At 43.3% G+C, this 144,179-nt stretch overlaps 1 long non-coding RNA gene across 1 annotated transcript; it reads left to right on the plus strand.

Annotated features, from left to right (window-relative positions):
• The first annotated feature begins 24,355 nt into the window (after positions 1-24,355).
• Positions 24,356-108,650, plus strand: LOC148056946 (uncharacterized). The gene is made up of 5 exons (XR_015702207.1): positions 24,356-24,466; positions 76,685-76,807; positions 82,787-82,984; positions 104,846-105,043; positions 107,345-108,650. It is a non-coding gene; the product is annotated as an uncharacterized LOC148056946 (long non-coding RNA).
• Positions 108,651-144,179: the final 35,529 nt, after the last annotated feature.

A 144,179-nucleotide genomic window follows, 5' to 3' on the forward strand; every position in this document is an offset into this window, starting at 1 on the left:
GGGAATTTTTGATCTCAGTTGTAAAGTTTGGAACAGAAACATCAAAGATAAAATGTGAATGATCTCACGTTGTATTTGTGTGCACAGCATTGTTTCTCCTTTTGAGAATGATGATGTTTCTGTTTGTGTTTTACGACAGTTTTTAGACACTTTTTTCTCTCTTTTGCTTACCCTGTGCTGGTTTTGGCATTAGAACAAAAGGAGGATATTAAAAATTACCGTTACCCCAGATGGAGAGAGAGCGGGGGAAATGGCAAAAGCCATGCCTCTGCTTTTCCTTCACATTTATGTTTTTTCCTTGCTTTCTTCACTGGAAAGATTAAAAGAAGAAATAAGGAGAACAGGCTCCTGCTTTGCTCCTTTTCTGTTGCTGATAGACTTTGCTGGAAATCTTGTATTCCCAGTTCATGGGAAATCTTAATTTGAAAAAAAACCAAACCAAAACAAAAAGAATGATTTGATAGTAATAACATGTTTCTGTGGAATGGAGGAGCCAGAATGTCTGGAAAGACAGAATGGTGTTTTCTTTTGAGCATTTTGGGACGCTCTGCACCTGCTGGGCGTGCTTCAGCCACCATGCAGGAGGGCAATGAAAGGTGCGGGGGCACCCCAAAACCATGAGGTTTGGTGCATCGCAGAGCAGGGCGTCCTTGCAAGCTGCTGGGGATGGATGTGAAGGGTGGGTAGAGGACGTCTGCAGCGGCTTGGAGGCACCGCTGTCCTCAGGGCTGCCCTCTGGCTGCACCAAGTGTCTCTTCCTAAATCAGTGCTCTGTGAGGAGCTTGTGAGGGAGCCGCTCTCTTATGGGGTGTCCTCGCAGTGACTTTAGATTGTAGTTTTTCACTGCAGCAGCTCGGTGGTAAGGACTGACGGGGTAGAAAAGGACAAAAGGTGTTCATTTCGCAATGGTATGTGGCTGAAATCACTCACAGGCTGAAAGCACAAGGCTCTGTAATGGGAAAATCTTCTGTGGTACAATCCAAAAATGGGAGCAGTGATGTGCGAGGCTTTGGGGTCTTACAGTGCTGTAGCCAGGTTCCTGCCAGAAGTCACTGTCCTTCCCCCCAACCTCTTTTCCTTATTTCACACCCCTGGAGGAAAAAATACCAAATGTAGATTTCATAGCTGTTTGGTGGGGATAAAAGCAGAAAAAGCAAAAATACCTTTCTCCCCTCTCCTCCGCATGTAGCGTGTCGTTGTGCCATGCTGAACGCAGGCAGCAGGTGCTATTCAGTCCATCCAGCTTCTGCTTTAATGAGCACGTACTTGAAAACTGAATTAACAGCTGATGAGATGGGATTTTGTTGCTTCAGTCCAAAGGTGATTAAACATTTACTGACATGTCTAAGCAAACACGGGATGAGGTGATGGGGTTTGAAGTGCTGCGACTACACTGCTTGTGGAGCAATGCCTTCTGCAGAGCAGGTGGGATAAGGATTAAATCAAACAGATGTATTTACGCACGTGTGGGTAGCAAACTTTTATGAGGTTATTTTACAGAATAGTAATTTTTTTAAAGGTAGGGCTGATCCCAGTTGTGACTTGCTACCTGGAAAGGATGCTCACACTGCTTTCACCTCTGCGTTCTAGTTACAGCTGCCCTGCTGTTGTGTTAGTGCTGTGTATTGAGGCTTGTGCATTGTGGAAAGTTTAGTAAAAGTATTTTCCTTGAAAGTTTCTGTCTTTTTGTCAAAAAGGCAGAATCCCTTTTTTTTTTTTTTTTAATGTCAGTGAAAACCTGGAAATCTTTGACCAGAATGAGAAAATAGTACTTCTTAATAATAATAGTAGTAATATTAATAATAATAATAATATTGGTAACCCATACAAATGGAAAAATGTCAATATACTGCAAAGGCTACATGAAGAGATTTCAGTTTACCAACCACAAGCTCCTGTGAAGTCTTTGGTTGGTATCAAGGCAAAGATTAACTTTAATAGGGATTTGAAAGAGCATAATGAACTGGAGGGAGGATAATGCATGGTGTCATCCAGAGACCTTACAGATCCCCCGAACACTTGCATCAGATTCCCTCAGAGCTATGTGGACTCTACGACAAAAACAAAGTTGCTTTTAAAAATTATTTGGGCTTCACCACCTGCAGGTCAACAGAATCGTGCCTTTGGTCTATACTGTGGCTGGTGTCAGTGGGGGTCTTTTCATTGATTTTTAAGTGGTTTGGGGGATTCTGTGTCCACAGCTGTGGAAATAACTCACTTTTCTGTTCCTTGGTTGGAACAGAATGGAATGTGCATTAAATGGAACATTTAATTTAGCTAAGACCAAGCAGTTTCCTTCTTATTTCTACTGTTTTTCTAAAGACCTAAACCAATAAACAACTGAGGGAAATTTGTTTAAAACAAATAAAAAACCCAAAGCTCAAAATTGTTTCAAAATATAAAAAAAGCAATGTTGTTTTGTTCAAGAAATGGGAAAATGAAACATTTTCACTTTCCTAGATTATTGTTGTTGTTTCTTCTGCCCTTTCTTCCCGTGCAGAAGTTTCAGAGAAGCCAATATGCATTTGCAAAACATTTTGATGTATCTGAACCTGCAGTTTTTAGTTGGAAAAAAGTGGTGAAAAAAAATTCTTTGGGTTTCCTATGGCTACAGAGGAAACTATCCTTGCACCAGCTAGATAGCTATATTCAGGGGCACCAACCGCATCCTTCTTTGCTGCAACCTTCCTATGTAGCCTTTCTTAAAAATGAATGACATCAGTAATAAACCCCAAACTAGGAGGTGTTTTCATTTGTGTGCTTTATGGAGCTCCTTGTCCTTGCTCCTTGTGGTGGTACATCCTCGAGGCTCTCTCCTCGGGGGCGAACCAGGGCAGGGGGACATCGCCCCTGCCTCCTCCCAGATCCCGTGTGGAATAGGTAATCCCTATTTCAGCTCTGTTTGCAAGAAGCAGTGCACCCACCCCCCAAAAAAACCCCCTAATTACAGGTTTGGACCATCCCCAGGGGAATATCTTAGGCTTGATTTCTTAGAATATCAAAACGTAGCAGCCCAAATCTGATTAAGCACAGGGTGCCTGATGAATATGCTATGTCTGCAGAAAAGGAAGACTCTGTCAGACGCCTCTCAGAGCAGCCACGAGGAGCCACCATTACAAAGTCTAAACCACTGTGCTTCATTTTTTTCCCCCATTTTCTCCATCAGATCTTATCAGAGAGAGAGCCCATGACTGCTGGGTATATTTTGAAGAAAGTGGCATCAGTTTCATCCCTGGTTAAGGGAGCACCAAGCTCGTGCTGCATGACCGTGCACTGGTTAACCAGCTAACCACAGCTAACCTCACGGTGATGGGGGACATCGGCACCCCAGGGGACAGCAGATCCTAGCTTAGTCATCCATCACAGGGTGGGGTGTCTCATCTGACCTCCTTTTTTCCTCTGTTTTCCTTGGAAAAAATACAGAATGAATGCCTATGTTGCTTTTTAGGGGCTGGTGCTGTACTTCTGTTGATAGAGACAAACAGCCCTTAGGTCTAGTTGTAACCCATGATTTTCCATACCAATGCCTTAATCAAACTAGTGACATATCGGTTTTATTTATGTACAAAAATCCTATGGATCCAGATATTTTACATTGTGGAACCTGACAGAAGGAAAACTTTGCACTGGGATGTGGGATGTTAGAAATGATCATGGCAATGAAAAAGGCTGGAAGAGACGTCAGGACGTCTAGCCTGGTCCCATATACCTAACATGCCTCCAGTGATGAATACTCCATAGCTTTTCTTGTCAAACTATTTTAGTGCTTTGTTATGATTACTGTTTAAAAGTATTTTTCCTAATGATAGTCTTATTTTCCCTTCTCGTACTTTATTTAAAGCCCATCCACTTCTTAACAAATCTCAGAGGAAATATATTTCACATAAAAAAAAAAAAAGTTTCGACATGAAGAATGTTTCCTTGGCTAATTTGCAATCTGAACTCTCTGATGAATTTCACCTCAGTTCAAGATAGCTTCAGTTTCACCAAAACTTGACTCCTTGGTAAATTTACTATTCACAAAAGAGAAACCCTAGATTTAAATTCATTGACTCACTTCAGTTGCAGGAATCTGCTGGCTTAAATTCTGAATAAATTCAGGAGGAGAAAATACCATCAATACTGCAGAGTCCAAAGTAAACACAGAAAGAAAATAAGGATTATCCTGCATTTATATAATATAATCAAGTTCAAATTTACCTAGGTGTAGACGAATATAATTGAGGATTTGGGTGAATTCTATAGCCAATGGCATCTTTTAGAGATAACGTCTTTTTAGAAATAAGATTAAGTGGGGAGAAACCTAGTTATGCTAATTAAAGCTAAAAAAAAAAAGACTAAGGAATAATTGAATTTAAAAAATAGCCCACTGCTTAAAGAACATGGACTTGAATAGCTCTAAAATATGTCTGATCCTTGTTCCCTGCTTGCAACTAATATCGTAGAGAGTGTGCGGCTGTGGCTTGGGTCACTGCTCCATGGCTGGGGCTGTGCTCGGGTTTGGGTCAGGACAAAATTCAAGGGACTGGGTGGGCAGACAAATGCAAAATGCTCTGCTTTCATTCACAGACAGGGATACTCATGTGTATTGCTAAGGTCTTCCTGGAAGCCCTTTGGAAAGCTTCTACTAATGCATAAGCTCAGGAAGAATCATGGTGGTAGGGGTGATGGTTTTACTGGCAGAGTCGTTTGCATCAAGTGGAATAAGTCTCTGCGCTGAGATGCTCTGTGTGGCGCCTGGCATGGGAACAAGCGGCACCAAAGCTGACCGGGGATGAGAGCTAGCATGAGAAACTTGTCCTTCTGTTGACCAGAGCATTTCCAGCAGGTTCCTGTTCAATATACTCTGAAATCAAAAGAAGGAAACTCTCCAGGAGCAGATGGCCCTGCAGGGCTCTATCCCCCACCTCTGTGCTAAGCACAAATTCTGCTCCTTGCAAAAGCTGTTCTTCAGTGCAGACCGGCTGTGCTGCAGGACAGTTTCAGTGCTATCTATTAAACCTAGGGAGGGTAGCAACAGCATTTTAAAAAAAAAAATTATTAACTTTTTAACTCATGACTTTGAAAAATTCTTTTCTTTTTTTTTTTTCTAGACTATTTCTGCTTGATGTGCTTGGTGGCCCAGTAGTTTCCTCCTGCCTCCTTGTTGGTTCCTCAGCTTTGGTGGCTCTGCTAAAGTTACTTTTGATTTTTCCACCTTTGCTTGGGCAGTGGACTTGGGCACCTTCTTGCCTTACTCGCTCCTTTGCTTAATGCCAAGTGCAGCTGCCAGGCCTGACATGGAGGAGCTGCCTGGGAGCGTTCCCAGAGAGCAGCTAAACAGGTACGTCATCTTTTCATCATCTTTTGTATCAGTGGTGGCCTTCCTTCTGCAGTTAGCATTTTCCACAGCCAAAATTTTAAGGGTGATCTGTGTTTTGCAAAGTCCTACATGGTCCTCATGTTTTGGAGAGGAGATTTTGGTCAGAGGATCGTTGCAGCTGAATACAGCATAGCTCTGGATGAGGAGCATCGTGGCTCAGGCCACATCTGTCCCCTTAGCCACAAGAAATAGGGACCTGAAAGAGAGATGGAGCAGCATAAAAGAGGCAACCTGCAGGGTTTGTTAATACTTTAAGTGAACTGCATGAGCAAAAGTGAAAATTTTTGCTCCTTTAAGATACCGTTTGACAGTTGACCAATTGCTAGCCACAATGCGATGCAGAGCACCACCCGACTTACCCTTTTTTAGGGATATCTGCCCCTCTCTGAAGGTCATCCTGGCCATGTTGCTTATCAGTTCTCGGCAGCAGCAAAGAGCCAGCGTGCTCTGAGCACCACCACCCATCCTGACTGATGCTGTATCATTGTTTTCTTGCATTTCCTCACCTTGCATTCATCTGTTGTTGCTTGGACTGTAGTACTTGCTGTATCCAAGTTGCTATACTTGGATAATAAAAAATGAGATTGATTAGGGCCCATCTGGTCATACAGCACTGAGCAAAAAGGATCCAGCACCCACAGACCGTTGCAATACAAATGAGATGTTTATAAATTTTTTGGGACTGGCAGAAGTTTGTTCATAAATGTGTATGCACACCCAGACTCACAGTCAGTTTAATTTAGTTGTTGGCTGAAGCAACTGTACCTCTTCTGCCAATGATTTTACAAGGATTAGGTGTAATATAAGAGCAGGACTTGGTTCTGTGCAAACAGCGCATGTATTACAATAGAGGCGTTTCTCTGTTTCTATGTTTGGGGTAATGCTTTTGAAACGCGTAGTGGTATGCTTACACCTGGTGCATTTATGAACTCTTGACTCTTTAAAGGAAGATAAAGGATCAATGGCTTTCCTAGTTTTAGAAACAGGGAATTCTTCCTCCAAGGGGAATCCCTCTGGATGAGCAAATCATTTTGCTTGTTTGAGCAGAAATATTTTTAAGTTGACTCCCAATGAAAATTTTTGCTCAGATGGTGTAATGTGGTGCTTCTCTCATTTGCACCCTCTCCAGCAAGAAGCATCCGCAGTCCCTCTGAATGCAGAACAGCCTCAGAAATAATGGCGAGGATGAAGGGCGTTCATTAGTGTTCTTATTTTGCTGCTTAAAATCGAAAGGCAAGCATTTGCTTGTGCATTTGTGCCGGGAATAACGTCACAGATAAAGCGGCTCCCTTTACTCCTGAGCAATCATGGCGTATGTTGTATGTTTAAGCACATTATTTCTTGGCTATTTGACAAAGATTCCCTGCTTAAAAGTTAGCTGGAAGGAACTGTTTGATTTGGAAGGGGCACGATTCAGTGCGGTGTAAACATTTGCCTGTGAAATTCCTTTCCACTGTTGCATTTTATTTCAGTGGAATTGGCAGGGGGAGTCGAAGTTGTTGTAATTCCATAGATTTTCTATTCAATAGATGCTGACCATAATTATGATTTATGAATTGGATTAACTCCCTCTTCTCTCTAAGCCACAGTGTGGTGTGATGAGGAAGAGCTAACTCCAACATGTCCTGTAACTCCTTCCTTACCTACGAAGTGCTGTGTGCATTGCTGGTGCTTGCAGTGGTGTGGACTTTGGTGTGAATATCCAGCGGATCTGGCAAAGTCTGGGGAAGATGGGGCCACGGGCAGGATTGCCCATGGGATGCACCCCCAGAGCCTGCCTGGGCAGGGCCATTGCTGCTGGGTGTAAATTAGTGAGTGCTGGGTAAGAGGGTGTGAAATACAGCTGTTAGGCTACCACGAACTGTATTTCTGCTCTGAAAAGCTCATTTATGAGCAAAGAGGAAGCACACATTACACACAAAGACCAGGATTTACTTTTAAGATTTACTGAAATCTTAACAGTCTAATCCAAGAATCATCATTATTAGCCCAGATGTATTTATTACGGAAAGAGAAAGAATACATCTATGCAGAAAACCTTTTAATAGTAATAATACTACTACTACGGTTAAAATTGTTACTCACATACTCTGTAGTTTCTACCCCTTTTCCTGGCATTATGTTCCCCTGCTTTTCTGGGTGCTACAGGGTCTCACCCTGGGGTGGCCCTGGGGGTGTCACGGCGAGTGTCAGCATCAGCGGTCCCTTGTTGGGATAGGCTGTCCATGGTGATGGCTTCTTCATCCTCACCATTTGGAGTAATTTTTATATGTTTACTAACACACTTTTGTACCTTTTCTTTTCTTCATTGGTCTGCAGCTCCATGTTGCATCCCAGTTTACTATGTTTGGTGCCCGTTATGCATGTTAGATAATATTTCAGGGTATCTGAAATGCCAAAAACAGATGTTGTTCTCTTGGTTACCCCAGAAACCAGTTTTGTCCAGCTCTAGCTCTGCATTTCTTTAACTGTCCGTGGGTGAGCTGTGTACAGGCGTGAGGTGTCCCATGCCAGCCTGTGCCCACCTCTTAACATCTGGTGTCTGTACCCCTCTATGCCACGTCCCGGGTCCCCACTTCTCAAAGCCTCTGCTATTGTAGCAGGTCTGGATTGCTCTACTCATTAGTGCATCAGTGATAAATATCTTGCTCTACCTAGAATAGCTGCTTGTTACTGCTATCTATTTAAAACTATGGTTGTACCATACAAAGATAAACAAAAGTAAAACAGATTAGCCACAGACAGCTGGTCAATTAGAAAAAACTGCTGTTACAGCTAAACCAAGTAAGAGAAAGCTGCAAGCAGGTCAGGAAAAGTTCAGGCAGAGCAGAGCTGAGGCCATGCAAACTTAGGGCCAAACGTATGGCCTGTAAGTAGTGATGGCAGTACCCTATTACAGGGCTACATGGCTGCACGATGACTGCTATTAATGATATGTAGCAATGGTGCAAACTTGCTGCCAATGGAGTCAATGCTTAGCCAAGTGGGCAACATAAGTGCATATGATAAAGAAAAAAGATATATGAAATAAGTGAACTGGTGGGATAAACCACCGCACTTAGGGGACAATGGGCTTTACCAGCATACTGTCTTTGGTGCTTGTTTTGTTAACACACAAACACGCAAGCAGCATGGCCAGCTAGGCAGTTTTCTTCTTGCCTTGTTGCATTGACTGCAGTAGAGACTTCATATCCATTTTCTTTGGCTTCCTCGAGACTAATGTGCAAACATCCCAGTAACAGGTTATATACACATTGCAAAAGGACAACCATGTAGAGGGATATATATGATTATATATATATGGTTGGACTTGACGATCTTAGAGGTCTTTTCCAACCTAAAAGATTCTATGATTCTATGATATGCCTCTACCTGCACCTGAAGGTTAATAATAAGTGACTATCCTGAGCTAGTAACATGCTGTGGATAAGAAAAGCAGGAGGTTCATGGATGCAATATTGTCCAAAAATTACAGATTGAAGACGTCTCCTCTCAAGACTCGCTTCTTAACCTCCACAATGGCCTCACTCCTAAGGCTATCATAGGATGCCAAAAAAACATGAAACACTTTTTTGCACTTTACTTATGCATAGGGTAAGATGTGAGAAAAGCTGCTGAAATACCCCAAAGCAAGTTTGTGCCAAGGAGCAGTGCCCTGGGGAAGCAACTGCTGAGTGATCCCTGAAGCAGCCATGCTGAATTTGTAGGGCTTATTGAGGATTTTGGAGCTGACCCTGGAACACAGAGCCAGTGACGTCCATGAGCCCTGCTCGTATGGCGTGGCCCCTCACTTCTCCCATTAGCTCGCTCAGTGTCTGGAGGGTGCTGCTGGGTGCAAGGCAGTCCGGTGTCGCTCAGGGGTCTACAATGAGATTTAAGTAAACACCGTGCTATGGAAGTTACCCTGATTTGTCACAGAATAATTTTCCCCAGGAATGACAGTACCTGCACTCATTTATCTTCTGAGCTTGGCCAGCCCCATTCCTGCGTCCACCAGCTCAAGACGGAGGAGCAACAAGCACAACATGGCTGAGCAAGGGTGGATGAAGCTGACCCTTTGGACCTTGTGTACTGAAGTGCTATTTAAAAAAAAAAAAATGGAAAAAAGTTCCTCTTAGTTCAGAACCATGTCTCTGGATGGAGTCACAGCTGGATTGGTTTTGTCCTCCTCAGCCGTTCCCTGCTGTACTCCTCCTTCATTTTCCCTTCTTGTTAAGACAGGAATAAGGAGCTATGGCACGTCATTTGACTTCTGTTGTCTGATCCGTGATACCGAATCAATGTGACAGAGCTCATGCAAACGGGGCAAGAAGGATGGAAGGATACTGTGGAAGAGAAATGTGATGGCAGAACCAGGCTGTTGCTTTTGGGGTGAGGCACTCTTTGGTAGGTAAAGGATGAGCAGACTCTTCAGAGCCCTGTTATATTGCCCTTTAAACACTGAGAAGGACACTTAAAACATCAGTAAATCCTGAAAAAGAATTTCTTGATATTTGTTCAATACACTTAACATTAAAAGAAACTGGCATGTCCCTGCTTTGCTTTGGAATTAAAAGATACATTTAAAAAATATTTTTCTGATGCTTTAAGAAGCAGCTTTCCCACCAGGCTTCGATTGTCCCTTCCAAGGTCTATTGTTTCTCTTGTCTAAAAAATGCAGCACCAGGTCCTTCTCCCTCCCGGGCAGGGGAGTGCAGAAGGGGAGGCTGAATTTCCATTTCTACTCTATACTGCACCGAGTGAAAAGGAGCCGAGCAGTGCATTTTTTCCTGAGCCCTCCCTGCTAACATGCTGAGATGTAAATAGAAGTTTGCAGGTCTGTTCTGAAGTGCTTTAATTTGCTGGTTAATACTTGGGAGCCCTGGATATTTGGAAGTGATGATCGTCATGCCGGACTGGTAGGTGATGGAATAAGTGGCTTCTGCAACACAGGACAGGAACCAGTCTGGGACCACACAAGTCTTGGCTCCTTTTATTCAATAAAATAAAGGAGAAACATCCAGAGCACAACATTTAATAGACAGAAGGAGGCGGTGGTACAGCCATACAATTGATTTTTCAGGCTCTCCGATGGGTGAGGACCCCATTTCTGCTCCCACAAGGGGCTGTGTTGGAGCAGAAACCTCAGTGCAGCACTCAGAGTTTAGGAAGCTACTTTTGAAAATTGGACATCTGGCATTGATGAGGCTGTTAGTGCTATTTGTGAGCTGAACACATTGCTTTTCCCAAGGGCAGTGATGCATTGTAATTCTTCGCTGTTCATTAAACAAAATATTTTCCCAGTTTAATATCATAATAGTCATAATTGTTCTGCTCATAAGGACCAAGGTTTACTAAATTCAAACGATGCAATGGATGCAAAACCCACATAAGAGTATTTTATCACTTCTGCTATAAAGACTTCCCTATAGCAAACATATTTTTATACTCTGCAAACAGCTTTAGAAGATTAACAGAAAACATCATAAAAATACTCCTTAAATTAAAGATTGCATTGACTTTAGTGGTTTACCCTTCCCTCATACTACCATTCCAGCAATAAAAACACGATGATGTTTACATGGTTTCCAAACCATAAAACACTCGTTTTTCATTATTTCTCCAATCTCATAATGTAGAGTTGTGTTTATCTATAACTCAATACATTTTAATAGAAGGCCTGACATTTAAGTGAATGCTGATAGGAAACAAGCACAGAAAATGGTTTATAAACAAATTAATGAGATTACTGTAAGAAAATTAATTGGAAATAAAAATAGGATCTATCAAAGAAACATGGAACAGGTAGTTTGTACCTGAGGTGCATTTTTCCATGAGTTCTTAAAAGCATTATCAGCATAGGGCTCCATCATTACTGAACACCAAAATTATACTGTATGTATACATGTATACATATGAATACCAATGTAACCACTAGCCTTACCTCCCTCTCCCTTTCCTCTGCCTGAATTATGCACCAGACAATTTTCCACCTACCTGGAGCTGCCACTGACTATACAAAAAGGCAGGAGGTCTGGAAAAGAAAGTTTATTGTTATGTTATTTTTCTGCTGTGGCAGCAAAGTGACCTGAAAGGGTTTAGACTATTCTGAATAGAGGTGGCCAGAAGCCACAGCAGCAAAATCAGTGCATTTTTCTAAGGTAATTTCTAAAATCCAATGCCTAGGGTGTGTGGCCACCTCCCCGCATCCCAGCCCCATCCCTTGAAGGCTGGCTGGTCTGTGGGGGCAAAGCCACCATGCTCATGTTTTGGCTTGACATCTTCTTGATGGACCTGTCCCACTGGTATAAGAAAAGTAGGAACAAATAATTACAGCAGAGAATAATTACAGCCATAGCACACTTGAATGAATCAGCGACTTCTCACATATTTCTCTTGGTGGTAGACAGGAACATGGTATAATGGATTACTTGTCACTGCTCTGGAATTTTAATATATGTATGGGAAATAGTTTGCAGGATGCTGTTCCCCATAGGAAGTGCCATATTGTTTCCAAGACACAACTTTATTCTGCTCTTCATTTGCTAGAATTAAAAATATTGATCTTCTTGGGAAGCACGAGCCCTCTAACAATGATTGCTGTCAAACACAGTGGCAATACTGGATCCATTAATATAATCGCATTATCGCAGGGGTGATATTGTATATTATTAGGCTGGAGGAGGGCAGGGAGTGGGATTAAACACATCATCCAATCAACCCTGAAGGTGTAATTCAATATAAATCATTTTTTAATCAACGGGAGGATGTGTTAAAGTCATTTGTTTGCAATGTCTGTTGGTATTGAGAAAATGCAGCCATATCAAAAAAGAGTTTATGTCTCTGGATGTATTTTTAAATTGGTTTTTTTTTTTTTTTTTTTTTATTGGCCCATAGTACTATAGGCAAATGAGATATTCTCAAATAAATATTTGTCATGTGAGACGGTTACATGTCTTTTGTAGGAGATATACCACCTCAGACGGTAGGTTGCAAATAATCCCTGGTCTCTATTCGTTATGTTTACATATCATCCCCATTTTGCCTTTATGTGATAATTCCCCCTGCAGTTAATAGCAGAATAGGCAGCTGTGCCACAGCCGTGGTCTGCTGCTGAGCACCCTGCCCCGAGCACTGCTGCTGGAGACACGCTCCAGCTTTATTTGCTGAATTTAAAGCCGTGCTCAGACCCCGTTACATTAACGGATGGCAAAGAAACTATTTCATTGTCTCCTGTGCTCTGAGGGATAGCGCCTTTAATTGCATTGCGGCAGTTTAATGCATTAAAAGTTATGATTTTAATGTAAAGGAAAGAACGGCATCTTTAGGAGGGAAGGGTGGTGTCCTTTTGTACCTGCCTTGAGTCGGCATGGGTACTGCAGAGGGAATAGCGTTGGAGAAGGAATGAGTGAATTTGTGCTATTCCTGCAGAACAAGTTTGGTTCAGTGTGGTAGCCCAGCAGCTGCTCTCTTCCCTGCCCAGTCGGCTGGTACATGGGATTGCTGCTAGCTTATAAATGTCAGAGATTTTCCCCCTTCCTGGTTAAAGCTGTGATGCCGGTGGGTTGCATGGGCAGCCTGACCTTTTCCGTGAAGGATGTGTTGATATCGGTAGGATTTCAGCAGTGCCCTGTTTAGGTATTGCTCATGGTCTGTGGTTTGTGGGAGACCCGTGAGATGTAAGAGGGACCCCAGGGGCAGGAGCTGAGACTTCCTAGCTCTGTTAAGTCTTTGTTTCCCCATCTCTTGGGGGAAAAAATTCCCCCCTGACTTCCACATCACTTGATCGAAACAATTTTTCACTTGCTCTGAGATTTCCCAGCAAGCCAGTTTGATTCAGGGAGGGTAGCTGGGTCTAGAGGGCAAAAATTGCCCTCTTCTTCTAATGTGTGGTGGGAAAACCCTGCCTAAGCACCAAAGCAGGCGGAGTGTGCAGAAATTGCACCATCTGTTAATTAGCCCTGAAAATCCTCTGGTCTTTCATGTCCTCTACGCTGCTGACTGTTGCTCGGGAGCTGGAGCAGGATCGAAGAACTGACCTCACTTCTTCTTTGCAGTTTTTGCACTCTCAAGTAATTTAAAGGGTAAAGAAAAGATCCCTTAGCTGTTACAGCTCTTAACAATTACTCATTGTATTAGCTGTACCTCCCCAAGACAGCTTGCCTAACAAATGAATCCGCTGCACTGATATTGGATTCTTTGGAAAATTACTAAAGATTTTCAATTATACATGCTTCTTTCCCTAAGTTTAAAATGATATGTGCATGCATTATAGACTTAAATTAATATTTGAGCTATTAATTGGAGATTGCACTTGGCAGCAAGTTATTTTTTGTGGTGCAATGCTCGTGTACCCAGAGATAATATGATGACTGCATTTTTAGCAGCTTATAAATAAATAAAAATAAATTAAATTCTTCAAGAACTACTCATATCAAGCTAACAAAATGAATCAGGTTGATTGAGGGACATTTGCTGTCTGACCTTGCCCTTTGCCTAGTGTCTCTCAGTGCCACCCCTCTGGACCTGGGAGGGATATCTTCCGTGCTTTCGAGGTGTCCGAGACACTAGCAGCAGTACAGCTTTTGAGTGTCCCATTGATTTTTGTGCTGTGAACAAAGGTTTGTGAACCATTCGGTGAACTTAATTCCTTTCTTGTGTTTGTGTGTTATCCAGGAGCGGCCTGCTATTTTTATGCTTTCACAAATACCTGCAAGGAGCAGTTCTGTGCCTGTATTGACTGAATAGCTGTTTTGCAAGAGGCTATTACGTGTATTTACTATTAATCAAGTGGAGACTCTACTAATTGGCAAAGCATCGTTTAAAGGTTTATCAGATAACCTGAGCTCTATAAGTGGGGAAAAAAAAATCTTTTTTCACTTGTGTATTATTTGTGGACATTTATAAGCATAGGGTAGGGTCATTGTGTGAACGGTGAATTCAGCCAGTGACCCACATAGTGTCTAAATTGTTTATTCGTAATATTGCGTGAATGATAATAAGTGCTTTAATGTGCACATTACTGTGTTTGGAAATGACCAAGAGAAGAAACAGGCTTAATTTGTCAAAACCTCATTAGTCTTTTTTTGGATCTTTGTCCATGCTGACCTCCTTGTGGTTAAGAGGTTTATTTCTACGAGCTCCTTCTGCGCAGTGGTCCAGCCCTTATCCTTTACACGTCTTGCCTGGCTGCGGAGCTGGTATTTGCTGTTTGAAGGGACCACGTTGGAAGCAGCCTGGCAAAGCTCTTCCCGTGCCTGCCTAAATTAGTTATCAGTTATGCAAGCAGGATATGTACATGAGAGGGGGAAAATATCAACTCACAGGAGTAATTTCATTAGCAAGTTAAATCATTCCCATGTGTCAGCTGTGTTTTAGGAAGACAAAAATTCTCACTAAACTGTTTTTTGTGGCTGATTGTGTCACTCATAAAGGCTGCTGAAATCAAAGGAGGCTATTTGAATCTTTCACACGGCTGCCTTTCTGTCCTGGTTCCCATGAAGCGCTCTCAAACTCATAGCATTTTTGATCCATCAGTCCTAGTAACTCTTGCAGTAGCTGATTTATAAGCTAACATAGATATCTCTGGGGCTGTCAGAAAAGCAAGTGGCTGCTTTTCCTTTTATTAATAAAATCTGTTAACGGCAGTTGTCTCCAACACCTCCACAAACAAAATCTGCTTCAGCCCCCTCGTCCACTCAGGGGAAACAGCTCATTTCTTAAATGGAAATGTGAGCAACTCTGTTTAAAGTAGTGCAGGTGGTGATACTATATGCTGCGTGCTAAACAGTTTCACTGTAGAGAAGTGTGCATATTTTGAACCTCTAAGTTTTCCCACTTTGCCTCATTTGTGGGCTAATTATTCAAGCCATTATGAAACAGGATATACCTGGAGAAATCAAAGCACCATTGCACAGAGCAAAATGAATCAAAGTTCATTTCAGAGCAGAAGTAAAACACAGGAAAACCTGCAGGCGAGACCTCTGGAAGAGCTGAGGCACGTCTACCAAACTCCTGCTCCTTCTCCCTGTTCATCTGGCCAGATGGACCTTGTGACTGTCTTGCTTAAGACAAGCAACAAGTGTTGGTTTGAATATTCCCATGTGCAATGTTCGTGTGCAGTCCTGGAGGAGGAATTGGAGATGGGCCTTTTATTGGCGGTGGAGACATAGCAGTGTCCCACAAGGGACACCGGTGCCCAATGGACGGGTAAATGTCCCTGTGTCTTAGTCCCTTCTCTGCAGAGGGGCAGCTTTTGCATGACCAAGACACTGGGCTATACACTGGGTTTGGAGAAGTCCTCATACACTGTGGTAGACTAATATCTCACTGCTACTTCTCTGTTCTCTCTCGTATTGAAAATCCTGGTTAAGCTATTGAGATGCAAAACAGTGGCAGGCAGTTGTTTTGAGGCCAACATCACTGGGCTGTCCTTGAATCCAGGTGTTTATCCACCCCATGGAGGAGCCATTAGCATCTTGTCTGTGAACCACCCTGCAAGTTCCCTTTCCCTCTCTTTTCTGCAGTTTGTATGTTTGAGGATCCTTGTGCATATGAAGATTTTAGTATAGGGGCTGCCAGGGCAGGATGGTTGGCTCTGCTAGGTCTAAACAAAAAGAACAGGTTATAAATTACTGTTTGCCATTTTTCACTTCGATCTCATATTGAAGTGGTTTGAGATTTAGAGTCCACTCAGTAGTTGAGATGTTGCCTAGTTACCATTTTTGATATCGCAGAGGAAGAATAAATAAAATGACATTTTAATATTAAATGCTGTGGATTGAGAATTGCAGATATGCTCCCTGTGTGTCAGACAGCCAAGTCAGAAATCCTCTTTTGAAAAGGCTCTGATTCTTCCTGGGAGACTTTGAAAACTGTCCTTTTGATTTTTTTTTCTTTTTTCTTTTTTTCTTTTTTACAACAGTCATTTTGTTGGCAGGGCCCATTAACCCCAAGCATGAATTCTTGTTACTGGGGCATGCTGTTATGGGCACAAAAAAGTCCAGCGCTGCAGTAGCCACCACCCCAGTTGTTGCTCACTGTTGTGGTGTCCTGGTCTGCAGTGCTAGATTTTGACCTGCCACATACTCATCATACTCATTGCAACACATTACAGAGTTCCCCACCAAGCTGCCTTAGGAGAGCAGACAGCTACTGCTGTTCAACGATGACAATTTATGGGCAATGCCTGCTTTTGAGGTGGCTCTTGGCTACTGACCCTATTTCATCCTCAGTGCCTTGCAACATAAGCATTAGGCATTCTTCTTGCTTCCTGAACCTTACGTTTGAGGAGAAGGGCACGCAGTGCTGAGAAATCTTTCATTCTGCAGCAGCTGTCTAATCAGCGAAAAGATGAACGTCTGTGTGGGCACATCGGAAATTTCTTGGGATACTGCCTGATTGTTGAAAATCTTCGTATCTTTAACAATGGGCATATTTAGTACTATCATCTGGCATGCAGGAGAGATCAGTCCCTCTCCCTCAATCAGCCCATTATGAACTCTCCTGAAAGTGCGGGAGAGGGCAGAACATGAGACATAACCGTCCTCCCTGCTACGTGTCGCGTGCCGCTTCATCTGCTAACCGTGATTTGATGGGATGGCCAAGACCTCCTCTCCACTTGTGGGTTTTGTCCTGACTTTCCTCTCTCATACCCTCCTCTATAAAGAACCCATCGATGCTGGGTTTTAACAACGTGCAAGTCATTAACAATGAACAGGAAGGGTCTGGAAATTTTTACTCTCAGAACTGTTTAGTCTTATAATTCCCATTTGGTTTTTGTCTCCTTCAGTAAAGATGTTTTTGGTGAGTTTGTTCTGGTAACGATGTGTATTCAGGCTTTCCTAGGTAAAGCCTGAAGTTTCCTTTCTTGTGTAAGAAAATGCAGCAAGAAACACAGAAAAAAGATAAAATTATGGAGTGCAGTAAGTACTTCATACCCAAGAATTATAAACTCAGGAAAGTTTCAGCTGGCATTTATATTTAAGAGAAATCTATGAAATGGTAAGAAACACATAGCTCAGGAATCTGAAGTGCCTTTCACATCATTAACATTTAGAGATACAGACACTGAAATACTTTAACTGTATGGCTGTTGCATACTGTCATCGCATCACTTAGTAACTGGCAGGAGTAAGCACTATATTAGGTGCTGAAGATAACACTAACTCATGTAAAGGCTTTCAATTGATTTTAATTCCTGCAGCAACATAAAGTGATGAGAAAGTTCCACTGCAGCCAGCAGATACCAGTGAATCTTTCCCTAAGCATTAACAGCACTATATAAATACATGTATGTACAGAGATAAATAGCTATAGACATAGATATTTTAAAAGCTTGCAGTGCATGTTTTCCAGTGACTAGAAATATCACCTAGAAGGATTTTTCTGGGTTTCTTGTTAATGAATCAGAATATTGATTGTTTTCTGGCAGAAGGAAATTTTCAGGCAGAAGTCTACATGGATCTGGAGTTGTGGCTGAAGACATGTATTCATAGTTTAAGATTAAAATTCTTCCCAGGAATGACACTGCAATAGCTTTCAAAGCAAGCAATGCACAGTATGAGTTACTCAGGTTACTAGTATTTGTTTAGAGTTAGGATGGACATTAAAACAAATGCTAATTTATCAAGCTAGAGGAAATCAGCAGTTAAGCTACGGCCAGAAACCTTTTTTCTGCCTCATGGGGGCACCATGGATCATTTCTAGTGCCTGGAAATGTCTCTTCCAACTTTGCCCATCAGCTGGTTGTCTACACCTGATTTTTTGGCAGTGGAGAGAGATGAGTGCCAATGGAGGGGAAAACCTCCCAACGGCTTTAGGAGGGAGGTGGGAGCCATACCGTGAGCTTGGCTTTTCACCAGCTGAAGTCACCCGTTGCGAAGCTCAGCCCGTCTCCCCCTGAGAAGATGTCTCCTGGCATTTCTCTTTGAGCACTCACTTTCTCTCCATTTCTAGTTCTTCCTAGTTCAGAGATAAACATTTTCTTTTGATACTCCTGAGCTGAAACCAGTAGGACAAATGTGTCCTTGTGAGGCAGGATTTCTAGCTAAATTGGCACCAGTAGCATGGGCAGAAGAACTCTGTATCTCTGCAGGAAAGTAGAGATCGACGTCCTCAGTTAGGAGCAGATAAATCAAAATAAAGTATGATTTTAAAATGGGAAAGATAATTTTGATTTAAGATGAAATGAAAATGTAAAATGATATTGCAAAGGGAAATTGATCAGTTCTTGAAATGTACGTATCTGGTAAATGTTTAAGCCAAAGGAGTTGAACAAGTTACCCAAAAAGCTATGAAGTGCAGATATATTCTGAAGCCATTTTTTACTTTGATTATTTTCTCTCTTTTTATGGAAGTACTACCTTCAAAATAGTTATATCTCATCAAGGGATGAAGATTTGCCATATTTCAATTTTAGAAACCAGACAGCATTTTTTGAGCTGTTCATTAGGGAATTTTATTTTCTTGATTTACTTTGTTGTTGCTCAAATTAACACGAGCAAACTCACCCTTCTCAGTTTTAAGCAACTAAACCCCGGTCATCTCTCTGAAGATGAGACCTTCACTCTGTAGTTGTCCCAAACATATTTTGCAATAGAATTATAAGCTACTAAAAAATAAGTTTTTACTCTAAACATTAAAAAAGATTCAGCTCAGGTGGCAAATGCTGTCTTTCCTACAATAAAAGCCTTTTTTGAAGATCTGGTTAATGGAAACCACATCATTCAAGCTTAGCTGGCTAACAATATCTGCCAGTTTATCCGGCAACTTGGGAAATTAATCCATGAAACTTAATTGGCTTTATCTATTTACATTCATAATATTCAAAGGGAAACTCCAGTTTATCTGACGGGTCACCCACGCTTCTCTTTGATGAGCCTCATCATGAATAAAAATGGCTTCAACTGAGTTTCGAAAAGAACATGTAATGCGTTGGGGATCTTGCAAGTCTCCAGGTAAGGCAACCTACATATCAAAGACTTATCTCCTAAGCTGGATTTTTCATAAATATTATGTGAAAAGAGTTGATAGTTGATTTCTTTTTCCTTCCTTCCCCCATCCTCCTTCCTCCATCCCTTGGCCATAAGAAAAAGCTATTCCCATTCTGCCTGTTCACACTTTGCCTCCAAAGCACACAGCCTGAGCTCAGAAAATCAACAAATAACCTGACTTGGTGATTCCTGTCCAAATGGCCATGCCGTCCAACTCTGAGAGTGATTATGTTTATCAGGCAAACTGTACCTGCTGTGACACCAGCCATTCACATCCTATAAGAAGATCCTCAGTGGTTTATAAGGAGAATTTAGTGCCTATTGCAAGCCAAGAAATCAATTTCCAAAGCCTCAGCAGATACCCAGGCCACGTGTCCTTCCTGGAACCTAACTCAGAATGAATTATTGCTTCAATTCCACCTGGCAAAGATGATGTTAATGCAGAAGATGAGTTAGGAGAAAATAAATAGTGACTGCAGTAAAAATGCATGTGGATGAAAGAGAATGCGCTTAAATGAAATAACGTCTTCTAGATAGCATCACATAAAATCAAGAGGCAGCTTTTAACTCAATAGGCAGGAAATTAGACATGTGATTTCCATATTATGAAGGGCAGATGCACACCTGATTCCCAGCAAGTTCTGATGAAAGTCGTCCCAAAGCCTCTTCTGGAACAGCAGTTTCTCTATCAGTTGTGCTTCATTTTGGTTACAAGGTTAAACAGCCCTCCACGCCTCTGCTAAATGAGTTTGCTTCCTCTGAAAACCACTCCCTCAGTCCCTTGATTTCTGGGGATATCCTAGCAACAGTTTTTGTGTGAGATTATATTTTCAGAGGCACCACATGCATTGCCTTGTGCCTCAAAATTAAGCTGCTGTGTGTAGTTTTGATTTAACAGCTGCAGAGGGTTTCCCAACATCTCTGATTGTGATGTATGAGGTGATGGTCCCCAATGTGCCACAGTCTCATGATGTTTTGGCAGTTCAAATGAGAAAGACATTTTTGGGTTTTATTTTGTTGCCTTTTTGTCTTTACGCCCTCCCCAGCCAAGGTAAGACGGTTCAGCTGAAGCAACATCAGCAGTGCCAGGAAGAGCTGATGGGCTGGTGGCCCCTCCGTGGTGGGCTGGCTGGTTAGCTGTGGAGGGCTGGTCCATGGTGAGCAATTCAGGGTTGTTTTTAATAGCGATGAGCACACTGAAGAATGACTGAGGAAAACAGCTGATGATCCACCATGAGCTTATGCAGGGAAAACTGGTATAACCTGATTTTATGCAATGATCAGCAACTAGTGACCATCAAACAAGTGATACCACTTGCCTGTGCCTTGCTAGAAGGAGAGAGAGGGTGAACATCACCCAACAACAGCAGTCCGTGCATGGCTGTTAGTGACTAGCCAGGTGTTTGCAGAGAGGAAGCTGGCAGATACCTTCACCAGCCACTGAAGCAATGACAAGTGGAGGCAATTTTTTTAGATTCCACTTTGGTTAAGGTAACATTGTAGAAGAGCTGATCAGAACAAATAACCTGGTGGATATGAACTGGTGAAATAAAGTAGGAGGAGAAGAAAATAGAGGTTTGTCTTTTCTTTTAAGGGCAAACTTTGAGAAATGAAGGGAAGCAGTGGAATCATCTGGAGGGAAGAGTGAAGTAGAGCTGAGGTGGGTTCAGTGTGGAGGAGACATGGAGCTTTGGAAGCCAAAGGTACAAAAACGACTTAACATTTCTGTCACAAGCAAAAGGTTTTTTTGCAGCGACTGAATAGCCGTCTTGGAAAGACTATTAGGAGTAAGTAAAGAGTTATATGGGCAGTAAAGGGAACTGATCAGCAATAAAAAACAGATATTGAGAGTCAGAACGAGACCATGACTTGAAAGGAGACCTTGCTCAACTCAGGCTCAATTAGACTTGAGAGAGAGAGAGAGACGGGATAGCCAAGTGAATCGCCAACTTTAAGTCTGGTACCAAGGACTTTCATGAATTTTCTCAAATCAGGGATGGTACAGTATAACTGGAGAATAGCCAATACAGTACTTGAGTCCTTTTATTTAGGAAAGGGAAAAAGTGATGTGGGTGGTTGTAGCCTACTTGGTCTGACCTTGGCACTCCACAAGATAGTGACATCAAGGGAAATAAAAACCAGGGTAAAACCCACTGTGATGGACGGCAAAAGGTAGATTGTGCTAGACTAACCTGTTGTCTTCCTGTAGGAAGACAACTGAAGTGATATCTCACTCGATGGGAAATGTGGGACAAATGACATTAGAGAGGAAAAGATATACTTAGAAGAGCCAGTATGGTGGTTGGTGGGGTGAAGTCACTCACTACAAATGAGAAGCAAAGAAAAGGACCGAAACAATGAACATTTTTTTATTGTATTCAAATCCTACTTTAGGCAGGATAATCCCATTCTTCCAAATATTTAAGTTTCCAAAAGGAAAAAAAAAGTTGAGCTTTGCTTTGTGTAGCCTCACATTTCCCCCACCAACTCCTTCCTACTCCTTCCATCAAATAGGCACTTGTGCTGCTCACAAATCTGTGGCCAGGAGCAGAGACTAGTGTTGGGAACCAGTGCCGTAGGTCAGGAGCAGTGTACAAACTGCAGACAAGGATGGCGCTTGTTTGGCACAGGAAGGTAGAGGTGGCATTAGGACCACACAGGCTAGCTTGGAGGAAAGCACAAGAAGCACAAAGTGGAGGACTGGAAAGTCAAGGAGACTGCAGGACCCCAAGTATCCCTGTCCCTTCACCTTTGGCTGTGAGCAGGATGGGGAACTGCAGCAAGGAGCTGGGCAAGGATTCCTGCAGCAAAGCATTGCATGAATTGACAAAACTGGGACTTTTGGCCATCTGGAGAACTTTAAAGATTGGACTCGCCTGCTTTCCCTTTGCTGCCGTGGTGCCAGTAATACTGCTCACCAGTTCTTCTCCTTGCCCTCTGTGTATCAGCCAGATGCTTATTTAGACGCTCATGTGCGCACTCTTGCTGGATCACTGCTGTAAAGAAATATGATTATTAGTAATAAGAAGGACAACCAGCTTACTGAGTTTAGAGTCAGAAACTAGGTTTTCAGCCAGGAGGATATGGGGAACAAGATCCATTAGTGTTACCCTGGTGAAACTGAGGTGACTCCAGACTGATCAGCATGTTTCCTACATGTAGAGTAACCCTATCCCAGGGCCCTGTCCCAAAAGCGCATTTGTTCCATCCTCAGCATATTTCAAACACATTGGGGACACAGTTGGTTTTGTCTAAATGACAATTCCTCTTGTTTTTTCCTAATGAAACTGGCAACGTGGCCAGTAAATCTTGACAGCACTGCTCTGTTTCACAACAGTCCCATCTCCTTGATATGATGCTGAAGTTTTATCCCTCCAATTAGCTGTACTTCATTCTGGGAGATGATTTCTAAAGGGAAACCCATCCTAATAACAGCTAAAACTTAGCCAGCTCCCCTATGCTAGGCAGAATTACCTCTCAACACACAGAGGGATAAATCAAACCCCAGATCAGAAAACTACTGAATTTCAGCATTCAAACCATTCCTAGGCAGCATTCCTCCTCCCTTTAGGGAACTGGAAAAATAGTACACCCCAGCATCCTTTTAGTACAGCTTCCCCAATGGTTATAGAATCACAGAATAATTTAAGTTGGAAAAGACGTTTAAGATCATCAAGTCCAACCATTAACCTAGCACTGCCAAGTCCACCACTAAACCATGTCCCTAAGCACCACATCTGCACATCTTTTAGATACCTCCAGGGATGGGGACTCAACCACTGCCCTGGGCAGCCTGTGCCAATGCTTGGCAACCCTTTTGGTGAAGACATTTTTCCTAATATCCAATCCAAACCTCTCCTGGTGCAGCTTGAGGCCATTTCTTCTTGTGCTATCACTTGTTACTTGGGAGAAGAGACTGACCCGCCCGGCTCCAGCCTCCTTTCAGGTAGTTGTAGAGAGCAATAAGGTCTCCCCTCAGCCTCCTCTTCTCCAGGCTGAACAACCCCAGCTCCCTCAGCAGCTCCTCACAAGGCTTGTGCTCTAGACCCTTCACCAGCTTTGTTGCCCTTCTTTGAATGTGCTCCAGCACCTCCATGTCCTTCTTGGAGTGAGGGGCCCAAAACTGAACACAGGATTCAAGGTGCGGCTTCACCAGTGCCCAGTACAGGGGCACCATCACCTCCCTGGTCCTGCTGGCCACGCTATTCCTGATATAAGCCAGGATGCCATTGGCCTTCTTGGCCACCTGGGCACACTGCTTATGTTTTAGACTAACCTCTTTTAGGGTTAATGAGGTAGTAAATTATGTGCTTTTATAGCATTGGCCCATGTCTTGGTAAGCGCTGGCCGGGTGCGTCACTGCTGGCATCCCTGGGTTGCCCTGTCAGTGCTGCGGCTGCCGGTGCTGCAGACTCTTCACAACAGGATGGCTGAGCTCTGCGGGAGTCCGATTCCTTATTCATCCCCTTCAGCCACTGCAACTGGGGGATTAGTAGCTATTTTAAGCCTAATAAGTTAAAAGGACTTGCACCAGATTTTGCAGTTACTGCTATCCCAGGGCTTGCTTGATCCCAACAAAAACAATTTCCAGTTCCCAGCAGGCTGCAGTGAGAGGAAAGGAAGGTATTGGCCCACGTGTACTGCAATAGTGAATGTTTACAGCAAGATTTGGTGCTATTGAAAAAGTCATCAGATTATTACCAAAACTTGCCACATTTTATTTCTCATCTTCCAGCAGTCTCCTTTAGGAAGTGGCATTGGTGGCACAGGCAGTGGAGAGCAAAGTCATAGTCAGGGTTCACAGGAGAGAGCTTGTGTTTGTTGCACTGTCCAACACTTTGGAGTGGTGGACGTGCCCTCACAGAAGTGCTCCCTGGGGGAACCTCTGCTCTTGCTGTCCCTCCCATAGGAATGACTTGTGTCAGCCCTCCTTAATTGCTTCAGGCAAAATCAATCAGGTTAACGAAGACCTGCTGCTTAAAGGCTGGCTGCTAGCCCAGCTTCATTTGGCTGAAGTGGGCTTGGAAGGGCTCAGGCAAGTAGCTTCTAGGGCAGCTCTGGCTGGACCATCACCTGCAGGCCAGGGATAGAGCTGCTTGCTGGCAGAGGAAGGCACGCGGTCTGGAGGAGGGTAAGCTCCCTGCGTTACGGATCAGATTTTTGGCTTGTTTGGCTGCTTTCTGTATGCTGGGGTCCTCTGTCCTCTGCTTGCTGGATGTTTTCTGCTGTGTTAAGGACTCCAGCGGGAAGCTGCAGAACAGTGTTTAATTCCTTTTCCAAAGGTGACTTGCACAAGTGCATTTTGAGGCAGAAGCACAGAGCCGGGTACAGGCAGCATCCCAAAAGAGGCAGTTGGCATCGTACTGAGACAGTTTTTGTGCTGAATCCACAAAGGACAAACAGACCAATCTACTTATGTTGTCACATTTCTGACTGAGCTGCTCTCTATTTTTGGCCTTGGTAGCCTATATAGATATGAATGTCCACCCTATTATTTTGCAAGCTCCTGTTTTTACCAGCCACCTGACCATTTACTCATTTAAATTCTAGATTGTAAAGATTATCTACAGAACAGAGATAATCACAGTGCATCTCATTTGTTGAACTCTGGCTCTAACAGTGCTGTGGTCCCTCATTAGAGTCTTTAAATGTGACTTCAGTTAAAAATTTGCAATAGTGGTTTGCCAAATTGTCTTTGCTTTCAGGCCTGCTGTGTTGTAGCTCTCTGAAATGACCTCTCCACCTGATTGTTCCTTTACCCAGGAAATCCCTTGGGAAGTAAGTAGCTTCAGGCAGTAGGTAGCAGAGGGAAATATAGCATCGCCAGGCTGGGTAAAAGATCCAGCAGGATAGGAGCATAATTTCCTAGGAGCAAGTTGAAAGCCAATCAAAGGAACTGTTTTTTCAATCAATGTGTAAAATCACTAGCCCCTGGGTATCCCAGTTAAAGGATCCTTAGATATGCCCTGTTTTCCTTTAAACCTCTAGTTCCTACCACCATGGGACAGGATTCACTGGGCTCTGGGGCAGCTATTTTTCTGAATTTGGTAGTTTATTTTATTCAGCTGTTGCTTTCTTGGAGCCCACCCAAATCTCACAAGCAGTGCAAACAGCTGCTGATGTGCAGTCAACACTGAGCATGCAGTGCTTCAAACCCTGCTTCGCTGCTGATCCCAGTTTCCCAGATTTGTCAAGCTGGTGCAATCAGTCTGAAGGATTTTAGCCCTGCAAATGCCAACAGTGATGGATGCTGGCCTCACTGACCTGCTCTCCTTAAAGACTTATCTGTGCAGCAGGTTGCTTGAGGCTGGGGATGATGTCTGAAGAGTTTCCTAAAGGAAACGGAATCTGCAAATCCTTTCCTTCCATGCCCTCTGTGCATGTGAAATGATAGATAAATGGCATACCTGAGTTTTTGCTTTAAACGTGTATAAGGAATGATGTAGCTTATGTGATTTATCTGGGTGGTGGGTTTTTTTTTTGGGGGCTAAGACAGTGACTTGTCTCAGAAACTTGGGCAATAAGCACCAGGAACCAAAGTCCTAACAAATTTTGAATTCTGTGTGCCATGAAATAAGTTAATATTTTGGCTAGGATGGGGAACTTTGGGCTGGAGTGCAGTGCTGTCTAATCAATGGTGAACTGGGTGTAGTAAGTAATGCTCAGGAGGGAAACTTTTTCTTAGTATTAGAGCTTCAAATAAATCTAGAAACAAGAGCTCTTCTCATATTTTCTCATTTTCTTTCCTAGAAATGCTTTCCCACTGAAATCTATACCCCTTAGATACAGATTTGATGAAAAAGTAATGAATGCATTTATGACTGTTCTTTCTTACCCCAAAGGAAAACAAAAAGAAAATACGATTAGAATTTCTGCCTCCTATTTTCTTGATAACATTTTTTTGTGTTTAAAGTGCTAAATGACTGGTATCACACTGAGGAAATTGATTTGTGTTTGTATTGGATTTTGATTCACTTGACTGAAAGAGTCAGTTTTAGTTAAAATGACTTTGCTAGCTGGCCACTGATCAGCTTACACCTGTGAAGGGAGAAACCTCCCACCAGGTAGCAGCGAAGCCTGTCTCTCCTCTTCCTCTGTTCTGGGTTAATACGCTTCAGGGATGATCAGAAATGGCAAATTCATAACTAGTAATTGTTTTTTCCTGAGGGCTGGAGACTGCAATGTTCAAGGGAGATAACATCAACTGGAGATGTAATGGGACTTGAATACCTAATTCCTCTGAAAAGTCCTTGCCTGTGCATGTAGGTCCAGAGTCAGTGGAAGGAGGATGATTGCTACAGGCTCTGTGCATAGTCCTTGGTGAGGAACCCATTAAAGTCCATGTGAAGATGGTGCCTGCCCCTTTAGCAGCCATTTGCCTTCACTGCTCCTCAGTTTTCCATGCTAATGTTCTCCTGACTCCGACGCTCTTCCACCTTCTGCTGTTCATGCTTCACTGCCCGCTTTGAACCTCTCCACTTGCTCACACCCACCTTCTTCTCATCCCCAGGCTTTTGCCCAAGCCCTGTTCTCTGGTCCTTTCCTCTCCCTGCTTCTTGGCCCTTTCCTTTCCTTGACTCCTCATGATCTGATACATCTCATATGAATAATTATTTCCCAGTCCCATCCATCACCATCTTTTCCCAGACACTTTCTGCAGACGGGGGAGGCAGTGATGGCGTAGCGCTCGTGATGGCGTAGCGCTCGTGATGGCGTAGCGCTCGTGATGGCGTAGCGCTCGTGATGGCGTAGCGCTCGTGATGGCGTAGCGCTCGTGATGGCGTAGCGCTCGTGATGGCGTAGCGCTCGTGATGGCGTAGCGCTCGTGATGGCGTAGCGCTCGTGATGGCGTAGCGCTCGTGATGGCGTAGCTTGTATATAACTAAAGCCATTGTTGACCTCTGCTGTGACTAGTTGGTTTGTGATGGTTCAGGTCACTTGGATGAAGAGGCATGCAAACAACTTTAGGGTTTCACTACTTGCACTGCATGCTGAATGTATAGCCAGAATGAATTGCCAACACACATTTCTGGGTGTCACTGTGTAGTATCTGCGCTCGTGGTCATTAAAACCCCGTTTGCAGCAAGAAGCTGTATGGAAAATGCTGCCTGTGCGGCCCATGTGGTCTTGAGGAGGAACTGAAAAAGTTCTCGCTTCCTTTGACTGTATTTTCTGCTGTCCCATCTCACAATACACCCAGAGGTGCATGAAAAAGATTAAAATTCTGATTACTCATATGAACAATGTGGAAAAGAACAGCTTTGGAATTAAAATTCAGAGAGAAATTGAATCCCATAACAGAGTCTGCATTTATATTCAAGATATGCTAATATGCTGTTCCATGAGGTCTTTGAATTCAATCAGGAAATCACCTAACAATAAAAGCTTAAAAATATATACAGAAGAGAAGACAAGTGAGAAAGCCAGTTGATGGCATTGATAAAGTCTCAGCACAAATCTAGACAAATGTGATTGATAGCTTATTTTTAAAAGATTTTTAGACATTAATCCAGTGCAAGCGTTTATGACTGGTTTCTTTTTGTTAGCTTTTGCTTGGTGTTGGCACAGTGAATGAACGCAGTCTCTCTCTGGTTTTTGTTTTGGTTTTCTGCCTTTTTTTTTTTTTTTTTTCTTTCCTGGTATGATCTTGAAGTTCTGAAGGAATGAGCTGGTCTAGACAAAGCAGTAGGTTTCTAATTTAGATTATTTATCGTGTAACTGAATGTAATTGCTAATAGAAAAACAAGTTGTTACTGGCTGACGTGCCTGGCTAACAAGAGCAAAGACCAATTCAAATACAACTCCAGTTCTCATGTTTAGTAACACCACTTGGCTTTTTGATAGGCATGACAGGAGCTTGTTAGTTATTTCTTACCGCAGAGCCATGCGGTATTTGGCGTGGTTACAGGAGAAAACGTTTGGAGCGCAATAGGCAGTGGCAGTGCCTGACTGCACAGAAGTCGCTGGGGCTTAGTGCCTCGTGCAACTGTCTGAGTCCAGATGTTCAAATATTTGTGGGCAATTAAGTCTGTTGATTATTGTGCATATTAAGAACTTGCGTGCATTTAAGTGTCAGGGCCTTTGTCATTAGAGAGGTCTCAATTGTTGAATGACAGCCTCTTGTATAATTTTACTGGCAGTCTTGCCTGAAGAAACTGAGTGTTAGCAGCAGAGAAAAGATGTGCATTGCAGGATACAAAGATTGCTAATTGGCTGGTCCTGTGGGAAATATCGAAGGGGTTTTTTTTTGTGGAGCTAAAGTATCTCCAGAAGATTTTTCTAAAGCAAAGAGTGTCAAGTAATTGCCTTATGCAATATGCAAAACACCTGATTGCAAACAGTTCAACCATTGTTCAGAGACCAGAGAGGTCTCGGGGTGCTGCATGCTGTCTGCAGGAAGAGGTGTGAGGGGAGGGACTGCTGGGTCACCATTAAACTGTCAGACCTTTAGCTATGGTCCGTCAGATTTAGGAGTTGTTCTTAATATGGGGGTTGAACAACTGAATTATTCAGAGGGGCTGCCCTCTGCTATAGTGTGGTGAGGGATTGCAGCTCACACTGCAGCGCTGCAGGTAGATGCAGTGAAAGTGCGTCATCTCCCAGTGTGTGACAGCGTGCCATGTTTTAGGTACCTGGAATTTTTGTAGGAAAATTGCTGTTTCCAATTCGGGAGCACAGGATCTTGTATGCTGAACTGGTGCTTTTGCGCTGCCCACAGGTACTCTGATCATGAAGCAAATGTCCCCGGGGTTTGAATGCTCCTGTGTTACACTGAGCAAAAGAAGTTTGCAGGCAGCACTTACAAAAATATAATTTCATCATATCTATTAATTCTCATACCTGCTCTTTAAACACTCTCATTTACCTTTGGCAGCTATATGACATGGCCTGGCTTTTTCTCAAGTTGCTTAGCTACTTTTCATGTGAAATCGTGGTTTGCATAAGAACTACCACACTTTTTGGCATGTTTTTCTGGCAAATCTGGAACTATGCATTCATCTTTCTGGCAGCCCAGGTAAGATAAGACTAATTTCCAACTCTCACTCATGATTAAAAATCATCCAAGTTCAATCTTCCTTAATGGCCATAATCCATTGCGCTGTGCCTTCACACTGATAAATGACTCAATAACAAGGTTTTGTGTTCATGGTCGCATTTGTGTTGCTTGTTTTTCCTGGTGCTTCCCAGTGAACCAGAAGTGTGAACACTGACAGAAAAAGCGAAAAGCTTCAGTTCTTTATTTATTACTTGCTCTAACACCTCAGAAGCATGGGAAACCTTATAATGAAAGTCTATTCCTCTGCGGTTTCTGTCCCGCTGGCTAGGCTCCTCTCCCACACATGAATGTCTCGGACTCCAGGAAGTTTTCTTGCCTCTAGAAATTTGCATGGCCCAATATTGGTTGGTTTATGTTGGCTGCCATGAAGATTAGGACAACCTGTACTGCCTAATAGAGAGGTCTGTAGTGGCAATTGGCAGTATCTAAATCCTGACAGGCCACTTATTTTTGATGACTGCTGTGTTTGTGTAAAAGGAAAAAAAGAAATTGAAGACATCCATCTGGATACTCTTAAATCCTACACTCTGTCCTATTTATAAAAGTCATTCTGAGTTTATATGGCACAGAAGGACAATAATATTTCAATATCCAAAAGTCAACCCTACCCTGACTAGTCTGCCAGTGACCCAGGGAGTTTTTGTCTGTCTAAAGTGTTTGCATTGTGGAGGAGTGCAAAGTGTGTGTGTGGTCAGCAGCCCTGGAGGCTGCTTTTGTGAATTACATTATGAGTAAAACAGCTTTAGTACTTCAGAGCTTAAAATATGTTGCTGCCAGTGCTTGCTTAGGGCATGGATGTGGAATATTGTGTGCTGCTGCAGGGGTGGGGGGAGAGAAAATAATTTATTTTCATACTTTCAGGTCAAGGAGAGACCTTGCTGCTGGTAGCATCTACCCAACTGTGAGAGTCTGCATTGTCCCCATACCCCAAAAACATGAGGTCTGGAAGTCTCTTATGTTTCATTTTGAAGTACTGATATCTCAAATTGCACGTTAATAACCCACACTGCAAATACTCATGGCTGACTTGTCAGTAGGATTATTTCATACTGTTAGACATGTTTCATTTGCCTTTTTTAAAAATTTTTGATACTTGGTTTCTGGGAAGGTATTAAAGAGCTTTTGGATCTTCTGTAATAAATAAATCCAGTCTGGCCCTCTTAATTCTTTGAATAATTGCAAAGAGATTTGAAATTCTTTATGGAATGATTGTTTCCCCAAGACTACATAGAAATTACCTAAATTTTAAGCCAATCTAATTTCTTTATCCAGGTTTAACAATTATCTTAATTCATGTACCAGACTGAGGTTTCTTCATAAAAATATGAAGTGAATTATGCATTTGAGAAACTATATGAAGTCTTGCATGTGAGTTTTGCTTTTTCCTCTCTTCCTAAGAAGACAAAGCTTGGGAAGTTTGGTAGCTTTCTTCTCCTTCCCCTACATGCAAAGCAGTATGTCATACCTGCACCCATTTCACTTAAACTGTAGGAAACGGGAAATTCTGCTGCTCGCAAAGCTACCTATTCTCGTTCTCTCTCCAGCTTGTGAAAGTGGGAGAATGATTGATGCTAGCATGACCTTAAACACAGGACTTGTAATGCTAGTACATGGAGGACTTGGATGCTAGTAACTGGAGGAGTGAGTGTGAAGAGTTGCTTTTGGCTGGTCCCAGTGTGACCATTCAGATCCAGATTTAACATGAGCCAACAGTGAGCCCTGGCAGGCAGGAGGGCCAACCGTGTCCTGGGGTGCATCAAGCACTGCATTGCCAGCCAGTTGAGGGGGGTGATTGTCCTGCTCTACTCCGCACTGGTGCGGCCTCATCTTGAGCACTGTGTGCAGTTTTGGGTGCCACAGTACAAAAAGGATATGAAGCTACTAGAGAGTGCCCAGAGGAGAGCCACAAAGATGGTGAAGGGTCTAGAGAGGAATCTATATGAGGAGCGGCTGAAGTCACTTGGTCTGTTCAGCCTGGAGAAGAGGAGACTGAGGGGAGACCTCATCATGGTCTGCAACTTCCTCACGAGGGAAGGAGAAGGGGCAGGTACTGATCTCTTCTCCCTGATGACCAATGATAGAACCCGAGGGAAGGGAAGGGAGATCTGCCAGGGGAGGTTTAGGTTGGACATTAGGAAAAGGTTCTTCACCCAGAGGGTGGTGGAGCATTGGAACAAGCTCCCCTGGGAGATAGTCATGGCACCAAACCTGACAATATTCAAGAAGCATTTGGACAACACCCTCAGATATATGGTGTGAATTTTAGGGTTGCCCTATGCAGGGACAAGAGCTGGACTCGAGGATCCTTGTGGATCCCTTCCAACTCAGGATATTCTATGATTCTATGATGTACTCATGTACATCTGAAGAAGTAAAGTATCTATTTTTTTCCTTCCATCATGACTTATATTCTATTATTCCTAAGCGTGGTTCTGCTGTGGTTAAAATCTTTGCTCAATGGTTGAGTAAAGAAAACGCTGGCACATCAAGTCTTGTCTTTAAATTTGGTGTGCTTCCTTCTGGCCCAAAGATGCTCAGAACTCCAAATTTAAGACACTTGAGAGCAAGGATGTTCTGATCTATGTGATGCTTCTTTCTATACCTCCTTCTACTTTTTCTTAAAGTCAGTGGAGTCTAGTTGTGTTTCCTCTGCACTGAACCAGGAATCTGACTCCAGGTCTCATCGTGCCTAGCTGTTTTTTGTTCCTCTATTTGTCCCAGGGCACCCACTTCTCCTATGGACATGTACTTGCTGGAACAGTGCCTGACATACACAGATTATTCTGGACATCCTCAGAGTTGCTAAATGTCATTCAAGCCTCATAGTTTGGCACGGGAGTTGGGAATTTTGATGGCCTCTGCCATAGGTGGACATGACTTTCATCTAATCATGCTGGGTGGGTATTCCTTGCTGTTGGAGATGCAGGCGAAGAGGAGGGAGAGCTATGTGTGGGTGGTGGTTTTTGGGATTCTCTGATACTTAAAACTTTTATGATTTAGGTTATTAACATAAAAAGGGCATGTGTGAAGGAGAGAGATGGGTCTCCTGTCTGTGGTATTAGAGAATGTGTCTGTGTTGGTGCATGAAGAGTGGCTCATCCTGCTGCCTCAAGGCTACAGCTCCCTGGATCAGCGGGGCCAGGAGTCTGGGAGCAGCTTTTGGATGCCTGGATCTCATCTAGATTCTAGGTTTAGTCGCCAAGGCTGTGTACATGAATAAACAAAATGGGGTCGGGGAACTTCTTTGGGCCCTGATGTGAGCAGCTGTGGTTAGAAAGGGAAAATTACTGAACAGGAGAAACTTTATCCTGAAAAATACTGGCAGAGAAATTGCCTGGGAGTCATAAGCCTGGAAACTAGGCCCTGGAACGGAAAGATCACCATCATTGGGTGTTACAGTGAAAAATAGAAACTAACAGCATCTATTCACTTCTTGAAGTGGTAGTGTCCTATGCAGTCTTATGTCTCTCTGATATAAAAAGGACTTATTTTTTTAATCTAAAATAGAGCCTTTCTGAGAACTTCCCATGCTGCATGTACTTTTTCTCTCCTAAAGAGGTTGAATTCTGCATGAACTATCTATGAGATCTTGGACCCTCACTGGGGATGTGGATCACCTTTGAACTGAGATTCTCTCTGTTATCTTGTTGATCCGCTTTTGGGATTGGTTAGGTTTGTCCTCCCACCTCTGGGATGGTTGGGTCTCCCTCTGGGATCAGTTTGTTTTCCCCTGGGGATGGTTTGGCTCCTTCTGAAATCTGATTGACTTGATACTGGTATTATCTATCTATATAAGTAATCCATCATAGGTATATATGCTATTATATTAAGTTTGCAGTAACCTGTAATAGTATATACCTACTTGTTGTTGCTTGTGATTGGTTGCTACTATTCTTAACTGCTGCCATAGTATTGATTGATACTATTATTGATTGCTGACAGTAATTTGTAATAGCTCGAGATATATGTTTGCTTTATTAATCATAGGTACACTTCCTAGTGGTGATTTTTGTGGTATTTCTTGTAGTCTGTAATAAAGTAGAGAAATTTAGATGATAGAATCATCTGTGTCCTTGTGTATTAAGGAATCCTATGAACCCACAGCTGACGATCTCTATACACCAGCAGACTGGGTAACCTTCTACATCATGGCAAGCCCTTCTCTGCAGTTGTGTATGTTGTGCTGATGCTGGTATGTCCCCTGCACAGCTTTGTGCCAGGCAGGCGGGGCTGGATGGCTCAGGGCAGTATGTGCAAGTTTTTGGGTTTTTTTTGAGATGAGAAAGTGTAAGTACATAGGCACGAGTTGTGCTTTCCCATGTAGCTGCAGGCCAGGGAGCAGCACTTAGCCAGCTTTATTTACTACTGCAGACATAGCTTGAAGCTTTAGCTGGAAAATCCTCCCACAAATGCTAGGCGAGATTCATGGGTAGATTTTATTCATGTTCAGCTGCTCTGTCGTAACTAAGTCTTTCTGTCAGTGTTTTCTGTCTACGTTAGCTAAAGCCAATGTGTTGAGCTGTACATATGGAGGCTTGCATGAAATGTAAGCACTGTGAATTGTGGTTGTCTCAACCAAATGAGTATGGCTTGTTTCCCTGCTATCTTCCCATGGTTTGTCTGTTCATCCAGGATGCACAAGATCCTGTTTCAGACCTGTATTTGAGGCAGGCTTCGAACCACAATATGCCCCTTTCCGTAGAACTAAACCCTATATGCTAGCTGTTGAAAGATGGTCTCTTTTGCTTAGTTATGTGAAGTAGAACAACTATTTACTGAGGCTGTGAAGGAGATGAGTAGTTTCTAAGCTGGGTAAAGGCAATCACCTGGGATAGGGTAATGCAGATCATGGCCCCAGACAGTGTTAAACAAAAGTCATCAGAAGAGGGATTAAGAAATAGTTGAGAAAGCTTTTACAGTTGCCTTTTGAGGACAATTTTAGAGGAAAGTGGGAAGACAGTTTGGCTCAAATGTCTTATGAACTGATCAAGTAGAAAAGGGTTTTGAACTGAGGTGGCACTATTAACTCAGGCAATTCCTCCAGCTGAATTTCTTCTGCTTTTATTGACTGTCAAAACAAAATGTTTTATTTAACCTGGAGTAAGTTGCTCTCTGCCCCTCAGTGAGTGTCATTGGTTTGACTAACAAACCAAAGAAATCAATTATTCTCGCAGCTCTGTGCAACATGCTTCACTCTCCTACCAAAATCACTTCAGAGTGTTTAAACTGTGGTGAAAATAGCATGAGGTTGTTTGCACTAAAATGTAACATATGGTAGACAAGTCAGATGAATATTGGGAAAAAGTATTATTGCTCATGTCTAACAGCTGGAGAATTGTATTATCATTATATGGTTCATTACTTCCTAAGGGATTCAAAAACTTCTCATGGCAGAGATGTCCAAAGCAAATGGCTGTCCCTTGACTGCCCAGGACCATGATGTTTAAAAGTCTAGGCAATACTAGCAGTCTTGGAGCAGATTGTGTCAATCGTTGTGTAGTCTTCTTGCATAAATTCAGCATCAGGATGGTTGTTTTGAGAGGTGTTCACATAATGAAGCATAGTGTTGGGAGAAGAGCTGATAAAGATGGAACCCTGGGTATAAGATAAGGGGGGAAAGAAAAACCAAAACACCCCCCCCCCCCATACTTTCAGGTAGAAGCCCAAAAGGAAGGTGAAGGCTTCTCCCACCCAGTGTGGCTTTGTGTATGCTTACCTGCCCTATAGGTGTGTCACATCCCACCTGGGGAGGAGCGGGGAGGAGTGACAAAGATTCGCAAATCCTCTCGGTGTGGATTAAGGTGGGCCAACACTCAAGGTCCGTACACAAACACCAGCTTTAATGGAAAGCTTCTATAGAGACAAATATTGAGTACAAATATTTGATATCCACCAACCCTCTCACAGTTATATTCACCCCAGCAATGTGGTTTTACAGAAAATCAAGGTAGGCTATGCAGTACTTGACTTCAATTTAACAAGTTTAACAACTGAATCACCTTAGGAAAAGTGAAACAAAAAAAGAGAGAGAAAATCACCAGTCCTGGATCCAGCGTTGGTCCTGCCAACAAGGGTATTCGGTGAGGGAAGAAGATTCTTAGAGATGTTAATTCTGCACAGGGTGCTCAGTGAGAATAATTCCACAAATCACGCACACACGAGCATGAGGACGAACATGAACACGAGTACCGGTACTCACACGAGCACACAACACACACAAACTACAGCACATTTATCAGGCTACATGATTAGCATAAACCCACCTAAATTTACACTTATTGGTTAGTGATTAACATTTCGTACACTACTGGTTTACTGTATTTAAATTAGTCTCGCTTGCTATGTAAATTAGCATGTATGCTCCTTTCAGGTGTGGGGGGGGGCAAGTCTTTTCGGTCCTGAATTGAGTCGGTGGTCGTGATCTCCTCTTGCCACATTTACCTTTCACCTACTTTCTGCAGTTTTATCTTCTCTGGCCACTGTCCGGTCTTTGGTGCCAAGATGTTCACTTTTGTTGGCTTGTTAGCTCTTCTTCAAGGTCAGAGCTGTTAGTTTTCCACAGTTTGTTATCTTTTAGCTCCCTCCCAAATTCCTTTCCCAAGGCACAAGTGGTTAGTAGTTTTGCTAATTGGAAAATTACATCAGTGACCAGTCAAAACCAAGAGGAGTGATACCAGGACTGTCTCCCAGGCAATAGGTGTGTGGGGGGAATAAGACGCTTCACAGACCACGGGGAATGGGGCCGAGGCAAGGCCGCCCTGTCTCCACAGGACTCCCTCCCTCACCCTCACTCCAGGGTACTGCCCAGTCCTGGGTCCTAGTGACTGTCGCTCTGCATTGTGGTTTTAGCACCAGGCTGTTTGAGACATCTTGTTTTACATTAGTGGTTCTCTACAAGGTGATGTATTTGTTTGCAGGGAGATGATGGCTTTCAGAGAATCCTGCCTCTTAGCCCCATGGTATTCAAGCTGCAGAAGCTCAAGTATGTTGATCTGTGGTGGAAAATGTTAGTTGAGCTCCATCTCCAGGTTAGCCACATCTTGCTGAAAAGGAGAAACATCTTGGGACAGAAAATAGATGATGGCTATGTAGCCCTTGGCATACAGGTTCCTGGTTTGGGGATCCCAAATTGATAACAGGCAGGAATGCAGTGCTAGGAGATCTTGTTATCAAGCGTTAGATAACTGGATTTATAAAAGCAGTGTTTTTTCAGCTTGGTGCAGACGACCTTTGGGGAGGGAAGGTAGTTCTTGTTCACAGGGATGAAAATTATAAATGCTTGTGGTGCAAGTGGATGCCAAAAATGCTAGGGGGACTGGAAACTAGCCTTGGAGGTGAAGTATAAACTGTCAAACTGGACTGTGGAGATCTGGATTGCAATATTACCATCTTTTGAAGTGTTCCCATTGTATCCAGGGTTGTGCATTGGATGTGGTTCAAGATATATCAAAGATACCCTTTGTCATAACGACCAGAATGCTTTCAAATTTGGTACCTTGTGGTTATTGCGTGTACAAAAAGGCCACTCTTTCAAAAAGAGAAGCAGCTAAAAGGGCAAAATGCTTGTGGGTGGAATGGATTTTTTTCAGAGATGCCATGGTAGAGATACACAGCAAATATATACCATGTACTGAAAAGGACTTTAGGAGTCTAGAAGTTTGCTTTCTAGGCTTCCTTTATAGTGAGTAGAAGGAGAGACACAAAAGGGAAAACTTGTCCAACTTCATAGAGAAAGAAATTGTCTTTAAGAAACACAAGTATCAACACTTCGCAAAAACCACAAAGCATTTTTGGAAATGGTAAACCTGCTTAAAGTTGAGCTAATGCTTATGATGTCAAATCAATTTGGGGGGATGGTGATGATGAGAGGGGGAGGGATAATGCTGTAATAGAAAATCCAGCGTAATTTTCTGTATCACTTTCACATGATGAAGCTTTGACAATTTCTTGTATTGGATCCTTTCTCTATGAAGGGAAAATGGTATTAAAATCTGATGTCAATAAAAATGTTTAGAGGGAAATGATAAAATGAATTGTCAGGCCCCGGTACCTACTGTCTACTCAAACCCCACAAAACCTTGAATATTAAATAAGCCAGTCATTACAGTAGTGGATAATTCTTCATTTTGATTAGTATCAGAGGAATTAATTTAAAGAGAGTTCAGGGAACTGAGACATTGCAGACCACTAAGTCTTGCTTCTAAGTCTAACCAGTTGCAAGTAAGACATTATTGATTGATAAATATGGTATGACAAAGAAGAAAGTAATACCTCCTGAGAGAAGTAAATAATAATCTTGTGTAAAGGCAATCCACTATCAGAAGGGAAGCAGGGTGACTAAACTGAGATCTTGAGTCCTCTCCCCAGTGACTCTACAAGGAGCCTTATGTTAGTGAACCATGTGTCTCTCCTGTTTGTTCTCCTCCATTCCTGTGTTGGTATCCAGAGAGAGGAAAGGGGCTGTTGATATCAGTCACCCATGCAATTGTATTTGCAGTGGTTGAATTTCAGGGCAGATCTGGTATCTTTGAAACTGTTCTACTAGAAGCATTCATCTTAGAAAACCGTTAGGTAATGCATTAGAAAACAATAAGGAGATCTGTATTGAAGTTGAGTATGTTGTTGGTCTGCAATTCTAATCAATTAGTCATTTTTGAATTTAATTTTGTTGTGGGAACTGAATTGTTCCCCAATCAACAGCATGGTGCTCCAGGATTATTTTAATGTGTTTTTCCCAGAATGAGGATGCACCAATAATTCATACTCTGCAGGTATGGCTGCAACACCTGATGAGGTGCTAACTGCAATCAGGTGAAAACACCAAGGATTAGATGCTTAACAAACTGCCTAATCAAAACCCCATTATACTCTCAGAATTAATGAGATACTGAGTGCTTCAATTAATACTGGGCATTTTGTAGAAAACTTATGTGTTTTATTAATTTAGTAACAATTCTTAGCAATGACTAGTGGTAGAAGTTGCAACGGAAGTGCTGGGGTGCTCAGAACTTGTTCAGAAGTGGATTTAGGCATAGCTAGAATCTGGATGTTTCACTAAACATCTATGATGCATTATTCCCCCACATCTACAATTAGTTATATTTTAAAAGATGAAAGCGTTGGTATTCGACTTGTAAGTTTGATCTTTCAAATGAATACTTCCATGCACACTGAGAATATATATTAATCTGAGCACTGAGTTTACTTAAGCAGAAAGTATTTATGTAAACACTTTTGTATGTTCAAGACACTCACACTCAAATACCTATTTGCATAGCTAAATGGAGGAGTTAGAGCTTAGAGATACTGCAAATGTTTTTGTATCTGCATTCAACAGATGAATTCTTTTCCATTTCTAAAAAAGAAATGGTCTATCTCAAGTAGTGTAAACAAATCTGCTGTATATTTTTCTTTTTACAGAAATAATCAAGACTTACTTTGGAAAACTCTTTATTACATTTGAGCCAGTACCCAAGCTGATATTCAAAGATATTTCCATTTCAAGTAGATATTTTTGGTTGCTAGTAGTTTTATGATCTTAACTTTCATGCTGCAATCTGGCATGTGTGGATATATGTATATTTATCTTGGTGCAGGAACATTTGCTTAGAATGCAGTTTGGCATTTTGGAGAACAAATCATGATACCTCACTCTGTATAGGGTGCCAGCATCAAGATTTGCACATTACCCAAAACCTAGCACCTGGGTTTTCAGAGGACTTCAGGTGCTTCTTGTGCACACTCAAACTTCCATTACAGAAATCAATTGCCAGTTGTCCAACTGCCTTTGTGGGTCCTCATCTGGCCTTCAAAGACAGCGATGCTTTGCTAGTTAAGGACAATTTGCAAATTCGGACTTCTCAGTAGGTAAAAAACAGTCCATTGACTCCAGCTCCATGTAATCTGAAGAAACACTGAATTTATGGAATCATAGAATAGTTGGGTTGGAAGGGACCTTTAAAAGCCATCTTGTTCAACCCCCTGCAATGGGCAGGGACATCTACAACTGGATCAGGTTGCTCAGAGCCCTGTCCAACCTGACCTTGAATGTTTCCAGGGATGGGGTACCTACCACATCTCCGGTCAACCTGCTCCAGTGTTTCACCACCCTCATTGTAAAAAATATCTTCCATATATCTAGCCTGAATCTGCTGTCTTTTAGTTTAAAACCATTACTGCTTGTCCTATTGCAACAGGCCCTGCTAATTTCTGAAGCCTTTGACAGATGTAGTCTGAGGCTTACCTACTGAAGCCAGAAAGCCCCTTTATTTGAAAAGAAACTTTCTTTTTCTCTTCCTCTAATCTGTGCTGGAAACAGCAGTTTACAGTGAAAGCAGAGCTGGAAAGAAAACTGAGCCATTTGTCTGCACCTAAATATGGTGGTTTAGAAGCCTAGGTGCAATGAACTTTTGTGCTGAATCTTTATTTGGAAGAGATGTCTAAATATAGTCCAGTGTGCTGGTTTTGGCTGGGATAGAGTTAATTTTCTTCATAGTAGCCAGTATGGGGCTATGTTTTGGATTTGTCCTGGAAACAGTGTTGATAACACAGGGATGGTTTAGTTGCTGCTGAGCAGCGCTTACACAGAGTCAAGGCCTTTTCTGCCTCTCACCCACCCCACCAGCAAGGAGGCTGGGGGTGCACAAAAGTTGGGACGTGACACAGCTGGGACAGCTGACCCCAACTGACCAAAGGGATATCCCAGACCATATGATGTCATGCTCAGCATATAAAGCTGGGGGAAGAAGGAGGAAGGGGGGGATGTTGGGAGTGACGGCGTTTGTCTTCCCGAGTAACCACTACACGTGATGGAGCCCTGCTTTCCTGGGGATGGATGAGCACCTGCCTGCTGATGGGAAGGAGTGAATGAATGCCTTGTTTTGCTCTGTTTGTATGCCTGGCTTTTGCTTTACCTATTAAACTGTCTTTATCTCAACCCATGAGTTTTCTCACTCTTACTCTTCTGATTCTCTCGCCCATCCCAGTAGGGAAAAGTAAGTGAGTGGCTGGGTGGTGCTTAGTTACTGGCTGGGATTAAACCATGACATACAGTATTAGCAATCTAAGACTGAGTGAAAGACAGTTTCTTCTAGGTTGTTTTTTAGTTTCTTGATCGACATAAGCCTCTTCCTACTGAAAATGCCCTCTCAGGTTTAGAGCTGTGCATCTGGTTTTTAAGCAGCCAGCCGTCTCCAGTTAGCAAGAAGGGAATTTGGGTATTTGGCCTGGTATCTGATTTCTGTACCAGGAACTACTTCCTTTTGATTAGATGCTACTTCAAGTAAAGTCAAAGTGCCACTATAGGCCTAATATTTCTTTCTGAAATTAATCTCTCCATCCAAAGAATAAACTGTACATTTGTTTGTTCTTTACCACTCTTTTAGAAAAATATATGTTGGGTGACAAATATGTGATTCCATATAGACATGACTGATGAACTGTTGAATGTATGCAGGTTTTTGGTTTATTTAAAAATGAAAATAGTCCTATCTTAAAGGTTGTCCAGGAAAGAGTAGGCCCAAAATGAAATCAGGTATAATCACTAGAATACTTCTGGGGCATGAACATAAAAGCCATCCCGACACTGGCAGTACCACTTGTGAAAATTATAAATCTAGTTTTAGATGTCAACTTTGAAAGCTATTTATTATTTTTTACAAAGTCATGATGTTGATTCATTCTTATAAAAGCTGCAATTTTAATAGCACTATTCAAAACTTTTGGTTTGTGGATGGCTTTTGCCATCTTTTGAGGAACAAGCGAATTCTGGTGTATTGCTGGGAGAACAATTGCCACTCTGGTATTTTTGTCAGTTTTGAAAATCAGAATTGTGTATTGGGCAATTCCTCATTGGGAAGATCAGACTGGATTTTTTTTTTTGTACCCTTTGGCTTGAGTTTAGGTGATTCTGTAGGAATTAAAGCTCACACAAGAACCATGCTGTAAAGTCAGGCTTGTCCTCCAGCCCGAGCAGTCCCCTCATATTGAAATTCATCCTTCAAAAGAGGCATTGGTTTGACTGATGTTATGCTTCAGTGCTTAGTTGCGATGACTCAATTTTTTTGAAAGGTCATTGAAAAATTGGCAGAAAAGGGTGAAAAGATCCACAGAATGGCCTTGGACCTGTGGAAAATGCATTATAGTAAGAGACCGCAGGAAGACAATCTGTGCAGTCCATCAAAAAAGGAGATTAAGGTGACTTGATCTAAGCAACTTCCTGGTGAGGATATATTGGCTCCTAAAGTTGTATTTAAGAAGGGAGAGAAAGAACCAATAGGTGGGAGCTGAAGCAATAAAAAATCAAACACTAATTAGGCCCAATTTTTTTATAGGCTAATGTGGTTAACTGCTAGATTAAGTGTTGGCTTCTACTGATATCTTCCTAGTGCTACTGAAAAATCTGTTTTTAAAGTATACTTTATCCAGAACATAATTATTCTTCAGTCATGTATAATCTGTTAGGCTCTATGTAACATCAGCTGGATAAAATACAATATACAGGATTTTGTTAGAGGACTTGGTGGTCATTTGTGCCAGTAGAAGTCTGCAATTTATTAAAGGAATTACACTTACGTTGGGTCAGACCTAAGATCTAAACCTCTCTCCCCCAGGCAAGCTGAGGGACACACGAAAGCCATTAGAAGTGGAGAAATAAAATAATTTTATATATTATGGTGTGTGTGGGTTATTTTCAACTGACCTGTTGGACCAGTACTGGGTGGCAAAGGTATGAAGTTTAGCTGTCATGTAATTTCTAGGCGAGTGAGACACTGGAAACATATTTGATCCATGAAATGCTGAAATACAAAACCTGACAAGTTCCCTCTCTGTGTTCTGGCCTTAGGAAATAGACTCACTTTGGAAGAGGGCTTTAAATTCTCTTGAACTGCTTTTAAGGAGACAGAGGCATAAAGCAAGTTAACATCTTTTGCTTTTACCAGTATGCTGCAGCTTTTGGAGTCTGTCCTATAGCCTCCAAGTCCTCGAAGCTGACGGACTGCCTTTGCACTTGTGTATTTCATTGAATATGCTCTTAGCACACAGCAAAAAACATGACAAGATGTTATTAAGAATCTGATGTGCTCTTTGTTGGAACTGTTTCTTGGAAAATATTGTTTCCTCAGATTCAAAGCTTTTAGAGAAACCTTCCAACTTCAATGAAATTTTACTACAACTGAAAAGAAAGAGGGGACTTTTGCTTCCTTACACTTGATATCAAGTTATATAAAACACCTTAGGAAAAATTAGTATGAGGGTGGTGTAGTTTAACACCAGCTGGTAACTAAGCACCACCCAGCTGCTCACTCACTTTCAGCTGGTGGGATGGGGGAGAGAATCAAGAGAGTAAGAGTGAGAAAACTCATGGGTTGAGATAGTTTAATAGGTAAAGCAAAAACCGTGTGCACAAGCAAAGCAAACCAAGGAATTCCCATTGGCAGGCAGGTGTTCAGCCATCTCCAGCAAAGCAGGGCTCCATCATGTGTAATGGTGACTTGGGAAGACAAATGTCATCACTCTGAATGTGTGTCCCCCCCCTTCCTTCTTCCCCCAGCTTTATATGCTGAGCATGACATCATATGGTATGGGATATCCTGTTCGTCAGCTGTCCTGGCTCTGTCCCCTCCCAGCTTCTTGTGCCCCCCAGCCTCCTCGCTGGTGGGGTGAGAAGCAGAAAAGGCCTTGCCTCTGTGCAAGCGCTGCTCAAAAGTAATGAAACCATCCCTGTGGTATGAACACTGTTTCTAGCACAAATCCAAACCATAGTCCCACACCAGCTAATATGAAGAAAATGAACCCTACCCCAGTCAAAACCAGCACAGAGGGGAAAAAGCTGAAGTTTTCTATGTCACATTACCCCACATTGTTCAACAAGCTTATTTTGTGGGAATGTTCAGCGTGATGTATACTCTTGCCTGTGATGGTGATCATAGAATTGTCAAGGTTGGAAAAGACCCTTAAGATCATTGAGTCCAACTGTCAACCTATCACTGCCAAGTCCATCTATACCATGTCCTTGAGCACCACATCTATCCATTCTTTAAATACCTCCAGGGATGGAGACTCAACCACTTCCCTGGGCAGCCTGTGCCAATGCTTGACCACCCTCTTGGTGAAGAAGTTTTTCCTAATATCCAACCTAAACCTGCCCTGGCACAGCTTGAGGCTGTTTCCTCTTGTTCTATCACTTGTTACTTGGGAGAAGAGGCCGGCCGACCCCCACCTTGCTACAACCTCCTTTCAGGTAGCTGTAGAGAGCAATAAGGTCTCCCCTCAGCCTCCTCTTCTCCAGGCTAAACAACCCCAGCTCCCTCAGCCGCTCCTCATAAGACTTGTGCTCTAGACCCTTCCCTAGCCTTCCTGCCCTTCTCTGGCCACGCTCCAGCACCTCCATGTCCTTCTTGGAGTGAGTGGCCCAAAACTGAACACAGTACTCGAGGTGCAGCCTCACCAGTGCCCAGTACAGGGGCACTATCACCTCCCTGGTCCTGCTGGCCATGCTATTCTTGAGACAGGCCAGGATGCCATTGGCCCTCTTGGCCACCTGGGCACACTGCTGGCTCATGTTCAGGTGGCTGTCAACCAATGCCCCCAGGTCCTTTTCCACCAGGCAGCTCTCCAGCCACTCCTTCCCCAGCCCGTAGCATTGCATGGGGTTGTTGTGACCCAAGTGCAGGACCTGGCACTGAGCCTTGTTGAATCTCATGCAGTTGGCCCCAGCCCATTGGTCCAGCCTGTCCAGGTTGCTCTGTAGGGCCTTCCTACCCTCCAGCAGATCAACACTCCCACCCACCTTGGTGTCATCTGCAAACTTACTGAGGGTGCCCTCGATCCCCTCATCCAGATCTTCAATGAAGATATTAAACAGGACTGGCCCCAGTACTGAGCCCTGGGGAGCACCACTCATGACCAGCCGCCAACTGGATTTGGCTCCATTCACCACCACTCTCTGGGCTCGGCCGTCCAGCCAGTTTTTTTACCCAGCATAGAGTGTACCCATCCAAGCCGTGAGCAGCCAGCTTCTCCAGGAGAATGCTGTGGGAGACTGTGTCAAAGGCCTTACTAAAGCCCAGGTAGACAACATCCACAGCCTTCCCCTCATCCACTAAGCAGGTCACCTTGTCACAGAAGGAGACCAGGTTAGTGAAACAGGATCTCCCTTTCATAAACCCATGCTGGCTGGGCCAGATCCCCTGGTTGTCCTGCACTTGCTGCATAATGGCACTCAAGATGACCTGCTCCATGATCTTCCCCGGCACCGAGGTCAGGCTGACAGGCCTGTAGTTCCCGGGATCCTCCTTCCGACCCTTCTTGTAGAGGGGCATCACGTTTGCTAGCTTCCAGTCATCTGGGACCTCCCCGGTTGACCAGGACTGCTGATAAATAATGGATAGTGGCTTGGCCAGCTCCTCTGTCAGCTCCCTCATTATCATCGGGTGGATCGCATCTGGGCCCATGGACTTGTGCGCATCCAGGTGGAGAAGCAGGTCAGTGACTGCCACCTCTTCGACAACTGGGACTTTACTGTGTCCTATCTCCATCTCCCAGCTCAGGGGCCTGAAAAACCTGAGGATGACTAGTTTGACTATTAAAGGCTGAGGCAAAGAAGGCATTAAGTACCTCTGCCTTCTCCTCATCCTTCGTGGCCAGGTTACCTTCTGCATCCAACAAAGGAGGGAGATTCTCCCTGGCCCCCCTTTTGTCACTAACATATTTATAAAAACTTTTTTTGTTGTCTTTAATGGTGGTGGCCAGTTTTAAGTTCCAGCTGCGCCTTCGCCTTTCTGATCTCCTCCCTGCATATCCTCACAACATCCTTGTAGTCCCCCTGAGTCGCCCGCCCCTTCTTCCAAAGGCAGTAGGCTTGCCTTTTTTTCCTGAGTTCCAGCCAAAGCTCTCCGTCCAGCCAGGCCAGTCTTCTCCCCCCGCCTGCTCACCTTGCCGCACATGGGGATGGCCTGCTCCTGCACCTTTAAGATTTCCTCTTTGAATAACATCCGGCCTTCCTGGACTCCTTTGCCCTTCAGGACTGCTTCCCAAGGGACTCTGTTAACCATGGAAACATGCTTGCTTTGCCTTAGGTAGGACCACAGGTCTACAGTGGAGTTTGGGAGATCTTTACTCTCACGTTAAGCCCATTGCCAATAACAAAGTATTTCACAGGTAGCAAGGAGTTTGGAGAAAGTGATTAATTTCCTATAATTCTGACAGAGGATCATCACTTTTGGATTCACAGAATATAGACCCAGATATCATCTAATCCGAACTCTGTAGATGACAGGTTTAAAGACCTTTCTCTGTATTAACTGCAATAAAATCAACTCTATCTTCATCGCACCTCATGTCCTCAATCTTCCCTTAGTTAATAGGCTTTTGGCTCCTGTCTCTAAAGCAAGTTTTCCTAATTTTCATAATCCTGTACTCATCCTTGTCACTCTCTTATCTCTTTGCTTTTTCAGTATCTTCCTGGTGTTTCAGCCCTAAGAGTTACAGCTGTGCCCGCTGCAGGGGGTAGCTGGTTTCTCTGTTCCTGCCCTCCATGTCTTTCACCAGCACTCTCCTCCTAGACCCTGTGTCATCCTAGGAGGTCATGACTAGTGGGCTGAGAGGACTTGAGTCTTCATGTGGATACAGGTTGTCTTTTTACAGTGTCATCCTGGCTCCTGACAGTAGGAGCCATGTTCCTTGTTCATTTTTACATGACTCTGTGAAGAGCTGTGATGTTACCTCCATCCCTTATTACCAGGCAAACCAGGCTGGCATGAAGCTGTACACCTGCCCAGCGAGGCAGAGATATGGGAAATGCCTAAGCTCTCCATGGAAGTCCTGTGACTGCTTCTGAGCATCAATGCGGCGGCAGCTTGCCTCTGGCCATCTCACACTTCTCATTCCTTTGGGACCTGCTGAGAACCAACATGAGCAGGTCCAGAGGGCTGCTGTGATAGCAAAGTACGTGCCCAACAAAAGAGCACTTAGTAGGGGACCTTTGTCTTCTTACTTTCTGTGTTTAGGTGCTTCAGGGGTGATACTACCACCTCGGGGTTACTCCTGCTCCCCACCACTGTTGCTAGAAGGACTTGGCAAAGGCTTGCTTGGTGCTCTCAGCCTGTGTTGGCAGAGGTTGTTGTCCACCTCCTGCAGCAAAGAAACCTGCAGAGCCGCACAAAACAATTGTGAATCAATATGACTTTAGGAATAATGTAATTGTAGGATTAGAGGTTAGAGCCTGCACTGCTGGGGAATAGGTAATATTTGAAGGCTCATTACCCTGCCATTTTAGAAAGGAAAGACTTCGATACAGTGAGGAAAGTTATTCCCAAACACCTCCTCTATTCCCTCTATTTCTGTTATTTTCTCTTCAGTCCTGGTGTGCTGTGTTTCAGTGTTGTTTGTTTTTTGGTAACTGAAATTTTGACACCAGCAATTTTATTTGTCTGTATCAAGCTACATTTTGCATTTGTGGAAAACACAGGGCAAATCTGTCTGTGTGTTTATCAGGTGCAACCAAACAGATTTTGTAAAGGATCTGGAACTTGTGTCCCGTGAGCTTCTTCATTAATCTGCTCACCAACAATAAACATCTCTGTGTCATGGAGCTGGTCAGGTGTAAACTAGTAGTAGAAATTCAAGTACCTTTGGCAGGGTAGCTCCACAGAGAGTCGTACAGTACAGCAGAAGGCATTAAAATGCTAGTTTATTCCAGATGAAGATATGTGCTGTTAGCTATGGCCTCTGCTTAACTGCAGGCATCATTACATGGTGTTCTTTGCATTTATTTCTGAGTGGGCCATATACTTTGCTTTTGGAGAATGAAAGCATGGAGTCAAAGATGTTAAAGCAGAGCATGAGAAGATATTGGAGAAGAAAAACTCTTGATAGATGGGGAAAAAATGACAACTGCAGATAAATCTTTCATTAAAATGAAACAATCTGTGCAACCCTTTTTTTTTTTTTTTTTTTGCTAGATCTTTTTCCAGCCTGGCTTAACTTGCAGTTCTCATAAAACTGGAGATGGGCAATTTGGTTTATTGGTGATTCAAATACTAGCAGAATAGGGCTGTGTTTGCCAGTCCACAAACTTCACAGACATCAGGCTGTTCCCAGCAATACCAGTCTGCTGTATTATTTCTGCTGGAGAGTCACTTTATGAAAAAGTAGCAGCTGCTCACTGAAAATAAATATCTTCTCTTGACACTGTAAGCAAAAAGCTGCCTTTTAATCATTAAACGCTTCATACTGTTAACAAAGTACTATGTCTTACTGACAGAAGTGTTATATTATCAGTCACTCTATTGCCTCCAGTGTTGAAGTCTTCTCCCTTGTACTTGTTTTCCATGCATGTGAGACCTTTGACTTCAATAATGATATCTTTTAAGCAATTAAAATAGAATTAGAGCCTACTAATACTATATCCTAATGCACTACAGCATCATTACCTCATTGTGGAGCATGCCCTCAATTCACTTTCCTATAAATCCTCTTGCTGGCAAAAAAATGTCTTTGCATTGAGACCCCTGAATGATTAATTCACTATCTAAGAAGGAATGTGCAAACTGTAGAGGTTCTACCTAGAGGAGTTTATTAATACAGGTAGCAAAAACTTCTTGGTGAAATCCATGGAGAATATACTGTATGGGTGGGTTTTTTTTAATTCACTGTTAGTACCCCGCCACGGCATCATGAGAACATATCTTGAGTTAAGGACCTTGCATGAAGCTAAGGTTCTCCTAAAATCATGTGAAAACCCAAGAGTATGCCTCACTTATATAAATGGTGGCACCTTGTGGGGCTGATGTTGGGGACTCTGTCTCTGCAGAGGGGTGAGGGTGGGGCACGAAACCAGGTTTGGTTGTGTCGGCTTCATCCACTGAAAAGCTTGTAGCTCTTCTCTGACACTGATGTTGCACATACCTTATCTCCCTAATTTGCTCTTGGAATCCCTATGCTTTGATCATCCTGTAGGCACGCATGCTGCTTTACTGTTGCGGCATTTTTTTGAGGTGTGATTCAATCCTGGGCACTAGGACCACCAAGACAACATGAGCACCAAGCTCCACCTTGTCCCCCCAGTCCCCTGACACTACCCCAGCACGTTTGGACTATTGCAGGGCTCCCCATGTTTGCATCTTGCAACTTTCTCTCATGCTCTTAAAACCCCATGGTGGTGGCCTGCAATACAGCCCTTTAACACTAGGCATTGCAATGAAATAATTGCACAAGTATTGTAACTCCGTTCACCGTGGGGGTGCTACATGGGATCCAGGTAAGAGCTGTGCATTGCTCCAGAGAGGGCCAGCTTTGAGCTGCGCTGATGTGAATCACTACAACATTTAGCGTGGCACCAGGGATTGCTTCCAAGGGCAGATGCCTTTAGCAATGTAGGCACAACCGTTGTTAGACTGCTCTGGATTATAAACCTTTATTTTTGCTATTGCAACTGGAAACTGTGTGATGCATCATGCTAGGTTATATCATCTTCTGCTCTGCAAAAGGCAATTATGGATACAGCCTCTTGTCCTTGCAGCTGAATAAGCTAGGTTTTCTAATAGTTCTAGGCAAATGAAAGAAACAGCTTTTTTAAATGGAAAATGTCTCAAGAAATATGTGCCCTGCATGTGCGCAGAGCTGCAGTAACGCACTTGTTAGCCTAAAGCTTTCTACAGGGATTTAGCAGATAGCAAACCATTCTCCGTTACAGCTGTGTCAAACTGTCAGAAAAAGCTGATTTGTTGAAACTGAAACTTCATGAAGAGATGCCCTTTTTTGGGGGGGGGGAAGAGGGGAGTTAGTGGGAAAAATTTCTTGGCTCAGAAGTGCAGTTTTTCAGCAGATTAATAGCTTTAATGAGGCAGTTCAGTAAAGTGAGATTCAAGTTTGGTACTGTTGGATACCACGGCCAGAACTTCATCTGCTCCCGTTGCACTGCCATGCAAGTCCTGCTACGCTTTCTCAGTGCATGCTGAATTATCTTCAGGTTATGATGTATTAATGGAAACCATTTTCTAGTTGTTTATTTGTTGGCTCTCATGACAACTTTTCCATTATTTTCCTTAGGGTTGGCAGAAGACATCTTAGCCTGCAGCATCTTAGACCTGTGCTTTCCACTGCTGTGTGTAGACACATGAGCACTATTCCAGTCCCTTGAACTGTGCTGATGTATTGAGACATGTTAAAAATGTACAGTAATGTCTTGTGAATGGTTTGTAATTCTGCTAAGTGACTGAAATATCAGGAAGGCTTCATCAGGAGCAAATATGGGTTGTTTATCCTGCATGGTATCAAGTAAAACATGGTGTTGGCAGCTTGATTTGCTACCTGTGGATCTCAGCTTGTCCCAAGCCCTCATACTTTGGCTGGGGTTTGCTGCTCAGAGAAGAACTTTCATGTGATGTTTCCTGGGGCAAGCTCCTTTGCTTTGTTGTCATCCCTCTGAGCTTTCCAAGCCCTTTTGATAACCACCTGTGATAGATGGTGCAACAAAAGAAGCCTTGTTAAATCCTTAAAAAAATTAATGTGTAAGCAGTTTTGCAGAGGAGGACAAAAAGAAAGGAAAGAAAGATATGATAGGCAAGACATTAAAACAAATGGCTAGCAATTACTGATTCACTTGTTATTCTCTGCAATCATGATTCCAGAGGGTACGAACATGCTTTTAAATGGAATATCTGGTCCAGGAAATCTCTTCCAAATCCCTTCTGATTACAAGTTGTGGCGGTAACTGATGATTCTGAATGGAAACGCCAATTTTTGCAAGTCTGTGACTGGTTGTTCAGGTTCCCTGCTATAACTAAAAGACGTGTGTGAGATTTACTGCTGCCTCTTTTTGTTTTGGTGGTATTTTTTTCTTGAAAATTTGATTATTGTAAAGTTACCAAGGGTTTCAGAGAGAAAATGTGAACTGTGGTTTCCAAAGTAAATACTGCCAGCCAGCCATGTGCATGCAGTGCATACTTACCTGCAAGTAGCTGTTTATTCAGTTCACATATTTGCTTATTTATTATTCTCACAAAACCTGAGGGGTTTTTGACCCAAGGTTAAAAACTTCCAATTTACCAGCATCTCAACAAGCGTTAAAATGCACAGGGAAAAAATGGAAAGAGCAGTTTTTTGGGGGGCTAATTAAGTGTGCCTTTCTCTTGTTGTTCTTGGTTATGGATTTGTATGTTGGCTGTGCCTTGAGCTCATAACTGATCTGTGTGTTGCCTTGGGCTGGGTGCGGAAAAAACAATTCCTATCCCAAACAGGAGTTCAGCACAGGAGTTAGCAAGGCTCATTGAAAGAGCTTTAAACTGGATTGGAAGGGGGAAAAGGGTAAAACCAGGCTTGCTAGAGATAAGCCTGGGGGCAGCACACCAATATTTGAGGGACAGTGTGCTAGTGAGGTCCTTTGGTCTGCCGTCTCAGTGGAGGTAGGGGATGGAGAGCCATGCAGCAGTAAAGATGCAAGGGCTATGGATGTGTTAGAAACCACAGAAGTGCCTGAGAATGTTCATGTAGGAACCAGGGCTTCTCCCCCAAAAAGGTGACAGGAGCAATAGCTCAACTGAAGTGCATCTACACCAATGCATGCAGTATGGGCAATGAACAGGAGGAGATGGAAGCTGTTGTGCAGCAGGAAAGCTATGATATAGTTGCCATCATGGAAACGTGGTGGGATGACTTGCACAACTGGAGTGCTGCAATGGACAGCTATAAGCTCTTCAGAAGGGATAGGCAGGGAAGGAGAGGCGGTGGGGCAGCCTTGTATGTTAGGGAATGTTTTGATTGTCTAGAACTTAATGATGGTGACAATAAGGTTGAGTGTTTATGGGTAAGAATTGGGGGAAGGCCAACAAGGCAGATACTGTGGTGAGATCTGTTATAGACCACCCAACCAGGGTGAAGAGACAGATGAAGTATTCTATGAGCAGCTGAGAGAAGTCTCACAATGCTACCCCTTGTTCTCATGGGGGACTTTGACTTACCAGATGCCTGCTGGAAATACAATAGAGCAGAGAGGAAACAGTCTCGGTGGTTCCTGGAGTGTGTGGAAGATAACTGCCTGACACAGCTGGTGAGGGAGCCAACTAGGGAAGGTGCCTGCTGGACCTCTTGTTTGCGAACAGAGAAGGTCTGGTGGGTGATGTGATGGTTGGAGGTCGTCTTGGTCACAGTGATCATGAAACAATAGAGTTTTTGATTCTTGGAGAAGTAAGGAGGAGGACCAGCAGAACTGCTACCTTGGACTTTCGGAGGGCAGACTTTGGCCTCTTCAGGAGCCTAGTTGACAGAGTCCCTTGGGAGGCAGTCCTGAAGGGCAAAGGAGTCCAGGAAGGCCAGATGCTCTTCAAGAAGGAAATCTTACAGGCACAGGAGCAGGCTGTCCCCATGTGCCAAAAGATGAGCCGGCGGGGGAGAAGGCTGGCCTGGCTGAATGGAGAGCTTTGGCTGGAACTCAGGAATAAAAAGAGAGTTTACGACCTTTGGAAGAAGGGGCAGGCAACTCAGGAGGACTACAAGGGTGTCGTGAGGTTATGCAGGGAGAGGATTAGAAGGGCCAAAACCCAGCTGGAACTTAAACTGGCTACTGCTGGAAAACAAACAAACAAACAAAACCAACAAAAAATGTTTCTACAAATACACTAGCAACAAAAGGAGAGCTAAGGATAACCTCCATCCTTTATTGGGTGTGGGGGAAACACAGTGACAGGACAAGGAAAACGCTGAGGTACTTAATGCCTTTGCCTTAGTCTTTAATAGTCAGACCTGTTGTTCTCGGGGTACCCAGCCCCCTGAGCTAGAAGACAGGGAGCAGAATGAAGCCCCCATAATCCATGGGGAAATGGTCAGCGACCTGCTACACCACTTAGACATGCACAAGTCTATGAGGCTGGATGGAATCCACCCAAGGGTACTGAGAGAGCTGGCAGAAGTGCTCACCAAGCCACTCTTCATCATCTATCAGCAGTCGTGACTAACCAGGGAGGTCCCAGTTGGCTGGAGGTTAGCAAATGTGACGCCCATCTGCAAGAAGGGTCAGAAGGAGGATCTGGGAAACTCCAGGCCTGTCAGTCTGACCTCTGTGCTGGGGAAGGTTATGGAGCAAATCATTCTGAGTGCCATCACGCAGCATGTACGGGACAACCAGGGGCTCAGGCCCAGTCAGCACGGGTTATGAAAAGCAGGTCCTGCTTGACTAACTTGGTCTCCTTCTGTGACAAGGTGACCTGCTTAGTGGATGAGGGGAAGGCTGTGGATGTTGTCTACCTGGGCTTTAGTAAGGCCTTTGACACTGTTTCCCACAGCATTCTCCTGGAGAAACTGGTTGCTCATGGCTTAGATGGGCATACTCTTTACTGGGTAAAAAAACTGGCTGGATGGCTGGGCCCAGAGTGGTGGTGAATGGAGTTAAATCCAGTTGGCGGCTGGTCACAAGTGGTGTTCCCCAGGGCTCAGTACTGGGGCCAGTCCTGTTTAATATCTTCATTGAAGATCTGGATGAGGGGATCGAGGGCACCCTCAGTAAGTTTGCAGATGACACCAAGGTGGGTGGGAGTGTTGATCTGCTGGAGGGTAGGAAGGCCCTACAGAGCAACCTGGACAGGCTGGACCAATGGGCTGAGGCCAACTGTATGAGGTCCAACAAGGCTCAGTGCCAGGTCCTGCACTTGGGTCACAACAACCCCATGCAACGCTGCAGGCTTGGGGAAAAGTGGCTGAGAGCTGCTTGGCCGAAAAGGACCTGGGGGTATTGGTCGACAGCTGGCTGAACAAGAGCTGGCAGTGTGCCCAGGTGGCCAAGAAGGCCAATATCGGGAATAGTGTGGCCAGCAGGACTAGGGAAGTGATCATCCCACTGTACTTGACGCTGGTGAGGCTGCACCTCGAGTACTGTGTTCAGTTTTGGGCCCCTCACTCCAAGAAGGACATGGAGGTGCTGGAGTGTGGCCAGAGAAGGGCAGCGAGGCTGGGGAAGGGTCTAGAGCACAAGTCTTATGAGGAGCGGCTGAGGGAGCTGGGGTTGTTTAACTTGGAGAAGAGGAGGCTGAGGGGAGACCTTATTGCTCTCTACAGCTACCTGAAAGGAGGCTGTAGCGAGGTGGGGTCGGTCTCTTCTCCCAAGTAACAAGTGATAGGACTAGAGGAAATGGCCTCAAGTTGTGCCAGGGCAGGTTTAGGTTGGATATTAGGAAAAATTTCTTCACTGAAAGGGTTGTCAGGCCCTGGCACAGGCTGCCCAGGGCAGTGGTTGAGTCCCCATCCCTGGAGGTATCTAAAAGATGTGCAGATGTGGTGCTTAGGGACATGGTTTAGTGGTAGACTTGGCAGTGTTAGGTTAACAGTTGGACTCGATGATCTTAAGGGTCTTTTCCAACCTAGACAATTCTATGATTCTAATCTACAGTAATCCAGGGGATGTGGCGTGCTGGGCAATGCTGTCTGTCCTAGAAGGATTTTGGTGGCTTGCTAGCATAATTGTACCTCCCCTCCACTCCTCTTTGCTTGTGGGATTTGTGAGAGCAGCTTGACTTGGTGTAGTGGGGATGGACAAGTCTTGAGCAGGCAACAAGGGCGAGAGGCAACGGAGATTGCTGAGAGGGGAAGGGACTTCAGCTTCCACAGTGCCTGATTAAGATCCCTCCCACACTATTAATTTACTGGGTGCCTTTTCTGGTCCTCTGTTTGTGGAGACATTTAAAGCTTCTTTAGCGTTCCGATGGCTATCTAGTTGCTAGGGATGTTTTGTTTTAATTTCAGCATGAGTTGTTTTTGTGAGTCAAAGCCAGTCCATTTCATCCTTCACGTCACAGAAGCTCTGGGGCAAAAACACTGACTTTGTCCCATGGTTTGTTGTGATACCCTTAAGCAAGTTCTTCCATGGATCAGTCTGGTTTCCTGCACTGATGGTGGTAAAAATCTTGGTGCTGCATCCATGCAGATAGGTAGGCGGCTAACTTCTGCTGATGCTGTTTGGGGGTTTGTCCGGATACTTTTGTAGAAGTAGGCCATAAAGCCTTACAGATCCCAAAAGTGGTCTTCAAAAGAGGCAGGAAAAGACTTTCTGAGACTTCAGGAGTGAAAGATTTTTGGGGAGCAAGTGCTGATAGTCACTGAGAATTAGAGAGAGAAGACCAAGAACAGTGCTCCAAGATAGCTTGGTGCTGTGTCAGCATCGCTTGGTCCATCATTGTTGTCAGAAGGTCTGTGACATGAGAGAAGAAAGTAGCATGGCTTCAAAAGTCCTCGTTGCTTAGTAATGCAATGCATATGGGCAGCATTTTGATGTGCTTTTGTGCCATGGTTATGATGCTTGTGGAAGTCGGCCATCTCACCGTCAAGGAGGAGCAAACAATTGGTGGGAATGTAGGTAGGGTCTGTACAAGCATTTGAATTTAAATAAACTCAATTGCAATTCTCTAAAGCAGTCTGAGCTCTTTATTTGCTCAGCTCTTGTCATCTGGCATTTAGCAATACTGCTAAAATGCAGTGCTGTAGGGCTGTGGTGCCCATGCTAGCACTTGGTGCAATATCAATCTAAGTGTGCCAAAATGACATGTCTTTATTTGAGGCTGGCTCTGCAGTCTCCCAATGAAGTAATCACAGCACTTCTAATATAGTCATTTGATGCTGTGATATCATTTCTACAAGTGCAGGAAGGCAATACTTCAAGAAAAAATAAAATGAGTGTGGTTCCCTCGTGTTCAGACTACATGAAGGTATATCTGCTATTTAATTTATTGAGTACTCAAGGGCACCTGGCAGGATAGATGTTCCAGTCCCAGCCCATCTGAAATAACAAGCTAGGAGAAGTCTCTGCTACTGATGTGAAGTGTCAGGAAAGAAGAAAAGCCTGCAGAAAAGAGAGTATTACTGAATTTAGGCAACATGCCAGAGTTTAACCCTACAGAGAGTCTTCATTTGATTTTTAATCAACCATTCTTGCAGCAAGTTAGGAAGGAGGATTTCAGAGGAGACTGAACACTGTTGCCTGCGCTGGACAGGAGGGCAGGGCGGCCATCAAACAATCTGTGCATACGCCTTGGGGGTGAAAGCAAAATATATGATCAGCACCTTCCTCTTTTAGCATGGAGAGGCCAAGAAATTAAAGCAGGAGGAGGATGTTTAGCACTGCTCTGGAGCTCCAAGCCCACTGTCTTGCGTGAATGCAAAAATAATCTGTACAAGAGAAGAATATGGGCTGACAGCTTATTCTTACTGGCAGAAAATCAGGCAGGTGTGATTTCTAAATCAGAGTGAGCTCCTTTAAGATGAGTTCCTCAGCAGAAGCAGTCTGGAAAGGAGTGTGAGGCAAAGAGAGAGGGATGGGGCCAACAGGCTGCAGCTCCAGCAAGAACACATCTCCTTCTGAAGGTGCCAAAATGCTGAGTTGCAGAGAAACCTTCAAGTGAAATTATGGCTTGCAGATAAGAAGGATGCACAATATCCAGAGTCTGATCTGGTTGCTACGCTGTAATGGCCAAAGGAGAAGATGAAAGCTTACAAGCAGTGCAATAAGAGGAGGATGTATAAGGAGACGGAGTGTTTTCAAACCACTGGCTACCCACAAACACTTTTGTCAGCTGAGCATTAAGGCTAACCATTAGTGGCAAATGGCAGCAAGCTGCTTGTTCAGGGATGGATCGTAGGTGCTGATGTAGAGGTGTTTTAGGTGGGAGAGCAGAGTTGTAACTGATGAGATGACAGCCCTGGGGTGCTCTTGCTTTGAGTGGTGAAAACCAGCTGAAACCAAAGCAACGAAGTATCTGGCTCCTTTATCTCCTGGAAGGTGATGGTGGGGTGGAGGCTTTGTACCACCCCATCATGTCAGAAACTAGGGCACCTTTTTTTTTCCTTTCCCCTCAAGGCTTTTGAAATATTTTTTGGTTTTATACCCAGCAATAATAGCAGCTGCTATTCATCTGAGCTACACTTGCAACATGATTTAAGGGAACCATCAGGAGGCTGTTTTGGGAGCGGGGGTAACTCAGGCTCAAGTGAGGTGTATGTCTACATTTGGCATCCTCAGGTGTTTTTAAACAGTGGTTTGTCAGCTCCAGCTCTTATCCTCTGGCCTCATTCCAGTAACATATGCTCCAAATGCTTCTGGACTCGTCTTTTGGTCTTCTACATCATTCCGCCCTGCATTGCTCCTTTCCTTTAGCCTCACCTTCAGGCCCCCAACTCTGTAATATTAAACACAAACTCCTTTTAGGAGTGTATCTCCTTTTCAGTATAAGTGCTTATCAACTCGAAGATGTGAACTTGAATGATGATGGATGTGATGGCTTGTAACATTTTCTTATTCTTTTTAATTTCTTCTCTTTTTTTACACCAGCAAGTTTTGCTTTCTCATGTTATCTTTCATGCTGATGGGGGTAAAAAAGGTGGCAAGTGATTTGGACCATGAATATGTCCAAGTATTATTGGTTGCTCCATGTTGAATTCTGAATTTAATGTGCAAACTTAGACTCTCCCTTGGCAAGCTGAAATCAGGCACTGAGGAGAAAGCCAAGGAATTTTAGTTTCTAAGTAAAATACAAACCCAAGTAAATGCCCAGTTATTTAAGGATATCATTAGGACTCAGCATCTGACCCATTTTTGTGACATTCAAGACGATGGCTGCCTGAACTTCAAGCTGAAAGGTTGAGAAGGAAACTTCATAAAACTGGTGGGTGACCATCCTCTTGTTTGCATGTTTCAGTTTGCTTCTGTGTCCAAAAGGCTGCTGTGTTCTTAGAAAAGACATTGATGAAGGTCCCTTGTTCTGCGATGAGTATGTGTGGAAGCGCACAGCGTGGGACAGATCTAGCTAAGTTCTCCGGGGGCTCATTTAGGATGTTTCAGGCAACTAAATTCACAGTCGGTGTTTGCATTGAGCAGGAAAGTCCCACGTTGACATAGAAATATTCTGTCCTGTTTTTCCCTCAAAGACAAGCACAAGTCAGATCCGTTGTGTTCTTCGCCCTTTATTCCTCCAGCCTTTCCCTCCCTGGTACTGCTGGTTTGAAATGAGTACTTTGATTTCCTTTTCATCCTTTCACTGCCTGTATCAGATGTTGCGTTTCCTTGGGTTGTCAGTGCTCTAAGAAATGACAATATTGGTGATGAGTGATTAACAGGAAATCAGAAAGTGATCTGATGTGCAAAGTACAATGGTAGAAGGATGTTTTTCTAAGTACCAGCAGGCAATCATTGGGGTAGGCAGTAAATATTTGGTGGTTCAACCTGATGGGTCAACTGGGGATGAAGCAGTTTGGCTTCCCAAGTGGGATTGCTAAGGGGTGCTGGCAGGAGGGCAGGAACAGGACCTGGCTTTGCTGCTGCTGCAAGGCAGAGCTACATGGGTCTTGCTGTGGGCACCCAAGGAGCCACTAATGGGCAACTGGCAGCATGGGAGCTTTCCTTTCTTTGCTGGAAAAGGGGAACAGGGAGACTGAAAATGGGAGGAAAAGTGAATCAATCTGACTGCAGCAGAGCTCTGGAATAATTAATGAATAATGTTCATTGACCTGGTTAGAGGGTTGTTTACTGCATGAATGCATGGATTTAACTTAATAGAGAGCTGTAGGGGAAAAACCCTGAGCAATCAGGAAGGGAAAATAATGACTGAGAAAATTCCTGTCTTCATTAAAACTTGAAGCTTGTTAAGAAACAATGTCAGGAAAAGAAAAATCGCAGGCACAGTTAATTTGACAAGAGAGGAGGATATTGCACAGAAGAGAGGGAGCAGTAAACTCTGGCATCCCTTTCTCTACCATGGGACCTCCTGATGGAGCCACTGGCGTGCACAACACCCTCTGCAAGCGGGGACTCAGACTGGGACCTTGCAGTGTGTTTGCAGGAGTCTTTTACATTCATCTGATCTACAAATAGCTGACAGATGTTTGGATGAGGTTTCCTCAGGAAACTGGCTGGGGCCACTCCTCTGGGATGGCTGGATTTGCAAAACTGACACGATTTGGGAAAATCTGGATGCATGAAAGACTTAAGAGAAATTTCAGCTCAGACTTGAGGCCTGCCACCTCCTGGGGGGTTCTTTAAAAAAGATGGGAGAGGGTCAGAAATGGAGCTGACTCTGGGAAGGAACTTTCTTTAACTCTTTCTCACTCGGAGGGGAAGGGTAAGAAAATTAGAGAATAAACAAGAGATTCAGACACAAAAATTCAGATACTGTTGGGAGCAGATTATGTGGGAGGAAACTATAGGGACATAATTATCTCAGATACCTAATTAATGAGATGGGAGGGTCTGCGCAGGCCTGCAGCTGCATTGGTAGAGGAAGGAAAGGCTTGGGTGAAGGGAAGGGGAAATGTTGCTCCTTGGAGGAAAGGGGGAATTTTTGTGCAGTCTTATTGCTTTGGTGTAGGTAGGGCCTGTGGATATTCTGAGTGGTGGACAGGAATTATTAGACCTGGGAATGATAAGTGGTTCGGGAAAGTTTTGTGGGTAACTCCCACATGTTAATATGAGAAGGGGTTGGTGGGCTTGAGGCAGGGCTCGTGGCTGGGTGTGCTGAGACAGCCATGGCGGGATGGGATGGCCCTGCCTGGAAGGTAGGTGTCAGTGGCCTAAGCATGGATGATTTCTGACTCTTTACTTGTGGGTCAGCTCAAACGTGTCCAGCCCATGACAGGTTGGAGTACTGCAATGACTTCTGCTCTCAAGAATCTACATGAGTTGTTTTTCTGTAGCTATACCTCCTGTTTCCATCATCTGACTCCAAGAAGTGCCTTTGTTTCTCTTCAGATCTGGCCTCCTCTTTTTTGGGGGGGCATTAGTAATTTGCTGTAACATGAAGAGATGTAGCTTGTGGAAGCAAGTGCATACTTTGCGGGTTTTTTTTTTGTGACTGTCTAACAGTGTGGTGCCTTTCAAAGCAAAGCTGGAGTCTTCATTTGTGTTAGATTAGTTGTGATGATTAAGGCTTTTTGCTTGGGTACCTTTCTGGTGAACCTTTGTGATTAAAGTGAAAATCATTAACTGGGGGTTTGCAAGGCTTTTCTAAGATTTCAGAAGCCCTGACCGTATTGGGGAGGGGGCAAAAAGAAAGAAAATGCTCTAGCTTGTCTTTCCCGCTGCACTAACAAGTGTCTACAAACAGGAATGTGTAAAACAGGCAGCACACAGCTATTGCAGCTTTAAGTAAGAGTAGGCAGGTGTGCAATTACATTAGAGTTTAACAAGTCATCGTATGTCACCAGAGCCTCAGTCGCTGCCTGTGTGTGAACGTTAAGCTCACAGCAGAGAGAAGCAATTTCTTGTGGCATAAGCTGCAATGGGCAAGAGTTCTGCTATGTGAAATCACCCCGCTTTCTCGTGATCTGAGGGGATGCACGCAGATGGCTTTAACGGCTCAGGTGCTGGGTGGCAGCTCGCTGAGCTGCAGCAATTTGACAGTGTTTCACCCCCCTGAAATAGGAGGAGCTTTGGAGTCCAGGGGGTTTCCAATGCATATGCAGGTCACCATGTGTAAAACCTCGTTTGGGCTTGCAGGGCTGTGAAGCAAAGCAACGTAGTTGAGTTTCCTGACTATAATGCAACTTCAGGGCCATGAGTGATTCTTCATGTACACCTGCTGGGTCTCATGGCTGCTGCCCCATGTTGTGATTTGCATGGGCACATGGGTTACAGGACACGGGCTCAGGTGGCAGAGCCAGCCATACACTGTGCTTGTGCATCTGTTAGTGGGGTCTGGGCCCTCGAATGGTTGGGGTGAATCCAGATCCCCCTGCACTGGGTTCTGCTGCTTGCACTGACATGTAGGTGTTTGGGAACGAGGTGCAAACCACTCTCCATCCCTCTGCAGAAGGAGGTGGCCTCTCTTCTGGGGTCCCCTCTGGGCCCCTTGCCCACGTGCTGACATCCTCAGCCTAGCTGGCCCCTCTTTGCCTTCTCCCTTGCAAGCAGTGAAATGGTATTTCATTCTTAAGGTCTTTTCCAACCTTAATGATTCTATGATTCTATGATATGTTAATTGTCCCTGTGTTTGAAAGGCTGAAGCACAGATGTTGTTGTTGCTATGAAATCAGTTTGTTGATGGAAAAAGGAGTGCGTGGCTGCATGTTGTGACTAGGGCTGGTAATAGTGTGTGATTATTTCTTGCAACATCAACAGAAGTGCTTAATGAAAGAGCCTGCAAAATGACTGCTAAAACGTTTGGTGCAAGAAGGCAGCAGCAGCTATGATATGTAGTAACTTTGAAAGGGAGGTTGAGGCAGATACAACATTGTGATGGAAAGAATTGCAATGGCAACATGGATGTTGCTGTCCTGGACATGAGGGAAAATCCATTTCTCTGAGGTTGTGTGAATGGAATGGTATTGCATTTCCATTTGCCTTACCGGCAGATTTCAGGGTTTGCTATGTTGCATAGCATGCATTTTGTCTGCTCCCTGTTCACACCTACCAGCCCATGAAAGGACTCCAGCCTCTGCCCAAGTGCTGGTTGGTGGGGCTCAGCGTGGCCATCACTGGGTCAGCAGCTCTGCATTGTGCTTAAAGTAGACCTTGCAGCCAGGCTGGCATGCTTGACCTTCGGCTGTGAAAATGCTCAGTTTGGGGCATTTTTGTATACCCAGCCATTTGGGACTTTGGGCATCCATCAACAGGCTGGAAAGGTGTAGAAAAGTGTGAGTCTAAACAGTACACAAATATTTAGCATGTGGTTGTAGTGGGTTGACCCTGGCTGGATGCCAGGTGCCCACCAAAGCTGCTCTATCACTCCCCTCCTCAGCTGGACAGGGGAGAGAAAATATAATGAAAGGCTCATGGGTTGAGATAAGGGCAGGGAGAGATCATTCACCAGTTACCATCACAGGCAAAACAGGCTTGACTTGGGGAAATTAGTTTAATTTATTACCAATCAAATCAGAGTAAGGCAATGAGGAATAAAACCAAATCTTAAAACACCTTCCCTCCACCCCTCCCTTCTTCCCAGGCTCAACTTCACTCCTGATTTCTTCACCTCCTCCCCTGAGCGGCGCAGGGGGACGGGGAATGGGGGTTGTGGTCAGTTCATCACACGTTGTCTCTGCTGCTCCTTCCTCCTCAGGGGGAGGACTTCTCACGCTCTTCCCAGGCAGTCCTCCGTGAACTTCTCCAACATGGGTCCTTCCCATGGGCTGCAGTTCTTCATGAACTGCTCCAGCGTGGGTCCCTTCCATGGGGTGTAGTCCTTCAGGAACAGACTGCTCCAGCGTGGGTCCCCCACGGGGTCACAACTCCTGCCAGCAAACCTGCTCCAGCCTGGGCTCCTCTCTCCACAGGGCCACAGGTCCTGCCAGGAGCCTGCTCCAGCGCAGGCTTCCCACGGGGTCACAGCCTCCTTTGGGCATCCCCCTGCTCCGGCGTGGGGTCCTCCATGGGCTGTAGGTGCGTATCTGCTCCACCATGGACTTCCATGGGCTGCAGGCGGACAGCCTGCCTCACCATGGTCTTCACCACAGGCTGCAGGGGACTCTCTGCTCTGGCACCTCCTCCCCTCCTTCTTCAGTGACCTGGGTGTCTGCAGAGTTGTTCCTCTCACATATTCTCACTCCTCTCTCCAGCTGCAATTGTGCAGGTTTTTTGTTTTTTTTCCCTTCTTAAATATGTTATTCCAGAGGCGCTACCACTGTTGCTAATGGATTTGGCCTTGGCCAGCGGCGGGTCTGTCTTGGAGCTGGCTGGCACTGGCTCTATCGGACATGGGGGAAGCTTCTAGCATCTTTCCACAGAAGCCACCCCTGTAGTCCCCCTGCTACCAAAACCTTGCCATGCAAACCCAATACAGTGGTATACAGGCTCCTGTCTGTTGTGCTGAAGGTGGGCTTAAAGCCAGCAGAGACCATGTTGTGAATTCTGTAACCATAAGTTTGGTTTCACTTTAAGTTTCTTGATACTGAGAACACGCTACTGCATCTGGGCTTCACTTCCCTGGACATGGGCTGGTGATTCTCCCTTGTGCCCAGGAGCACAAACTGCTCATTAATTAAAGACTAGGTCCATGGGTTTTTTCCTTCCTTTCTTTTTCTTTTCTTTCCTGCATGGTTTGTTTCTACAGTTTTAAAATGTGTTCACCAGTTAAACTTAACCACTGGTGAAACCTCCATTCAGATGAAAAAAGACTGCAAAGGTGTTTTTCTTATTTGTCTTGATGAGCTGGAGAAGAGGTGCACACTGGTTGCAGCAGAGGAAGATAATGAGGGGTGGGTAATTCCTTGATGCAGTTACGATTACTCAGATGCTCAGTTTAAACCAGCCCTCAGTCAGCCCTGTGCAGGAAGCTCCTTGGTGGCGGCTGGGGATGGAGATGTTGACAAGCGGCCTGTGGAAATGTCTCTCCTTGTCAAGTCTCCCTTCTCTTTTCACTGCCTGCTTTGATGGGAGCACCTTTAACGCTCTGCTGCTGGCCCTGCTCCGAGATGTACTGTTGATGATTTTGCCAGCCACAATGGCTCCTCTCTCATCACATGCAACTCTGTTTTCCCTCTTGTACCTGTGCAATTGCAGCTTACCTTCATGCTTATGACTCTAACAACCACCTCCAAAAATCATGTGTGGGGGTTGTCAAGCAGCACTGTGCACCAGTCCATGCTTCCCCACCAGGGCAGTGGTGCAGTCACAGTTCCTGGAAGTGTTCAAAAAATGTGTGGATGTGGTGCTTAGGGACATGGTTTAGAGGTGGGCCAGGCAGTTAGGCTAACAGGTTGGGCTCGATGATCTCAGAGGTCCTTTCCAACCTTAATGAGTCTATGATTCTGTGCTGTTGCATTACTGCTGGTGGGCTGATCTGGGCTCTGCTGATGTCATTCCTCCCGGCTGCCATCAGTGATGAAAGGCGAGTGCTCGGTCTGCGCGAGGCTCTGTGGGGGCACAGCCAGGGAGTGACTCATGCCCTCTTATATATTGGTCCTTGCAAGGTGGCTGCAGGGAGTGACTCATTTCATCTCTCCATCTGCTGTCAAGAGAGCTGGCATGACAGGCTCAAACCAGGCATCAAACTTCCCCATGGCTAGAGGGAAAGGAGGTGGGTTTTGCTCTCTGTAATGCCAGGGAAGCCATGGGTGCTAGCTGTGTATTAGTTAGTGAAGGTGAAGGCTTTATAGCCTGCTGGCTGCTTCTCCCCATTTTTTTTTTTTTTTTTGGAGGCAAAATGCTGGGTCTCCAGGGCAGGAGGCAGAGCCCGATGTGTCAGCTCTGAGCTACTCAATGGGGACATCTGAGCCATGTGTTGTGTTAACATGAGGAGGAGGATTGCACTGTCTCGTTTCTTCCCTCTTCTGGTGTCCCTACACACTTCTGCCCAGTCCCAGGTAGACTTGACCTTGTTATGACTGGCCCAGCTCATTTGGTGATCGTGCAGTGTAGAATATTTAGATAGTAAGAGGCTACACAGTTCAGGGGATCCTGGATGCTGTCCCTCAGACACAAGTCACACTGGTGGTAGGGAAAAAGCAAAATTTTGCTCATAGTGTATTTTAGCGCTAATCAGCATTGCCATGTTTTTAAGAAAACTAATCTTTAAGAAAAAAGCAAATTCATTGAATTTAATGTAAAGGAGGTTATTGTTTTGGGAGGGAGGAATTTGCACTGAGGAAAGCAAATGGCAGAACCTTTGGGCTCTCTTAAAGGTAGAAAAACTTCTGTGTTCTCTGCTAACTCCTTAAAATCCAGAGAAAGTAGCTTTATCTTTCCCAGGCTGTCTTACTGTGGTTGGGCTGCAAGTTGGACTGCTGTTCCAGTTCTTCCTATGGAAACACCAGGGGAAAGTTTTCCTGTGCTGACGTGTTGTCTTGCCTTATTAGTTTTGCTCAGACAAGCTGCAAGTTCAGCTTTTGGCTGGCTTTAGATGGTTCTTGGACTTGGGACTTGAGTTGAATTTGGCCTGGAGTCATAATGGGATGTAAAACTAGAGATTAATTCCCACTGACTTTAACTTTAGCACAAATTGAACGTTTAAGCACGGTGCAGAAAACGCCTTTGTCTACAGAAGCATTTTGAGAGGCTTGTGAGAAGCTGAAGAAATGTGACCTCTTTGCTCAAAAATGCAACTGTTTTAAATAAGACTTCTACTTCCATGGTTCTCCAAAAGGTGCAAATTTACATGCCTACACCCCTACGTGCAAAAAACCAATTGTATGCACAAACCAGATAATAAAATATCTAAATTGCCTGACCATCCTGCCAGTGCCTTTGTCAGGCCATATTTAGATTAGCAGGAAATCTAGATGTAAATATAATTATATTGTTTTCCCCCTTGTGAAACCTGCATGCAAATCCAGTCCTACAGCCCTGTGCTGTGAGCAGGCAAGGAGAGGGTACAAAGCAAAGTCTGGTTCAGTCATAAATTATATGCTTTTCATAAAGTTACAGGTACTTTCCCCTTCCCTTTTAATAGGAATTATGTTTCCTGGCACCGCTGCACGATGCATGCTCCATTTGTCAAGCTGCAGAAGAAATCCAGAACTTCACATAATGAATTGCCCACTCGGCTTGCCAGCTGGCAGCGCATATTCAAGGCAGTAGCTGTGCTGAAAGCAGTTATTCTCTGAATTTTCAGGGATAAATGAAATCAGAGTCCTGTCAGTTGCTTTCAGCTGTTGCTTCCAGTTACTATTATTTTCTTCAGATACACCAGGATTCAGCTTTTGGCTTTGTCTCTTCCCAGACCTGCAGTGCTTGTCATAAGACACAAATGTTTCCTTTCCCACCCCTGAGAATAATTAAACCACCATTAAGTTGATTTATAAATAAAAGACAGGGCTTTTGGCGGAGGCCCAAGGAGCTTGTGTTCGTGTCTGAGATGTACGCAAATGCTGGACAAGGGCGTTTCAGCCCAAAGAGGCCATGCAAGGGCAGTGAAGCAAAACCACTACCTGCAGGAGTGTATGGAGCCATGGCAGAGCCAGAACAACTGGTAGACATGGGCAAGAAACAGGGATAGTCAGTGTTGCTAAGAAAAATGCTCTTTTATACAGCATTGCATTTTTCTCCTGTTCAGCTGCCTGCCTCTTCCCTTTGCTGCTGGTTTTTTACATAGCTCTCTGTTCCCCCTTTTCCTTTTTCTGTATTATTGAAGGAATCGTCCAACAAAAAGAGCAGCCCACACTTGAGTGCTCGAGCAAACAGCCTCAAAGGACCAGCATTTGAATTCTGGGCACAAAGAAGTCATTACTTGGCTGCTCTGTCCATTTGTCATTATATGAAATGCACCCTGACTCGTCTGTAAAAGCTACAAAAAGCCATCTGGTCATATTAGTCATATTAGTCTTTCTCTTTCCTATATCAGTCTCTGGTTGTATGTCTTTATTATGTTCTTTTAAGAGAATCACAGTGTAAGTGCTTGAGGCAGGTGAAAAAGAATCTATGGGTGTATCTTCCTTTGTAATTTTTCCATGGGGGATTTAATTCATCAAGGAGGTGGAAAAATAATGATAAAATAACTCCCTCCTGTTGCTTGTCTCAGGCAAAAGTTGAACCTTCTTGAAGCCCATGAGATGAGACCCTGGCATGGTGTACGTGCAGCATGAGGGAAAGGAGGAATTGAAGACTTGCAGAGACTGTTAAAACTTTTTCTTCTTGACAAGGTTGCATTAAGCTATGTTGAATATGCCTTTTCCAGCACAACATGGCCATAAGGGACTGAGGCCACTGAAGGGCGGTAGTTGAGAGCCTGTGCATTGAGAGGACTGAGGCTTTGCTCGTTGCGAGCAGTCAGAAGGTGGCTGAGTTTTGTTGTCTTTTCTGTGGCACCTCAGTATTCATGCATTTGCTGTCACACATGGTGTTTTACAACTTAGAAGTGAGCTGCTGAATAAAGCAAGATCCATATTGCCCATGTTAACAGCTACCAAGCAGAACTCATTATGAATTCCTATGAAAAATTTATTGCTGCTTTTCTTTTTTTCCAAATGTCTTAGTCTTTTGCCAGCACGTAAAGAACACAAAAGCCTTCATTGTACAGAACTTGTGAAAATGCCGTTGCGTTTATGTTAAACAGGTGCATCTGCTGACAGTCTTGGGGGTGGAGAGGACGTGTCTGCATATGGCTGTATAAACGCACATTAAATAGGAAGATTACAGTTATCTGGGGTGTTGATTTGTGAGAGAATCCTTCGATAGGATACAAACGACTGTAAAAAGACTTTGCAAGTCACAATAACCATGTAATGTGTCACTTAGCACTCCAGCAACATTTGGTAATTTATTTTGTACCTTTTTTTCCCTAGGTGCACTACAGATTGTGGTAAAATGGGAATAAAACCTTTAAAGGTCCCTTTTATTCATTACTGTTCTGTAAACTGTGCCACACGGTTGCACTTTTTGTGTATTTTCCATGAACAATTTTCAGCCTGCAAGAATACTTTGTTGGCAGAAGTTGGGTGCTGAAGGGCTTGGCTAAAACTTTCAACCTGCTGTCCAGGGGACCTAAGGCCATCCTTTTACCAGTAGTAAAATACAGTTGTGACAGTTCTTTGGCATTGAAATTGGTTGAGCCAGGTTGGCTGTATTACTAAGCATTTTTATCCCCCAAAATAGGGTGGATGCATGGAGGTAACCCTTTTAAAATGGTCTTGGGAACAATGTCTGGAAATGGAAAGACTGATAAATGGTCTGGGCAAAACCATGCAAGTCATGTCTGGGCGGGTAATTGCACGACATTGTTTCTGCTCCTGTTTCAGGGGACTGTCCTCTCAGAAAGAGCTCTCAAGTGCTCTCCTGACCCATCTGCCCTTCCTCTCTTGGCACAGGATCTGTGTCATTTGCCTTTTGATGCATTTACCATACACTGAACAGGAGCAGTCACATCTGGTGTACATCTTTACTGGCAGAAAGCTGCCCCTCGTGTTCCCAGTAATGGACAGAAGTGATTCCCTGCTACCAGGGAGGAGAATGGGCTGTTGTAACCCACGTGCTCACAATGCAGTAATTGCTTTTTTTTTTTTTTTTTCTTTTTAAATATGAGCAAAAAGATGGGAAAATGAGTATCTGTATTTTCCAAGCTTATAGGTGATAAGGTAAGGATCCCAGAAAGGACCTGATGCAGGTAGAGGAAAGGGCACAGTAATGGCTGAGGCTGCTCATAGGCATTGCTGAAGCTTGGCAGACTGTTAAGGGCAAGTGCCCAGACACCTTCCTCACGTCTGCTGGGTGGCAGCTGAGATGGTTGTAGCTTGGAGGGAAACGCTGTACGCAGGGAGCGTGGCCTTAGAAGTCCAACAGCTTTCCCTATGTGCTTCACAGGCTGATTGATGAGGGTCTTGTGTATTATTTAACAACATATGTTTGATATGCATTTGTATAAATTACATTTATACAGACATGAATATATACATCTGTATAACTTTTTTCTCTAATATACTGCATGAAATTCTCAGTGGTTTAAATCTCTGTGATATTTAAGCTCTGTGAGGAATTGACTTATTTCCTGCTGTTCAGTGCAAAAGCAGCTAAAAGGTAGGAAATTTGGAAGTTTATTTCTAAGAAATAATATTACCTCATGTCTTGACTCAAACTTTTTGGCTGGATGATTACTTGAGATGGGAGAGGAATAAGTTGATTGTGAATGCGAAATAACATCATTATAACACAGTATTCAACCAAGCGTCTCTCAGTGGATGACACTTGCGGATGTCATAAAGCCACTACCTGGGCCGCTATTTTTTCCTCCTCTGAACAAAGTGTTCAGACTTCCCAACTCCCTCTAGAGCACGCATTTTGCAAAGCAGCCTATCTGAGATGGACACTATTGTGCCATCCCTGGGTGCCAAATCTTGCAGCATCCCATTTTACTAAGGAGCACTAGCATGGCAGCAAAGATGCTACACACAAATGATAGAAAACTTCTTGGGTCTTGGTGCAGCCTTGTGGGTGACGAGCCCTGTGGGATCACCAGCTCTCTATGGAGCACTGCTCTGACTTCATTTCTCCCACCTTTGAGCAATCTTGAGGTGCCTGATAAATAAAAAAATGGATTTAGAGAACACTAAAAATGACATAGTTTTAATTTGAAATAGTATTAATATTCTTTTTTCTAAGCAGTCAGTATCTTATGATATCCTTTTATCCATGAAGACTAAAACACTCTTTTGCAACAAGCTAAACACCCTGATTGAGTCTAGCAAAACCCTGAGCTTGTAGGTGGTCTTTCTTTTTTTACGGTGACGCCAAAGTTTCTAGAGCAAGTTGTTGAAGCAGCGTCTTGCATTGGGTGTCCGGATCCAAGGGGAGCGCAGTGGTGTTGGTGAGGAGGTGGTTATCCTGTTGGATGGTGGCATCTCCTCACAGGAGGTGCTCTGGGGGTGGAGGGAAACCTGGTGGCTCCCAGAGGGACTTGTTCCTGTGTTGGCAGCACTTGGCTGTCCCATATAAGTAACTGTTGTTCTTCTCCTCTGTGCTGGACCCATGACTCCCAAGGCTGGGTCAGTGTAATTCTTTGAGGAAAGGCTCAAATACCCAAGCCCTACATGGGCTCCCAGCCAAACAGTGAGCTGCGAGTCTGGCTGTGCAGACCAAAAGCCCTCGAAATATGACAATAGCTGCCTAGGCTTTGAATTTGACAACAAAAGTGTTTTTAATATCTTCAGGCTATGCTGATGCACTTCTCCCACGGTCTGAAATCAATACGTGAAGCTGCTCTGCATATTTATTACTCTAGCTGCAAGGTAACCACTTGGGCATCTGCTTGCAAGAGTGGTTCACATCCCTACAAAATACAGATATATTTTCAGTGATTGAAGCTTAAGGAAAAAATACCCAACAAAACCTATGTAAGTATCTTTATGAAGAAAACTGAGTCCACAGAGTCCCTTTAAAGCTATTAGATATCTGTGTTGTTCATTTTCCCTGGGAAAAGCAGAGAAGCTTTTTAAACTCCAGGAATTTTCCCAAATAACAGACTTTATGCACAGTTTGGCATAGTTGGGGCATTTACCCCATACAAGCTATTTAGGAGGTTTGTGTGTATTTTTTTTTTAAAGATAGTGATGTGTGGGTAAGAAAAAATAAAGTTCTTTGTGAGGTGCATCAGAAAATCTGGTGACAAGAAATAAATGTTATAGTCCTGTAAGCAGATGTGCTTATTGATGTGCAGGGGCACAGAAACTGGCAGCTGAATAAGGAGAATCTGCAGTCCCTGGGAGCGCCAAGCTGTGGTTTACCTAACTGAGGTGTTGAAAAACATGACAGGGTGAGATTAAAAAAGAATAATGTTGCTAGAGTGCATTTTCATTGTTTAAGGAACGCATACTGTATTTTTGAAGTAAAATTGGATATTGCTGGTTGGCTTTGCATTAATCTGCTTTTATGGCTGTGTTTATACACAGCAGACAGCATCACTCTCTTATTTAACTGGTTGTAAGTGAAATGGAGCAATTCTGCTTCGTTGGGGAGCATTGAAGCAGATGTGCTCTGGCAGGTAGTCTTTGGAGATATAACTGTGTTTTGCTTTTTTGACCTGTGCTTGCTGTTCCCCTGTGCTGGGTCCTCCTCCGCTTCCCTCCCCGCATCCGTTGCCTGACTCAGACTTGTCGACAGCGTTTCCATCGTTCCCACCACAAAGCTTCTTCTGGTGGAGAACAGGCAAGATGCCCCTCAAGCATTTTAAACAGAGGCTAAAATCCTCCCTCGAATGTCCCTCTTGGCTCTGCCCTGCCTTTTCTGTGCAGTGAAGCCATCTGCAGCCCAGGGAAGTGATCTCTCAAGGTCTATCCCAGTTTACCAGATTAATCCCTTAGTCTATGGGCAAGACAAGTGAACGATACTGTCTGAATTCATTAAGGCTCAACCACTATTTAATCTTGTGCTGTAAAATCCAAACACTCTGACTGGAGTTATGGGAAAAGGCATAGAAAAACTTTTCACTGGGTTCTGCTGGACCAAAGACGAGAGACCTCAGAGAAGATTGCTAAAAGTCTGTTCTGCTGGAAGCACCTCTGCAATGCTGACTCAGTTTGCTTCTCATCTGTCTGCACTTCCTTTTATACCTTGCCTCACTCAAAAGCTTCCCATTCCCTAAACTTACTGCATAATAAAAGAAAACATTTTGCAAAATGCTTTCTGAATTTCCAGACCTTTTATCCTGCACTCAGGCGAGCTGTTAAACTCATTCAGATGAGTGGAAACTGTGAAAGCAGGCATTATGCATGCCAATAAAAATAGGACGCACTTCAAAGAAGAAGGGAAGTTACCTTCAGACTCCAGGGGAATTCCACTGGAAGTTATAATATTATGAGTTACTTCAATTTTTCCGTCACCAGAAAGCATCTACCCAAACGCTCAGCAAACTGAATCACTTACTGGTGTACTGGGCAATGAAATCCCAGAGGAATTCTCCAAGGATGATGAATGACTTCATCTCTTGGGTCCCATAGCGGTGCCAGGGTCCTTTGTGTCTGTAGCAGCACCTGCTTTCACCCTGCCCCCAGGTGTCATCAGACAAGAGCAACCACCTTGGGGCTGCCAGGTCTGTCACCATCTGATGTGGAAGTATTACTCCTTCCAAAGCATGCAGAAGGAGAGCGAGTCCTGCAGCAATTTTCCTGCCTCAGTGGCCCTAAATTTCTAAATCAGCAGGCAGGACCGCATTATCCTCCCACCAAGGGGAAAAGACAGGTAGGAATGAATCGGCTTTTCAAACATCAGAAGAATAAATCTAATTTCTTGAGCCAGCTAAAGCATTTGAGAGCTTACAGTATTTATTTATTTTTTTAAGAGATCCCTTCCCTCCACTTGATATTTTGGTTGGAGATAACCCCTGGTTGCAGAGGGACTACTCATGTTTCACAGTTAAACAAGGGATTAAATAACCTGCTGAATGCTGGACTCGATCTCAGAGGTCCTTTCCAACCTTAACCATTCTAATAAGTAAAAGGGAGCAAGTGCTGATTTTCCACTATCTGTCCATTTGGAAATGTCCACACAAAAAAATACTCTTGCAGTTCATTTTAGTGGTACTCTTGACTAATGGTAGTAGCTACCTGTGGCCAAGTACACGGTGTGCCCTTCCTTTCTTGGGGCTGGACTATGACTAGTCCAGTACCCATAAAGTCACTGGAAAGATGCTTTTACAGAAATCACATTCGTGTGTTCTTTTGCTCATGGTAACTCGGGACTGTTAACTTGCGGAAAACATAGTGAGGGTGAAAGGGATGTTTTTGGCTGTGGAGGGACAAGTTATCTGATCTCCGACTACTGAAAGCTTGTAACGTGAGGAAACAAAAGCCAGCAATTGTCCCAGTTGCAAACGGCAATAACCTGAAGGAGGTTCAGGGCTGTGACCTGCTGTTACAGTCACACGAGGTGCTAGGGGATGCATGGATGAAAATCCCCCTCAAAGATTGCTGAATTCTGCTTCCTCGATAAAGAGGAAGTTTCTTTTCTAAGCCTCCCTTTAGAGAGCTTTAAGAGAGATTACGCTTTTAAGTGGAGGTCTGTCTTTGGGGCATCTTTTTCCCCGAGTTCTTAGTCAATCTTGTCTTAGTGAAGCATTGCTAAAGATAAAAACACTTTGCAGAGGAGCAAAGATTTCCATTTAAGAGCTGGTGAATCCTGTTTGGTAGGTAGGTAATCTTCACTAAAGCTTTCTGAAACCAATGGGAGCATTTAAGCCAGTTACTTACAAGAAGCCATGTAAGGAGTTGTCTTGAAGCAGACAGATCAATAGCTATCAAGAGTCCTAAAGCTGAAGGAAATCCCACTGCTCATCTCCATGTTCAAAAGTTGGCTCCTCTCCCCCCGGTAGGATGTTCTCCAGCACTGGAAGCTCAACGCACTGTGGTGTAAACTGGGAGATTTGGAGAGCACAAGAGGTTTGGGGGCCATTAGTGGTCCTTGGGTGGCCGTAAATCCAGCAGCAACTGCAACTCTTCCTCGGCCACGACTCAGCTCTTCATGGCAAGCAAGCACAGCATTTTCTGATGCATTGCAGTCTTTGAGCTTCTTCTGAATCCTTTGATGATTCCCTGGGGTCTGCGAGGCAGTTTGTGAAACACTCAGCAGGCAGAAGCGTTACCCGCTTGGATTTCAGTATCCTGTTAAAATGATCCCGGAGACGTGTATACGTTTGCTATCTGGGTGAGGCTTGACAACTTCATCTCACTGCAGCTGTAAGGACAGAGCAACCTGAAAGGCTTAATCCCATTCATGCTGTGTTGTTGTTTCCTTTGCTTTCTGCTGGCCTAATTGCTGCTTGCTTGTGTAAGCGAGCCGGGTGAGCTGTGATAAAAACTAAAATTTGAGAATGGAGGGAGAAGTATGTTTGCTCAGATGAGGTGCATTATATTGTCTGTTCTCTCCATAACTCCCTGAAAGGATGAAACCCACGAGGCTGCCATGCTTGGATAGGTTTGAAATTAGTTGCTGTCATCCTTTTCTCCTGCTCAAATTCTCTGTGAATTTATCTTACCAGTCTCTCTGCTCCCTGAACAGGAGGTCCATTTAATCCATACACAGCACTTTTCTAATCACTCCTCTTTTTCTTTTTTTTTTTTTTTTTTTTTTTTTTTTTGGCAGGGAATTCTTGGAACTTCCTTAAAGTTAGCATTCAAGCTATTTGTTTCATTTTCTGGGGCGTTGAGTTAATTTCATCAGAATTTCTCAGGAGTCAAAATCTTGTTTTAAATAAATCCAAAGAACCCTACTACTTTTATGTCTTACAGCTCTCTTTTCAAATGTAATTAATTCTTAAAGAGTTCATAACTTAAGAGCCAATAAAGAAGTCATTGTCCTTACTTCTCCAACAGTAATTAAAAAGAATCTCTTGTCTGTCTGAGACTGGTAAGGAAGTGGCTACAGCTCTGCCAGATAACTGATTTCCCCGTTTAATAATTTTTTCACTTAAATCACTTAAACAACTTCTCACGTTAATAGTGAGCACTGACATCAAATGGCTTTGCTATATTGTACAAAACCGTCTTTTCTATTTAGATAAGAGGGTATCAGGCAGTCACTACACGAGAGTCACAGCTGTATCTCCCGTGACTTGTCATCAAATGTTCAGGTTTATACTATGATAAGAGAACAAGGACTGGAGGGAGCCAGCCTTCTTTGGGGGCATGTTCCAACTCAGTATTGCTAAAATTGCACAGATGTAGAATACTTCTACAAAGTTTGTGTGGTGTGTGTGTTTGTTTTGTTAAGATGGTTAGCTCCTTCGGATAGTTTTGAATCTTGCATTTGGAGAGTGATGGAGAAGGCTTGCTTCATAGCTTTCCTAATGGCTTGGCTAACTCTTCCTTCTGTTTCTGCTTCTACATGATTCTAAAATTCTGCCAAAGTAGAAACTTTTAAAAAGAAGCATAGATATCTAAGGAGAGGTTTCTTTGGTTTGGGTTTTCTGTTGTTTTTATTTGGGGTTTTGTTGTTGTTTTAGCTATGTTAAAGGTCACACTTAGATTAAACTGCTGTCTTGTAAAAGATACTCTGATGTGAGGAGGATGCTCATCCTTATAGAATGCCTGTTAAACAAATTGTCTTAGTTCTCCAGTTTACCATTGCTAGTGCGTTTACCATTTGGCATGAAAGATTTTTATTAAATATGATATAAGAAGTACTTATTTGAACAACCAATAGTTATGTGTGCACACTTTTGAACATACAGAGCATAAAAAGGAATAATATAAAAAATTGAAGCAACTCAGAAGTTACAAAAGCTGTGTTTCAGAAGCTGTATAAGCACATTTAGATTTGTATGGGCAGCAATGTCATCTTTTTGGACACTTGAGACTTGTCCTAAGGTAACAGCAGAAAAGTCCCCTGAGCTTTCATTAGCATGAGATAAATCTAACAAAATACTGGAAATGAAGGGAAACATCTCTCCTCCCAAATCACACACATGTTATCCTCTGCAAGTTTCATGGGTATAAAGTAATTGTCAACATCTTTTAAAATTCTCTAAAATTCAGGCAAATGTGTGCTCTATTGTGGTAAAAATAAAATGTGATAATGTACCCATCCACTTTTCTCCCTTTTAAACACTTTTGTCTGCACAGACTGAGTGCAAGCCTTCTTGTGCACTGTTACCTTTCATGGGGAAAAATGGAAGATATTTGAAGGCTTGGCGCATGGTGAGCCATCTGAAAGGATAAGATTTGCAGACAACTTCTTAAATTTCTGTGTATTTTTAAGATGCTTAGCTGGGTATCAGAAATAGGAAACCTGCTGAATGGATCTCTTGCTCTCTGAATGAGTCTCTTACTGCGTTTATAAAGAGAAAGAAACGTGTCTCATTTTGTGCAATTCATACCTAGTGGGACAGCATGAGGGGTCTTCTTTTTCTATTTTCTATATTATATTTGCTATTTTTTTCTAGCTTCTAACTTATTCTGATATAAGGTGGAATCAAGCCCACGCAATCCTGCCAGTTGATTTATGAGATTAACTTAATCTGAAGGTCATGGTGATTATGGCTATTTTTTGTGGTTTGCTAGCCAAGAAAAAGTAACCAGTTGGCAAAATACCACCTCAAATTATTTTCTGGATTCATTAGACTACATGTTGTGTTTGTTCTTACTGAGAAATCAAGTAGATTGGATAGAGTCATCTTTGCAGCCTTTCTGGGGAGCTCAGAAAGCTCGACAGTGCTAGACAGGTGCTGCAGTATTACCAGAATTTGCATCTAATGCAGTGCAGATCCTTACGTGGTCCTTACAAAGGTGGCTCAGTCCTGGTCTACCACAGGCAGATTACTGCAGAGATGGCAGCGCAGTAGCAAGTGCAGAGGAATGTCTGAAGTTCTGGGGTAATTCAGATAACCTTCTGCCTGCTGAAGGTATCCTCAGCTGAGGATAAATTAATAAATACTGAGATGAGTTCTGCCTAGAGGAGCTGGTGATGGGCAGAGGTTCACCTTTCCAAGCAGCTGTGGGAGCGAGGGTGTGCCAGTGTTGGTGTTACCCTGATTGCTGCCCTTGCTGCAGAACGAATTTGCAGAGTTAATCTGGGCAAAAGGCCAGACAGAAATAACAAAGCGATGTTTCCTCTTATTCCCGGATTCTGAGTTACGCCGCCTGCTACCATGACCACTGTTTGGCCAGATTATAGGATAATTCATTAGTGAAATGACTGACCGTAATTGGCGTGCTCCGAACCGCAGCGTGCAGCCCGTGCTCGTTACGGCAGCTCCATCAATGGCCTTGGTGACCCGTGGCCACGTTTCTCTGCAGCCGTCAATGCCGCCCTGTTTTGTCAGCCTTGCAGTGCAGAATAAATGAGATCAGACAGCGCTGATCTGGGGAGCGAGGCAGATTTGTGCAGGGAAGAAATAACATGGTAGTGCCAAGTCTTAACTTACAGTGGCTGGGATTACTTCCTTGCCAAGCACGGAGTCATGCTGCCGTACTCCTGGGTAGACTTGATGGGAGGCCAGTCTGCAGGAGACATCACCAGAGAAGGGTCTTTCCAGCCTCTAGCTCAGTAATGAGGAAAAGTGCATGAAAGAGGGGGGCGGTGCTCCCTCTCTCTCTTTCCCTCTTTTTAATGAGATTAGAATCAAACGTGTGAAATAAATAGTCTGTATTTAATTGCTATTTTGCTGAGATCTAGACCAAACAGGCGTCATCAAAAAATCTGTGCAAATTCAGCTCTCATCTTTCACTGCTAAGAGCAAAGTATCTGGAGTGAGATAGAAAGTGATGTCTTCTGTCCTCTTCCAAAATTAATTATACAGAATGTGTTTTGTCTCTAGTAGGCTAAGGCTTTAATTGTACCATGTGAAGGCCTGACATTTCCCCTTTTCCAGGGGTTTTGTAGAAGTGATTTCTGCAGGAAGAAACCAGGCTTGGAGTGCAGAGCAGGAGATTCAGACAATGTGGTGTCACATGTGTCCCCTGCCGGGAAGAGAGGATGAGGATGCAGTGAGGATGTTGATATAGTGATAGTGCCAAAAAATAGGGACTACCAAAAATAGAGAAGGGGAAAATGTCTGCAGTGTTTGGCTGATGTGGAGGGAGGGAAGAGCACTCGCTGCAGAGGTGCTCGGTGATGCAGGTTTCTGGCTACATGTGGCAGAGTTTGGCAGGCTCGCCTGTGGCAGATTTGCCTATCCCTTGGGAATATGTGGCTTGCAGCTGTGGAAGCCCAAAGCACCGTTTGCTCTCAAGGAAGCTGAGGGGTGTCCTCAGCTCTGGGTCCTTCTGGTGCCATTTGCAGGAGAACAGTTTTCCAGCAACCACCTGTAGAAGATGTGTTTGTGCATGGGTGAGCGCCCCTTGCTTATTCTTCTGGGTGGGTGCCAGTGGGCCTTTTGGTTGGGGCTTTCATCTGCAAACATTAGCAAGTCACAAATCAAGCCCCTTAGTTTAATTTTTTAAACAACTGGCTCTTTTTCTTTGCAGTGAGGACTAAAGGACTGGGATGCAGCAGTCTTGAAAATACACCTCTTGTGCCTGTTTTACCTCGCTGTTAAGAGCTGCGGTAGGATCACAAGAACCAGCAGACTGACGGCCTGTTGGCAACCGGTAGGACTGAAACTATCTAAGCTACCAGTGACAATTATCTAGTGTTTTTCTAGTTATAAACCTGTGGGAAACCCCAACGTTTGATGGTAATCTCTTCACCAATCCTTGAAAGTCAAACTGTATAGAAAGATAGTCTGATTTGTATTTTATTATTTAAAGTGAAAACATACCTCTATGTTTGTTTCATTCTAAAGCATGAAATGCAATACAATGTTAATTACTTTCTTCAATTTTAAAATGCAATATTTAAAAAAAAATAATTCCCCTGTCTTGGCACCTAACAAAAAGCACAAGCTTTTCGTCACTTTTAAGAAAAAACAAGTTAGCACTATTAAAACCTTTTAAAAGTAAAATTATTTCAAGGTTATTTCTTTTCCTTTCGAAGCGGGAACTTTGAAAATACAAGTGCAGATGATCGGGTATCCCGACGAGCGGTGCGAAGGGAAAACTTATGTCACTTTAAGAATCCTCCTACCATCTCCCATGCTTGTAGATTTTACTTTAAAGTAAATGGCCACAAAACCTAAAAACAAACAAATGTTATTCATAAGTCAGCTCATTTAATGCTCCTAGGAACCAGAACTCAAGTACCATACAACGATAAATTACAATTATTGCAATACCTGCATTTTTTTAAACTCAATAACCTGTACTCAGTTATCCAATAACACTGCAGGGAGGCTGAATAATTCAGTCCCATCTTTCTTCTAATGTTGGAAGTCTTTTGAAATGGACTGATTCTTACCTTCTGCTATAGTCATTAAGGTGTCATTTAAAACCCACGCAGCCTTTATGACAGCTTTATGCCTCCCGAAGGATTAAACTATGAAGAGATAAATGCGTTCCTTAAGTTTTTAGCAATGAATTCCATATCAAAGGAAAGCGGCAGATCGGCATCTTTTAGACTACCCTTCATTAGCTTATATTTGGGTGAAGCTCATTTTGGGTCAGAGAACACTTAGTATTATTCACATCATCAGGATCTGCCTGTGTTGCTGCTAGAGACTTGACCCTGCTTCTTGTTGGCTTTTTTTCACATTCTTACATAGCTCACGCTGACAGTGTCAGCATAAAATTAAAATGGGATCATGGAAACGTGCTGTTTTTTCCCTCAGTATTCTGTGTGAATTTCCAATTTTAGGCTTCTCTATTTTTGTCTCTCCATATGCTCTCCCATCAGCTGGAGTTGAGCAATCTCTTGGTTATTGGTAAAAAGGAAAGCATCTGTCAGAGTCAGAAGTCCAATCAACACTTATCACCCATCAGGGAACAGAGATTTCTCTTAGTAATAAATGTTAGGTCCAGTAGTAAACATCTCCATACTGAGCCTTCATTTGTGATCCTACAGATAACTCAAAAGCACTTCTGTGTTAATAGGAAGGCTTCGTTATTGATGTTATAATGGGGCTCAAAGACCTCAGCTGGCTTGCTTTGCTGTTTGCTCTTGTGAAGAAGTGATCCTGAGCATATCTACCATTTTATCCAGGGCTGAATTCAATTGCAGCCCTTTATAGAAATGATTCCACAACAAATTTCCTTCTGCATTACAGAAGTGAGGATAATAACCTGCAATTAGAATTGCCTGAAAAATGCCATTTGTTGCTTCATTTCTGCTCTTCCACAGAAAATGTTGAAAGCTGTTGTTTTCTTGTAAATTTTCCCGTGAGTAGGGTAAGGTTTTGTGACAAGAAACTCAAACAAAAGAGTGCAGTACAATTCTCCCCATTCACTGCCTGGCTGGCTTTAAACAAAACAAGACCCTCCAGCTTTTCTGCTGTGTTCTCTGCAGGACTGTGTTCTGTGCGCATCACTGTAGGAGGTGAAAGCCAGATTATTATTATTTTCTTATAGCTAAAATGAGAAGTTTTTACTGATAGAGAAACCAAAACCTGGTTTGCTGCTTGCCTTGAAAATAAAATTTGAAAGAAAAGCAGATCCAAACCTGAGAAGTTTCTCTTCTACCTGTGGTGGGGCTGGAGGTAGGGCTTTCGGCACCTTTCCAGTATAGGAAACGGGGATACTCTATAATACAGAATTTTTCCCTGAATATTTTTGTGTACTTCAAAAGCCATATTTTAATTGAAAATACAGATGGATGACAAAACTCTATCAAAAATCAAGTGCACACAGCCCTGTTTAAAGAGCTTGAACGGGGTGTGGGTGAGTGTTACAGGCACATCAAATATTTCCAGATGAACCTACAAACATAATTAGTTAGGGCCAATATATTCTAGTTTAATACCCTACTAGTACGATAGTTGCAGAAGCAGTTTCCACTTTTGATTTCTCTGCTGTCTTGCCTAAAAGACATATTTGACTAAAAGGGAGGTGAGGTTGGGGGGGGGGGGGGAAGTGATATTGGGTGGGGGGGAAGGTGGTGTTTTCTTTCATTGACTTACAATTTTTTAAGGGGAAATTGCACAATGTAGATATGCTTGAATTCCTTCCCATTTTAGGAAATCCTGTGGGAATGGATAGGCCAGGATATACCTGACCATTCAAAATATACATGGTTTGCAGCAAGATGCCTAAAAGAAACACCGCAGCTGGGTTTTGATTTCACAGATGCTGAGTGCCCAGAGTCCTACTGGGAACATGGAGTGCTTCTGGGTGTAATCACTTGGCAGAGACTCTAATGCTCCAGTTTTTTGTTACAAGTCAGTACTACCCAGTATAAACCCAGCACGTCCTTTAGCAATAACATTACTTAAGACATAAATAAAGGAAAGTAGGGCCACGTGTGAACGAGGCTCACGAAACGCAGTCTTGAGCTCTGGCTCACAGCCCTGCAAGATGCTTAAAGGGGTACAGAGATAAACCCTCCTTCAGCCCCCAACTTTGGGAACAAGCGCAGCTCTGTGTGCCTCTGTCTCGCACCCATGGGGACCAAGGAGGTGGCGATTGCATTCGCACAAGGCCGTGCTTAAGGATCTTTCTGGGAAGGAGGCAATCGGTGGAGGGAGGTGGGATCTGGAACAGCCCCGGGGGATGGCAGCCCCAGCTGCCCAGCACAGTCTCACCTTCTTGAGGGACAGAGGGAGAGAAGTGGAGGCTCCTCTGCAATTTGGGAAAAGCCTTCTTTTCTTTTGAAGGCCAAGAGAAAGGGAGGAGTGTCTGAGTGAGCTGAGCTACAATCACTTACCTTCACGCACAATAAAAATACAGAGAGCTATTTTTGTAAGCTTAGCAGGTATTCACTCCTGATCACACTCAAATTATAAATGAATAAGATATTGAGGGCTATTAAAATATTTTTTCATCAAGGTTAATAGATGAATAAGACAATTTAATGTTGACACGTACATCTCCAGGATTAATTCTGCAGGGTGCTATGTAAGCTGTCCTCTTACCAAGGATGGATTTGAGGATGCTCAGGATCCATAGATGCTCTTGGAAAACCCAGCATTAGCCTGTCTCAGTTTGATTCTTCATGAAAGCATCATGTTCCTGAAATATTTAAGTTATTTAAATAAGTGCAGGGACACATTCCTACTCTGTGTCCTACTTAATGCAGCATTAGTGGATTGGTCACGTTATGCTGCATGAATAATGAAAATACAGGTTCAGCAATGTTTACAAGAATAAAAGCAGAGCATTAAGTTCTGCTATTTGTCCCCTCTGTTATTTGTGAGTGCTCCCACAGCCACTGGGTGTTCTTAGAGATGCTTTTGAGCCCTGCATGACCTGCATGTTGAAAATGTATTTTCCAGAATGGTAATATGTATTTACCTGTTTTGGGAGAGTCATTACTTTTCTGGTTAAAAATATTTTAAGTTATGCCGTCAGGGAGCTGGTCTAATTCCATGTACTTTGGCAGCTGGCTGTGCTTCAGAAACAGCGAAAGTAGTTGTCTAGAAACATAACATAGGCTGGAAGTCCTTTCTCCAAACTGAACTGTTTGGCAAACACCTCAGGCTTCATTCTGTGTCTACGGGGAGGAGGCTGAATTAGCAGCAGCCAGAGGAGAGGTGTTGCGTGTGGGGAGGACCTGTCTGTAATGTCCTCATTCAAATTGGTCTGTTGAGTTCCTAGCATCATTCTTTTTTGGACCAAGTGAAGTCCAGCATAGGTTAAGTGGCACAATTTGTTGCATAGGACTTGAGTGAAACTTTGAATATACGTAGAAAAAGCCCAACAATTCTTTGTAAATTGTTTCCACCGGGCTTTTCTTTTTAGTTCTTGATCAGCTTAATAGAACTGGGCTTTTGGCTACGAACCAGAAAACTTAAGCCCTTTTTGATCATAACTTTTGCCTATGTTTCTGGGAAAAGCTTGAGAAGGTGCAAACAAAAACATTAGAAACCACAGGACTTTTAAGAAATAAAGGGCATATTTTTGAAGGATGGGTGGTTCAGGGATGCAGAACTCTGTGTTAGCAGCTTCCCAAATACCTGTGGGGGTCTGAACTGCTCCCCTGCCGGGTGCTGCTTCCGTGACCAGCCCTCGTGGCTTTTCTCTAGCAACTGCAACAAGCAACTCTGCTGCTCAGTGTAAGGGTACAGGGGTTTGTGACACTCGATCAGAAGTATTAGGCATCAGACAGCCGGGAGACAAAAAACTCTCTTGATTTCTAAGCATGGAAGATAAGGAGACTTCAGCTCCCAGAACAAATTTTCCAGTCGTCTATTATGCCTGGTTATGTGTCTTGAACTTCCACAAATGTGTTGGCTAGCCAGATTAACCCCTGTGCTTTTGGGAGCAAGAGGGCAGGCAAGTCCAAGTATAAAGCTGAGAGAAGATACCAAAATAGCCCAGAAGGCACAAGCATCAGTCACAAACCCTATTTCCCCTCTGGAAGTGCCCAGAAACCGCCCTGCATGGGCAGAGGGAGCACTGAATACAAGCAGGGAGGGAGCTACTGAGCCTGGATGACTCTAGGGTTATTTTCCCGCTAAGTAAATGATTTCTAGATCCCATTTACATATAGGCACCTAAAGCCAGCCTAAATCCACCTGTAGGCTCCCAAGTCCCAGCTCAGATCTAGTGATTTGTAATAAGTAATTAAGCACTTCAAATGGGTGGCTCCCCTTCGTGGCTTGAAAACTGGCTGAACTTAATGTGCTTCCTGGGTGGATTTGCTTTATAATGGAGAAATCTTTTATTCATTGCTTAAGATGGGAAAATATCCACAAGTGGTGTACTTTGCTAACAGGCTGACGACTACCACCTCCCTGGAAGCGAAAAGCTGAATCATTCAAGAAACTGCTGTGTTGAAGTCCACTCCAAAGCCTCATTAATTGAAAGTAAAACCTGGAAATAGCTCTAGCCCTGGAGGATTTTTTTCACTTAGAAAACCCCACGTTCAATTCCTAATTCCTCTGAACGCAAATAGTTACTTATAACAAGAAACTTTGGTCTGCTGCCCTCAGAGCATCCAGCTGTGTTTCTTGCTATGGTGGTAAATGGAGTAAAAGTGAAGAAATGGGGGTCAAGAAGAGGAACTGTTGTTGTGGTTGGGTGTTAGAAGGTTTCTTAACTCCCAAATACATTTCTGTTTTTAACGCTGTATAGTTTTTGCTAACAACAGAACCTGCTTTCATGTATGCATCTGGCACCACCGGGGTATGAAATGGCAGCACATTTAAAGCAAGTGAAGCAGCACTTTGATTTAACTCCAGCTGTGCAAGTGGAGACTTAAGTGAAGTGCTGCTGTTCAGCTCCTGGCTGAGAGGAAGGCTGCTGCAGGAAATGACTACACATGTCTAAATTCTTGCCTGTTGGCTGACAGAAGGAGTAAAGCAGAATTAGCTGCGCTGGAACACAGGACTAACGAGTACTAATTTCTGCACGGTTAAGCATGCAATGAACTAAAATGAAGCAGGATCATAGAAAGGAATTTGGTGTCTCTTTGTGGCTTCATGCATGACAACAACTTAAGCTACTTAAACAATTACAGAAATAAAATTAGATAAGCTACTGGTGAACATTTCCCAGCCCTGTTTCTGGCAGCTGCAATTTTTTTATTTTTATTTTTTTCAGATTAAAATGTTTTAGAAGTAGAATGCATGACCACCTTGGGAACTATGTTTTATTATTGTAAAGAAAACACTTTTCACATGAGGGAAGACCAGAGCAACGCACAGCCAAAGCTGGTGAGGCCAATGGGAGACTGAAGCCACCGTTGTCCGGCAGCTCCTGGGTACCAGCTGGTGTGAGAGAGGATTCAGCATCTGATGAGTAAGTGAAAAGACGTTACTGCTGGTCTGGATAGTCCATAATAAACCCAGTGATGATTCTTGCGTTTGCGACAAGAACAATCAACTCTTCTCTTCTTGTTTCAGTGTTAATTTATTCCTGATGGGACTGGCTATGATTCTGTGAGCTGTCTTAAAATGTGATGACTATGATTGCTGTTATTCTGGTGACTAAGCATCAGGGGTTGTGTTGGAGGACAGATAAGAGATTGTCAAGTGGCCGTATCTGTTCCATGACTTCCAACGAGAAGGTTTCCTTCCAAGCCATGCTCTCTGCTTCTGGCTTGAGCTTTTGTGGCTCGCAAACTTGTTTCTTTGTGCTGGTGTTAGCGGTGGGCCTGGATGTTAACATTAATGAAAGGGAACAGCATTTTAGTCACTCCTTACTCAACAGTCTGCCTGGTTTGGATGTACCAGTATCAGTGGGCTGTGTGGGCTGTGCCAAGGGGTCTCTCCACAGTGGCTGCAGAGCAAACGAGGGATGAGACTTGTGTGGGCACAGTGCTGAGCACAGCTCAGCAGCCCCCTGAGCATGCAGAGATGCTGGCTGTAGCTGTGGGGTCTGGGCTTGTTGTGCTGTGCCCTGTGGCAATGGTGGGGGCTGGTGGCAGGCAGGGAACAGCCACCGTTGGTGTAAGACAGCTGAGGGAGGTTTGGGTAAGCAGCACAGGGCAGGCCATGGGCAATATCAGCTTACCCTGAATTAGGGTAGTTGGTCTGACCGTGTCCTAACGTGAGAATTTGAATTGACTCTGCTCCAGCTGACGCATGACCGTGCATCATCAACTACTCTAGTGCTGTGCCAGAAAACAGCCTTGGTGGCAGCACTTGGTCTCCTTGAACATGTTTTCTCTGATAATTAATCATGCTAATAAAATATAATTGCCCTTTGGACTATGCCTCTGTCATGCTTTCTTTTCCCTACTGTTTTTTGTTTTTTTTTTTTTTTTTTAGAATTAATTTTGTGCAGGATGTTCCTGGCTTAATTTGACAAACACAACAACCTGTGTAGGTAAGAGTCGCTCTCCTTAGGTGACTTAGCAGTGTTATGGGCAGCAACAAATTACCTTTTCTCCTCTGATCAATGTCTGCCTGCAGCTCTTGTCTAGTTTTCTAAAAGGGCAATGATTCTTATTTATCTTTAATTTTAAAATCTACAGCAGAAAACAGACCCAGCTGCTACAACATGGGGAAGGCTTAAGCCAGCAAAGACACAGCCTCCTAAGTGCAGGACAAGGGGTCCAGGTACCGGTGCTGCCTCCTCTTTGCCATTAGTGCTCCCTGGCAAACGTGCATCTTCTGCTCTCGGAATGCAGCCACAGTCCTACCTGCGTGCTCAGAGCTCAGCTGAACGCGTCCCACCGTAAATTGTGGTTGAAAATTAAACTGTGCAATAAAACTGTAAGGGAATATAAATAGCTTAAACGGTGAGGCATGGAAGATGGGTAGTAATGGGGACCCTGGAGGTACCAGAGGGAGCTCAGCAAGCAGAAGAGACAATGAGAAGAGTGATAGACCATTGAACTCACTGGAGACAAAAATAATTAGGGCAGAGCTTAGAAGATGAAGAGACTCAGACGGTCAGACAAGGAGAAACTAGTCTGACGCAGCCAAGAGCATTCAGAAACTAATTTTCACCCATGGGGATCACATCCCCTCATCTCACGCCAGGGGAGCCTGAGCTGTCCTGCTGCCCGAGAGGCTGCAGGCTCCTGGGGGCATGCTGGGGACCCATGGGATGGCACAGATGTCCCCATGTCCCACCCACAGCCCCGAGAGGCTGTTGAGGAGTTTGCTGAGGAGGCCCTTTTCTTGCCGCTGGGTCCAGTTTTCTTTTTCTGCAAACTTTGTGCTCAAGGGCCTGCCTTGCTTGGACTCACCCTCCTTTTCATGCTTACTATAATTATTGCCTTAAATCTGGAGACCCTACAATGAGCAAAGCGAGGGGTGTTATCACCTGACGGTGTATGCGGAGAAGGCTTTTTCTTTTAAAAATCTCCAACATGATGCTCTGTGATTCCCGGAGAGCATGCCCGGCTCCTGTAACACGACTTGCTGACAAAATGGCTCCTGGTTAGGTATTTAAGAGGGTTTGCTGCTGAAATAATACACAACCTCAGCATATGGTAATTAGAGATAAGCAAACAGTTGAAATAAAATCTCTTAAATTATACCACACTGTGCACAAGGAAATGTGAGGCACATAAACAAACAAGGTTTCTTCCCTAGCTGCAGACAGGGTGTTAGCAGGTGATTCACTAGCTGTGCGTCTCCCCCTTGTCTAGTTCATTAGATCATCATTAATTTACACCTGTGTTTGGTGAATTACAGCAAAACATGGGCTTAGAAAACACCCTGTTTTTTTGCAATGCTTACAAGGAAGAAATGTTACCAAACTAAGTAAGCTCCCTTGGAAAATTAGGAAAGTGTTGGTTTCTACCCCCAAAAGCAATTTGTTAACCCAGATATTTCTTAAGTCTTATTTTTAAGTGCATTAGTGGGCTTGAATGCGATTTTGAGACCTCTCGTCCTACACACAGCATCATTTCTTTTTGCCTATGAGTGGCTTATCAATTCAGCATTTACAAAATCTGTTGACTTGTCCAGAAAACATGAGGAAAGGGCTTTTCCTATTGATACTACAGTAAAAGCTTAGCGTGAAAAAAACAACCCACAGTGCTTTTGGTTGTAACCAGGGGGCAGCTTTGCCAAGAGCTGTATTTTCTCCCCATTTCTGTGCCTGTGTTTAAATTGCTTCATGCCATTTCCAGGTATTTTTGGGGGGGTCATTGAAAATCTGCACATTGACTGGGTTGAAAGAAGGACCATCCCTTGCTAGCATATACGGTGAGCCCCGTCACAGAGACCACCAGAGATATTGCAGATGGAAACTGATGGGAAACGATGTCACTTCTGTTAGGGGCTTAGGGCAGTTCATCTTTTCTCTAGGAGAAACTTTGCACAGATCTCTCAGTTTTTAAAGTTGCGTCTACTGGGTGCTGTGTATATATGTGTTAACTTCTGGTTAAAATGAATAGAAGTGTTTCATAGAGCCTAACCTGGGACGGTTCAGATCTGGACCTGATTCAGGATCCATGCTGGAAAAAAGAACAAATCAACCTCCTGATTGCTGAACTAATATTCCTCTCGCTTCAGTGTTTATCTGGGGAGTTTTCATCAAATGGTGGAGCAGCGTGTCTGTGAGCACTGTGCCTGTGGGCAGCAGTTCCTGGTGACCCATGGCAGAGGGAGCTGGCCAGGCTGGCATCCACAGAGCTTGGATGTCAGGTAGGGATTTCAGCATTTAGAGATGTGCTAGAGCAGATCTGCAAGAAAATTAGTCAATCTAGATATAAACTGATCTTTGTAAGTATTTGATTAACCTCAGTGCTAACAGTGTATATCTTATTTGAAGTTTGAATTCATTTGTGCTCAGTCATCCATTGCTAGATTTCAGGATGTCTTTTAAAGCAAGGCTAACCATTTTTCTATTGTATTTATTTTTTTAATTTGAGGTGCTTGTAGGCCATAAGCAAGTCAATGTACATGCATCCTAAACAACACACCATTAATCTGCTTAAATTTTCCTCTGGAAGAAAAATTTTTGAGACCATGAGCAACTCTCTTATTGAAACTAAACCGACTCCCATGGACAGTATTTCTTTCTTAAAAATGCCAAGATCTGAGTCTTAACAAGGCAAAACCAGGGGATTTTGATTAAGTCAGCATCCTAAAGACACAATACAAATACTCCCAGACTGGAATAGGAAACACAATAGAGTTTCATCATGTGAACATCTAATCTGACATCCTCTGTTCACTGGCTATCTACTGTTAGCAATGCTACCTGCATGGAGCCCAATAACTTTTGATTAAAATAGAGCTGCTATTTTTGAAAAGCAGTCTATCACCAAGACTGTGAGAGCTGGAGGGTTTAGCACTTTCCTTCATAAGCTGTTTCAGTGGTTAGATACTCTCGCATCAAAAGCGTGAATGTCTCTTCCTACTTCAGCTATTCTGTGATTTTCCACCTCAACATTTCCTGGCCAGGAGACAAATTACTGCCTTGCTTCCTAGATGTCTACAACATGAGATATAGATGACTGAAGGAGGGCAAAAATGTTGAATGTTTTATCACTGGAAGTGAGAGGGGGAGGGAATTTTTGCTGAAATATCCTGTTCTTCATGTGCTGCTTACCCAGGAATGGGCACAGAGGGAGGCATTAATCTCAGCTCACAGCAGACATGCAGAAATTGGGTGTCTAGTCCAAGCTGCCTGTCTAAACCCCACTCTAGTCAGTAGAGGGGAACAGCCCTTCCTAAAGGGTGATCCATTAGGTAGGTATCAAATATAGACTGAATAAAGTATGGCCCACTGGAGATCTTCTCTTTGCTCCACTGACTGCAGAGACAGGTTTGGTTCAGACACTCAGTTTTCAGACAGTGTAAGAAGCTGAGCAGAACAGTGTTCCTCTCCCCCCAAAGCTGTAGGCTTGTCCCCCCTGCTCCTGCGCTCCTGGAGCATGCAGAAAAGTTGTCCCATGCTATTTGGGAGGTCAGCCCAGTTCATCCAGTTACTTATCCTTGTCTGCATCTTTAGCTATGAAGGATCGAGGAAGGCGGAGGGGAAACCAGCAGCTCTTCCTGCGAAGACTAATAGGTGTAGCAGCAGAGATCTGTCATATCTTCACGACTGCCCTGGTTTACGGTGCAGTCCCCATCTGCTGCATGTAAAAAAGGCAATGTCAGCCATAAAATATTGGAAGTCTGAGTCTAGCACAAAGATCCCTGACAATTTAATAAGAATTCCTTGTGATGCTTCACAAGCTCTTTTATGGTTTTGACACAATGCCTCAGGCAGGATGGATTACATGGGCTCCCCGGCACTTTCCAAGAGGGAATTGCACTGGCCAATAGGCATGAGTCAGCTAACCATCTCACTTCATCATCGTGGACTGATGCCTTGCATCCTGTAAACCGAGGCTAACCTTATACTTCCCGACCCTTTCTTTTGCCATGAGACAAGATAGAGGATGTTACTGCTGCGTCCTCGAATGGTTGACACATAATCCTTAATGGGACATTTGGTTTAATAAGTGCATGGTTATACTGCTTGTATAGGAAAGCTTTGTATCCTTCATGTAATCACACAGAGTCAACAGGGATGAACATAACCTTTTATATACTTATTTTCCTGAGATCTGTGAGTATATCACAAATAAATCTTAGAAGAAGGTTTCATTTTTCTTTTGCGTGGTCGATACTCAGCTTGCAGGGAACTGATACATCAGTTTATTTTCTTCATCATCTTGCAGGATATTTGTAGCGCACAGTACCATGAATAAGAACTGGCTGGAAAAGGGAAGCTGTTATTTCTTCTTATCTCAGCCTATGATTTTTGAAATGAGCTGACATAAGATTTAATAAATATTCAGTTAAAAGGGAAACGAAATGTTTTCTGCAGAGCTTCAGCTTTTGACTGGAGGAAAGGAAAAAAAGAGAGAAATCTGAGATATTTCTGATTTCTAGGGCAGCTTTGCTAAAAGAAGAGATGGGGTGACCATACCTGGATTAAAATATGAGGCTGATATCCTTGATCACTACCTCAAGACAGTCTCTCAAGTCACATGTGTCAGTAAATTCCCTATCAGAGCTCCACCCCAGTTCCTTGACGATGTTTGAATGGGAAATAAATATGCGACTGGATGATAAACAGATATATAACACAGAGACCAAAGAGGAAGATGGAATGTGTCAGGCAGGCAAAACACAGCTATACCACAGAAATGGGATCTTAGGGCCTATTGGGACACAATTAAAAAGTTTTCTGGTATTTATTAAAAAGGTCTTCTTGCTGCTGTCATCCAGCTACAGCTCTCAGCTAAAAAGTACAAGGCAGCTTCTACTGCTTTCTGAAAAAAGTAAAAGGTAGATAAATAGTAAGAGTCCTGAGTTTCTCCCATGTCTGTGAGAAAAAAGAGAAGAGAATGTATCACAGTGTGAAAAATTAAAAATTTATGGAGATACGGATTAAAAGGATGTTTGAAAAAGGAGTAGGTTGAGTGATGACAAATACAGACGCATGGTTATTCAAATCCCACACCCTTTCCTGTACTTGCTGTCCTGGGTGATGACTTCTGGGCTCACAAGAGTCTAGGGAGAGACTAGGTCAGAGCCCTTGCTAATCAAAGATGCTGGTTTCTACAAGCTGAAGACTTGGCTCTGAAATCATGTACTCTAGAGCACCATGTAAATCATACAATGATGAAGGTACTCGAGAAAGACTAGGTTAATATTATATATTTCTGCATGATGAGCATCAGTATGTGATGTGAACAGATGATGTGGCTGCTGCAGGAGCAGCCTGGGTGTGGACGGAGCTATACTGGTAAGAGATAGCTTTTGTAGATGAGGGAAGGACATGATGTTATTTCAGCAGAAAAACTCCTTGTGACAATTCAAATCTGCCCTAGGTGATGGTGCTAGAGGAGCAGAGCTGTGGTTACAGATGCTCCTCCATCTTCTTAATTTTTTTTGAGTCCCTTTCTGGGCAAATAAGCAAAGGCAGTGGCAGGTTTATTGCCTTTGGGATTAGGGTGGCTGGCTGCTTAGTTACCAGCAAAACTTGGGATGAGAATTTATATACAGAGTGCTGTGTTTCCTCCCTCGTACTCTGTGGCTCCTCACTGCAAGTTTTGGTAGAGCAATTAATGCCTATTCCTGGGGTTTGGTACCTACTTCAGCAATAGATCAGGTTGTCCTGTCCATCTAGATAGATTTTAAGCTTACCAAGTTCTTACCTGTGAGAAGGACTCATGTTGGAGAAGTTCGAGGAGGGCTGTCTGGGAAGAGCGTGAGGAGTCCTCCCCCTGAGGTGGAGGGAGCCGCAGAGACAACGTGTGATGAACTGACCACAACCCCCATTCCCTGTCCCCTGCACCGCTGGGAGGGAGGAGATAGAGAAAATTGGGACTGAAATTGAGCCCGGGAAGAAGGGAGGGGCGGAGGGAAGGTGTTTTAAGATTTGGTTTTATTTCTCATTGCCCTACTCTGGTTTGATTGGTAATAAATTAAACTAATTTCCCCAAGTCAAGCCTGTTTTGCCTGTGATGGTAACTGGTGAATGATCTCTCCCTGCCCTTATCTTGCCCCACAAGCCTTTCATTATATTTTCTCTCCCCTGTCCAGCTGAGGAGGGGAGTGATAGAGCAGCTTTGGTGGGCATCTGGTGTCTAGCCAGGGTCAACTCACCACACTGAATCATCTGCTGCCTCCAGCAAGGATATTATAGAGCCATGATATAAACTCAACCACTTGGAAACAGCGATATTTAGCTATTAATGCCGTTTTAATAATGACAAAGCTCTTGGTTAAAAATAACCCTTTGATCTTTGAAATGCTTGAAAATGAGCATAACACAGCTGAAGTTCAGTTCAGATTACCTGCAAACGTTTGCATGCAGCTCTGTGCCCTTTGGGGCTGAGGGACTGCATTTGTTAAAAACAAACAACACAAAACCCCCAAAACTTAATTAAATTAAAATTAGTATCAACAGTGATTTGAAACAAGCATGGTTAAAAATTAGAAATGCTTTGACTTCTGGCTGCAAAGTGCTCTGAGAGAGGTCTCAGAGAAGAAGGTAATGAACAGCCAGAAATATTACCCACGAACGTTCAGTTGGCTTTTAAATAGGACTTTGCTTTGATTGCTGGCTCATAGACCTGAGTGGCAATGATCCGTCAAAAAATTATATTTAATCTCTGGTCCAGGGAACTTTCCTCAGAAACTGTTCGCTGTCTCGTTAGAAGGTTATTGACTGTTGTGTTATACCTGAAAAACGGCTTGTGAAACGGTACTATGAGTGCTCAGAAACTCTGCAGAGATGCAGGTAGTTCAGCTGGGCAAAAAGAAGGATGGTTGTTATCAAGCAGAAATCTTTTGGAGGAGAATGAGCTTTACCCCACCTGGTGGCTGACAGGCCAGATGTTGGCCACAGGGAAGCAAAGAACATCCTAAGAACTGAACCAGGCAATGCTGCATCTCTGAGTCTACCTGGGAGGAAGGGGGTGGAGATGCAACCACATGGCTGGTGCTGCTGGGGCCACCACTGTAGCTCATAGACAGCAAAGTCCCCCCACCGTGGGATCTGGCACTGCGGAGGGGCACTGCTGGACACAGCCCTGTGGCAGTGTGGAGAGGGCTTGGCGATCATTACCCATCATCCAGCCCATTTCTCTCTGGGGCTTGGCTACCTTGCCCTTCACGAAATGCTACTGCTTTTCAAACCATTCAGCTTCCGTGCTCCAGGGCTAAGATCTGTGGCTCCCAGCTGATATCCTAGGCTCAGGCATGAGTACTGGTCAGGCTGAACTGTGCTTCGAAGCAAAGGGTGGATCCCCTGCATGCTAGGTACAGAGTCAAGCACATTTTGCTCTCTCCTTTGCACTGCTGGGGGGTTCTGGGTGGTTGCTTCATAGCTGAAATCTCTCTTTTGAGCAGTTAAAAACCCCCTTACTTTATACAATGTTCTCAGGGCCAAGATCCGTGGAACAATCCTATATTCCACCCTCAGACTTGTGTTTCTAATTCTAATGCACACACCGTCAAGCTTTCTCCTTCCTTTGCTGTTTGCAAATAAGTGCACAACTTGTCTTTGCTGTGCTGTCTGCAAAAAGACCTCCCTAGCAGCTGACAGCAGCATATTCAGACCGCTGCCTGTCTTGTGATAAGTATCTCTGTTTCCTTGCGGCTTCCATCTGATGTTAGTGTTGGCAGCTTTAGATTGAGGTGATATGCGCCAAGCAGCAGTGACTGTACTCTGCTGGGTTTTCTATCCGTGCAATGCTGAGGACAAGGGGGTTCTTGTTATCCCAACTATTAATTATGTTTCAGATACATGGACGTGATAACTAACTATCCAATAAGTCTGTCCGTAGTTTTGCTGTTATAATCGGAGAATTCTATATTTTCACTCACTGTGTCAGGAAGTAAACTTTGGTATGACCTGGGAGAGACAGCATGCTGCTCCTTCCACACATGTCCACTAGCTGGGTGGAAAACCACCTTTCCTGCTTTCTCCACCTTCAGTCAGTCCTCAGACTTCCCATTTCCTTGAGTGGCAGGACGCTGGTGGTGGCTTTGGCTGCTGCACAAACAGCTCAGCCTGTGTCCATGATCTGTAGCAGCTGTTGACCTGGATATTTAACGATAGACAAGGACAGGACAAAGGCCCTTGATACCATGTATAGTCATACACTGGCAGCCAGTGCTGACTTATTTTGTTCTGGAGGTGATATCATCTTGATGGATGGGGCCCTGATGACACCTGGCAGGGAAGGAGCAGCAGAATAAGTGGTAACATGACCGTTAAATTTGGTTGATGAACCAGAAGCACTGGTGGAGCACGACTGGCCAAAATGAGTGATTTTAGCCAATGCTTATTTCAAGGATATTTCCTTGTTTGTTTTGGGTTGTGTGTGTGTACACATGCATTTCTTTGTAATGCTGATTATTTTACTAGTAAATACAATGTCTGGACTGAAGAGACTTAGCTAGTTTATAAGATTTAAAAAGACTGCAAACTTTTAAAATGAAATCTCCTAGGTACAGCAGATCCTTGCTCAAACAGCAAACCAAGGTATCTCTAATTGCCATGATTATTTTAAGGAAACTAGTCTACCTGGAGAAAAAGCTGTGAGTTACGTAGGAAATGAGAAATTCATTACCCACAGCACAGAAAGAAGCTACAGTAATTAGTAATCACACCTGTGTTATCTAGAGCAACCTCAGCCAGGAAAAATCTGCAGTAAAGTCTGTTGTGTATAAGGAGAGCAGATACATTATAACCTTCCATGTTGTGGTTGTTTCTCCTGTTTTAGGCTTTATTCTTTTTCATCATTCCAGAGATTTTGGGAGTGCATTTCCAGCTCATTAGCAGGCAGGCTTTTTGCTTTAGAGCTTCTCTGAAGAACAGAGATGCAGCATCTCCTCCCTGTGCTCTGAGAAACTGGAAAACACCAGCATGGTCGTGGAAACTCGTACAGACACACCTCTCACTGCAGCTCTGCAAAAGGACCTGCGAGTCTGGGCATTGCTTATCTTGCAATAAATCCTATTCACTGAATCAGGCCTCTGGGAACAAAGAGCCTACATGTCTGCATGTTTCTGTATGGCTCCACACATGAGTGTGTTGTGAGACAGAAGTGTGCCCTTTGAAGGAGCTGCCCATCTTACTTTGATGTGGGGTGGCTGAGCAGACCTCAGCAGATCCTGAGGTGCAGGCGTTTGGCAATTAGAGTTGTCCATTGGCTGTGAGTTGGGTTGCCAAGGTGATGGATTTCAAAAGGCCAAATCTGTGCTCAGTTTTCAAAGGCTGGGTTGTTTCTTTTGATCTGCAAACCAGGGGGAAAGACAGATACAGGACTGCTGCCTTTTTTGTTCTGTTCTGTTTTGTTTTGTTTCTGTATTACAACCTGCATGATCTTGGCAACTGAATTCGTTGGGTTAAAAACTCAGGGTAAGTCTTGACAGTGAGTCAAGTTGCTAAAGTCACTACTGAGCCGCTAAAGTATTTTTGCAAAAAGGCATCTAAATACCGAGCCTGTGAATTCTTTGATATTCTCTAATTCATGGGCAGAATGATGCAATTGAGTTGACTTTTAAAGATTTTACTATGCTATGGTGGTATCCATGGGCATCCAAGATGCTGTTCACAAAGGCTGTTGGATACAAACAATAGTTCTCGATCAGTAGAGCTCATCAAGGCATTCAGTTTGCAGAGGGAGATTGGGACCAGTGTGAGAACACGTGCAATTACTACATCTCAAACCTGAATAAGGACCTGGTACAAGAAATTACTTGTAGATTCCTGGTTTTTAATCATGCTGGGGCTGGATTAGGCTCACAGCTTTTTCCTTGGCCTTTTTGTTGACTCCTTATGTTAACGTTTTTTATCCTCAGCTCAGAAGGAAGATATCCTGACTCAGCTGTTCAGACCCCAAGGATCAGTGAAGAACCTTGCACAACATGGTGCAGTGAATTTAAGCCTATCTTCCCCAAATGCTGCTTTCATGGTTGAGGGAATACAATAACTAAAACACGTGGTGCTCAGCTTTTGCAGATATCTATGTCAAACATATGTTCAGAACTAGGCAAAATAATTCTGCGTTTGTACATTGCTCTTTAACTGACTCCTTGAGCCCGGGCATTCCTGACCACTCCTTTTTTGCCATGCCCTCAGCGTATATTAGGTGAACACTCTACCATTTCAGGGCCGTGGAAGAAGACAGGCAATTTACATAAAGTTTCTCTTCCTCTGCAGAAATTTAGTCTGCAAAGACTTCAGGTGGGTAACTGGCTCACGTTAGAGAGCTTGTCTGACCAAAACTATCTTCCCAGTTGCTTATTTTCAGCAGAGGGTAGTTAGGTACCTATAGCTCTTACCACTAACTGGTATCTCTGGTCTGAAACATAGGATTAAGTTTTTGCAGATTAACAAACGTACAACTCCCATCTGTGCCCCCAAGCTGTGGTAAACACCAGGAATTAATCTTTCCCTGGTCTGTAACAAAGCAAAACAGAGTAAAGTAGCTTTACTTTGCATAATTGTGGACTAAGCTCACGTACCTGGACAGCACCTGCAGTGAGGCTGATGGATGATAGTTGAGACACAACACTCCAGTCTCTTATCAAAGCCCTCAAACAATTGTGCCCTTGTCTTCCAGCCTGAGGCACGAGCAGGTTGTTATAGAAGCGCCAGCAACGTACCGATCAATCTCCACCTGCTTGGGTCAGAGGTTGCTAACGTATAACCTGTTGGAAAGCATGCCTTTCCCATCGTCTTGGCTGACATCTGCATGCTGTGCCTACATGAAATTGTTGTATGGGTCTCGGTACTGTGCCGGCACCTGATGCCATCCTTGCGCATCAGCTTTCTGCTGCCCAGGCTGCTGCCTGCGTGTCAGAAGATGTCAGTGTTGATTCTAACTGCTGGTTCTCTGGCACAGGTGATGTTTGCTGCTCATGTACTTCTGCAGACATCTGCTGTGTACTGCCACTGTGCAGGCAGGATAAAAGCGCTTGTGTTTATACCTGTGCTTTCCTCTTGTCTGTGGTTTTGTGTGATCTGCCTTGTGTTGGTGGCCCGGCGCACTGCCGACCTTACACTGTTTCCATGTTTGCTGAATCCTGGTGGCTGAACACACTCTGACTGAGCTGTCAGTTACTATCTGTAGTTCCTGCTCTTTGGTGTCTGCATTTCACTTCTCTTTGCATCTTTGCTAATACTGAGACTTTCACATGGATATGGAAGTGTGAGTCTTATTTTCCTCAGCGCTTTAACTTATGCTGCCGTGGGTACTGCAGCTCTCCATATACTGACTCTTGTTGTTTTTTGATGGAACACTGTTTTTATGGTTCAACTTTGTAGTTCATGTTCAAGTACTCGCTGTCATTCAGAAACAGCAAGACATCCTTTCTTCTACCTAAACTGTGGCTACTTTTAATGTTTTCCGAAATGTTCTGCTGCTGAGAGTATTTTCTTTGTCTGCATGCACCACTTTTGATATTCCAAGACATAGGGTGAGGGCCAATATAAAAGGCAAAATCCTGCTTTTAGATAATATACACTGACTATCCTGCAGATCTTCTCGCCTTGCAGAATGTGTTCCAGAACTGGAACAAGTCCCACCCTGCTGGCAGGTTTTGACATTTGTAGGTGCCTGATTCGGCGAGACAGGGACACGTTACCCTGAATATGAGTCAACAGTGTGCTCTGGCAGCTAAAGGGCCAACCATGTCCTGGGGTGCATCAAGCACAGCATAGCTAGCTGGTCGAGGGAGGTGATTGTCCCACTCCACACTGCACTGGTCTGGTCCCATCTCGAGTACTGTGTGCAGTTTTGGGCGCCTCAATATAAGAAGGACATCAAACTATTGGAGTGTCTCCAGAGGAGGGCGACCAAGACAGTGAAAGGCCTCGAGGGTAAGACTTATGAGGAGTGGCTGAGGTCACTTGATCTGTTCAGTTTGGAGAAGAGAAGGCTGAGGGGTGCCCTCATTGCAGTCTACACATTCCTCAAGGGGGGCAGCGGACACGAGGAAATGGGATAAGGCTGCGTTGGGGGAAGTTCAGATTGGACATTAGGAAAAGGTTCTTCACTGAGAGGGTGATCAGTCACTGGAACAGGCTCCCCAGGGAAGTTGTCCTGGCATCAAGCCATGTCAGAGTTCAAGGACCATCTGGACGACACTCTTAGTCATATGGTTTAGTTTTAGGTAGTCCTGCAAGGAGCAGGGAGTTCGACTTGATGATCCTTATGGGTCCCTTCCAACTTGAGATAGTCTGTGATTGTATGGTTACACTATGCTTGAATGTTGCCTTGAGAGGTTTTAGGTCCCATTTCTGAGACAGTACTCCTCCACCTCCTCTTTCTGGTGGTTCTGATCCATTCAGAACAGGCTCACCTGTTTATAGCATCTGCTCATCTCTGGTGTGTCCTCAAAGCCCACCCTCACATGAGCAGCTCTACTACGAGGTGATGTCCTTGGTAATGACCGCCCACACAGCAACCTTGCCTTGGTTGCAGCCACCCTACTCTTCTGCTATGGCCAGGATTGGTCAGCTGATGATCTTTAATGACTGTTCTTTGGAAAGGCAAACGCAAAGAAGCATTGCCTTCCTCTTGTACTACAGTAATACTGTACAAATTAATAAACATAAGACTGGACATGTAGGGAATTCATGGCAACCAGATTTCATTGCAAGCATACAGACAGGTTGACTAAATCATGAAAGCAGATAATAGATACAGGGCCAAGTGACAGAGTAACAGCTGATTAATGGGCAAAGAAGTGCTCCTATACCCTGCTGAGCCTACAAGCAGGATGGGTGCTAAAGGGAGAGGAAAGCTGTTTCTCTGATGGTAACCAATGAGCAAGGATGGAAAAAAACCTGTTTGGGAGATCCCAGCAGTCTTCCCCAACAGCAGGAGATAAAACTCAGCCTGAAAACTCCACAATCTACCTTCATTTCCAAACCCATGCAAAGGGGGAATCCTCAAAGAGTGTTTAAGCACATTGTGGAGTGATGTGGAGCAGCTGGAGCCAAGCTGAGGACATGGCCACACACTCAGCAAGGTCTGGAATGTGCATGTTCATGGTGTTTCTCTTCTGAACGAACCCAAAGAAGAGTTTATCTACTCCCCAACAAAGCAAGAGTTCCCCAACAAGCCAGAATTCCCATCCTTCTTCTCTGCTCTGGAGGTCTGAGCTTTGAGATGGACGTGAGTCACCTACAGAGAAATGACCAGAGGAGTCTGTTTCCCGTGTTACTTCTGGAAATAGGTGTTTGGATTTGATGATGTGAGCCTGCTGCAGCTTCCTAGGAAGGTTTGCAGAACAGAGGCAAGGTTGGGACTGATCTTCCCACAGTGTTGGTACCTGCTGGTACCCCTTTGGAGTCATCCCTTGAAGAGTGTTTGTACAATGCAGAGCTGAGTAGCCAGACCTGAGCTCATTGTCAATTAGCTGGTGCCTGGGGAATTTCTACCATGTTGAGGTGGCATTTTGTTTGTGTCACGTAGCCTTGCTGAGAAACAATGAATATTAGTCTGGGAGGAATGCCATGGTAACCTAGCAGTGTTGCTTCCAATATCTGAGCTAACTGAGCAGAGACAGCTTGAATATCCCTCCACAATTCTACCTAGCATCTTACAGACATATTCTTTGTGGTCTTGTGCAGTGAAAGAAGATGCTGAGGCTCCAAGCAAAAGCATCTCTCTCTGTCCTTCCTTGCCAGACTTTATGCTTAAGATTTTTCCTCTTTAGCTTCTTGTTCTCATGGGATTGTATTAGCAAAAAGGCTGGAATTTATATCAGGCTCTGCAGGCAGCTATTTGATCTTCACTGCCTCTTTTTGTTTCATCTTCAGCTATACAGAGTGCTGGCCTGGGCGTTATGATTCTGTGTAATTCTGGAGCCTTTCTGTATGTAGTTTTCCTGAGTCCTTCGTGGCATGGCTAATGCTCCTGTAATGTGGAAAAAGTGGAGCAGGCAATATCCTTCTGTTTAAATATCATGAGGTAGTCCTAGTTGCTTAGGAAAATCCATGATGTTTTCTAATCTATCTGTTTCTATGGATTTTCTACGTATTGGAAAGGTAGCGGTATCCAGAGAAACTTTATGGGTTTCTGCTGATATTGGTGGTTCCTTAACGTTAGTTCTATCTCTTAATGTCTACTTTGTGAAGGCTTTTTCTTCTAGTGGGGTGTGGAGGAGACAGAAAAGGTGGATGTGCTCTCCTCCACCAGGTAGTTAACTGGTTCTTTTCTAGAGATGGTTATCTGAGATTCTGATCAAAATAATTGAAAACCTGTTGTATCTCAAAACAAGGAATGATTGGTTGTCCAGCTGAGAACAACGTAGGCCAGGCTGTACCCAAGACCCCAGTAGCCAGGGAAGAGAAAGTCAGTATCTGGTGAGTACCAGAGCCATAAGTGCACCTGCAACCTGTGCTCATGATGGCAGATGAGATGAACTTATGTGACAGTCAATAGCTGCCATCCTCAGCTGCCCAGAGGTTTATTGTGGTCAACTACATTAGGGCAGTTCATATGCAGCTGACCTGCATCCTTGCTTTGTAATTTGGAAAGCTGTAGTTGACAATAAGAGATTTCCTTGCTGGAATGTTGTGGTCACTAACCATTTCTTATGTGTCCTTTCAATCCCAGGACACTTCCCCTCTCAAGTGCTGTATTACAACAGACTCACCTGCTGGTTCATTCTCCCGTATTGACACATTTTCTAACAGCCCATGGCATGACTGACGGTTGAACCCTTTGTTGCCTTATTTGTTGTGAAAGGTTACTAACTTGAGTGAAATGCATTTAGAAAGTAAGACATTTGGCCTGGGGTTTAACCTTTAGATTGCTGGGAGAAGGGAAATTCGACTTTAGACATTGAACATGCCCACGAAGCTGTCAAGGAGAGAGCTCTGTGTACGCCTGGGTTGGAGGTGGAGGCTCCCCGCTGTCAGCGGGGGCTGAGGCAAAGGGCAGGCTTTGCTACAAGTGATTCAAATGTCTTTGCAATTGCAGATGCGGTGGAAGTGCTGCATATTCGCTCAGGGCTTTTTACACCTTGTATTTGCATGTGTAGTTTATCTGGAGACTTGCGTTTCAGTCCCCTTTGAATGATTGCCTCTGTCAGCAGCTTGTGTTTTGTGGCTTAGGTGAGATTGAAGGTTTGCTTTTTTGATATTTCCCCCTGCTCCTATTTTGGCCATTGCCTGTTTGAGAGATGCACGCTGTTGGGAGCAGAACGAGAGAAGTGTCAGCAGAACAATTTACAGGCAGTCAAAGTCAGGGTTTTTGAAACAAATGTGCCATTGAACTGAAACATTGCATAGCCAAAGCACAAAGTGCTTTTTCCGAGGTCTGCCATGGGGGAACTGCTGAAGACGGCAGAAATTCCCCTATGGGACAGCACATGTGAGCAGCTTAGCTGTATGCATTCATTGTAGGGTGGCCAGAAGGGAATGACCAGAACCTCCCCTTTGGCTGAGTTACTGCCTTGGTGATGTGACCATGGCAGTGACACTCTGGGGCGCTGGGAGCCCCTGTGTGCCTGCTGGCTCATCAGCAAGGACTGAATTTGGGGAGAAGTGGAAATCCCTGTGCACACCCATCACTGACCTCTCCTACACCCTTTCAGTTCCCTTCCAGTTTAAAAATCCCATCACTTTTTTCAAAGGTACAGAAAACCCAATCTGCAAATATATTCTAGGTCTCCCACAACCCAGTGATTCTCAGGGTGTTTGAATGCCTCTCCAGATAGAGCATAGCTGATGCCTCTCCACCCATGTGGAAAGGGCAGGGTAGCCAGATCCTCCCCTTACCACCCTCCTGGTCTGCAAACCTGCAATAAAATGTTTAAGTACTCCCTCATTTTCCTGCAGTGGCTCCTCTGTGTGTGAGAAGGAGTGGCCTTCTTCTCTAGAGAGTGATGCTGAACTTAGTGTAGAGGAGAGATGCACCTTAGATGCTAGGAAACCCCAAATCTAGTGGGAAAAGGGATTGAAATGTCTGACTCGACCATGTATGGAGATGTGCAGTTTCCATTTCTGGAAGTCTTGATGAAGAAGCTGAACAAACATCTTGCAGGACCGCCATTGATTACAGGGAAGGGGTTTCTCCAAGTCCTTTCCAGCACTGTTTCCCTATGGTGCCATACTCTATTACACTGACTAATGTCTGGAAGGGGTGAGTAGAGGGCTGAAGGCAGCACTTCTAACCTGTGCTGACTCCTTTAGGGAGAAACAGAGAAGAGAAAGAACTCTGCAGGGAGCTACAAAACATCCTGTAACCCCCAGGTCCCAGAGAACAACAGGTTTTCCCTGTGCTCTTCTGCAAAAGAGGTGCAGTCTTGCTGGATTATCCCAGATGCTACCAGAGTGAAGCAATGCATATTTTCTTTTTTCCAATGCTGATAAGAATGCTGGCCCTGGACTAAGACTGCTTTTAACTTTCCTGCTCTCCTATGTATTTTGTGTAGTTTTGTTGCATTATCTGAGGGCAATGTAGAGGTTATAACATCTTAAAAACATTTGCCATTTTTTGTTACTTTCCACCTTTTAATTTCTTTCTTGGGTAATAGTATTTAATGGCAAAGGCTTTCTTTCCTTGGAGGACACTATGTATTTAGAACAATCCAAAATATTCTTTTTTTTGCACCTGTCTTTAAATACACTCAGGCCAAGTGATCTTTGCTGCAATAACATGCTGACTCCACAGTAGAGTCTTACTCTAAGTGTGAGAGTAAGCAAATTCATTGGCACTTGCTTTTCTTGCATCTTGTTGAGTGGAACTAGGAGATTTTCATGATAACATCACCACAAAAACAAAGGAAAAAAAATCCTTTGAAAAGAACTGGCTTGATCAGCATGTTCTTTCTTTCCCCTATGATGAAAGAGAAATTGCTATTTTGGAGACATGGAACATATCATTTTTACAAAGGAAGTCTGCTTCAGGTCTTTGCTGAGTGTTAGAAGGTGTCTAGAAATGCTGTGGGTATGGATTAAAATATGAACTAACGGCCCTTCTAAGGGTCATGTTCCCATCATCTGAGGATGTTGTGCAGAAACATCCAGAATGACCAGAACCTGTGCATAAGGTGCACACCAGGGTGGAGAGGGGGAGCCAGGGGGACCAAAGGAGAGACGTGGGGACAGAAAATGACCTTGGTCTAGGATTGCTCCTAAAAGCTGCCACTCACCATCTAGCCAGCTGTTGAGGAGCTGCAAAATGCACCATGGAAAAGAAGTGTGGAGGAAGCAGAGTTCATTCATGGCTTTGTTGTGGCAGAAGTAGGGGAGTTTTCCATCACCCAGTTGAACCAGTTTTTTCCCAGTTGAAAAGGACGTGCACTAGAGTAAGAGGTTGCATGTTTGTCCTGTGCTGACTGCTGCTCTTTGGCCATGGCTGCAAATGTCTTCTAGCTTTTGGGAAAACAGTGGAAAGAGAAGAGGGAACTGCCAGTGCCATTGTCATGGTCAGCGGTCATTTCCGGTCCCATTGCATACACATTAAAGATGGTGTGGGCAAAGCAGGGGAGAAAGGGTGATTTAAGTCAAACTTGTGGAAGTTGCAACTCCCATCATATGTTATACACTGAGACCAATTTTTGATCGTGTGAGCTCCCAAACATCTTCTGCAGCTCTTCAAGCTGAAAGAAACTGCCAGTCAGGGTCCTGAGGGACAGGAAGCAATATCTTCGTCAGATATCTGATATGTGAGAAAGGCATTGCAGCTCCGTTTATGAGCATACTTGAAATGACTTGTGTATATGCAATAGGACTGTCAGAACAGTAGGGAGAAATTCTCAGTATAATTTGGATTCATTCAATTTCTCATTAAATTATCATAGGCATTCCAGTGATAAGAAGCAGGAGACGAGGTGGGAGTTGCAAGCTTAGGCATGGGAGAGACTTTGTGTGCTAAGTAAGGATGAGAACAGCATACGGACACTGCAACATTTAAAAACAAAAACAAAGACTCAAGTCAAAGGGGTGACTTATTTTTTTCTTTAGGAGGTGACTGTTGCATTTCTCCATCTCTAGCTGGACACGAACTTGGGTATCAGAAAAATACAGATTGTTACCCAGCTATCTATGAGGTCTCAGGCTGTGTCATACATTTACCTATAATGATTCCTGGTGGCTTATTAAGAAATATTATTTGGTCTCTTTACGTACACACCTGGGAGTAAGAACGTAGCACTCATTTTTGGGACCTTATAGTCATGTCTGTTTTTCCTGACCCTGTCCTGGATTTCTTGCTTTCTCATGTCTTTTATTTTTTCCCTCCTGAGTGACTGTAATTTTGGTTATGGCATTCTTTTTTTGTACATTGATTGTAAAGAAAATCTCCCTGAAATGTGCAGGAAAACTATATATGTTTCCAGAGACAGAACTGTAATTTAGGAAAGTATCTTGCATCCTTGGGGAACAGGAGAAATGCAGATAGTCTTTGTTCTTGTGAATAAGGAGGAACCTGTGCACGATTACACTGTAAATACTTCTCCCTTGCAGTTTGGAGATAATCCAGCTTTCATTTAAAACCAGAACAAAACAAAAAAACCCCAAATCCTGGAACCTCCTGACTACAGAAGCATTGGGTCTGTTTATACGTTGGCTCTTCCTCTTCTTAACCGCTCATGGTACAGATCTGTATTAGTTTTCTGCCCTGAGTCGTGTAGCCACATGCTTTGACTAACTGGACGTAAATCTGAACTGTGTCTGGATCTTTTTGCTTTTCTTTAATGACCTAAGACTTTGCTAATTGAGAAAGGCACCGCAGAAAGCCCTGCAAGGTAGGGTGGCAATCCTCCCTTTGGGAGGGCTGCTTCTCCATCCAGGGCTCTGCTCCATCCTCTCCTTGGGCGGGTCTCGGGTAGGAGGAGAGGAGAAATTACTGTCACGTTGATTAATTTTGTTCCATAGATTGGGAGTTATTAGGAAAGACTGGGACTTCAGAAACAGGTTATTTCCTCTAGAAATCCTTTACTGAAGAAGGTCTGCATGACACTACAAGCATGATGCACAAATTACAATACTAACGCCAATCTGCAGCAATAAAGCAGTGCTGTTCAGTGTGGGATGACCGATTCAGGGTGTACATGGGGCAGGCTGGGAGCCCCATCTCCATTCCCTGCACCTGAGCTCTACAAAATCCCTAGCTTGGGTTGGTTTGTCATGATCACTTGATATCTCAGTACTGCCAGTTGTGGATCCAGATGTCTCTGTATGCCTGTGGTGATGTGTCCCTGCTCTCTCCTTTATACTAGTGCCTGGGCTGTAGTCCTATTGTAGGACTGGTATGTATTTCTGTCTGCTACAGCTGATGGTGTGAGACTTGGCTGCTCTGCATCTTGCAGAGTCAAGTGGTGAGAGCATGAAGACAGCAAAAATAATTCAGCATCACCAGCAGCCTCCCTGAGGTGGTTGTGTGTCTCTGATCTGCCAGGCTCTCCATCTCCTCCCAGCTCCATCTCAGGGGTGGTGAGATAGTGGCAGAGTCAGCCTCTCCCTGGGCATGCTCGCTTGCTTCATGTGCACAGGTGCGTGGCCTCTTGTCTGCAGCAAGATTCTCCTACGGTCGCAGCTAGTGAAAATGTACCTGGGTTTGGCCCTGGAGCCAGAGCTGGCAGGGTTGTATTGTTCAGTCCTGGAGGAGCTGAGATTCCCTAAAATATTGTGAAATAATAAAGCTATCTTAAATAGAAATTAAAAGCCTAGAGCCTAAAAATCATCAACTGGAAATACATAAAGGGAAAAAAGGTTGAAAAATAAAAAAACATTCCTCATGCATCTTTGTTTTAAATTGCTTTGACTTGGCGGGAGGGGTAAAACCCCAAAGCCATCAATAATCTTTTAAATTTGATCTCAGCATGGAATACTTCTACAGATGTTTTTATGGGGCCAAACTATTTTCTGGTAAGAGGATTAGTTAGAACCAGCTCTGGGGCATGGATACTTGGTTTTCTCTGTCTTTTTTCTTGAGTGGGAAAAAAAAGAGTTGGAAATGGTCAATCTGTTGTGTTCCAAATGGTGGAGGCTGAATTGTCTTCCCATGACATGAGGAGAAGAACTGCAGGAGATGCTGTAAATAGTGATGCACTTGGAAGAAATGGAACTCTATGGAATTTAGGAAGCCTGGGAAAAATATAGGTGCCTTGCCCCTGCAATGCAAAAAAGGAGAACAGCACCCAATTCTTCTGCATCCACCCGGCTTCCTTCCTTCCCCTCTGCTGCGATGGGGAGCCTGCCCTGCAGGCTGCGGTCCTAAGCACAGTTTTTGTGCTTGCTTCCTACATATTTCTGCTATATCAGTGCTGACTTGATCAATACTGCACTGAACCTATGATTCCCTGCAATGTGCCATCATCTAGTGAGTAAAGGCAATGACGGCTCAGAAAAAAATGCCAGGCAAGGCAGGCTTTTCAAACAAAGCTGGTGTGCTCATGTAGCGAGTATTAGACATTGCTTCCTAGAAGTACTCAAAGGGCAAAATCCCGAAGACTTCCTTTCATAAAATTCTGGCAATCTTATATTTGTATATGCAATTCAGGTATTACAGAGCTATTTGTTCCAGTCCCTTTATTTCGGTTATTTCATGGTATTAGGGAATTTATTTGGTACTATACTGGTGTAGATATGATACGGTGTTAAGGGTATTTATTTTCCCATCTCCTGATCTAGAGCTGAGGATGATTTGTTCAACAGTGAATCTCAAAGTAAGCGGGGAGGACAGGGAAGAAAGTAATTTTCTGCCTGTCTGTGGCTTCCTAGGATTATGACCCAAACCTGAAGGTGGAGTTCAGCTAAGGATTTGCAGAATGATGTTTTCTCTCTGAAGTTCTTCTTCTGTCATGATGGTCTGGACACAGCCTGCTCAGCAGAGGGTATCAAGAGGAGCAGAACAGGACCCACTTGACTGACCATCCAGGATGAAGTGCAGGTTGGAGATGAAATGACTGGGCTCAGCAGGTGAGAAGGAGGGTGCAGGCAAAGAGGTGTTATACAGGAGGGTGGAAAGATGCTGCCTGTACCCCTTCAGGGTATAAACTCTGTGAATTTGGGAGCAGTGGTCAATAGGGAATAAGTGGCTGTGGCAAGCGGTGATGGATTTGGAGTTGGGCAAGACTGGAGGGGTTGCCTGGGGGAAAGCTGCCTGTCGCTCCAAGCTGCTGGTGCTCATTTAGTATGTGATGAAGTGGATGGGTATTGAGGAAAAACTCTGAGCTAAGAGGAGTAGCTCACAAGCTGAGGTTTGCTTATGCACAGGGAAAATTACATTGTTTTGGCAAAACCACCACTTGCCTTTTTGTAGGCAAATTTATTCAATTTTAAGAATGACCAATTGCATTTTGCTTAAACCTCTTCCCAATCAACAGAAGCTGAATAAAACGTTTGGGTTAAGCTAATATGAGATTATCCCTATGGAATCTTGCACTGGCCTAGCAAAGCTGGTTTAAAAAATATCCCTTAAATTAAAGCACCAGCACTTAATAATTTGAGAAGCTCTGGATGACAGAATGTGGAGGCATTAGGCACTTAGATTCATGGTGATGGACTTGTGGGACCCTGGGCAGAGTGCGGTAGGGACAGATGAAATCGTTATGAAAGACATCTCCCTCTTGTCTAAATGTGTACCTAATAAAGTGTGAGTACATACAGTGAATTTCAGCAGTTAGTAGTGATGCTTTGAGTCTAATTTCCATCTCTTTCACCTTGAAAGATTGAAAACGCCAAATAAAATCTATGCTTTTGATTAATGGTATTTTTAGATGCATTTTTTGGTAATTGAAATGGTTTTTAAGAAACAATTTGAGAAAGTAAACCCAGTATTGGGAGTTTATTATTCTCAACCTCAAGCAATGTCTTGACTTAATGGTTATGTCCAGTAAATTCTAAGCAAAGTTTCCAATTAATAATGATGTCCAAATTCCCATATTACCCTGCTACAGAGGGTGTAGTAATATATGGGCAAATTACTTCAATTCTTCCCAGTTCCCATTAGCATATTAAACTACAAATATAATATTCTCATATTTCAAACATTCTGAAGTTTTTACCATATAGCATTGGAATTCTTTTCCATGATGTCTGCAAAAAAGGGAACTCATCTGCATAACACTATATTGGGTTTAAAGAGAGCTGAATCTGCTATTAAGAAATGAATATTTTACAGTCTGCATTAGGAAAAGACAGCTTTAACTGAGCAGGATATAGTTCATTAAAAAAAAAAAAAAAGTCTTCTCTTCCAAAACTGGCTGATCTGATCTACATTTCTTTGTTAATAAGGAAAAAAAAAATAGATTTTTTTGATGCTAATAGGCAGAAATAATTAGTTTCAAGACATTATTGTGGAGAAAAGAAAGCTGTAGTGTTGTTCCTCAAAAATTCCCAGTGTTACATTGTCTTGATAAGAAATGTTGAAAACATGTTCTGAACATGTCTGCTCAGAATTTATCATGTAAGGAAGCAGAACAGAGTCTAATAAAAAATGGGTGCAGTGGCCAAGACCAAAGATTCATCCCCATCTCCAACAGTGACCATAAATGAGTGCCCAGGGAAGGACACAAGAAATGAACCCGAATGAGTGCCCAGGGGAGGACATACAAATTGAACCTGAATATCTAAATTACTATTTTCTCACCAAAGCTCTTCCTGTCTCCAACTCTTTTGAGTTCAAAGACTTTCTACACCAGATGTGGCTTCTGTATATGCAGAAATCCTTGATGAATCTCTTTTTGTGAACTCTATGTAAGACTAAAGAAGACTCTGTACGAGGTCATTTTTCTCCTTTCATACAGGAATGGAAAAATGCAGAGAAATAACTGTGACTCTCTGGTAGTTCCTACTGCAGTAGTGAGATGAGGGCTGCCCTTTTCCCAGATATGGATATAAAGGAAATGTAGGGTGCAGAAGGAGAGTGGAGCCCTGTGCCTTGTAACCTGGAGCCTACGCAATCCTTTGCCTAGAAAGGAAAGGGGACGGGAACAGAGTGAGGCCAAAATGGGGCAGTGGCTCTGTAGCTATGCAAGTCTGCTGGCCACCTCTCCTGAGAGAAATATCACAGGCAAGGACCTAAAAAAAGGGGTAAGAATAGCAAAATCATTCTCATCATGACAAAAGGATTACAGAGGGATTTGTGTTTTAATCCATTTCTTAGTAATCCTCCCCAAAAACACTAAGAAAAGTATTAATAAATAATAATAATTGGAAAAGTAAGCTCTGAGCTAGCAAAACGTCCAAGTGAGCAAAGTATTTTTTCTTCTTTTCCAGGATAGCCACATTGACAAAAGACTGGTGGGACGTCAAAGAGATCTAAACACTCTGGGACAGCTGGGGGCATGTGAGGCTGAAGAGTTAGCTGAAGCAAAACTTTAACAATCTGTAGGATTTAAGGATTTTACTGTTTCTTTAATAGGACCAAATTGTTCGTGTAGATGCTGCAGTGAAAGTCTCTGCTCAGTGTGGTTACAAAAAAAAAAAAAAAGGAAGATAGCAGGGTAAGAAAGGGCTGTGAGAGAGACCTTCAGGGCCAATCTCACAAAATATTTGAAATCAATGATGTAGCTTGGATGGCAGCCCTATGTGGTATTTGTTAAAAAGATATTGCAGAACTAGAAACGGTTGAGAAGAGCAAGACAAATGATAAAGGCTGAGGTAAGCAAACCTCTTCTCTGAAGAACATCTGAAAGCACCTTTGTTCTCGGAGGGGACATAAGGTGTGAGTGTGTCTGTAAAGGCTAGTCTAAGGGGCACAGTTTGAAAACACAAGTATCCATCCCTTGTGTCTGCGCACAAGAAGGGGAGGAAATTCAATGAAACTGAAAGGCAAGAAATGCTGAGTGGAAAAAAAAAAAACTCTTTTATGCAGTTTATACTGAGCCTGTGGAACCACCAAATGATGTGACTAAAGCCAGAATCAGCATTACTAAATGCATGCTTTGCTGGATAATTAAAATAGCTGGAGTTCTTATAATTAAAGGGTGAGGGGGAATCCCCTTTCATGGCATTTAAACCAATTTCCTTCTTCTAGGATTAGCATGAAACTTATTGTCAGTAGCAATTTTTTTCACCTTTCTATTAGTGGTGTTTCATGTAACTCCCTTTAAAAGTCTCATCTGGTAGTAAGTGCTAGAAATAAGTCATTTGGCTGTGTTCCAGTCTGGGAATTTCTGTGCTCCTGACTGCAAATTATTCTTGGTCAGGATAATTGAACCAGATCCTCAGTGGATGTAAATTATCCCTGGTCTGTTGGAATTGCTATTGCATGGTTTGTGCAGATCCAGCGTTTATGGTATTGTGCATGGTGGTGTTGAACATGCCACAAGTACGTTGGGTATCTGCTCCTCTGGATATTTCATAGGATTATTAAGTTAAATAGGTTAGCAGGAGGATTTGTAAAATGCTAATTTAATTGTACTTTAACTGCTTTGATTAATTGTGCCTAGCTTCAGGAGCAAAGCACGCTCCTCTGGCTGGTGCAGCAGAAATGAAGGCTGAGGGAGATACGTGACAATGTAACCACATAGCTTGATGTCTACTTCTTGCTTACTAATTTTATTAAACTCTGTAGATTCTCTTTGTTGGCAGGTTTTCTCTCTTCTTTCCCCAACTAGAGAAATCAAAAAACCCTGAAAAATTTTTACTGATAAACAGAATTTACTGTTTAAAAAAGAAGGAATTTTTATATATCACGAATTATTTTTTAGAGCCATTTCTCTTAATCATATTGTGGTGCTAACAAGTCGCTTATTGAAACATCTTTGTATGAGCCAGACATGAAGACAAGTTATTACTGCACTGTGCAAAGACAAATAGTTGATCAAATTAAGTATTATAAAAATGCATATGAAAAAGTGTAGCATACTTTTATTAGCTCACTTTGATGAAATGCATGACTTCTAGTATTTTTCTAAAATGTTCGCAGCTGATACCTTGGACACAGATTTTAATTCAAAAGAAATAATTTTGTCTGAGTTATAGACCTGCTGAAAAGCGGTGCTTATACAAACAAGAGCCGTAGAAAGAAAAGCTGGATTTTCAGCTATTTGACTGGACTCAAGGGTTCAGTTCAGCCCTCCGCAGATCTCGGATGTAGTCTGGCTGTTCCTTCTTCATGTAGCTGTGCTAGTGTTTCAGTTTGGACCAGGAATGCACTTTTGAAGTAAATCTCTGATCATCCTCACTTTACTGCACTTGCGTGTCGTGGAGTGGTTTTGGCAAATGTGCAAATCTGTTTCCTTTGGGAGGTAACTCAGCTGCATCCAAGAGATGCCCATCACCCACCGGTGTTCAGTGCGCAGTCCCAGACCGCAGCCAGGCCAAAGTAAAGACATGTAAAACACAGTGAGGGTGCTGGGTCTTCAGAGCCAACTGCTGCATTTTACAGATCCGCAGGACCCTTGATAACATTAAGGCAGCCACTGTGCCCCAATTCTCTCTCCATCCAGTGGAGGCTGCCATCTTGCCTTTAGTTCTCTTGTCTAGGATGGGAAAGAAAGAAGAGCAAGCTTCATGTAATGGCATCGTTGGGGTGGGACTACATCTGTATGTACTACTGGAGAGAGTTCTTTGGGGGAGAGGCTGAAATATCCTCCTTCCCAGTATCCAGTGCATTGCAAGCTCTGTAGCATATGATGGGAAGGCAGCTCTGTTGCTGGACTCCTTCCCATGTTGCTATCATATCCGCATCTTAACTCCACAACCACCATGATAGAAATGGTCGTTCATATTTAAATGGTCATTTTTTCATATGGTCATATATAAGATGCTGTAGAAACTCGAGTTGTATTACTCCTATAGCAAACCATTTAGATTACCCTAGAGCTTTTCTTGAGATGGATTTTAGAAATGAAGAAGCCCCAAGACTGGAATTATTGTCTTTAGAAATCATCCAGGGATTGAATTGCAGTGATCAGTACTCAGCTTCAGTATCTGTGCTTGTTCATATGCTGTTCATTCAAAGCTTTGCCATTCCTTCTGCGCTGTGCCATTGATTTTAAAATTGCTTTGCTGCATAACGACTGCATGCAGCATTCAGAAGTGCGGAGGGCTATGCCGCTGTGTATCCAATTCACATTCCCCAAATTCCACACTAAAAGGGGGATGCATCACAGATGTAATGAATTTTCCCCGCTCTGACCATAGTCAAGAAGGAGCTTGGTGAATGGCATGCATCCCCAAATACACCAATAGGAACAAAAATAAGAAATACAATTAAGTTACTAAATTTATCTCCTGGTGTTCTACCAACTTGTATCTCCGTTCAGGACTTGGTCTCTGCTGGGGTCACATAGATAGTTAATTATTGCAAATTTCCTGGAAAACTGCTTAATCTGAAGCTTTACCTTTAAGCAGAAGATTTTTCAGTATAGGTCATGACCAATAAAAAGATATTCTAACTTTAGGGTTTTTTTCAATTATTGTAAGTTTTTCAGGACATGTGGATCAATAAAGCTGATTTGCAGCTAGTGTAAGACCTCTTTATACACAGCTTCCAAAGAGCTAACCAACTTTCTCTTAGGGAGAAAATCTTAGCTAACAAAGAATGAGAGACATCACTAAGCTGAACGAGCTGCAGCATGAAAGATCTGTAATTGATTTACAAGATGTATGTCTTCCCCTACCTGAATGACCTTTCTTTTTTTTTTTTTTTTCTTTTTTTCTTTTTAAATCCCCAGGCTTTCTTGCTTTTAGCAAACACACAGGGAATGGTGACCCCTGTTGCAAATGGCTTACAGTAAAAAAGAATGAAATATGGCACAGAAAGGTTGGATTATACTGTTAAGCACAGTCATCAGGAAAGAGTGGTGTATAACTCAGTTTTAAGCAGGTTAAGAAGTGGATATTTTCAAGGTCATCTCTTGCTGTCTGGAGCACATCTGTGGCGCTCAGCCAGTGAGTGAAGCAGGAGGAAGATCAGAGGAGGGACAACCAAGAGGACAAAACTGGTCGCTTCTTCCAGGTCCTCCCCTGGCCAATCTCTCCATCACTGAGCCGTGATCTCATGGCAGGGGAAGGAGTGCAGACAAAGATGCTGTCTGGGAAAGACACGGGTTATAAAGAGGCCAGGTCGATAAGGGTCCTAAATTGCTTGTTTCGTATGCCCCGTATACAGCTGTAGCCATGGGATGATTTTTCTTTTTCTTTTCCATTTAATGCTGGAAGACAGTAACTAGGTAGGCTGCAGACCAGCAGGACTGTACTTATGGTAGGTACGTGGGACTGAAGGGGACACTCAGGGTCACTGAATCCTGTCTCCTGTACTTGCAGATGAGCTGGTAATGGGTATCGCATCCAGAAGGGTCCACAGAGCATCCCTTCCAAAAGCTGCCAAACCCCAAAGGCTGTAAAACACTTTCCAGCACCCTGGAATGAACATGACTTTCCAAAGTCCTTTTCCACTTTACTGCCCCACAGACTCTGCAAAATAAGGAGGAAAAGCCACGGACACATTTAAATAGGCTTTTCTTGAAGGAAATATCACTCCTCCATCATCCGTCCATGTATCCATATTAGGCTATAAGCCAAGTTGACCAACCCCATTTGGCACTCCAAAGCTAATATTTTGGCCAAATGCATTGGAGTTATGCAAGGCACTTGTATGCGAAACACATTTGGCTTTTCTTTAAATTTGTATTTAGCTGCTTTTTCATTTTTTTTTCCCAATTTGTCTCATCCTTCCTGTTTAGAGAGTATCTGTACATTTTATCTTATTAATGTTAGTTGTATTAATGAATACCCATCACTAGTATTGAAAATAAAGTGTTTAATTCCTAATTCATTCTTATAGGAGCATAAAAACTGTTTGGCATAAACTAGCATGATTCCTGACAGTACATATAATTTTTACTCTAATTGCGTGAATTCTGCCTGATGTTCCCTGATAGGATTGTAATTGCTGTATAGTTTACCTTAAAAAAAATCTCCAGCCCCATCCATGACCTAGTACATCAAATCTTACTGAAAATACAACTGCCATGAGCAGTGGCCAAAAGTTTCCATCTGTGGCCATTAGCAAGTCATTAGATATCATCGATAATGCTGTATTGCTCTAGTCTTGTGCTTGCCCGGTATTTTCTCAGCCAGACTAAAATATGAATGTCACGCAAATAATTACAGCATCTTCCAAAGATTTGACTTAAAAGAAATGGAATACAGCAATCTGGAACTCAGAACAAAATGTGAAATGTTATTAATACTCTTTTAGGTATTAAGGGCTTTGTGCAGATAATATATTTGAGGAAGCTCAGAACCTCCGGGTGTGTGAGGATGCAGCAAGCATGAATTTATATTTGCAGTTGCATTTCAGGTACATTTATAAAAAAATCTCAGGTTTTCATGACCTGTAGCCTGCTAGCGACTGCAATTAGCAGGCTTTCATCTGCAAAGTGGAACTGTGTCAGAGGTGATGGGTCTGTTTTCATGTTATTTGAGTGCAGCCTACTACTTTCTCTTACTCACATCAGAGTCACTTTCCTTTCTGTAACAGTGACAGTGGGTTTGTTCCCTTAAGCCACTCAAGCACAGACCAAAAGTTGATGCCCTCGCTTGCTTGATGCACCAAGCCCTTCACCAAGGGGAGCGTGCATTTCAGTGTATTTGTAATCCAGCAAAGCAGCAGGACGCACAGCAGAGCCCTTGGGGAAGGAGCTCTTTTAGGAAATTTCTATTTCCCCCATTGCCATCACAAAGAAGCTCTGCTATTTGGACACTTATCCAAACTGAACTATCCCACCTTTAAACATTCACTGCTTGGTAGCAAGGGCACAGCAAATGAGTGAGTTTTCACAACTTGATCTTACTTGACTTTGTTGTATTACCAAGAGTAATAGAAACTGTCTCCACCTTCATAAAAGCAAGCTACACACTTATTGTTTTCTGATGTAAAGTAGATTTACTGGCATTCTATCTGATCTTTGACAGTATTAGGAGATAATTCCTGATTAATCTGCAGTAACATTTTTTTTTTTGCTTCTCTCAAGAACATGCTTCTTCCCAGAGTTACAATTTTTTCTGCATCTCATAGATGACTGCAGGATGGTCTCTGGCAAGTCAGGCTTGTTCAATGTGTGTGCAGACAGATTGCATTAGCTCTAATGTTTTGAATCAGATCGTGCTATGTATTTAATCTCCAAATCAATTTCCCAATGAGTTTTGAGAGCTTTTGTTTCTGTTAGCTAAATTCTGTGTCTGGAGAACTTAGAGCTGTGTGGCTGCAATACCTTGAGTCCTTTCTGGGAAAAGCACATTTTTTCTATAGGAGTCTTATAACAAAACCAGACTAAGGATTTCTGTGTGCCCAGTCTGGCTCTGTCATTTACTGAATATGAAAGGTTCAGAGTATTTGTTAGTACCAGTGGATTTATGGAGAGACTGGATACTTTAAGCTCTCTGAATTTAATAGAGGAAGAGACCTGAACAAAAACTTCAAGCGATTCAGCATAATCCCCTGAAAGGGAGCTCAGGGCCTGCAGATTTCACTTTTCTTGCAGAATTGTCACGGGAACTTGCATGATGGTTGACTGGACAACCCAGCCATGGCCAGAGCAACAGCCTTGGGCTTCAGTCCTCCGATAACTGAGGTGTCTACAGGAGGTATTTGCACCCTTGCCTTTGTCTTTTGACCAGCTCTTGAAATCCATGAGACATGAAACCAAACTTGTGTGTGATTTCCTTACTGGGGCAGAATGTTTTATTTCTGGTAGGTAGCCTGCTCTTACAAACACAGGCAGAAATTAAAATTTTACTTGTTATTTCTTCCAGAAATACGTCAAAGAACTTCTGTAGCTATGATGGAGTCAAAAAGGTTTTAACTTCATACATTTTGCCAACTTTAGAGCTAATAATTTCTTCCCTTGATGTCAATTGGTAACATTACTTGCCTGAAAAGAAATAATTTCATGTATGGCCATGCCAGTTAAATCTAATCCTTTTGCTGATCTGGCCAGAAACCTAGAAAATACTCATATGTATAAATAAAAAAAAAAAAATTGTAACTCGAAGCAGAATGTCTCTCAAAACAGAGAGAGACAGCACAGGGGCTTGGCAAGGAATGAGGCAAAAGAGCATAGAGGAAAAGTTCAAGTTTGCCTTTTATCTGCTTTTCATGGGAACCCCATCCATTTTCCAGTGAGATCAATGGGAGTCTTTTCTTGCTTTGCTCCTGTTTTGAGGAGAAACTAGAACAGTGGCAGATTTAAGTAAAACAGTGCAATTCTTGGCTCTGCTCTCCATTTCCTTCCAGTAGGACAGTGTTCATAATAAAGTACTGGGGGGAAAAACCCCATCATTAACAGTGTTTCTGAAAATCCTTTGACATGCATTGCAAAGGAAGGAACAATTCCACCAGAAATAAGGAGAGCTTGTAAAAGGAAAACTTGTTTTCTTTTTTCCTCTGATGTACTCATTATCCATATTTCAATAGGGCACAGCCCTTTAAGATGGGATAAACAAAGTAATCACAGAGAAATGATAGCTGTATTGTTACAGGAGAGAACCTGAAGAGATTCTGCAATAAAGTGGTTGAAACTCCAATGCCCTTAAGCTGGGATAATGACTGACTGACTTATTGTACCTTTCACTTAAACTTACTCTATATAGAAAGTTTGCTTCACCCACAATTAAAACCACTGCAGCTTCTAAGACACAACATGGCAGCAGCTTAGCAGTACAGCAAAGTAAAAATTTTTTACATGACTGGACAAAGTACATGCTAGCTATATGTTACTATTAAGGCGAGAAACATTTAGATGAGCTGAAATAATGACCTGCATTTTTGCTACCTGGTTGCTGCACAAGGCTAATTATAATCTGCCCTTTCAATTCTTCTCATTGCCTCAATTGGGTGCATTATTAATGGATAACCATTATACTGCATCTGAGAAATACCGATCCAGAAGAAAACCATCTGCTGCACTGTCAACAGCAGCCTGGACAGCACCTGCATCTTTTCCAGTACTGAAAAAACTCATCTTATGCATTCAGCTCCAGGTTGGCTTGACATAGCAGGGTAGTCTTTTAAAAACAATGTTAAAAAAAACCCCTAAGTAGAATGGTGGTGCATTGGAAATGAAAGCGCCTAGTTTCAAATTTACGCCCAAGGGCATTTTGTATTAGTATTATGGCAAGATTCCTAAAACCTAGTCTTGAGGTGCAGACTTGCAAGGGCGTAGCAAAGCCACAGCCATTGGCACCTTATTTTCTTTCCCAGTATATAACAAGCCTGTCTGCTGTGGCTCTGAAACCAGATACAATTGGTTTTCAGCAATATCACTGTAGGTGTCTTTTTTCATTTGCCTAGACAATTTCCTGTAAAGAGGATTAGAGAGTGGCCTACAGGGATAAGCCAGCAGCTTTGATGACACCCCTCCCATTTAATGTTGCTTATATCTGGTATGGAGGCTGCCCTGGAACAGGGGCTGTGGGAAAACACAGGGTGGGAGGTGCCGGATTGGAACATCCTTGTTGGAGAGAGGCACAGAAACACTCAAAGCTTCCAGAGTCCCTCCAGGGATCACAGATATCATTCTTTGTTTGTGGTCTTTAATAAATATTCTGCCTTTGAGAAATCAGGGAAAGATCACTTTTGGTGCAATAGCGGGATACACCAAGGAAAAGCTTGGCTTTGTGATGGCAGTGACAGGGTTTCTTAGGCCAATTATCTATACCTTCTTCATGATAAGTAACCTCCCAGCCCTCCAGGTGATTGATGAATGTGTTATGGGGTCAGGTGTTGCTTAGCATGAAGGAGAGCTGCAAAAGTCTGCTTCCATGCAAAAAACTCAAAATACGTGCTCTCTCTGGGCAAAAAGAGCAACCAAGCATTTTCTCTGCATTTTAAAAATATTTTTTTTCACAATAACAACATGAAATCCACCTGTAAAAATCCAGCCGCTTAATTTGCACCTAGGTAAATTTTCCTAACTGGCATTAACATTACTCTTTTTAACAGCAAAAGGTCGACACAGCTGCTGTTAGATGAGAAGCACAGCGCTGCACAAAGGCAGGCACCAGGAGCAAGCGCGTGTGCCAGAAGCACACCGGAATTTTTCTCTGCTTCTGGCTTGTTCTCGGGGTATATGAATTGCAGGCAGCCTATTGCATCTCGTGGTAGTTTAGTATCTGTGCTCATGGCTCACGTAATAAGGTAGTCTTAATCAATAAAAGTTGTGTTGAGCATCAATATTTGTCGTTCTCAGTTTCGGTGCTCTGAGAGTTCAGCACACGCTGCTTCGCTGGTGGATGGGTCTGTGCGTTTCCAGCTCAGCTATCACAGCCGAATGCAAAGGCATGATACCTGGTACCCAATTAAAAAAGATTGGCAGTTGTAATAAGACCAAAGACGAGTTTTTTTTCTCCACAAATTTGTTGAACATAGGCATTAAGACTTGTGACTCAGGTCCCCAGGTTCATCAATTCGGCTTAAGAAACATGAGGGAGGTGGTTTTTAAAGAATACTTGTTAGTTCTTAACATTTCTGTGGTTCTTTAGTTTCATATTTTCCAACTTTCCCCCTTAAATAGAAGCTGTAAACTTTGATATTTAAAGCAAAATTGAAATTACCTTCTAGGCTTTTAGAGCAGTAAGAAAACAATATATCTATTGTAGTTTTAAAGATGCAACTGTGAGAGCTAGTAACAGTGACTGAAGTGTATAATTCGCTTATGGTATTGTTTTAGTTGTGCTCAGTGTCGTACAATTTTTTTTTCCTAATGCCCTCTTTCTCTGAGCACAGCAAACACAATTTCGTTCATTTAGACTAAGCTTGTTTTTACTCAATGCTTGTATTGAATAATAAAAATAATAGGAATAACAAAAATAAACATTCTTATATATAGCTTGGTGAGGGCTGTGCTAGAGCTTTCAGGATGATCATTTCAATGGAAATCGTTGGGGAGGTTTAATGTTTTTCAGACTGCCACCCAACTGCCTTCTTACAGACCCAGCTACTGCGAAGAAAGTGCCTATTAAGTTCAGTAAAAGAGAGGTTCTCTTTATTTTCATGCTGTCTGGATTATCATCTGGGTTTTTAGTTGTCATTTAAAAAAAAAAAAAAATGCAGTTCTTTAAAGGCAGACCAAAAGGTCGCTTCTTTTCTGGGACAGGCTTATTCTTTTTCAAAATACAGGAAGCAAAGAATGAAGAAAAATCGCATGTTTCAAAGCTTTTTGCTGAAATCATTTGCATTGGCATCAAACCTAATACGTTGTAGCTGATCTCAAAAACTTCTAAAATCAACTCCTCTTCTGTCTGCAGTGTCTTAATTAATAACACTGGAACTCTCCGCCTATTAAAAGGAATCCATTTACTTGAAGAAAGAGAATTACAGTCTTGGCATATTTTCCCCGCAAATCAATTTGCATTCACTTCCTATGCTACTATGGACTTGGATAAAACAATTGTACTTTTAAGATTCTGGCAGAAGACAACTTTCAATGGAAATTTCTTTTGCAAACATTTTATTCTGACAGCTTTATTAGGCTATGAATAGGAACCTGAGGCTGAATTTAGCGTATTGATAGGTTTTAAGATACTGCATGAGCAGAGCCTGCTGAAAGCAATTTCACAAATCAGTCACAATATCCATTAGTTTACACATATACTGAAAGTAACTGCTGCCTTTTCTCCACTTTAGGCCAGTTCTTTTCCACCTGTATAACACACTACTTTGTCACTTCAGAGTGAAGGTCGAGCATTCAGGACTTAAAAGCTAGCAAGTGCAACATGATGGTGGAAAGCTGCAAACCCAACGTTCAAATATGCCTTATTCATACACATTTGCAGTATGGCCTCTGTGCCGATCATCTTTAAGTCACTTGCCCAAAAGCAATATAGAAAGTGCTTCTGATTCGTGTACTGCTCTGGTGCTAGTAGCTGAAATACCGTGAGCTCCTGCAGCAGTTTTAAGTGGAAACCCTACAGACTGGGAACACCATGGCTGTTTCCAGTACTAAATGCCCATAAAATCTCCACCATGGAGAGTCACACGTCAGTGTTTTTTCCATTTATGCTTTTTCTCCCTGCTAGGGTGGATTTCTTTCCCCCCTGAAGCCCCTCCTGGTGAACTACCTCTCTCTTCCCTTCGACCTATCTGTGTCTGGCCATTCTGAAGGCTTTCTTTTTCTGACACATTATTTTTAAGCCCTTTCCTTTCTGATTGTTTCCTATCTTGGTTGTCAAAAATAATCACGTTATTATGGGTTTTTTTGGAAGCTCTTGCAATTTTTTTGATGTTGAAAATGCATGGAAGAAAAGTGGATGGCAGAGATGTAGTGAACTTCATCCTCTCTGGGTATTCAGTATGCTTCAGTGGGCTGTCTAGGGGTAGGGCAGTAGCTAATTTAAAGCACACAGATTTGTTCTTGATGCAGCTTTTCCCACCTGGTACAGCAAGTTGCTGGAAAATGTCACTGTACACAAACATCCCTTTATTTTCCACTTTCCGGAGCTGATTATGAAACACAGGGACATTTTAAGGGAAAGAATGAGAGGGTTGTTTTTTGGTCAAGCCTAGGTGAAGCAGGAATAAAGGAGAGGAAAGGCAAGAAAGGAAGGAGAAAGCAAATGAGAAAAATGATGGAATCCAGTAGCTCAGTGGCTCTTGATTCTGGGTTCATTAGTCACCTCCTCCTTTTGGAAACACATGAAAAACACTTCAATTCTGGTACCCATTAAAAAAAGGGTTTACTTTCCGTCCAGCCTAGTTCTTTAGAAAGAGCTCTAAGTCTTAAATTTCATGGTGGAAAGGTGTTTGCAACCTGGGAGCAAAAAAAGATTAGCAGTCAATTCCTGTTTTCATGCCAAAATTATAGCTGTAGTGGCATGGTCAGCTGCAGCATCATGGCTTTCCATAGTAACATTAAAAAAAAAAAATCACTTTCATACAAGTTTGCATCAGCACCCTTTGTATTTGCTGCCAAGCATGACCATTTCCTTTGATATACTAATAATTTCCTCCCCGTTGACACAGTAAGTATGCCTGTTTGGTGAGGTGTTCTGGTTTTTCCATGCATATTTATTATAAATTAAGTGCTAAATTTCCTTGCATTAGCTCAGGGATGGATTTAAAGAGCAGAAAAATGCAAGTAAGCTTTTGTTTTATGGGTTACAGTTTTTATAATATACTTTCTTCAAGGAAGAATGAACATGCCTTCCTCTTTGACATAACTCTTTGAAAGCTAATATTTTTACTAGTGTTCACAGAGTGCAGTAAATTAATTTAAAATACCTTTTAAGGATGTAATAACACAATGAATAAGAGAAGTGGAGAGGAAAAAGTGTAGTGAGAAAATCAAATGAAAATAATCAAAGCTGATCAGTCCAGTGAGCTTTCAAACTTCATATAATGATGAACTTTAAGGAGGCAAAAAGAATAATAATAAAGAAAAATCTCATTTACTTCAGCCTAGAGACCTACTTCCATTTTTATCCTTAATTATCTTTGGTGGCATTCATTATTTCCTAGCTTAGCCATCTTAAAAATTGCCACTTGTCCTAAATCTGTAATCTTGGCTTTCTTTACAGTCGGTGAAGAGACCTTGACATCTGTGAAGAACAGCTTGTCTGTTGTGAGATGTGTGTCTCATACAGGTGAGGTGCTGGTAGGAAGGAGGGAGACAGTCCAAGAACTGGCACAAAACAGATCAATAATTTTGGAAAGTGAACCTTGAGTGAAAGATATTTGAATAGGATCTGGGCTCACATTCCAGCTCTTTCACAGGCTTTCTGGGTTATCTCAGGGCCAGAAGAAAACTTCTCTGTTACAGGGACATCCCAGTCTCACCAGGCAAGGGAAGGACTCTCTCCTCTATTGTAGAGATGTGACAATGAGACACATGTAGATGAGTAATGTCTCTGTTTGTGCCAAATGCACTCACATGTTGTTTTCACTGTCTCACAGCCTCTATAATGCCAATATTATATTAATGTTCTTCCTTTTGTCTTTCTTTTGCATCTGTCCTTGACTATGATGTTTGTCTTTGCTCTCCAAGGTCTGGGATATGATTCACGGCGCACCTTCCAAAGGTGCAAATCAGCATTTACCACTCATTGCCCAGCTCAGGAGTCTTCAAGCCCCAGATCAGATTTTGAAGGTGTGCAGGTTTTTCCTAACACATCTTTTTCAAATGACCACATTTGGCCCCATACCCTGTGAGAAACGTACCTTCAAAGCACTTGTGATGTGTCTTTGGCTTTGACTTGGGGAATAGCTCCAGCTGAGAGCCTTGTAACTGCACTTGATCCAAAAGGACTGAAGTCTTTTATTCTGATACTTGCTAACCTTCCCTTACCCAGGGTCTGTAACTCTCAGGACACACTCTCTCCTCCCAAATCTGTATCCCCTTCCAGTGCTGCAGGAGAAAGGAGGAGAAAAAACCAAGAATTTCAATGGAGCTCACACTCTGGGCTACTGATCATCTGTTGGTATTGTTGACCCCAGTCTCTGGCTTCCCATCTCTGACTGCCAGCTTTGGAATCTGGAAGCTAAGGAACAATAATCAGTTGGTCCGTCCATCAGTCAGTCAACTCCGGTGAGTTATCTTCAACAATCCTGCTTCAATAAAGTCTAAGCCAATCCTCTATTTTTCTATCTCTGTCTTCATGTAGAAGTATGGCCCTCTGCTAAGGGCCAAATTTAACTTAATTTATCTTTTAAGGAAACGTATCACATCTGGCACCCAGAAAGTGGAGGTAGAGCTCAACATCCATCCTTACAGGGAAGTCTGCAGAAAAATAAATGGTAGGATAAAGCAGACGGTGTCAGAGAACCTGCAACTCTTCCCACAAAAGTTGTGAATATTCAGACAACCCATTGCCAGCTCAGTCCCACAAACATGTGTACTTCCTTCAAGATTATTTTCACAGAGTAAACCAGCTGTGGCAGAAGAACAGTATTCTCAATGCTGAACAGAATTGCTTTTAAAATCATACAATAACCCTAAATCTAACTAATGGAAATGTCCCAATTATCCTAATTTCTCTTAAATTCTGTGAGAACCGTATTACATTGAGTTTGCATCTGCTGCCTGTACATCTGTAGAAAGTTCACAACTCTGATTATAGAAATTGCTTGTATGACAGTATGTGGGTGCCAAACTGTAAAACTGGCCTTAAATTCTTGCAAGGAAACCCTTTTTTTTTTTTTAACCTCCTACAGATACCCAGTTCAGTTAAGGGAATAATTGGTTTTCACACATTTGTAAGTTTTAAGGTGGGAAGAATCCGTAATGATTATCTAGTCTTGACCTTGCCTGTAAGACATTGCAGAATTTCACCTCTCATTTCCTTCCCTGCTGTTTGTTTCAAGGATATATCAAAGTCCCTAATTCATCTAAGGCTCAAATCTCTTTTTAACCTCATCTGTTGCAGAGATCTCCAGATCCATCAAGGAACCAAACAGTACCTTAGCAAGTGTCATCTTTGGATTGGTGTTAAGATAATACTTTGGGACATAGAAATTTAGTTTATGGTTAGCCTTCCTATGTGCTATAATGAAGAAAATCCTAAATTATATTATTGGCAGACTCATGCAGGTTAAGGCTGGTGGGATGATTCAATGCCTGTGGCCCCCAGTCTGCCACAGGCCATTGCATTTCACTCCATTTGTTCTTGCTGAGACTCGCGTCTGGCCCGCAGGATGCTGTTCGGTTCCCAGCTGCCTTCACTCCTCCCTTCTCCTGCAGCTAATCACCCTCGTTGTTCAAACGTGTGGGTGACTTCTCCCTGGTACTTGTCTTGTTCCAGTCGCCAGCCTTTCATTCCAGTTCCCGCTTCCTCTGCTGGGTTAGAGGAACATTTAACAATTCAGTACTTCTTTGCCTCTCAGTCTGGCTTTTTTGCTAATAAGAGCAGAACAAGCTCCCTGCAAGGAATTTTATTTCTGGCCCATGGAAGGTTTTTTCAGACCTTTTGTGCACCTTTTAATATTTTCCAACTGTCTTTTATATACATGAATACCAGAACTGTGCTCAGTATGACTGTGCAGTCTCCCCAGTGCTATATGCAGAAATAAAATTATCTGTTCTCGCTTTCTGCAATCCTACTTATGCACCCAAAGATTGCTGCTTGGGTCTCAGTAGCATATAACAGAGTTATGCTGAATTGCTATTTTCTGCTATAAACCCAACACAATTTCTAGTCATTTCTTTCTGTAGCGTGGTCCCTATTTCACAGCTATGACCAGATGTGTGACCCTGAACAAGACTGTAATTAAACATGACTGCTTAAGTGGTCCTGCCTTATTCAAGTCCATTGCTCCCTGTAAATACCTGGTCCTCAGCATTATTTACCATTCTGCTCATCTTGGTATGATCTGCAAATTTCATCATCACGTTACTGATGGCAATGAGTACTCGTTTGTGATGTGGCCAGTTCTACGTGCACACACTGTGGACTTTACAGGTGTTGGAAGGGGTTCACGGTTTAGGAAGAGCAGACAGGATGGGTCAGCAGGTCCCTTACCAGGCTATCCCCATCGTCATCAAATCGTACACACTTGATGCAATGTTGCCCTTTGCTTGTGTATTTCTTCTTCTTTCTTGGTGCTACAACTTTTTGCAATGTAAGTCTACCGCATGTGAACTGCTCAGTTGTCACTGGGCTTGCCTAACTATCACCAAGTTTTGTATTTTACTATGCTTAAATGGCTTCTCTCCTTTCCCTACCCCAGAATCACTTCTTTGAACCTTTCTCATCTTCCCTTGGCACAGGTAACCAAAGCTGTTTATAATATTTTAGAAATAATCTCCTTATCACCTTTTGTGATGTCCACTGCAAATTGTGTAGCAGAAATCAGCCCATGTTAAGTAACTGTGATTTTTTTAATGTCTGTTACAAAAAATCTAGCTATATTGCTTCCATGCAAATACCTTAATTCACCAAATCTATAAGCTCATAAAAGAATGAAATCAGATTTTTCTGACATGACTTATTTTTCATGAAACGCTGTTGACTGGAATTAATTATATCCCTATCTTTTAATCCTTATTGATTTCCATATCAGCTTCCTCATTATTTTGCCTGGGAATGAGGGCAGATTAATCAGCCTGTAAGTTACTTGTTTCATCACAACTGCTTTTTTGAATGTTAACACCGCATTCAGACTTTTCCAGTCTTCTGGAACTTCTTATGTTTTATCATACTTATTAAGACTTAATAGCAGTGGGGAAGAGATTTTCTCAAGTAACATTTTTTTAGGATTCTTGACTGAAATTTATCTGGGTTTGCTTAATTTTTCCCTGTCTTTTAAAAAAAATGAGGCTTATGAATGGCCTGGAAGATGTTTCACCAGCACTTCTGGGTGTGAATACTTCCTGCTGTTTTTCAAAGGTGATGCTCAGGACTTACTCACACCAGAGGTAAAGTTTCTGAGGTCCTAAGGGGATGTGAGCCTCCATCCCATTGTCCATACCAGGGGTCTGACTTCTCCCCCTATATTGCCAACTGTGGAACTGGGAAAGGTGACAAAGGAGAAGCATGGGGAGGTAGCAGTGAGGCGAGGAGCAGCTGAGCTCGTGGACCATGCAGCAGCCAAGCTGTCGGGAAAGCGTGATCCTCTTCCCACGTTGTGGCTGAACCCCTCAGGCACCGCTGACAATTCCCTCCATCGCTTTCTCTTCCTTTCCCTTTTGTATAATATGGCTGTACCATCCGTAATAAGGGGGGGCTATGTGAGTGGGTGGGGGAATCTTACTCAGATGATTAAATAAATAGTCCTTATTGATAATAATACATTATTGGTTGTTAATTTTAGTGCTTTGTCTCCCCACATTTGTAGGGTTCCAACACTGACAACTTTCTGCCGTGTGTAAGTAGGTCATTCCTTTTCTAATTCCTACTATGTAATTATAGAAGGAACATTAAAATAGATATAAATTTAGTAAAGGTGACATTTTACTTTTGTTCTTTGGAATTCGTGCCTTGATAAATTTGCAATTTGTAATGTTTACATGTCTTTGAATACAACGGCAGTGACCTACTATTGTAGTTGAAAGTTCATTAGTTCTGGTAGATTAGACAGTATTAATTAACTAAGATTAAACATTCTTTTAAACCATCATAAACTGCCATCTCAGTGTGGCAGCTTATTAAAGAACATTTTCTGGTTGTTTGTTAAACCAGACTGAAGTGACAATGTAATTATATTTATTCCATCAAACAGAAAGGTCAGTTGACAAGGCTGATGTTTTCTGGTTAATTACAAGTGGATGATTTCATTGATTAAAAATATGAGCTTGTTAAACCTGTACATAGAGCTAAGAGATATATAGGAGCCCAGGGGAGGCAGAAAAGGGGATGGGAGGAAGATGATTTTAAATGTTACTTCCACTCCCTCCTGTTCAGAGCCTTGGCATGAGCAGAGACCAATTCAATTCACTGAGCTGTGGGGTCCCTGCTTTTGGGGGTACAGTTTTGTGTTAGATCAGGAGGGCTGATCTTCCACACCCCACCCCAAGCACAGATGCACCATTTCCATAGCGCCAAGTGTGTCTAAGCAAAAGGCAGGACCGTGCAGTAAAAGGCTCGTCTGCCTGGGAGTGCAGGGCTCTGCACAGATGTGCAGTGGGACGTGGGAGTGGGGTCAGGATGTTGAATGGGGTCTGTGTGAATCATAGAATCATAGAATCATTTAGGTTGGAAAAGACCTTTAAGACCACTTGCATCAGAAATAGTGTGGCCAGCACGACCAGGGCAGTGATTGTCCCCCTGTACTCGGCACTGATGAGGCTGCATCTCAAATACTATGTTCAGTTTTGGGCTCCTCACTCCAAGAAGGACATTGAGGTGCTGGAGCACGTTCAAAGGGCAACGAAGCTGGTGAAGGGTCTGGAGTACAAGTCTGGTGAGGAGCAGCTGAGGGAGCTGGGGGTGCTCAGCCTGGAGAAGAGGAGGCTGAGTGGAGACCTCATCGCTCTCTACAACACCTGAAAGGAGGCTGTAGTGAGGTAGGGTCGGTCTCTTCTCCCAAGTTACAAGTGATAGCACAAGAGGGAACAACCTCAAGTTGTACCAGGGGAAGTTTAGATTGGATATTAAGAAAGATTTCTTCACCGAAAGGGTTGTCAAGCATTGGAACAGGCTGCCCAGAAAAATGGTTGTGTCCTCATCCCTGGAAGTATCTCAACGACACGTAGATGTGGTACTTAAGGACCTGGTTTAGTGGTGGACTTGGCAGTGCTGGGTTAACGGTCGAACTTGATGATCTTCAAGGTCTTTTCCAACCTAACCGATTTTGTGATTCTATGATGAATGCATTTTAATTCTGTCCGTTGAAGGAAGCTCTAGAGACAATCCCCACATTTGCAGCCAGGTGCAGGAACATCAGGTTTTTTTCATTTTTAAAAGTGTTTTGGGCTAGATTCTTTAGTACCAGGATTTCTGCCAAGCTGGGCTGCCGTAGTCACTCCTAGCTGAGAGTACAGATTAAAGATCTAAGGGAAGGGCACAAAAGGTTTATTTTCCTTCCCTCTCCTCTAAAGCTTGCTGAAAATGGACTTACAGAAACAACCTCACAGATCCTTATTTGACCTGGGGGAGGCCCATGTGATGTGCCCCTGGCTCTCTAGCCATCCGTCTGGAGATACCAGGTTGGAAAGGACACAGTGTTACTTTGGCAGATGGCAAGAAAGACTTTTGTCCCATTTGTTCCCTCTCCTTTTTATTTTGCAGGATAAAGGACTTTGCTAATTGAGGGGCAAAGCAAGCAGGATAAATAAACACAGACAATGAGAACTGAGTGGAGGGATTCCAATAATTCTTGGCAACCAGAGAAATAAAGATATTCCTTCTCCCTTCATAAACCCCAGATCCTCTCAGGATAAAGATGCTGCTTAGAGCAAGCACAGTGACTATTATAAATTCACTTTGAAAACTCGAAAGGCATCATGTGGTGACAATGTCAAAATGAGCATGCCTTGTGCAGGGCAAGCCAACCGTGAAAACATGAGGCGTGTTCCAGGCGGAGAAGGCATGGGGCCACAGAAATGATAGGAAGGATGCCAAGGCATCAGGAACCAAAAGCTGGTGTTAGCAACAGGCTCCAACACTACATGAGGAAGCAACATCACAGGCACCTTAATATCTTCCAGCCTTGGCAGCCAGCATCCCTGTTACAAAGACCGTTCCTCCTCTGACTTTGAGGCTGTGAGACATGACAGTCAAAACTGGATGACTGTCCTGCCAAAGGCTGCTCTTCAACTTATGTTGGGTGCCTGCTGAATTAGACATTAACTTGTAAGAGGTCAAATAAAAAAAGCATCACATTGACTTCTAGCATTGATCAGCTTTCAAAGGAGAGGCCATCTAAAGAGCCATTTTTTACAGGAAGATCCCATATTAAATCATTAAGAAAGAAAATCTGGCACTGGAATGGATGGAGGTGTATTGGGTACTGACTCTTAAGAATTTCTGCCTTCAATGTGACACTGCTAGGCTCAGCCCTTTGTCAGTTTGGAGCCTGATAGTGAGGCTCCAATCTTTCTCCCTTGTTTTAATGGTTCCTATTTTGTTAACTACCACCTAAGATGAGTCTGAGGATATAAGTGACACAACCCTGATTTCATGATTGGACTGTGCAATCCCTAGGCTGCATATTTATTTATTCCCCTATAGTAGCATTCCTTCTATAGACAGATTTCCTAATTATTACTGCCCTCCCAGTTAGGCAGTTCCCTTTTATCTAGAGTGCCTCACCTCAAATTCATTTCCTATGAAAGCCATTGAGATGAGTGGTGTGTTGCAATAATATCCCCATAACAAATAGTAAAAGAGGGTACAGGGCTTACAACGGATGTTCATGTCAAGCTCACACTGCCTACAGGACATTTTGTTGTTCATGTAGAGGTTTACGGTTCCATTAACTCTAAAGGGAGTCACACAATTAAGTGCTCCACAGCTTCTTGGAAATTCACTCCTGGAAGCGTTTTGCACTCCTTCATCTGGCTGACTACGTAAAGGCATGACACCAATGCAGCGGGAACTTTCTCTGTAGCAGCTTGTGAACTGTTCCAGGCAGAAGTAACACAACCCAGTATAAGGACCAGTATATAAGGATCAATATATAGGCACAGCACATAGGCTGGATGAAGGTCTCGGTTCTTTCCCCAGCATGGCAAGGATATGGGCTGAAACCCAACCCAAGTCAGGAGAAGCTGATAACTGTTGCCACTGGAAGGGTACTTGGGGACTCATATGGCTTTAGCAGATCATCTGCATTCATTTCCTCATGTGAGGTTTTTTCTTTTCCCCTTTGGTGCTGTCATTGAACCACACCAAGAAAAAAGAGACAGAGGAGTGAGAGAGAAGAGAAAGACCTGCCCCATCCTGGTAACATCTCAGGGACCGAGGAACTGATGCTCTTGCAGCTCTGCAAAAAAGACTTCGGTTTCTGGCCATTCCTCTGGCATCTTCCACAAGCCCTCTCTTGAAATAGGTAACCAAATTCATGGAAGAGCTTGTTCTTTTTCCTGGGAGACCTTAACCCAGTGCACGGTAAGAATATGTGAGGCAAGGTCAGGAGAAAACACGCAGCAGAACACAGACTTATTTCTGTTTTCTAAATCATATTGCAATGGCACGAGATCCTTTGAGAGAGGTTGCCAGAGGCCATTATGTAGCTTATGTGGCATTGTATTTAATGCATGTGACCTGTTTGCAGCTTTTGTGTTACTCCCGCTTGCTGGTGCTGAGGGTCGTCTCATATAATGCGTGAACACGTTAAAAAATACCTTGATGTGGAACAGAGGAGGCTTAAACTTTTTATGAGAAATGCTTGCTGCCTCTGAAGTTTCAGGTAGACTTTTCTGTTGTCATGTCACTGCCATAAAATAAAGTGACAAAAGAGAAATTCTATTATACATTAAACACCCTGGTGAAAGCAATATTTATTGACTTGTGTTTTGGGACACTAAATGCATGAAAAAGAGAAGATTTACAGAGTTTGCTATGCTGGCCTTTCCTTACAGACACTCATTAAAGATCTTTCCCTCCCAGGGCATGATTCTCCTCCCATCTCTCAAACCTTTTATTCTTTCTTCTTTTCTAAATCCCAGAATATATGCCTCTAACCCCCTACAAACCCTAAAATCCTCCAGCTTTCAGGGCTTTTATTCCCACAGATTTGTGGACTTTGACATCTAAGAGCTGCAGTCCAGGTCAAGAAGACCTGATTCTGGAGCGCCGGACCTCCCCCTTTCCTTTAGTCACTGGTCCAGTGCCATCTCCCAGGGTGAAGGACTTGTGCACAGATGACAATTCACAGCTTGCTGCTACTTGATCTTTTGGCAAGTTCATGCCTCAATAACCCAGCTCTAACCCAATGGGGCTGTCACTGGTTTATTGGCCAGCGGTTCTGCTATGTATGAGATTCAGAGAAAAAGTTGCAGGCTACTGCTGGCCTTGAGATTTGAAATTAAAATAACATACAATGAGGTCAGAAGACAGGCTGCAATGTAAATGTGATTCTCATCTTGCTGTTCCTCCCATAAGTTTAGATATGTTTGACCCAGCCTTAGGACATGTAGATAGAGCAGACAACCTCCCCAGATCATCCCATCCAGTCCTATTTTTCTATTATTCCTTTAACACATCCAGAATAAAACACCTCATGCCTGTAGCATTCCCATATTGGGGCTTGATTACCATTTGTACGTACCTAATATATAGATTTACCTCTGCTCTTACAGACTCACAGGGGAACTCTCTTGTCTTACTTGGTGTTTCCATGTACTTCAAGCATGGATGACAGAATTTCTTTTTTTTTTTCAACTAAGTGTTGAATAAAGGATTACATTTGATTAGTCCATGACACCTTCTGAGCAGCATTTCCCCTCACTCCCTTTGTTCCTTCTGATGCCTTCACTTTGATTTACATAGCAAATTAAAAAGTAATAAATCCCAGCTGCTGTTAGTCTGAGATTCGGCGTTTCAGTGGCATGACAATTACATTACTGGAAATTCTAGTCCCCCCATCTCCCCGTTTCAAGTTAGGGGCATTCCCAAGGTATCTCCTACTGTTGTATGGTCAGATCATATTTTCAAAGGTGTATAAAGATCAAGGTTTGCCTTTTAGTCTTTGCTCAACTAATTAGTCTGGCATTATCGAACTACGCTCCCCAGGTGTTTGCAAAAACACTAAGATAATGCAGGTGACTAATGGGGTGACATGACAAAGGCATATGCTGGATTTCACCTGCCAGCATGAGAATAAACAGTTTTGTAGTAGAAGAGGTGCCCTGGCAAGGAAGTGTGGAGTGGGAAGGAGAAAACACCTCCTTCAGAAATCAGTGCAGAGGCTTGTGGGCTTAGCTTATGTCGTTGCACAAGCCTTGTAATATTTGTGCCTATTTTTCTTCAAGTCCCAGGTCCTGGCACGAAGGCAGAACTTCTTCAGTCTTTTTTTTTTTTTTTTGTCTCTTTTTTCTTTCTTCTTTTTTTCTTTTTTCTTCTTTTTTTGGTTTTGTTGTTGTTGTTTTTAAATAAGCTGATATAGGTTTTAAGAATATTTGAGGCTTCTGTATAATGACAAGGATAGTCTAATGTTATCTGGTCTTGTAAGGGCGAGTGTTTTCTGCTGCTAGATGCGGTGGGCTTCCGGCTCGTGCATTAAATGCAGCGGGACAGAGGTGTCAGTCAGAGAAGCTGGTAGCTGGATAGACAAAGTGCATTAAATGCAATGAAGAGTTTGGGGTGGAGGGAGTTTATAAACTTACATATTGGAAAAAAAATAATAAAATCAACCTCAATGGGCTTCCAAAAGTCAGAGATGCAACAGAAACAACTCATTTATTTAAAGAAAGGTGTCCTCTGGGATATGGAAGCTGATGTAGGAAGTCAGGATATTTGGGGCTGCATTCCCTTAGTCAAATAAAGGTAACAGCTTTGGTACAAGAGGTGATGCTAAAGCAATCTCGAGCGAAAGCCATGTAAATATACCTGTCATGGGGCTGCCCAAATGCCCATGCCAGAGAGACTGAGACTTTCAGCTAGTGTGAATCAAAGCAGCTACGTCTAAACCAGACAGTTCGATGGAGCCAAAGCCTGTGGAGCTGAGGGTCTTGTCCCGAACGTTTTGCAGTGGGCAGTGCACGAGAAACAGTTCTGCCAGGGAGGAGAGATGGCAAACCAGCTTTGACATGCACCAGCCAATGCTGCTGATGGGCAAAGCCACTGAGACAGCAGAGAAGTGACAAGTTAAAGTGTTATTTCCTCACCGGGCCTGAGCAGCTGTCAATAAATTTAATACCGAAGAGAAAAGAAAGATAAACACTCTGGGGTTTTGTTTCGTTTTTTTCCTCTTGTGTTTTTTCTTTGCATCTGGAACAGAGGTTGTCATACTTCCCAGTAATAGCAACTGATTTGTATTCAGTCAGAAAGTTTGGCAGATATATTAATTTGGAAGTTTCTTGCAAAGATGATCCAGTATTTACTCTGGTATGACTGAAAAGGCTCCAAATGGAACTATAATCCATAAAATAGGTCTTGAATGACATTATTATAAATTCAAATTATGCCCTGAAATGCCAGGCTACAAATGAAGACTTAAAGGCAGGCGAAACCTAAGGCTGGTGTTAGTATGCAGCACAGTAGTTCTGTTTGTGACAGGGTAATCGCTGGGATTTTAATGAAATAACCAAAGAAAGCGGTTCTAAAGGGAATCTACTTGCAATGGAGATACCCTGACCCATGTAACAGCAGTGCAATGACCTGCTGCCCACAGAGAAAGCGAGTAAGTCAAGCTAATGAATCTTGCTGTTAAATACCTTCCTATCTCTCATATTTACATAGTGCTGGGGTATATATTGTACATGTGTAATGAACTCCAGCAGACAGCCTTGTGTCTGGCAGCATCACTGGATGGGAGGGAGTTTGGATCCACTAACGAAGCTGTACAAGCCTGTAGACTGGGGAGATGTGGAGGACCGAGCAGGGACACAGTCTGCCCACAGAAGCGAGTCCCTGCTCCCAACACCTCCCCTGGTGACCTTCCTGGGGGACTGCGGGCAGGAGTTAGCAAAGAAAGCAGAACTGGGCGAAACCTTCCCTCTCACTGGTGACTCGTCAGCTTTTTGCAGTCAATTCATGCGTGGAGTATGATGGACTGGGAGGACTGGTGTTCAGAAAATTACTCATGAATGTCTTGATATTGTGTGCCACATTCAAGTCAGTATGATCTGGTAAATGAAAAATCTTGCCTAGGTAATATAGACCACTAAGGGTCTTCAAACAGGATTCAGGCAATTCCCCAAAAAATCTCTATGTAATTTATACTCCAGCCAAAACTCTGGGAGCAGTTCAGTACTAAGGAGGTCACAGATAAATGCCTTTGTGCCTCCTGAATTTCCCCAGCTCGTGTCTAACCCCGATGGAGCATCAGAAACCACCTGTCTCTTTTTTCATCCCAAGCACCCACAGCAACGGCTCAGAGCAAATGTAATGCACAGAAAATTAATTGTGCTTTTGCCCAAATGAGCCTGTGGCTGCCACTGCATTTTAAAACCGCGAGGTGGGCTATACCCCCAAAAGCTGTTTCTGTGTTTCGTGCAGGGATGGTTTAATGAAATGGTTCTGGATGAAGGGGTTAGAGGTTAGGGTCCCCTCTGCCTCCCAAAATACCTGCTTGGCACTGCTGGAGTCATGCTCCCAGTTTGTTCCCTCTCTTGTGTCCCTGAACTGCGCCCTGGCATTGCTTCACCGCCCCTTAGCCATAGCTGGAGGTCATCTCCTCCTCACCAGCAACACCTAGCAAGGGCTGGAAGAAACAATCTGGAGCAGGGTCCATCACAGTGATCCAAAGGGCAATGACACACACACATCACCTTCTCGCTTTCTTCTTGCTCCAAACCAGGGTTTCTAAAAGAATAAAACACCCAACATGTTTTAAATGTACAAATTTTATTCTTTTTATTCAGCTTTGGAGATGGAATACTTGTTTTAACTTGCAGAAGGGACCCAGAGTAGGAAATCTAACAGGCTGTCAAACTATAACCAAGGTTTCACAGCAGAAAGTGTCCAGCTAGCTACCAGACAGAGTATGAATAGCAGGGCTGCAATTGCTGTGAAAAAGATGAGACACAGGGATATTATCAATGTTTCATATCCCAGTGATGGAGCCACTCATCACCTTCCAATTACTATTCCAAATTAAGAGCTAAAGCTTACCTTCGCCTGCAGGTGTTTCTCATGCTTTCTTAATACACATGTGAGGAAATATTGAACACTGTTTTACTAATCTCTTTTCATGTTAAGATTAAACTCTTCACAGGGTCGCTTTCCCTTCCCCAGCTCAACCCCACAGCCTCCCTTACCAGGAGTGTTTTGACCAAGGGATTACTGGCAGCTTGCCTTTTGCAGGACTGTGCCCTAGGATGAGTGTTGCTGCTCAGGATCAACACCTGTGGTTTACAGGCTCTTCCTTTCCTTTGTAAACCTGACAATCCTCCGTCTGCCAGATGAAAGCACACAGGAGTTTGCTGCTTCCTCAGGCAAGCCTGGCAATGCTCATGCTTGAGCACGTCTCCAGAAGGGACCAGTGCAAACCAGCAGTGGCTGGGCAGCCGGAGCAGCGCTTTTTGCTCCAGCCAAATTTTTCACTCCATCCAGGTTTGCATTGCTCTCAGGCACTGCAGAAAGCAGGGCAGAGCTGGGGTATTGCAGCCTTGTCCCCTTCTTATAACATCTTGTGTTTAGGGATGAGAGAAGCGATCCTTCACTTCGTGCAGCACCTTCTCCTCTCTCTCAGCTCCTATCAGCCCATGTCTGTAGGTTCTGCCCATCTCCGTGTCCCCACAGTACCTTTCCACGTGGGCACTGGTACCAAAGAGTGCATTGGTAATGACATAGTTCAGCACTATCTGGACAACTAATTGAAGGCCAAATTCTGCACTGGTGGCAGACACTAATGTGCCAGTGAATGGGTTTAGGATGGACTTGTTGACAGAGACAAGAGGAAAGTACAAAGTCAGAGCAAGCTGAGGACTGTAGAAGTCAATGGATGTAAGATGCTGGCACTGGTATGAAACTGGTAAGAGTAGAATGGATTGAGGTTCCCCTCCCCTGGTAACTTTAGTTTAAAGCCCTCTTCACCAGCCTGGCAAGCCTATGACTGAAGATGCTCTTCTCCTTCTCTGACAGATGGATCCTGTCAGCCCCCAGTAGACCAGGTTTCTGAAAGCGAGTCCCATGGTCTAAGTATCCAAACCCGTGGCTGTGGCACCGGTCCTGTAAACATTTCTTGATTTGCCAGATTCATCTGGGCTTTTCAAACCTCTTCCAGGAGGACTGATGAAAAAACTATCCGCACTCCAGAGTCCTTTACTGCCACTCCCAGTATCCTTCTTGATACTCCTCAGGCTGCTCCTGGCTGTCTCACTGGTGCCCATGTGAAACAACAGCAGCGGATAATAGTCAGCGGACTGTACGAGGCTTGGTAGTCTCTTGGTGACATCCCTGATACGAGCCCCCAGTAAGCAGCACACCTCTCTAGAGAGCGCGTCAGGTTGGCAAATGCGTGCCTCCATACCTCTCAGCAGAGAGTGGCCTGCTACTGTCACCCATCTTTTCTTACTTGCACTGGTTGTTATACGGGGAGTAGATCGGGCTGCCTTACTCAGCTCCAGTGTCCCTCCTGGTGTGGCAGGTTTTTCCTCTTCAGTCTGCAGAGCGGTGAAGCGGTTCTGCAAGGGCACCTCGGGCTTTGGGGGAAGTCTCTTCCTCCTGCTGCTCCTTGCCATTGCAACCCCCCATACTTCTGCATTATTGATCCCCCTCCCTTCTGTGCGTGCCAGTGGGGGAGTTTTTGGCTGTTTGGCTGTGGGCTGTAGGTCCACTGCAGAGTGTGCTTGGAACCAGCTATATCTAACTCCTTCTAGTTAAGCTCATCCAAGCATCACTTGCTGTGGAGACGGGCTGCTGCCAGCAGCAGGGCTGAGCATGTCACCTGGGGCTGCCGGAATTCAGCCTGCCAGCCAGGCAGAGATCAGGTCACTGTGCATCGCCTATTTGTAGAAAGCCTCCCTCGCCTAATGTGTTGTCTTTCTCTCTGCTGTTCTGCATGCATAACTAAAAAGGCAGTCAATTTATATTTCAGCTAGGAAAGAAACAGAACCTCTGGGTGCTCATTTGCTGGCCCTCAAATCCCCTACATACAGCTTGCTGGCACTATACCACTGGCAACTCATGGCATTTGGTTTAATAGTAATTTGTGATGAATGTAACCACTAGCAAAAAGCACACAGTTGGTTTACAGGCAAGTGCACTTGCATAAATTTAGTCAGCTACCCTGTGATTGTGTGGGCAAATGCACACACAAATAACCTGAAAAAATAGTGTTCAAAAATTCCAGACACCCACCAAGTCCAAAGTGCAGGAGAAGGTAAGGTAAATCTTGCATTCTATGTGTTGCAATGAAATGTCTAAAGATCGTCATTAACAAAAAGAAGTGTAAATTCGCTGAGTTTAGCTTTGTTTATGAACTCCTTGGGGTTTCTGAGTTAATGCTGAAGTGTTATTTTAACAAAATACAATTGTTGAGTTTGTGGGCTTTAGTTATAGAGGGATTTATAAGGGAAAGACACAAAACAGCTAACTGGTGGTGTGTCAGCTTGCAGAAACCTTTGTTAATCCTGCGTTAAACTGATGAAGGCAGTTCTTTGGCTTTTGACAAAAGCCATCAAAGTGAAGCCACCATATAGATTTTACAGTGCTCATTCTTTTTCTGCATTGCCATGACCAAGACTGCAATTCCTTTGTGTCAGGCACTGCACAAATTCACAATAAAAGTTCCTGTGATCTGAACAAGACAAGATGGATTCCTCTTGCTTTGTATTGTCACCTACCCCTTAATACATGCTAATAACCTCTATTAGTAGCTAATACATGCCACTGAAATGTCAGAGGAGGGCCCCTTGGGAGGGTAAGAAGCGTCAGAACTAAGGTGCTGGGGATTTGGGCAGAACGGTCTAGGAAGGGGCAAACTTATAGGAGGAAAAAATAGTAATAATAGAACTGTGGGGGTAAGGGAGAACAGGGAGAAAAAGGAGTTGAGAAGAGGATGAGGAAGATGAGAGTTACATCAGAGAGTGGCATCTTTGGGTGTAAAGAGGAATTCACTTCTCTCAACAGCTGCCAGAATAAAGGACATTTCTTCCTTCCCCAGGCAGCGCCAGGTCATTGTGGCATTTGGGAGATTTCTGTCCATTTTTCCACATAGACGTATACGGTTAACCAGCCCCTAAACAATTCTGTGAGCTGCGTGATACAATCTGCATCAAGCCAGACAATTTGTTCTCTGCATGTTCCCCAAAGTCAATTGATGTAGTTAATAGAAAGGTGAGAATACACCAAAGAGCAGCTTTGTCTCCTAATTAAACCAAATTAGAACATCTTTGTTACTGGAAAGACACCTGCTATTTCCTATTTCCTTAATGATTTCATAAAATGCTAAATGCCTTCCCTTATTCTATTCCTGGAAATCATTCAATGCTGTGCATGGAGCAAGGGGATACTTGGAGCAGAGTCCCAGCCAGCAGACCAAGCGTGACTGTCGCTATAGCAGAACGTGTCCCCTCACCTCTGAAGGAGGCACTTTGGGGCTGTACACCTGCAAACAGCCGCCTGTGCCAGCACATAGCATGGCTCTGCAGATACAGTCAGCAAAGAGTAAACCTCTGTTCACAGTGGGACCAGTTTCATATCTGCTGCACTTCTAATTCCCTGCAAGCCAGACTTAGCTCTGCAACTGAGATGTTAGAGTTCAGCTATTTTTGGTCTGCAAATCCCTCAGGACAGAGCTCTTACCAGATTACTCTTTTAGAGCTCTGCTCAAGCATCTTCTTTTATTAGTAATAATACAAACTAAAACAGCCATAAACCTGCAGCCTTTGTGTATTTGTAGCGTGTTAACTTGATTTATTCTGCTTTTGGTAAGACCACAGCAGACTCCTCTTTGAGGTGTGGATCAATGAATTTTGGAGGCTTTGCAGAGCAGTTCTCAGGCTGGTTTTGTTCAAACTCAGACCGGTTTTGTTCAAACTCAGACCAATGTATTTTTGGCAGTGGCACAGTTCAAGGGGCTGCAATTCCACCAGCCAAATGTTGTGCTGAGGACTGGTTTGCTCCAGGAATTCAGCAGGAGATATTGTTTTTGATGCAAGATTTGGAGAGTCAGTCTCTCTTACCACTGATCTCAGAGATAAAGAGGCAGAAGATTTGTCTCTTCTTTTTGCCTTTGTTTTCCATGAGGACTTTAGGATGATTATTCTGCTATACCGTATGGGCTACCAACATGACCGCACTGCAAGGCTTGCACTGCCGAGCCCCTTTGGAGACCTCCTTAAATGACAATTTACTTGAGAGTGGGTACACTCAACCATTCTCCCCTCATATTTAGTGCACTTCAAAAATCCAAGTCCCCATATTTTTAAAAAAATCACTGAAATCACTGAAGTGACATTAGCATAAAAGTGGCATAAGAAAACAGCAAATCAGAGCAAGATGGCAGCTGATTCAAAGCCAAGCCATGTTCATTTTCTTTACTTCAAAAATTTTGCAGGAAAAGTTTGATTCCATTGCAATTAATGTTTTCCATGAAAAGACAGAAGTAATCACAGGAAATACTGAAAATGAGAATGTCTGTTACAATTATAATTTGAAAATGAAATTATGCTTCATTCTGAGTTTAATGTTGGAGTTGTGGGGATTTGAGAAACTGTATAATTTTGGTTTCGTATTTTAAGGTTCCCTTATCTCCTCTTTAAAGCAAACCAAAATGAAACATCTCATTTGGTTCTTCCATTGAAGAAGAGAAAAAATAGATAAAAGAACCTGAAAGTGAGGTGTACTCATGAACATGAAATGCTGCGCCTGGATTTATGCCAAAGGCCTTTTATTTCCTGTGTAACATAGAAAGGAGACACTTCTAGCACTATCTGTGGTATGTTTTTTGAAATCCTGAAGGCCAAGTTGGGCAGAGTGAGGAGCTCAGTGCTGCTGGGCAGCTTTCCAAGTCATCGTGTTCAGTGAAGCTGGTCTAGGGGATGCCCTAATCTGCCCTTGCTGGGGAAGAGGGGCAGCCGGACATTTGCCGTTTGAGTTTTCCCCTTTTATTTCAGAGTTTGTGTTGACTCCTTTCCCAGCATGACCTCCAAGGGAAGGCTCATCAAGGATATCTCATGCCTTTCTATTCCCAGGGCACAGCGGGGAGCAGGGCAGGGAGCTCAACACAGATTGTTTGTAGCCAAAGACAGTTATTAAAAAACATGGCGAGAGCATCAGTGATACATTTGCTCAATTCACAAGTATTTATATGACAAAGCCACATATTAGTCCAAGAGTCTTGCATACAATTATGCTGGTGACCCAGCAGGTTCACCCTTTCTGCAATGAGTTGTCTCCTTCCCCAGGGTAGGGAGATGCTGTAATCTCACAAGCAGCAACACCTCACCACAGATAAGAGGGAGGAAAGGAGTTAATGTGAGTTTTGACTGCTTATTTTGTGTTTATCCTTGTAATGATTGATATGTTGTGCTTTGAAGAACATTAAGCTGTAACACTTCTGTTAAAAGAAGGTTTTAAGCAGCGGATTTTTATGCACCTTTATATGCAACTTTATTCCCTTGTTGACTTAATGAAAGGGGTAGAAGACTGCAATGTATTAAGAAGAATCATCATAATTGAAGTGTGCTTTATGGTGCCATCACGCCACTCTAGGCACCCGCAGTCAAAGGAAGCGATACAGGTTTCCCTCCCGTCACTGTGCTGTTGCTACTGCCACGATATGAAAAGCAAGGGGAGATCAAAGGATGTCTTCATGTGCTGGTTGTGTCCCGTCTCACATTGCCTCAGGGTTAAGCAGGGACTAGATATCTTTGGAATGAAGTTACACTTGACCTAAAACCAAATTATTAGGGTTAAAAGAAGGTGAAATTCAATGGTTTCTGTTATATGGGACAGCCACACAAATGATTCAGTGATCTCTTCTCAGCTCAAACACTGTAATTCTGTGTGTCTGCTTCTACAGCCTACCTGTGACTCAGCTCACACTGTATTTATAACCAGGGACAGAGGCCTCTTTTCTTTCATCACTGGCTTCCTTTTCCTTGATTCCTTGACTTTATTTTCTTTAACCATTTCTGAGCTTGACCCCAGGATTTTCTTCTTTCATCTCAGTGAACCCCAGTGATATAAATCAAGACACATATTGTCCTTTTTATTTCTTCCTAGCTGGGTACTGTTCACTTGGGGTGTTTGAGTATATCAAACAGTGGCGTCACCAGAGGAAATGGCAAGGTGGAAAGATCAAAAGACAGTGTGAGCAGCAGAAGGGGCAGTGATGATCAGATGAGAAGGAAAGATTCCAGCAACAGATGATGACAGCTTGTGTGTTTCTTCAGCAACATGACACGAGTGAAGTTTTGCTGTTCTCACTATGTTTTTAGTAAGAAAACAGCTTTGGCTGAAGCAGACAAAACAAAATAAAAAAAAATAGGAAGAGAGAAAGAGGGAAAAACACTGGCGCTGTCAGTCAGAATTTATCTTGTGAAGTAACTACAACATTTTCTCGGCTTTCATTTGCAGACCAGGTTCTTTCCTGAGCTGTCTCGCTTCCCTTCCACTGTTTCTATCACCATCCAAATTGAACACTGAACTATTTCCAGCATAAGATAAGTGGCATACAGCTTTTCTGTTTTACATGCAAAAAATTCCCTCTTCAAGGCCATTTTACAATCATAAGAGGCTCCTTGGAGTCCTTTTTTTGATATATCGTGTTGTGTCCCCAGTAAATCCTAACAAGAGTAGCTGTCCAGAAGCATCTCACTTTTTTGCTCAAGGCTTCAGTGCATCATATTCAAATGTATTTGCCCACATTTGCCCAGCACTGAGGATTTTGATACATATTTTTGTGACATTATATCAACAATTGATTTAGGAACATTTCAAGCTGGAAGACATCGACCGTTTAATATGAGTACAACTGTACTGCTAGAATTGCTCATGAGCTGTGTTAATGTGAACTGTTTTTTTGAGTGGTCTTTTGAGCAGCTCTGTCTCCCAGCCACTTTGCTGTGTGGGTTTGAGTAGCTATAAAAATAAATTAACACCACCCCTGATAAAGCATCTTAAAAAATTACAGAAGTCCAAAAATCCTTATTTACGCAGCTGAATCAGAGTGGTAAGTACTCCCCACTCCCCAGTGGTGGGCACCGGTACACAAGAAAGAGGAGGCATGATGAAGTGATTCTGGAAAGGTTACTGAGTCCATCGGCTTAGTGGGGACAGGCAGCACAATTTTTCTGAGGCAGATGGCTGACATTGGTGTTAATACAAATGGGATGCTCAGAAGAAGGTTACAGAAGGTCCCAGTTAGCAGCAAGATAATTGCTGTGCAACCTTATGTTTCTCTGTCATTTCTTCACTAAATACAAAGGAATATTAAAAAAAGAAAAAAAAAAAGTTGTCTGATGTACGCTATATTGCCAAAGAGAAATCTGATGGGATAAAGAGCAGGGATGCAGACTGAGCAGTCATGAGGATCTTTTGGGGTGGGGTGCATTAAGCTGTGGAATAGCCTCCCAGAAGAAAAGGATGAATGCATGTCACTGCTGGAGACATTACCTTAGGCGGAGCAAAACTCTACCAAACAACTGGAGATCATCACAAAGCCCCTGTGATTCCATGCATTAATGAGTTTTATGGTCACATTTAATGACAAAGTACACTTTCTAGTGGTACATAGAACAGCATTGTGGGTAAATATTACACATAAAAAGACATGCCAGTGAGTAAAAATATCATAATCTTAGCTTTGGTGCGGCATACAACATACTCCCTGTTCAGCTGCACACATTCAGTGGGCTGTAATGCTCTCAAAACTTCCCAAATTGTTTATTTTTCCTAATTCTGGGAGGAGTTACATGGGCTGTAGCACAGGCAGTAGAACCTCATTTCCTTCCCTGTAAAAATCAAAGAGAAGTCTGGCAAAAGCAAAGAGCGGAATTAAATAGACTTACTGACATGCAATGGGCATAGCAACATGACGGTATTAGGACCAACTGTGACAACCTCCCTCCTGTCCACTCCCTAGCAAAAAGCATCTCTGAAGGTGAAAATAAGCTGCAGATTGTCATGGCTAGAGGGTTATTAAATTAGGCCATCAACTTCAGTTTTGTTAGCATTCTAGTCAGAGGGAAAAAAAACCCACCTTGTTGCATGTTCTCAGCTTTGATCACTTGCAGGCAACGGGCCCAGACTCATCTCACTCTTATGCTTCTCCATGCAGGTAAACAAGACATGCAACACTGTAGTGGCAGCAGTTACTGTTGTAAGGGATACAGACTGCAGAGCATCTAAGGAATTTGGTCCATGTAGCTATAAATATTTCAGACTCAAGGAATGCACAACACAGCATAATCTTAGAAACGAGCCAAACTAAAAATTCTATATGAAAGTTTAATTAGGGGAACAAACGAATATTTTGGTGTATATCCAAATACGAATGTCTTCATTATCGATGTCTTTTCTGCCAGCATCCCTGAGGCCATTACACTGGATAAAATTGATGGGCATTTATTCTTGCTTCAGCCCTAGAGTATTCAGTCTGTACAAGCTAGTGTTTCAGTTGCCTTTTTGCTATTTCTTCAATAAAGCCTTTGCTTGACAGACACTTACAAAAGTTCTTTGTCTTGCTTGTGTTAAATGAACACTGATTTGGCTGCCACCAGCAAAATTTGCAGTGGTATGAAGTTTGCAGACATCACCTAACACAACCCAGACATTTTTGTTCCGATGATCATGCTACAAGATCTATATTTAGCTGTCCCAAGTGTATAGAGAAAGCTAGAAGTCATTGGAACCTTTGTAGAAACTTGAGTGTTATGAGATTGGATGGGAATAGTGGGGAAACAGCATAATCGGCTCGGAAAGTGGTTTCCTAGCATACTTTTTTTTTCTTTCCCTGAAAGAAACTTCAGAAGGCACTACATAAGAAGTAATGGTAATGTGTTTTTCACAGTAAAGCAGACTAATAACACATTGGGCTGTATAATATAGGAGAGCAATCTGTGTTGTGTAGGAGGTAAGTCTCTTGAGACAAATCAGCCATCTGAAACCCGTGCTGCCACTTTTATTAACCTGGGATGAGAAGTCCAGGATTCTATGTGGCCTGATTCTCCCTGGTGCTGAGCGCCCACTCATTTTGGCAGAGATGCTCAGCCACTCTCATCATCAGGCCATAGGTCCCTCCTTGCTCTGTTGGCTTGTTATGGACCTCAGATTCCATTTCATGAGTTTAGGACATGATGTTTCTGCACTGGACAGAAAATGTATGAGAGTTTGATGTAGTGAAGTGTCAGGAAAGTGTAAAATAGTTTTTTTTCTGTTGTTCCAAACTGTAATTTTTTTGTTAAGAACTTTTCTCCAATAATCATTGAACAATCTGCAAGGTCATGGGCAATAACTTCAGCAGTGGCTGGATTTCATTGGGGTTAAACTGTACAAGTCAACTAGTGAAAAATGCCACTGACCTGAGGAGTTTGGTGGGATGCACTGGGGATTCTTTAGGAAAGTAGTTTTTTCTGGAGCATCTCCAGAATGGTTCATTCCTCTTATCTCAGCCTTGGATGAATCAGCTCCTGAAACTCTGTGCCACTCTGCTGTATAGAGAGAGGGTAGGTATGCAGTTTTTTAGAGACTAAAAGCTAAGAAAGATTAATTCCATTGCATGAGGAACAGATAAGGCACCAGCCAAGATTCCAGCCTTCTCTACTGTTACCAGGAGATTTCACTATTTTTTTTGCTGAAAAGCTACTGACTCCTTCTGTAGTGCCAAATTCCATGGCCATGGGAGGAAATGTAGGCATCACACAGAGGTCCTCTCAAAACTGAGAAATTCACATGCTTCAGATTTCTGCCATGAGATGACAATCGTAAGACAGGTCTGGAATTAAACCCATAAAAATCAGTGAGACACCTTCCACTCTACTTCTTGGGCCTTGAATCAAGCCCTTGGGAAGAGATTAATGAAAGAAAGTGGCAGATCAGCTGTGGAGGCTGAGCATGAGGTGTAGAGCATGGGATGTGTAAGCAATGTCTTGCAATCTACTGGAGATAATAATGACTGAAAAAAACCTTCAATTATTAAAGGTTTTCAAGCCACTTCAGCGCCTCTGATTTTGCTGGTGACTGCAGTTGCAAACAACTGTTGCTCTCCTACACGAAGAGCAGACTTTCTGAAAGGATTTCCCCTGAGAAGAGAGTTCTTGTTACAGGGCTGCTTCAATCTACATCACGTCTTTGACACAGCTTTACACGTTGTACCTCCAGAGTCCCTAGGGAAGTGACTTGAACTGACATCCATCCGTTAATGCAAGAAGGGTGAAAGAGTAAGGACATGCTAATAAACTCAGGGAGTCTGCTCAGTGTCTGTGTTTTGTTTTGGCGAAGGGAGTTTGGCACACCACAGCAGCCCGTGCAGAGGCAGGAGACGCGCTGCTGCCATTCACTGCTGTGATGGATGGAACAGCAGAGCTGATTTACGATCACCCGTGTCACACAAACACTTGCCCTTGTCCCTGAGCTATGAAAGGCTGTAAGAATAAAGGAGATAAATGGCAAAGTACTGCAGCTGCAGAAATAATTACCTTCCAGAAATGTAAAACCAAACCATTTTTCCCCTATCTGTTTCAAACCTAAACTCTTCAGCACTGGATACCTGCAAGAAGGGGCTGGCTTTTCAGGATGCCATTCATGGGGGTAATAACATAGGCTATGTTTTTTCACTCTCAATGTCAGATCTACAGACTCTGGTCACTATGTGCCTTTTTCGTTGCTGAAAAAGTCCTCCAAATCTCTTAGCGGTGTTAAGATGTTGGTACACAATCAGTGCACTGACACAGATGTTTCTGTAGACTGGATCAGTACAGCTATCTCTCTGTTAGTAAATAAAATTGAACTGCTTCATCTTGCCTGTTGGGCACTGTCCCTGCCCTGTGTTGTTGGCCAAGGTGTGTTTAAGCACTGTTTAGGAGAGCACCTTCTGGAGCAGACCAAAGGAAATAGACCTCCAATTAAGGATCATAGATGATTATGGTCCACAGCTCGACTTTGTGCTTAGGTGCTGTTTTATTTACTGGGACAGAAGAAGCCAACAGTGCAGAGTTATGATGCTCATCCTTCGGTTTGCTTCTCTTATACCATTCATTGGTTGTTTTTGACTGTTTCCTTTTCTTAAGACCATCATGATTTTTGGTTTAAGCAAGGAAGGTGCTCTGTGCCAGTCATCTCAGTAAGACATAACCTGGGCAAATTGCTGCATTCTCTGCCTTGCACTAAACCAGCAAACAATGAATGGAGCACTCACCGGCAATTCTGTACTGAGGTCATTACCGAAACCAGCGCTTCATATGGGCAGATGTTTCATGTCTTGACTGCAGGAAGTGTGCTGGCTCCCAGCTTTCACAGAGCGTTTCTGGATGCAAAGGAATAGTTTTGGCTGGCATCTGTCATTAACGACATCTGTCTGACCATAAATTCTTTTATCAGGCTTGCAGCTGGTGGCAGTGGGAATGCAGGTGGAGCAGGTCCTGCAGAGATTTTATGCCCATAACTTCACCCCAGTCCGTCCTTTATGAGCCACAGTTCTTTAGCAGCACATGTAGCTGGGGTGCTCCTGCGTTGAACCCATGGAGCAGTACCCATACACTTTGTCCTGGCAAGAATATAAGGAAGGAAATGGGACTGAATGAAGAACTAGTGTGGGGAAGAGGCATCACTAGGTTGGAAAGTTGTTATCCACAGCTGCTTACACTAGAGTCCTCTTCCTTCTCCTCGTCTGTCTGAAATTTAGTGGCAAACCTGTTCATGTCCTTCAAGAACATCCTCGGGACAGGATGTTGGCTCTGGATTATGAGGGGAAGGAGATGCCTCCTCAGCCACTCTTTCTTGGGTATCAGGAAAGTTGCAGAGATTCACAGGTACCCCTCTGCTCAGTCTTCCCTGGGACTAGCTCTAAGCAGCTTTCTGCCTTATGTGCAGAGATTTTGGGGTTGCCTTTGCCTGGTGCCTGATTTTCATGATGCACAGCAGAAGATCATAGGTTTTGTGTTTCGCTGCATGA

The sequence above is a fragment of the Nipponia nippon genome, unplaced genomic scaffold (genome assembly GCF_047370975.1).
Source record: "Nipponia nippon isolate SJK-2023a ecotype South Korea unplaced genomic scaffold, ASM4737097v1 scaffold_11, whole genome shotgun sequence".
Lineage (NCBI taxonomy): Eukaryota > Metazoa > Chordata > Aves > Pelecaniformes > Threskiornithidae > Nipponia > Nipponia nippon.